General features: G+C 34.0%; 1 protein-coding gene and 1 long non-coding RNA gene across 4 annotated transcripts; one reads left to right on the top strand and one right to left on the bottom strand.

Annotated features, from left to right (window-relative positions):
* Positions 1–62,436: 62,436 nt before the first annotated feature.
* Positions 62,437–136,993, bottom strand: LOC143246790 (uncharacterized). Of its 3 annotated transcripts, XM_076493942.1 has the most exons (4): positions 136,351–136,993; positions 131,108–131,184; positions 66,079–66,841; positions 62,437–63,786 (listed from the first exon to the last, which is right to left on the bottom strand). In XM_076493942.1, exons 2-4 carry the CDS (start codon positions 131,139–131,141, stop codon positions 63,396–63,398), a joined length of 1,188 nt encoding a protein of 395 aa, XP_076350057.1. In that variant the 5' UTR covers positions 131,142–131,184; positions 136,351–136,993; the 3' UTR covers positions 62,437–63,395. The 3 variants fall into 3 exon arrangements, with proteins under 3 accessions (XP_076350057.1, XP_076350058.1, XP_076350059.1); XM_076493943.1 differs by lacking the exon at positions 131,108–131,184 and having other exon boundaries at positions 136,351–136,992; XM_076493944.1 differs by lacking the exons at positions 131,108–131,184; positions 136,351–136,993 and adding an exon at positions 123,009–123,445.
* LOC143246061 (uncharacterized) lies at positions 77,457–116,517 on the top strand. Its single transcript, XR_013025760.1, has 3 exons — positions 77,457–77,624; positions 112,070–112,157; positions 116,389–116,517. It is a non-coding gene; the product is annotated as an uncharacterized LOC143246061 (long non-coding RNA).
* Positions 136,994–144,179: the final 7,186 nt, after the last annotated feature.

Below are 144,179 nucleotides of genomic sequence, written 5' to 3'. Positions count from 1 at the left end.
GAGTGACTATTTATTAAGTAACTTAATTATTATAATTATAATTGAATAATTCAATTTAATTTACAATATTTCATATTTTTGTGCTCGCATCTTATTCATTTTATACGAAGTAACCTGACCTTCAGTCGGCAAGGGATAATTAGGGTTAGGTGGCAATGGTCCACATGGGGCTAAACGTTACCTGTGTGACTAGGGGCAACCATTAGCCTCCACCCCGAGGACTACGGCGCTAAGTCTCATGCTGTGCCAACTGGGGGTTGGGGTTGCTCAACGGCAGGTGGCCCTAGTGTCAAGAGTATTCCGCACCTGGTGAATGTTCATGGAAATAATTCAACTGAAAAGAAAAAAATGGATGTAGAATTTGGCGTCCTATGGAGCAGATGATAAATTTGTTCGTAAGAAGAAAACTTCTCTACTCGAGTAATTCTTTTCAACAACAATGTCGGACAAGAGAGACAGACTTTATGTCTGTCTCCGGAATCTGTATCTGTATTTCACACTGATGACACCGTCTGGCGGCGTTTTATGGAAGCTAATCAATTCTACCGTCTATATACATTTTGAAAACCTGACTATCTACACAGTTTTAAGAAAACCATACATGCGTGACGAGTTTAATTTATAGAAGAAATAAACCCAAAAGTCAGAAAGCCACGTGGTTTCTTTGTGTGAGTGTTCCCTCCACTTCATTTTATCTTCCGCGGTGAGTTGCTTTGGTCTTAACCAGAAGGAAACTGTTCGCTGAATTTGTAAATACGTAGAGATTGTTTATAAGGAGACCTCTATGTACGTATTGACGTACAATCAAGTGTATAATTTCAAATATCCTCTCGAATGCCACAATAACAACATTTAGGCCCATAATATTAATGTCAATGTATACAAATTAATAGCAGAAGAAATGAGCAGAGAATGTGTGAAATAAATTCTCAAAATCAGTGTGTTTGCACGAGACGTCAGCGACTTGTTTCTTACGGTATTTCACGTGGAAGTTTGTATGAGACCAATGTTCAAATCGTATTTCAACAGTCAGTATACGGAGATAATGATAAACGTGACGTAACAACTTCATCTCTGCGTCTGTCAACTTAACATGTAAACCACTTCTTTCTTTACTAAAAACAAGTCGCACACAAGTCTTAAGTTAAACTTAAGTTCAAATTGGATCCACAAACAATTATTAATTTCAACAGATGTTATTTTTACCTATAACAGTTAAACTTTTATGAAGATACACGATAAGAAAATGGACAATTTTATATTAAATGGGCATGATACGTTAGATAGGTATGATTTGAAATGGTGGTAAGGGTTCATAGCTTAATGTAAGACATACGTTTTACACTAGTTCGAGTTTAATATTTACCAACAATATTTCAAATGAAAAAAAAAAAAAGGAAAACAGACACCTTCTTTCTTCAAGCACGTGTTATTAAATCAACGCTCAGTTATCGATGTTTTTTTGTTTACTTACAAATTAGTTGATCTTGTATAAGGATAGCCGTCTGTTTCACTCATCTCTATTTCTCTGATTTTCTTTCGTTAGCCTAATACTTTACCGGAACAGGTTGTCATATATTAGGTTGCAAACACCTGTGAGTTACTGATACAAGAAAAATATCTCCATTCGATGAAACTCAACCATAAATTACTGACATTAATAAACCTTAATGGATATATCTTTATACGATGTAACATCTTCACAAGCACTGACATTCCTATACCTTAACGGATATATCTTTATACGATGTAACAACCTCACAAGCACTGACATTACTATTCCTTAACGGATACATCTTTATACGATGTAACAACCTCACAAGCACTGACGTTACTATACCTTAACGGATATATCTTTATACGATGTAACAACCTCACAAGCACTGACGTTACTATACCTTAACGGATACATCTTTATACGATGTAACAACCTCACAAGCACAGACATTAATATACCTTAACGGATATATCTTTATACGATGTAACAACTTCACAAGCACTGACATTACTATACCTTAACGGACATATACCTTAACGGATATATCTTTATACGATGTAACAACCTCACAAGCACTGACATTACTATTCCTTAACGGATATATCTTTATACGATGTAACAACCTCACAAGCACTGACATTACTATACCTTAACGGATATATCTTTACATTACATATTTTATAAAAATTGGTATAATGACCACAGTGAATAATTGGTCAGAACAAACATTAATAAGTATATCTGGGGTAATATCTATTATAGCAACTAACATTAATAACTCTGGTATAAGTAATAACTTCTTGGGTCCAAACCTAACTGTACATACGAAATGTTTGCAGGTGGATGTTATGTGTAAACATTTCGTATCTGTAGAAGTAAAGTGTTTACAAAGGTAACATCCAAACCTATCTGTACACTTGAGGTACTTATGACGCAAGACATATGGCTTTCTGTACACTGTATTGTTAACGTCAGTTGTAAGATTGATTAGATATAACATAGCTGCACAACGAAGCAGTGATTGTGGTTCTAATGACCTGTGGTAACAAAATCCGTTTACAGCAATTAAATAAGACATGTTACACTTTATCGTTTCAGAATCTAAATACTTATATGTTCCTTAAAAATAAATCATGAACCACCCAATAATTTATATCGATTTTCATTGTTTTTAAAAGTAGTCGAATCATTCGCAATTTGCCAGTTATTATAACTCAAACTTCTACGTTCTTACCCAAATGTAACAGCATTTATTTCCAGAAACTTTTATTTTGACCCGAAAATAACTTCTTCAGAGGAGCTGAATTTCTTACTTGGAAAATTATACGTCCTCTGAGGCAGAGTATGGACGTGAGCCTCGAGTTAACTACAATAATTTGATAGAAAATAGTCCCAGCGTTTTGACGTTCATCCATCATATTGCCTACCACCAACAGTTTGGACTAAGGAACAATTTTGGAATTATTTTAAACTCTGGTTTGATCTAAAGCGAAAGCAATTGTTTCTGTCTTCTAACCAGTTTCATGTGAGGTTGTCTTGAAAGAGAGGTCTTGTGTAATGGGCTCGTTAAGGTTCTACACCGTAGTTTGTTATGATCTTTTAATTCGTCGACTTAAAGAACAAAAATTTTACGTGTTCGGAAATTCCAAGATTAGGTGAAATTTACACTTACTCACGATTAAGGTTAGAGGTCAATCACGCTTTTCATTTTAGTCACTTGGGGGACCTGTGTATATTCTACGTCCTTTGATGTCAAACTATTGACACGATATCACATGTCTTATCTTAAAGACAGGTATTATTCACGTGGTTTTCTGTAAAATATTTCATGTTCAGATGTTCAGTTGTTTCTGATAAGTGTTTGTACATCAAGTAATGAAGACGATGGTGAGAGAATTACATGACGTAGGACGTAAAACCCTTTTTGTAGACGATGATGAGAAAGTCACATGACGTAGGACGTAAAACCTTTTGGTACACGATAATGAGAGAATTACATGACGTAGGACGTAAAACCCTTTTGGTAGGCGATAATGAGAGAGTTATACGACGTAGGACGTAAAACACATTCTGGTATACAATGGCTAGAGATACACGATCCCAGTAAACAGGTATCCTTGAGTGCTATAAACAAAATAGGAAAGTAACCTATTGACAGTAGCATTGACAAATTTAAGTATGAACTCAAAATCTTCGTCATAAGATATGAGTAATAGACGAGAAAATGTTTACTCAATGAATTATGCCTTAACCAAAGTTTATAAAAATTGCTTTGTTTATAAACCCAGTCTCTGACATAATTCTACAATAATTATTTTGTTTATCAATCCAAGATCAGGTTTTATACTTCAATGTCAGTAGCATCTTTCATTTTTTTTCACTTCTTCTCACACGTGTACTATTTGATAAGATTGTCTATTTTCATCAAATCTGCAGCCCATCCATTACCACGTTAACGTCACTACAAAATCTATATTTATGCTCTGAGTTTCTCTACACGTTTGTTTTCCCTTGTACATTACCTTTACCTCAGTAATTTGTTTTCACTGCAAGTTGTTTTGTTAACATGTTTTATATTGCACAGTTACCCAATAAACAGTTAATGTTAAAAAAGTGTGACTTCATTTCACTTGTTCAAGTTGCAAACATAAAATGGAGTGTGAAGTGAATATACTAGCAACCTAGAGAGACAACGAAGACAGTTTAACTTTAAATTTAGATAAAACAACACGACCAAGATGACGTTCAGAAAGTTGGCCCATCTAAAAGAAATACGAAAACAAAAGTATGTCATTCATATGGAAAAGTATGTTCTAGAACATGAAAATGGATTATTTACCTATTATATCAAGCACATTAACAACACGTCCTCAGAATGTACGTGGTAGAATCGTAGACCTGACATTGAAGGGTCGTACTGAGGTATAAATAACACAATAACTTCGATATGAGAAGATGGAATTTTAAATTTATGATGAAAAAATGAGTAAAAGTTAGGAAATGAATATGATATTTCAAATCAATTTGCTATTCGGTAGATAAAAATATAATATCTTATTGTGAATTATTCGGTAGATAAAAACAGAATATCTTATTGCGAATTATTCGGTAAATAAAAATAGAATACCTTATTGTGAATTATTCTGTAGATAAAAATATAATATCTTATTGTGAATTATTTGGTAGATAAAAATATAATATAATATTGTGAATTATTCGGTAAATAAAAATATAATATCTTATTGCAAATTTTTCGGTAGATAAAAATAGAATATCTTATTGTGAATTATTCGGTAGATAAAAATATAATATCTTATTGCGAATTATTCGGTAGATAAAAATAGAATATCTTATTGTGAATTATTCGGTAGATAAAAATATAATATCTTATTGTGAATTATTCGGTAAATAAAAATAGAATATCTTATTGTGAATTATTCGGTAGATAAAAATATAATATCTTATTGTGAATTATTCGGTAGATAAAAATAGAATATCTTATTGTGAATTATTCGGTAGATAAAAATATAATATAATATTGTGAATTATTCGGTAGATAAAAATATAATATCTTATTGCGAATTATTCGGTAAATAAAAATAGAATATCTTATTGTGAATTATTCGGTAGATAAAATTATAATATCTTATTGTGAATTATTCGGTAGATAAAAATATAATATCTTATTGCGAATTATTCGGTAGATAAAAATAGAATATCGTATTGTGAATTATTCGGTAGATAAAAATATAATATCTTATTGCAAATTATTCGGTAGATAAAAATAGAATATCTTATTGTGAATTATTCGGTAGATAAAAATATAATATCTTATTGCGAATTATTCGGTAGATAAAAATAGAATAACTTATTGTGAATTATTCGGTAGATAAAAAATATAATATCTTATTGCGAATTATTCGGTAGATAAAAATAGAATATCTTATTGTGAATTATTCGGTAGATAAAAATATAATATCTTATTGCGAATTATTCGGTAGATAAAAATAGAATATCTTATTGTGAATTATTCGGTAGATAAAAATAGAATATCTTATTGTGAATTATTAACCATATATTATTAAATGTGAACTGTTAACCTAACACTGTTCCTAGATACATATCTTGTTCATAACAGTCACACGTAGTTAGCTTGATAAATACAAAACAGACTGATACGTCACCATAGTTACAGATAACTATAGAGATACATTAAATACCGGTAAAAAAGTTATTACGTTTTTGAAAAAAAATTGACTTAAAAATTGGTTTTATGTTTTTTAATTTCTTTGAATGTGGGGATCATATTGACTGTTTAGTTTTTACTGGGCTTTTTAAGTTCGTCAAGAAACTTTACTAGTCTGAAGGTGTTTCTAACAGCATAAGGTTGTCTGAATGGGGCTTTAATGAAGCAAAATGTTTAATTACTGTCACCTGTCTGCCAGAATTTCTATAGAAACCTACAATTAGGGGATTCATTAACAAGACAACACGAGAGTTGCAGGGGTCTGAACGTCGACCGAAGCCAGGTCGAGAATGGATCATCGGTAATACAACAATCTACAGTACTGCACGCCCATGCAGACATTTTTTTCTTAACTTTTCAAGTAGATCGCTTTATCGTAAATTATGGACGGCCCCGAGGTAAAGAAGACAACGTGAATATAAGCTGTAGGTAGTTATGAGCTTCGTCTGACGAACGAGAATACAAAACAACCAATCAGAAAAACCCGAACACCTGGTGGTCGACTACACTGGTTTTATATATTTCATTCTACTTAATGTTCACTCGGCCGATAATTTATCTTTTCTCAATTTGCATAGTTTTAAAAGTTGTAACATATCTAATGAGCAAGGTTAGAAAGGTAAAGTCGTCATAACTTATAAGGCAGATCTGTTTATTCTTCAGGGTCCATGATGTGTTTGTCATTATCGCATAAACCATTATTCGTATTCATAACGAGCACGTGGATTGAAGCGAGAAGACTCGTGCGGTGAACACTTATAGCTCCATCTATTTATCCACACAAACTTTCTATTTGTTCACTCCTAAACACTTACAATAGATGCTCATGAATCGTTACGATTATTGAGTTACAACAATGATTTGCGGAACAAAGTTCGCGAATTTCTTTCTATCAGGAAACACTTGTGAGCTCTGCAAAGTGAGGGGGTTTCCCCCACTCGTTTCCATCACGGCTTCAGTTTCGCTCGTTATCTTATCTCTCCAAGGTGAAAATGGATCACCGCTGTAGCTCACCCGTTCTGACTTGTATCCCACATTTCACTAACTCCATGCATTTAAATGGAACTTTCACACTAAGAACGTATAAAATACGGTCACGCCTAGAAGCAACAAGGAGCGACCCTTTATTACTCTAGATACAGCTTATACTTGAAGAAAGGATACATTCTAACAGGACCGTGTTACTTGCAATGTTCTATCTTGTCTTTAAATGTGAATGTTTAACCAATAATCAACAACAGTGTAGCTATTTCTGTCTCTCAATCAGAGTTATTCTAGTTGCTTCACTATCTGTATATAAATTTATAAAAAGCTGAAACGTTGGAAGGGGAGAGACAGCAATGTATCAAAATAATTGTCTAAAAACCAATATAAACGCAATAAAATATTATTCAACAATACTTCACACAATAGCAAGTAATTTATTTACATACAGCATCTATGGAACAGAATGTTACACTTGACACTTTATATAACGTTTATGGACAAGAATGGTACACTTGTGCCCTTTGACTCACGGAAACTGAACACAATGGTACACGTGTACACTTTAATTGTACAGTTGAAATGAAAATATGTTTGTTTTACGGAATACTCCCACAGAAACAACTTGTAAGATAGCTACATGAAACAGAATACCCCACACACACACACTAGTTGTAAGATAGCTACATAAAACAGAATACCCCCCCACACACTAGTTGTGAGATAGCTACATGAAACAGAATACCCCACACACAAACAAGTTGTGAGATAGCTACATAAAACAGAATACCCCACACACAAACTATTTGTGAGATAGCTACATGAAACAGAATACCCCCCACACACACTAGTTGTAAGATAGCTACATAAAACAGAATACCCCCACACACACACTAGTTGTGAGATAGCTACATAAAACAGAATACCCCACACAAACAAGTTGTGAGATAGCTACATGAAACAGAATACCCCACACAAACAAGTTGTGAGATAGCTACATGAAACAGAATACCCCACACACAAACAAGTTGTGAGATGGCTACATGAAACAGAATACCCCACACACAAACAAGTTGTGAGATAGCTACATGAAACAGAATACCCCCCACACACACACTAGTTGTGAGATAGCTACATAAAACAGAATACCCCCCCCACACACACACTAGTTGTGAGATAGCTACATAAAACAGAATACCCCCACACACCCTAGTTGTGAGATAGCTACATAAAACAGAATACCCCCCACACACACACTAGTTGTGAAATAGCTACATGAAACAGAATACCCCACACACAAACAAGTTGTGAGATAGCTACATGAAACAGAATACCCCACACACAAACTATTTGTGAGATAGCTACATGAAACAGAATACCCCCCACACACAAACAAGTTGTGAGATAGCTACATGAAACAGAATACCCCACACACAAACAAGTTGTGAGATAGCTACATAAAACAGAATACCCCCCCCACACACACACACTAGTTGTGAGATAGCTACATAAAACAGAATACCCCCACACACCCTAGTTGTGAGATAGCTACATAAAACAGAATACCCCACACACACACACTAGTTGTGAGATAGCTACATGAAACAGAATACCCCACACACAAACAAGTTGTGAGATAGCTACATAAAACAGAATACCCCACACACAAACTATTTGTGAGATAGCTACATGAAACAGAATACCCCACACACAAACTATTTGTGAGATAGCTACATAAAACAGAATACCCCCACACACACACTAGTTGTGAGATAGCTACATAAAACAGAATACCCCACACACAAACAAGTTGTGAGATAGCTACATGAAACAGAATACCCCACACACACACACTAGTTGTGAGATAGCTACATAAAACAGAATACCCCCACACACACACACTAGTTGTGAGATAGCTACATAAAACAGAATACCCCCACACACCCTAGTTGTGAGATAGCTACATAAAACAGAATACCCCCCCACACACACTAGTTGTGAAATAGCTACATGAAACAGAATACCCCACACACAAACAAGTTGTGAGATAGCTACATGAAACAGAATACCCCACACACAAACTATTTGTGAGATAGCTACATGAAACAGAATACCCCACACACAAACTATTTGTGAGATAGCTACATGAAACAGAATACCCCCACACACAAACAAGTTGTGAGATAGCTACATGAAACAGAATACCCCACACACAAACAAGTTGTGAGATAGCTACATAAAACAGAATACCCCCCCCACACACACACACTAGTTGTGAGATAGCTACATAAAACAGAATACCCCCACACACCCTAGTTGTGAGATAGCTACATAAAACAGAATACCCCCCACACACACACTAGTTGTGAGATAGCTACATGAAACAGAATACCCCACACACAAACAAGTTGTGAGATAGCTACATAAAACAGAATACCCCACACACAAACTATTTGTGAGATAGCTACATGAAACAGAATACCCCACACACACACACTAGTTGTAAGATAGCTACATAAAACAGAATACCCCCCACACACACTGGTTGTGAGATAGCTACATAAAACAGAATACCCCACACAAACAAGTTGTGAGATAGCTACATGAAACAGAATACCCCACACACAAACAAGTTGTGAGATAGCTACATGAAACAGAATACCCCACACACACACACTAGTTGTGAGATAGCTACATAAAACAGAATACCCCCACACACACTAGTTGTGAGATAGCTACATAAAACAGAATACCCCCACACATCCTAGTTGTGAGATAGCTACATAAAACAGAATACCCCCCACACACACACTAGTTGTGAAATAGCTACATGAAACAGAATACCCCACACACAAACAAGTTGTGAGATAGCTACATGAAACAGAATACCCCACACACAAACTATTTGTGAGATAGCTACATGAAACAGAATACCCCACACACAAACTATTTGTGAGATAGCTACATGAAACAGAATACCCCACACACAAACTATTTGTGAGATAGCTACATGAAACAGAATACCCCCCACACACAAACAAGTTGTGAGATAGCTACACGAAACAGAATACCCCACACACAAACAAGTTGTGAGATAGCTACATAAAACAGAATACCCCCCACACACACACTAGTTGTGAGATAGCTACATAAAACAGAATACCCCCACACACCCTAGTTGTGAGATAGCTACATAAAACAGAATACCCCACACAAACAAGTTGTGAGATAGCTACATGAAACAGAATACCCCACACAAACAAGTTGTGAGATAGCTACATGAAACAGAATACCCCACACACAAACAAGTTGTGAGATAGCTACATGAAACAGAATACCCCACACACAAACAAGTTGTGAGACAGCTACATGAAACAGAATACCCCCCACACACACACTAGTTGTGAGATAGCTACATAAAACAGAATACCTCCCCCCACACACACAAACTAGTTGTGAGATAGCTACATAAAACAGAATACCCCCACACACCCTAGTTGTGAGATAGCTACATAAAACAGAATACCCCACACACACACACTAGTTGTGAAATAGCTACATAAAACAGAATACCCCACACACACTAGTTGTGAGATAGCTACATAAAACAGAATACCCCCACACACACTAGTTGTGAGATAGCTACATAAAACAGAATACCCCCACACACCCTAGTTGTGAGATAGCTACATAAAACAGAATACCCCACACACACACACTAGTTGTGAAATAGCTACATAAAACAGAATACCCCACACACACTAGTTGTGAGATAGCTACATAAAACAGAATACCCCCACACACACTAGTTGTGAGATAGCTACGTGAAACAGAATACCCCCACACACACTAGTTGTGAGATAGCTACATAAAACAGAATACCCCACACACACTAGTTGTGAGATAGCTACGTGAAACAGAATACCCCCACACACACTAGTTGTGAGATAGCTACATAAAACAAAATACCCCCACACAAACTAGTTGTAAGATAGATACATAAAACAGAATACCCCCACACACCCTAGTTGTGAGATAGCTACATAAAACAGAATACCCCACACACACAAGTTGTGAGCTAGCTACATAAAACAGAATACCCCACACACACACAAGTTGTGAGATAGCTACATAAAAGCTTTCTGTGCACAGTTCTTTTCCTAAAGTGATAATACCGTTTTACACTGGGATAAACTAGTCCCTAGAAACCACTGCAAGATGTAATTCTCTTTATCTCTTTAACTGTTTGTAGAAATTAGTTATATTGCATATAAGAAGTTTCTAACTTGAGGTCACTAAGATCTAAACTAACCTCACTTGGCATCCCAACTACTGATTTGATGGAAATCTTAGACAATAAGTAGAAAGTATAAATAAAGGTCTGTCCAAAATCGCCCCCCGCTAGTACGTCAGTATGTCTCCGGACTTACAACGCTAAAATCAGGGGTTCGATAACCTTCGGTGGGCTCAGTAGATAGCCCAATATGACTTTGCTATAAGAAAACACGTCTGTCTAAAAGTACAGCTCTTTCCGGTAACATGGAATACTTCTAAATGGCTCCAGGCCAACCTAGATCTGTCTTGTCATTCTCAGCTTGGTAAACACTGTCAATCGTACTATAAAGATAATCCATTATGTATGTGTCTAAGTATTGGCATCTATCACCTAGAGTTGGCCTGCTACATTACAGCCATTTTAGTGTCGTGACTGATATCCGTCCCTATGGTGAAGAAGAGCTTTTTATTTTAAATAAAAACACCTTCATATAGCGATACATTTCTACAGTTTTGTAGAATAACAGACTGTTCATTTAGAGACACAAACACTTAAACTGTTCAATTATTATATTTTAAATATACATATGACGTAGTCACTAGAGATTTAATAACAAAAGACAGAAATGATAGAACATTATCAAACAAGACCGTTAAACACGTGTTGCTTCCTCTAAAGGGAAATGGAGCTTGTATTGAACAAGGCAACTTTTGTTTTCTTTAAACACAATATAATTATGTTTAAACACTATACGATTATGTCATGTTTAGACACTATATGATTATGTCATGTTTAAACACTATACGATTATGTCATGTTTAAACACTATATGATTATGTCATGTTTAAACACTATGTGATTATGTCATGTTTAGACACTATGTGATTATGTCATGTTCAGACACTATATGATTATGTCATGTTTAAACAGTATACGATTATGTCATGTTTAAACACTATATGATTATGTCATGTTTAGACACTATACGATCATGTCATGTTTAGACACTATGTGATTATGTCATGTTCAGACACTATATGATTATGTCATGTTTAAACACTATGTGATTATGTCATGTTTAGACACTATACGATCATGTCATGTTTAGACACTATGTGATTATGTCATATTTAAACACTATGTGATTATGTTATGTTTAGACACCATATGATTATGTCATGTTTAGACACTATGTGATTATGTCATGTTTAGACACTATATGATTATGTTATGTTTAGACACTATGTGATTATGTTATGTTTAAACACTATATGATTATGTTATGTTTAAACAGTATGTGATTATGTCATATTTAGACACTATGTGATTATGTCATGTTTAGACACTATGTGATTATGTCATGTTTAGACACTATATGATTATGTCATGTTTAGACACTATGTGATTATGTCATGTTTAGACACTATGTGATTATGTCATGTTTAGACACTATGTGATTATGTCATGTTTAAACACTACACGATTATGTCATGTTTAGACACTATGTGATTATGTCATGTTTAGACACTATACGATTATGTCATGTTTAGACACTATGTGATTATGTCATGTTTAAACACTATACGATTATGTCATGTTTAAACAGTATGTGATTATGTCATGTTTAAACACTATACGATTATGACATGTTTAAACAGTATGTGATTATGTCATGTTTAAACACTAGATAATTATGTCATGTTTAAACACTATGTGATTATGTCATGTTTAAACACTATGTGATTATGTTATGTTTAGACACTATATGATTATGTCATGTTTAGACACTATATGATTATGTCATGTTTAAACAGTATGTGATTATGTCATGTTTAGACACTATGTGATTATGTCATGTTTAGACACTATGTGATTATGTCATGTTTAAACACTATATGATTATGTCATGTTTAAACACTATGTGATTTTGTCATGTTTAAACACTATATGATTATGTTATGTTTAAACACTATGTGATTATGTCATGTTTAAACACTGTGTGATTATGTCATGTTTAGACACTATATGATTATGTCATGTTTAAACAGTATACGATTATGTCATGTTTAAACACTATATGATTATGTCATGTTTAGACACTATACGATCATGTCATGTTTAGACACTATGTGATTATGTCATGTTTAGACACTATGTGATTATGTCATGTTTAGACACTATACGATCATGTCATGTTTAGACACTATGTGATTATGTCATGTTTAGACACTATGTGATTGTGTTATGTTTAAACACTATGTGATTATGTCATGTTTAGACACTATGTGATTATGTCATGTTTAGACACTATGTGATTATGTCATGTTTAAACACTGCACGATTATGTCATGTTTAGACACTATGTGATTATGTCATGTTTAGACACTATACGATTATGTCATGTTTAGACACTATGTGATTATGTCATGTTTAAACACCATACGATTATGTCATGTTTAAACAGTATGTGATTATGTCATGTTTAAACACTATACGATTATGTCATGTTTAAACAGTATGTGATTATGTCATGTTTAAACACTATATAATTATGTCATGTTTAAACACTATGTGATTATGTCATGTTTAAACACTATGTGATTATGTTATGTTTAGACACTATATGATTATGTCATGTTTAGACACTATATGATTATGTCATGTTTAAACAGTATGTGATTATGTCATGTTTAGACACTATGTGATTATGTCATGTTTAGACACTATGTGATTATGTCATGTTTAAACACTATATGATTATGTCATGTTTAAACACTATGTGATTTTGTCATGTTTAAACACTATATGATTAGGTTATGTTTAAACACTATGTGATTATGTCATGTTTAAACACTGTGTGATTATGTCATGTTTAGACACTATATGATTATGTCATGTTTAAACAGTATACGATTATGTGATGTTTAAACACTATATGATTATGTCATGTTTAGACACTATACGATCATGTCATGTTTAGACACTATGTGATTATGTTATGTTTAAACAGTATGTGATTATGTCATGTTTAGACACTATGTGATTATGTCATGTTTAAACACTATGTGATTATGTCATGTTTAAACACTATGTGATTTTGTCATGTTTAGACACTATGTGATTATGTCATGTTTAAACACTATACGATTATGTCATGTTTAAACAGTATGTGATTATGTCATGTTTAAACACTATACGATTATGTCATGTTTAAACAGTAGGTGATTATGTCATGTTTAAACACTATATAATATGTCATGTTTAAACACTATGTGATTATGTTATGTTTAAACACTATGTGATTATGTTATATTTAGACACTATATGATTATGTCATGTTTAGACACTATATGATTATGTCATGTTTAGACACTATGTGATTATGTCATGTTTAAACACTATGTGATTATGTCATGTTTAGACACTATGTGATTATGTCATGTTTAGACACTATATGATTATGTCATGTTTAGACACTATGTGATTATGTCATGTTTAGACACTATGTGATTATGTCATGTTCAGACACTATATGATTATGTCATGTTTAAACACTATGTGATTATGTCATGTTTAGACACTATGTGATTATGTCATATTTAAACACTATGTGATTATGTCATGTTAAGACACTACGTGATTATGTCATGTTTAGACACTATGTGATTATGTCATGTTTAAACACTATACGATTATGTCATGTTTAAACAGTATGTGATTATGTCATGTTTAAACACTATACGATTATGTCATGTTTAAACAGTAGGTGATTATGTCATGTTTAAACACTATATAATTATGTCATGTTTAAACACTATGTGATTATGTTATGTTTAAACACTATGTGATTATGTTATATTTAGACACTATATGATTATGTCATGTTTAGACACTATATGATTATGTCATGTTTAGACACTATGTGATTATGTCATGTTTAAACACTATGTGATTATGTCATGTTTAGACACTATGTGATTATGTCATGTTTAGACACTATATGATTATGTCATGTTTAGACACTATGTGATTATGTCATGTTTAGACACTATGTGATTATGTCATGTTCAGACACTATATGATTATGTCATGTTTAAACACTATGTGATTATGTCATGTTTAGACACTATGTGATTATGTCATATTTAAACACTATGTGATTATGTTATGTTTAGACACTATATGATTATGTCATGTTTAGACACTATGTGATTATGTCATGTTTAGACACTATATGATTATGTCATGTTTAGACACTATGTGATTATGTCATGTTTAGACACTATGTGATTATGTCATGTTTAAACACTATACGATTATGTCATGTTTAGACACTATGTGATTATGTCATGTTTAGACACTATACGATTATGTCATGTTTAAACACTGTGTGATTATGTCATGTTTAGACACTATATGATTATGTAATGTTTAGACACTATATAATTATGTCATGTTTAAACACTATGTGATAATGTTATGTTTAGACACTATATGATTATGTCATGTTTAGACACTATATGATTATGTCATGTTTAAACAGTATGTGATTATGTCATGTTTAGACACTATGTGATTATGTCATGTTTAGACACTATGTGATTATGTCATGTTTAAACACTATGTGATTATGTCATGTTTAAACACTATGTGATTTTGTCATGTTTAAACACTATATGATTATGTCATGTTTAAACACTATATGATTATGTCATGTTTAAACACTGTGTGATTATGTCATGTTTAGACACTATATGATTATGTCATGTTTAGACACTATGTGATTATGTCATGTTTAGACACTATATGATTATGTCATGTTTAGACACTATACGATCATGTCATGTTTAAACACTATGTGATTATGTCATGTTTAGACACTATGTGATTATGTCATGTTTAAACACTACACGATTATGTCATGTTTAGACACTATGTGATTATGTCATGTTTAGACACTATACGATTATGTCATGTTTAGACACTATGTGATTATGTCATGTTTAAACACTATACGATTATGTCATGTTTAAACACTATGTGATTATGTCATGTTTAAACACTATGTGATTATGTCATGTTTAGACACTATGTGATTATGTCATGTTTAAACACTACACGATTATGTCATGTTTAGACACTATGTGATTATGTCATGTTTAGACACTATACGATTATGTCATGTTTAGACACTATGTGATTATGTCATGTTTAAACACTATACGATTATGTCATGTTTAAACAGTATGTGATTATGTCATGTTTAAACACTATACGATTATGACATGTTTAAACAGTATGTGATTATGTCATGTTTAAACACTAGATAATTATGTCATGTTTAAACACTATGTGATTATGTCATGTTTAAACACTATGTGATTATGTTATGTTTAGACACTATATGATTATGTCATGTTTAGACACTATATGATTATGTCATGTTTAAACAGTATGTGATTATGTCATGTTTAGACACTATATGATTATGTCATGTTTGACACTATATGATTATGTCATGTTTAGACACTATATGATTATGTCATGTTTAGACACCATGTTATTATGTCATGTTTAAACACTATACGATTATGTCATGTTTAGACACTTTGTGATTATGTCATGTTTAAACACTATACGATTATGTCATGTTTAAACAGTATGTGATTATGTCATGTTTAAACACTATACGATTATGTCATGTTTAAACAGTATGTGATTATGTCATGTTTAAACACTATATAATTGTGTCATGTTTAAACACTATGTGATTATGTTATGTTTAGACACTATATGATTATGTCATGTTTAGACACTATATGATTATGTCATGTTTAGACACTATGTGATTATGTCATGTTTAAACACTATGTGATTATGTCATGTTTAGACACTATGTGATTATGTCATGTTTAGACACTATATGATTATGTCATGTTTAGACACTATGTGATTATGTCATGTTTAGACACTATGTGATTATGTCATGTTCAGACACTATATGATTATGTCATGTTTAAACACTATGTGATTATGTCATGTTTAGACACTATTTGATTATGTCATATTTAAACACTATGTGATTATGTTATGTTTAGACACTATATGATTATGTCATGTTTAGACACTATGTGATTATGTCATGTTTAGACACTATATGATTATGTCATGTTTAGACACTATGTGATTATGTCATGTTTAGACACTATGTGATTATGTCATGTTTAGACACTATGTGATTATGTCATGTTTAAACACTATACGATTATGTCATGTTTAAACACTATTTGATTTTGTCATGTTTAGACACTATACGATCATGTCATGTTTAGACACTATGTGATTATGTCATGTTTAGACACTATACGATCATGTCATGTTTAAACACTATGTGATTATGTCATGTTTAGACACTATGTGATTATGTCATGTTTAGACACTATGTGATTATGTCATGTTTAAACACTATACGATTATGTCATGTTTAAACAGTATGTGATTATGTCATGTTTAAACACTATACGATTATGTCATGTTTAAACAGTATGTGATTATGTCATGTTTAAACACTATGTGATTATGTGATGTTTAGACACTATATGATTATGTCATGTTTAGACACTACATGACTATGTCATGTTTAGACACTATATGATTATGTCATGTTTAGACACTATGTGATTATGTCATGTTTAAACACTATACGATTATGTCATGTTTAGACACTATGTGATTATGTCATGTTTAAACACTATGTGATTTTGTCATGTTTAAACAGTATGTGATTATGTCATGTTTAGACACTATGTGATTATGTCATGTTTAGACACTATACAATCATGTCATGTTTAAACACTATGTGATTATGTCATGTTTAAACACTATGTGATTTTGTCATGTTTAAACAATATGTGATTATGTCATGTTTAAACACTATATGATTATGTTATGTTTAAACACTATTTGATTTTGTCATGTTTAGACACTATACGATCATGTCATGTTTAGACACTATGTGATTATGTCATGTTTAAACACTATACGATTATGTCATGTTTAAACACTATGTGATTATGTCGTGTTTAGACACTATGTGATTATGTTATGTTTAAACAGTATGTGATTATGTCATGTTTAGACACTATGTGAATATGTCATGTTTAGACACTATGTGATTATGTCATATTTAAACACTATGTGATTATGTCATGTTTAGACACTATATGATTATGTTATGTTTAAACACTATGTGATTATGTCATGTTTAGACACTACGTGATTATGTCATGTTTAAACACTATACGATTATGTCATGTTTAGACACTATGTGATTATGTCATGTTTAAACACTATACGATTATGTCATGTTTAAACAGTATGTGATTATGTCATGTTTAAACACTATACGATTATGTCATGTTTAAACAGTATGTGATTATGTCATGTTTAAACACTATATAATTATGTCATGTTTAAACAGTATGTGATTATGTCATGTTTAAACACTATATAATTATGTCATGTTTAAACACTATGTGATTATGTCATGTTTAAACACTATGTGATTATGTTATGTTTAGACACTATATGATTATGTCATGTTTAGACACTATATGATTATGTCATGTTTAAACAGTATGTGATTATGTCATGTTTAGACACTATGCGATTATGTCATGTTTAGACACTATGTGATTATGTCATGTTTAAACACTATGTGATTATGTTATGTTTAGACACTATATGATTATGTCATGTTTAGACACTATATGATTATGTCATGTTTAAACAGTATGTGATTATGTCATGTTTAAACACTGTGTGATTATGTCATGTTTAGACACTATATGATTATGTCATGTTTAAACACTATACGATTATGTCATGTTTAAACAGTATGTGATTATGTCATGTTTAAACACTATATAATTATGTCATGTTTAAACACTATGTGATTATGTCATGTTTAAACACTATGTGATTATGTTATGTTTAGACACTATATGATTATGTCATGTTTAGACACTATATGATTATGTCATGTTTAAACAGTATGTGATTATGTCATGTTTAGACACTATGTGATTATGTCATGTTTAGACACTATGTGATTATGTCATGTTTAAACACTATGTGATTTTGTCATGTTTAGACACTATACGATCATGTCATGTTTAGACACTATGTGATTATGTCATGTTTAGACACTATACGATCATGTCATGTTTAAACACTATGTGATTATGTCATGTTTAGACACTATGTGATTATGTCATGTTTAGACACTATGTGATTATGTCATGTTTAGACACTATGTGATTATGTCATGTTTAAACACTATACGATTATGTCATGTTTAGACACTATGTGATTATGTCATGTTTAAACACTATACGATTATGTCATGTTTAAACAGTATGTGATTATGTTATGTTTAAACACTATGTGATTATGTTATGTTTAGACACTATATGATTATGTCATGTTTAGACACTATGTGATTATGTCATGTTTAGACACTATGTGATTATGTCATGTTTAAACACTATACGATTATGTCATGTTTAGACACTATGTGATTATGTCATGTTTAGACACTATGTGATTATGTCATGTTTAGACACTATGTGATTATGTCATGTTTAAACACTATACGATTATGTCATGTTTAGACACTATGTGATTATGTCATGTTTAGACACTATACGATTATGTCATGTTTAGACACTATGTGATTATGTCATGTTTAAACAGTATGTGATTATGTCATGTTTAAACACTATATAATTATGTCATGTTTAAACACTATGTGATTATGTTATGTTTAGACACTATACGATCATGTCATGTTTAAACACTATGTGATTATGTTATGTTTAGACACTATATGAATATGTCATGTTTAGACACTATATGATTATGTCATGTTTAGACACTATGTGATTATGTCATGTTTAAACACTATATAATTATGTCATGTTTAAACACTATGTGATTATGTTATGTTTAGACACTATACGATCATGTCATGTTTAAACACTATGTGATTATGTTATGTTTAGACACTATATGATTATGTCATGTTTAGACACTATATGATTATGTCATGTTTAGACACTATGTGATTATGTCATGTTTAAACACTATACGATTATGTCATTATGTATGTGATTATGTTATGTTTAAACAGTATGTGATTATGTCATGTTTAAACACTATGTGATTATGTCATGTTTAAACACTATGTGATTATGTCATGTTTAGACACTATGTGATTATGTCATGTTTAAACACTATACGATTATTTCATGTTTAAACACTATGTGATTATGTCGTGTTTAGACACTATGTGATTATGTTATGTTTAGACACTATGTGATTATGTCATTATGTATGTGATTATGTCATGTTTAAACACTATGTGATTATGTCATGTTTAAACACTATGTGATTATGTCGTGTTTACACACTATGTGATTATGTTATGTTTAAACAGTATGTGATTATGTCATGTTTAAACACTATGTGATTATGTCATGTTTAGACACTATGTGATTATGTCATGTTTAAACACTATACGATTATGTCATGTTTAAACACTATGTGAATATGTCGTGTTTAGACACTATGTGATTATGTTATGTTTAAACAGTATGTGATTATGTCATGTTTAAACACTATGTGATTATGTCATGTTTAAACACTATACGATTATTGAATCATTTTTATTCATTTAATATTAAACACCTGATTTTCACATGGTTCTCTACACAAGTGGTCTTTATCAACTTTAGGGTCTTTACCTAATAACGTACGTGATAGTTTACGTCTTGCGAAGTAGATCTGTCCAAATTGATTTTACCGTTTTAGCGATAGATGGCGACACTCTACGTAGATTTTAAACGTTGTTAAAATTAGAACTTTTTCTGACCACAAAACTCAGAAAAAGAACGAACGTAACACACTTCTAAATATAAGAACACTAAATTAAATAAAATGACCCAGAATGAGGCAAAAGTCAATTTAATCTAATCTCTTTACACAGAAGAAATGTATGTTTGAAAGTAAAATAACAACGAAACCCAATCATGTAGGCCTAACATGGCGTTCAAGAAACAAGTAGACACTTGCAAGCAGGTACTACATAACGTGCAAGGCGCAACGAACCACGTGCAAGTCGAAACTACATAATGTGCTTAAGCGACTGTCTGTGTTTTATTTTTCTAACATAATGCAGCCATCTGTGGCTCTGAGGTAAGATTAAGTACTTAGAGTGCTACATTCACGGTTCAATCCCTTGGATGAGCACTGTGCTGATAGCTAATATGTTGCGCAGCTTACCAACAAAACAAACTAGATTTTATGGCGTGATGCTTGTTGTCAGAAATAATTATGTTTGTTATTTCATCCTAATAAATCTTACAGAATAACCACCACAACAAAATATCACTATTATCTTCCGCGGAAGAAAGTTTATGTTTTCACCCTTTCTTAAAGTTGTGGTTTTAAAGTTTGTCTTCAACCGAAGTTCTTGATATATAAATTCAATACTTTCTCTATCGGTCGGTTTTTGTTCAACTGAAGGGATCTTTCTTTTCACACTTTATTTTCAACATTGAAAAATACACTTTATTTTTAAAAACAGTAGTGGCCAAGATCATATCTGTAGTCTTAGCTTTACGTTCGATATAACCTATTCATCAGAACCACATAATAAATATTGCCAACACTAAAGAAGAAATGACATATCACATGAATAATGTGTCATGACAACACTAAAGAAGAAATGACATATCACATGAAGAGCGTGTCATAACAACACTAAAGAAGGAACGACATATTACATGAAGAGCGTGTCATAACAACACTAAAGAAGAAATGACATATCATATGAAGAGCGTGTCATGTCATAACAACACTAAAGAAGGAATTACATATCACATGAAGAACGTGTCATGACAACACTAACGAAGAAATGACATATCACATGAAGAGTGTGTTATGACAACACTAAAGAAGAAATGACATATCACATGAAGAGTGTGTCATGACAACACTAACGAAGAAATGACATATCACATGAAGAGTGTGTCATGACAACTCTAAAGAAGAAATGACATATCACATTAAGAGTGTGTAATGACAACACTAAAGAAGAAATGACATATCACATGAAGAGTGTGTCATAACAACACTAAAGAAGAAATGACATATCACATGAAGAGCGTGTCATAACAACACTAAAGAAGGAATGACATATCACATGAAGAGCGTGTCATAACAACACTAAAGAAGGAATTACATATCACATGAAGAACGTGTCATGACAACACTAACGCAGAAATGACATATCACATGAAGAACGTGTCATGACAACACTAACGAAGAAATGACATATCACATGAAGAACGTGTCATGACAACACTAACGATGAAATGACATATCACATGAAGAGTGTGTAATGACAACACTAAAGAAGAAATGACATATCACATGAAGAGTGTGTCATAACAACACTAAAGAAGAAATGACATATCACATGAAGAGCGTGTCATAACAACACTAAAGAAGAAATTACATATCACATGAAGAGCGTGTCATAACAACACTAAAGAAGGAATTACATATCACATGAAGAACGTGTCATGACAACACTAACAAAGAAATGACATATCACATGAAGAGTGTGTCATAACAACACTAAAGAAGAAATGACATATCACATGAAGAGTGTGTAATGACAACACTAAAGAAGAAATGACATATCACATGAAGAGTGTGTCATAACAACACTAAAGAAGAAATGACATATCACATGAAGAGCGTGTCATAACAACACTAAAGAAGAAATAACATATCACATGAAGAGCGTGTCATAACAGCACTAAAGAAGAAATGACATATCACATGAAGGCGTGTCATAACAACACTAAAGAAGGAATGACATATCACATGAAGAGCGTGTCATAACAACACTAAAGAAGGAATTACATATCACATGAAGAACGTGTCATGACAACACTAACGCAGAAATGACATATCACATGAAGAGTGTGTCATAACAACACTAAAGAAGAAATGACATATCACATGAAGGTGTGTAATGACAACACTAAAGAAGAAATGACATATCACATGAAGGTGTGTCATAACAACACTAAAGAAGAAATGACATATCACATGAAGAGCGTGTCATAACAACACTAAAGAAGAAATAACATATCACATGAAGAGCGTGTCATAACAGCACTAAAGAAGAAATGACATATCACATGAAGAGCGTGTCATAACAACACTAAAGAAGGAATGACATATCACATGAAGAGCGTGTCATAACAACACTAAAGAAGGAATTACATATCACATGAAGAACGTGTCATGACAACACTAACGCAGAAATGACATATCACATGAAGAACGTGTCATGACAACACTAACGAAGAAATGACATATCACATGAAGAACGTGTCATGACAACACTAACGATGAAATGACATATCACATGAAGAGTGTGTAACGACAACACTAAAGAAGAAATGACATATCACATGAAGAGCGTGTCATAACAACACTAAAGAAGAAATGACATATCACATGAAGAGCGTGTCATAACAACACTAAAGAAGAAATTACATATCACATGAAGAGCGTGTCATAACAACATTAAAGAAGGAATTACATATCACATGAAGAACGTGTCATGACAACACTAACGAAGAAATGACATATCACATGAAGAACGTGTCATGACAACACTAACGATGAAATGACATATCACATGAAGAGTGTGTAATGACAACACTAAAGAAGAAATGACATATCACATGAAGAGTGTGTCATAACAACACTAAAGAAGAAATGACATATCACATGAAGAGCGTGTCATAACAACACTAAAGAAGAAATTACATATCACATGAAGAGCGTGTCATAACAACACTAAAGAAGGAATTACATATCACATGAAGAACGTGTCATGACAACACTAACAAAGAAATGACATATCACATGAAGAACGTGTCATGACAACACTAACGAAGAAATGACATATCACATGAGGAGTGTGTTATGACAACACTAAAGAAGAAATGACATATCACATGAAGAGTGTGTAATGACAACACTAAAGAAGAAATGACATATCACATGAAGAGTGTGTCATAACAACACTAAAGAAGAAATAACATATCACATGAAGAGCGTGTCATAACACCACTAAAGAAGGAATGACATATCACATGAAGAGCGTGTCATAATAGCACTAAAGAAGGAATGACATATCACATGAAGAGCGTGTCATAACAACACTAAAGAAGGAATGACATATCACATGAAGAGCGTGTCATAACAACACTAAAGAAGGAATTACATATCACATGAAGAACGTGTCATGACAACACTAACGCAGAAATGACATATCACATGAAGAACGTGTCATGACAACACTAACGAAGAAATGACATATCACATGAAGAGCGTGTCATGTCATAACAACACTAAAGAAGGAATTACATATCACATGAAGAACGTGTCATGACAACGCTAACGAAGAAATGACATATCACATGAAGAACGTGTCATGACAACACTAACGAAGAAATGACATATCACATGAAGAGTGTGTTATGACAACACTAAAGAAGAAATGACATATCACATGAAAAGTGTGTCATGACAACACTAACGAAGAAATGACATATCACATGAAGAGTGTGTCATGACAACACTAAAGAAGAAATGACATATCACATTAAGAGTGTGTAATGACAACACTAAAGAAGAAATGACATATCACATGAAGAGTGTGTCATAACAACACTAAAGAAGAAATGACATATCACATGAAGAGCGTGTCATAACAACACTAAAGAAGGAATGACATATCACATGAAGAGCGTGTTATAACAACACTAAAGAAGGAATTACATATCACATGAAGAACGTGTCATGACAACACTAACGCAGAAATGACATATCACATGAAGAACGTGTCATGACAACACTAACGAAGAAATGACATATCACATGAAGAGTGTGTAATGACAACACTAAAGAAGAAATGACATATCACATGAAGAGTGTGTCATAACAACACTAAAGAAGAAATGACATATCACATGAAGGCGTGTCATAACAACACTAAAGAAGAAATTACATATCACATGAAGAGCGTGTCATAACAACACTAAAGAAGGAATTACATATCACATGAAGAACGTGTCATGACGACACTAACAAAGAAATGACATATCACATGAAGAACGTGTCATGACAACACTAACGAAGAAATGACATATCACATGAAGAGTGTGTTATGACAACACTAAAGAAGAAATGACATATCACATGAAGAGTGTGTAATGACAACACTAAAGAAGAAATGACATATCACATGAAGAGTGTGTCATAACAACACTAAAGAAGAAATAACATATCACATGAAGAGCGTGTCATAACAACACTAAAGAAGAAATAACATATCACATGAAGAGCGTGTCATAACAACACTAAAGAAGGAATGACATATCACATGAAGAGCGTGTCATAACAACACTAAAGAAGAAATGACATATCACATGAAGAGCGTGTCATAACAACACTAAAGAAGGAATGACATATCACATGAAGAGCGTGTCATAACAACACTAAAGAAGGAATTACATATCACATGAAGAACGTGTCATGACAACACTAACGCAGAAATGACATATCACATGAAGAACGTGTCATGACAACACTAACGATGAAATGACATATCACATGAAGAGTGTGTCATGACAACACTAAAGAAGGAATGACATATCACATGAAGAACGTGTCATGACAACACTAACGCAGAAATGACATATCACATGAAGAGCGTGTCATAACAACACTAAAGAAGGAATTACATATCACATGAAGAACGTGTTATGACAACACTAACGAAGAAATGACATATTACATGAAGAACGTGTCATGACAACACTAACGAAGAAATGACATATCACATGAAGAACGTGTCATGACAACACTAACGATGAAATGACATATTACATGAAGAGTGTGTAATGACAACACTAAAGAAGAAATGACATATCACATGAAGAGTGTGTCATAACAACACTAAAGAAGAAATGACATATCACATGAAGAGCGTGTCATAACAACACTAAAGAAGGAATTACATATTACATGAAGAACGTGTCATGACAACACTAACGCAGAAATGACATATTACATGAAGAACGTGTCATGACAACACTAACGAAGAAATGACATATCACATGAAGAACGTGTCATGACAACACTAACGATGAAATGACATATCACATGAAGAGTGTGTAATGACAGCACTAAAGAAGAAATGACATATCACATGAAGAGTGTGTCATGACAACACTAAAGAAGGAATGACATATCACATGAAGAACGTGTCATGACAACACTAACAAAGAAATGACATATCACATGAAGAGTGTGTCATGACAACACTAAAGAAGGAATGACATATCACATGAAGAGCGTGTCATAACAACACTAAAGAAGAAATTACATATCACATGAAGAGCGTGTCATAACAACACTAAAGAAGGAATGACATATCACATGAAGAGCGTGTCATAACAACACTAAAGAAGAAATTACATATCACATGAAGAGCGTGTCATAACAACACTAAAGAAGGAATTACATATCACATGAAGAACGTGTCATGACAACACTAACGAAGAAATGACATATCACATGAAGAACGTGTCATGACAACACTAACGAAGAAATGACATATCACATGAAGAGTGTGTTATGACAACACTAAAGAAGAAATGACATATCACATAAAGAGTGTGTAATGACAACACTAAAGAAGAAATGACATATCACATGAAGAGTGTGTCATAACAACACTAAAGAAGAAATGACATATCACATGAAGAGTGTGTCATAACAACACTAAAGAAGAAATAACATATCACATGAAGAGCGTGTCATAACAACACTAAAGAAGGAATGACATATCACATGAAGAGCGTGTCATAACAACACTAAAGAAGAAATGACATATCACATGAAGAGCGTGTCATAACAACACTAAAGAAGGAACGAAATATCAGATGAAGAATGTGTCATAACAACACTAAAGAAGGAATGACATATCACATGAAGAGCGTGTCATAACAACACTAAAGAAGAAATGACATATCACATGAAGAGCGTGTCATAACAACACTAAAGAAGGAATTACATATCACATGAAGAACGTGTCATGACAACACTAACGAAGAAATGACATATCACATGAAGAGCGTGTCATAACAACACTAAAGAAGGAATTACATATCACATGAAGAACGTGTCATGACAACACTAACGAAGAAATGACATATCACATGAAGAGTGTGTTATGACAACACTAAAGAAGAAATGACATATCACATGAAGAGAGTGTAATGACAACACTAAAGAAGAAATGACATATCACATGAAGAGTGTGTCATAACAACACTAAAGAAGAAATGACATATCACATGAAGAGTGTGTCATAACAACACTAAAGAAGAAATGACATATCACATGAAGAGCGTGTCATAACAACACTAAAGAAGGAATGACATATCACATGAAGAGCGTGTCATAACAACACTAAAGAAGAAATGACATATCACATGAAGAGCGTGTCATAACAACACTAAAGAAGAAATGGCATATCACATGAAGAGCGTGTCATAACAACACTAAAGAAGGAATGACACGATACATGAAGAATGTGTCATGACAACACTAAAGAAGAAATGGCATATCACATGAAGAGCGTGTCATAACAACACTAAAGAAGAAATGGCATATCACATGAAGAGCGTGTCATAACAACACTAAAGAAGGAATGAGACGATACATGAAGAATGTGTCATGTTATTGGAAAATACAAGTTACAGTTGATTGGTTTATACTGTCAATAAAATATGTAATTCAAGTTAACAACAGTGTTCAGATTTGAAACATCTGGTCAACTGCTATTTCTGTTTAACCAATTTGAAGACAAAGAACATAATATTTCTGTCCACAGAGCTGCCAGGACACTCCTATCTTCGTGTGTCCGTCAAATGGTGCTTGATAATTCATATACTTAGTGCTGAGTGTCACCATGCCCATTGTAATCACACTCCAATATATATATTAATTTCAAGTTCCTTTTGGGACAGATTCCATTGTGAAAAGTTAACATGTCAGATATTTATTTTAATATCTCATATCAACACCAGTAATTTGAGGGGTTCATTCCCTCACGGTGAACATACTGGTAATTACGTTTTGCACTAAAAAAATAACTTATAGATGTGCTCGCTGGTACTTGTGTGAAACTGTAGGATTTATTTATTCATTTTTGTAACATCAAGCAGTGGGACGTTTAAAAACTGAAGATTTTTATAACTTGTTACAGTTTACACGTTGAAAGATCTATAATACGGCATATATACAACTTGTTACAGTTTACACGTTGAAAGATCTATAATACGGCATATGTACAACTTGTTACAGTTTACACGTTGAAAAATCTATAATACGGCATATATACAACTTGTTACAGTTTACACGTTCAAAGATCTATAATACGGCATATGTACAACTTGTTACAGTTTACACGTTGAAAGATCTATAATACGGCATATATACAACTTGTTACAGTTTACACGTTGAAAAATCTATAATACGGCATATATACAACTTGTTACAGTTTACACGTTCAAAGATCTATAATACGGCATATATACAAGTTGTTACAGTTTATACGTTGAAAGATGTATAATACGGCATATATACAACTTGTTACAGTTTACACGTTGAAAGATCTATAATCGGCACATATACAACTTGTTACAGTTTACACGTTGAAAGATGTATAATACGACATATATACAAGTTGTTACAGTTTACACGTTGAAAGATCTATAATACGGCATATATACAACTTGTTACAGCTTACACGTTGAAAGATGTATAATACGGCATATATACAACTTGTTACAGTTTACACGTTGAAAGATCTGTAATACGGCATATATACAAGTTGTTACAGTTTACACGTTGAAAGATCTATAATACGGCATATATACAACTTGTTACAGCTTACACGTTGAAAGATGTATAATACGGCATATATACAACTTGTTACAGTTTACACGTTGAAAGATCTGTAATACGGCATATATACAAGTTGTTACAGTTTATACGTTGAAAGATCTATAATACGGCATATATACAACTTGTTACAGTTTACACGTTGAAAGATCCATAATACGGCATATATACAACTTGTTACAGTTTACACGTTGAAAGATCTATAATACGGCATATATACAAGTTGTTACAGTTTTTACGTTGAAAGATCTATAATATGGCATATATACAACTTGTTACAGTTTACACGTTGAAAGATCTGTAATACGGCATATATACAAGTTGTTACAGTTTATACGTTGAAAGATCTATAATACGGCATATATACAACTTGTTACAGTTTACACGTTGAAAGATCTATAATACGGCATATATACAACTTGTTACAGTTTACACGTTGAAAGATCTATAATACGGCATATATACAACTTGTTACAGTTTACACGTTGAAAGATCTATAATACGGCATAGATACAACTTGTTACAGTTTACACGTTGAAAGATCTATAATCGGCACATATACAACTTGTTACAGTTTACACGTTGAAAGATGTATAATACGGCATATATACAAGTTGTTACAGTTTTTACGTTGAAAGATCTATAATACGGCATATGTACAACTTGTTACAGTTTACACGTTGAAAGATCTATAATACGGCATATGTACAACTTGTTACAGTTTACACGTTGAAAGATCTATAATACGGCATATGTACAACTTGTTACAGTTTACACGTTGAAAGATCTATAATACGGCATATATACAACTTGTTACAGTTTACACGTTGAAAGATCTATAATACGGCATATATACAAGTTGTTACAGTTTATACGTTGAAAGATCTATAATACGGCATATATACAACTTGTTACAGTTTAAACGTTGAAAGATCTATAATACGGCATATATACAACTTGTTACAGTTTACACGTTGAAAGATGTATAATACGGCATATATACAACTTGTTACAGTTTACACGTTGAAAGATCTATAATACGGCATATATACAAGTTGTTACAGTTTATACGTTGAAAGATCTATAATACGGCATATATACAACTTGTTACAGTTTACACGTTGAAAGATCTATAATCGGCACATATACAATTTGTTACAGTTTACACGTTGAAAGATGTATAATACGGCATATATACAAGTTGTTACAGTTTACACGTTGAAAGATCTATAATACGGCATATATACAACTTGTTACAGCTTACACGTTGAAAGATGTATAATACGGCATATATACAACTTGTTACAGTTTACACGTTGAAAGATCTATAATACGGCATATATACAATTTGTTACAGTTTACACGTTGAAAGATCTATAATACGGCATATATACAACTTGTTACAGTTTACACGTTGAAAGATGTATAATACGGCATATATACAACTTGTTACAGTTTACACGTTGAAAGATGTATAATACGGCATATATACAACTTGTTACAGTTTACACGTTGAAAGATCTATAATACGGCATATGTACAACTTGTTACAGTTTACACGTTGAAAGATGTATAATACGGCATATATATAACTTGTTACAGTTTACACGTTGAAAGATGTATAATACGGCATATATACAACTTGTTACAGTTTACACGTTGAAAGATCTATAATACGGCATACATACAACTTGTTACAGTTTACACGTTGAAAGATCTATAATACGGCATATATACAACTTGTTACAGTTTACACGTTGAAAGATCTATAATACGGCATATATACAACTTGTTACAGTTTACACGTTGAAAGATGTATAATACGGCATATATACAACTTGTTACAGTTTACACGTTGAAAGATCTATAATACGGCATATATACAACTTGTTACAGTTTACGTTGAAAGATGTATAATACGGCATATATACAACTTGTTACAGTTTACACGTTGAAAGATCTATAATACGGCATATATACAACTTGTTACAGTTTACACGTTGAAAGATGTATAATACGGCATATATACAACTTGTTACAGTTTACACGTTGAAAGATGTATATATATATAAATAGCGTTTCAGAAAATATTGTCCTTCATTCTGCAGACAAATAAACCAGTTCGAGTATCTTACAAAAGACGTTTTCTATTGAGCAAAATGAGGTAGGCTTCAAACTACATCTTTTAAACGTCTCTCATTTTGAATTCAAACTAACAGGAGTGTACAGAAAAACAAACCCTTGTATTGCACGTGAGTATTACCATAATTTTGAACGCAAATAGTTTAGAACGTTTCAAGTGCGTGGAGACATAATTCAAAGGAAAAATGTTTAAAATAGTTGTTTTCCGGAAACTATAACTTCGTCTCGTAAAGATTTGAGACATAATTCTTTGAGATAAAGACGAACGGAGGAAATCCATCAGTAGGTATCTACCTTCTCCTGGTAATAAACTTAGCCCTAGCGGGTTTATCAGAAGGTGGGTTTTCTTTGCGTATAGAATAATTAATCCTAAAATTTAATCGCAGAACTAGAAAATCGTGTCTGTTTCAGGTTGCAACGTCCTTAGGTGGCTTTAGTGGCTATTCAACGAGGAACAAACCTTCAACGCATACATCAGATAAAAAGGAATATCCACTAAAACTGCAGAATTTGGAGCATAAGAACACTTGAGGGACTTCAAAGATTGTCATTATCCACAGACCCCCATTTCGTGGACCCATCACATAAAATTTATGACGTTACGATAACCGACGGTGCGCGTGCTCACGTGCGGCGGCACAGGTTTCAAGCGCCGAGTTCCTGCACCTTCTATGCGTCGCACGTACTAGACAGTGTGGGTGGGCACGAGGTACACAATTTACTGCTAAGCCTTAGCTCAGAAGAAGCTTAAACCTCAGACTGAATTTCCTGCAGATCGCTAGATAACATCGGCCAAGGTACGTCCGATAAAAGTACCGAGTTTAGAAAATTCGCGTATCGCACCTGTAGCCACTGTTCGCTCACTCGACTTTCAGGGAGTTCTGAAATTAGTCACAAGATAAATTTATTGGCGCATGGAAACGTATCATCCATGCCACTGCACCAAGGGTTTCTTGTAAGATTTATTGTATAGAAACATTTCAGAACAACTGCGCATTGTCACCCTTTCTCTTGTGTTTTAAGGACAACATGTTGAAGGGGTTATAAATACTATTACAAATTGAATCGAAGGGAAAGTTGTGTTACTTTCCCGGACTGCGTTAGGTGTGGTCTGGACATTATGACTGTCGTGATAAAAAAAATAAACCATCGGGTTCTAGATCCTCTGCGAAAAACATAAGTAATTATGTTTATACACCTGCCCTTTATCTGTGCAGTGTATATTGTACCCTAGGGTTGATTCTTCTACGATGTGCACATAATGAAAACCAGCTTTCATTTATCCCACACATGTGCATCGTAAAACGCATTATGACAAGAATCAAAACGTCAATAATTGGAGTTTAGAGAATTTCATAAAGAATTACAAGAAACCAATACAGATCAGCGGTACAAAACAATAGACAGTACCACAAAGAACAACTGAATAGAGATCAGCGGTACAAGACAATAGACAGTACCACAAAAAACAACTGAATACAGATCAGAGGAACAAGACAATAGACAGTGACACAACGAACAACTGAATAGAGATCAGAGGAACAAGACAATAGACAGTACCACAAAGAACAACTGAATAGAGATCAGAGGAACAAGACAATAGACAGTACCACAAAAAACAACTGAATAGATATCAGAGGAACAAGACAATAGACAGTACCACAAAGAACAACTGAATAGAGATCATAGGAACAAGACAATAGACAGTACCACAAAAAACAACTGAATAGAGATCAGAGGAACAAGACAATAGACAGTACCACAAAGAACAACTGAATACAGATCAGCGGTACAAGACAATAGACAGTACCACAAAGAACAACTGAATAGAGATCAGCGGTACAAGACAATAGAAAGTACCACAAAAACAACTGAATACAGATCAGGGGAACAAGACAATAGACAGTACCACAAAGAACAACTGAAAAGAGATCAGAGGAACAAGACAAATAACAGTACCACAAAAAACAACTGAATAGAGATCAGAGGAACAAGACAATAGACAGTACCACAAAAAACAACTGAATAGAGATCAGAGGAACAAGACAATAGAAAGTACCACAAAAAACAACTGAATACAGATCAGAGGAACAAGATAATAGACAGTACCACAAAGAACAACTGAATACAGATCAGCGGTACAAGACAATAGACAGTACCACAAAGAACAACTGAATAGAGATCAGCGGTACAAGACAATAGAAAGTACCACAAAAAACAACTGAATACAGATCAGAGGAACAAGACAATAGACAGTACCACAAAGAAAAACTGAATAGAGATCAGAGGAACAAGACAATAGACATTACCACGAAAAACAACTGAATAGAGATCAGAGGAACAAGACAATAAACAGTATCACAAAGAACAACTGAATACAGATCAGCGATACAAGACAATAGACAGTACCACAAAGAACAACTGAATAAAGATCAGAGGAACAAGACAATAGACAGTACCAAAAAGAACAACTGAATACAGATCAGCGGTGCAAGGCACGAGAAACATCAGTACAGATCAGCGACAGAAGACAAAAGACAAATCAATAGAGAAAAATAACAGAAATCAAAATACCGTTATGTTGCACAACAATACTATATAAAACAAAATAAAAACACAATACGATAGTAAACATGACACTCAATTCATTAGAAATAAGAGTTACAACAAGATAAATTAGAGCTAACTTACGCCACGCAATAAGAACATGTACCAAAAAATATATAAAATAAAACTACCAAAAACAAGGGTCACATAAGAGGTGATAAAACGATTATAATCAACCATAATAATAATACAACATATCTGTTCCTTACCCTCACAGACAAATCTACTAAACTATAATAACAACAACAACGTGTCTGTACCTTTAGTAGACTAGTCTACTAAACTATAATAATAATACAACTTATCAGTACCTTACTATCACAGACTAATCTACCAAAGTATACTAATAATAACAACATATCTGTACCTCACTGTCACAGACTAGTCTACTAAACAATAATAATAATAACAACTTATCTGTACCTTACTGTCACAGACTACCCTAGTAAACAATAATAACAACTTATCTGTACCTTACTGTCACAGACTACCCTAGTAAACAATAATAACAACTTATCTGTACCTTACTGTCACAGACTAGCTTAGCAAACAATAATAACAACATATCTGTACCTTAATGTCACAGGCTTGTTTACTAAACTATAATAATTATAACAATTTATCTGTACATTACTGTCACAGACTAGTCTATTAAACTATAATAACAATAACAAGTTATCTGTACTTTACTGTGAATAACTGATCTTCGAAACTATGATAATAATAACAACATATCTGTACCTTACTGTCACAGACTCTAGTCTACTAAACAATAATAATAATAACAGCTTATCTGTACCTTACTGTCACAGACTCTAGTCTACTAAACAATAATAATAATAACAACATATCTGTACCTTACTGTCACAGACTCTAGTCTACTAAACAATAATAATAATAACAACTTATCTGTACCTCACTGTCACAGACTCTAGTCTACTAAACAATAATAATAATAACAACTTATCTGTACCTTACTGTAACAGACTCTAGTCTACTAAACAATAATAATAATAACAACTTATCTGTACCTTACTGTCACAGACTCTAGTCTACTAAACAATAATAATAATAACAACTTATCTGTACCTTACTGTCACAGACTCTAGTCTACTAAACAATAATAATAATAACAACATATCTGTACCTTACTGTCACAGACTCTAGTCTACTAAACAATAATAATAATAACGACTTATCTGTACCATACTGTCACAGACTACCCTAGTAAACAATAATAACAACTTTTCTGTACCTCGTTGTCACAGACTAGACTATTAAACTATAATAAAAACACAAAATATCTGTTCCTTACTGTCACAGACTAGTCTACTAAACAATAATAATAATAACAACTTATCTGTACCTTACTCACAAACACTAGATTACTAAACTATAATAATTATAACAACTTATCTGTACCTTACTGTCACAGAATAATCTACCAAACTATAATAATGATATCAACTAATCAGTACTTTGCTGTCATAGACAAGCCTACTAAACTATAATAACAAGTTATCTGTACCTTACTGTCACAGAGTAGTCGACTAAACAATAATAATAATAACAACTTATCAGTACCTTACTGTCACAGACTAGTCTACTAAACAATAATAATAATAACAACTTATCAGTACCTTATTGTCACAGAGTAGTCGACTAAACAATTATAATAATAACAACTTATCAGTACCTTACTGTCACAGAGTAGTCGACTAAACAATAATAATAATAACAACTTATCTGTACCTTACTGTCACAGACTAGTCTACTAAACAATAATAATAATAACAACTTATCAGTACCTTACTGTCACAGAGTAGTCGACTAAACAATAATAATGATAACAACTTATCTGTACTTTATTGTCACAGACTAGCCTATCAAACAATAATAACAACATATCTGTACCTTACTGTCACAGACTAGTCTACTAAACAATAATAATAATAACGACTTATTTCTACCTTACTGTCATAGACAAGCCTAGTAAACAATAGTTACAACTTATCTATACCTCACTGTCACAGACTAGATATGAAAATATAATGTAAAGGTGGTGATAAGAAAACAAAATGTTAAGATACTGATAAGAAAACAGAATGTTAAGACGGTGATAAGAAAAGAGAATGTTAAGGTGGTGATACGAAAAGAGAATGTTAAGATGGTGATAAGAAAACAGAATGTTAAGGTGGTTATAAGAAAACTGATTGTTAAGGTAGTGATAAGAAAGAGAATGTTAAGATGGTGATAAGAAGACAGAATGTTAAGATACTGATAAGAAAACAGAATGTTAAGATGGTGATAAGAAAACAGAATGTGAAAATGGTGATAAGAAAAGAGAATGTTAAGGTGGTGATAAGAAAAGAGAATGTTAAGACGGTAATAAGAAAAGAGAATGTTAAGGTGGCGATAAGAAAACAAAATGTTAAGATACTGATAAGAAAACAGAATGTTAAGGTGGTGATAAGAAAACAGAATGTTATGGTGGTGATACGAAAAGAGAATGTTAAGATGGTGATACGAAAAGAGAATGTTAAGTTTGTGATAAGAAAAGAGAATGTTAAGGTGGCGATAAGAAAACAAAATGTTAAGATACTGATAAGAAAACAGAATGTTAAGATGGTGATAAGAAAACAGAATGTTAAGATGGTGATAAGAAAACAGAATGTTAAGATGGTGATTAGAAAAGAGAATGTTAAAATGGTGATAAGAAAACAGAATGTTAAAATGGTGATAAGAAAATAAGAAAATGATAAGAAAGCAGAATGTTAAGATGGTGATAAGACCCTTGAGGGATGATAAAAGAAGTCTTGTGTGTGATAATTATGAAATGACTTGGTTATTAAAGTCTGCTGTTTCTTCCGTTTTTACTGATGAAGACTTCAACAGTTTTGCTTATCTTGAAGATTTGATAGATGAAAAAATGTGAACAAGATAGATGTATGAATTGTGAACTTGTTAAATTTGGGAACTTTAATGTTTGATAAGGCTATTGGGTTAATAATATTTTCCCGAGGGTAGTGAAATAGGCCATGGATTGGGTTTATGAGCCACTAGCTAAAAGTGTCTGCAAGTCCTTGAAAAGTGGAGAAGAACTGATAGATTGTAAATTAGGTATTGCAGTCACATCTTCAAGGGACATAAAATATGTTGTCCCAGTAATTATAGGCCTATTAGCTTTACATTAGTTGTGGGAAAATTTTGGAAAGTTTGATATAAGATGGTTTGAAAAGTTTAATATTTTATCAGATGGGGAACATGGTTTCCCTAATATTTTATCAGATGGGGAACATGGTTTCCCTAAGGGAAAATCTTACCGAAGAAATCTTTTGACATTCTTTGAAAATGTAACTGCATATGTAGACGAGGGTATGAATGTATATTTGGTGTATCTGGATATTGAGACAGTATTTGACAAGAAACCATATAGAAGACTTGTGAAGAAACTTTTCTCTGGGGAACAAATTAGCCAAATGGATGGAAGAATGACTTGAAGGATGATAGTTGAGGGTCATTACAAATGGAGTTCAGACAAAGTGGATTAATGTTGCAAGTGGTGAATCTCAGGAACGAAACCTTTCCTCAGATGAAATAATGGTAAATAAAGTACTTGAATGTACAGATGATATTAAGATCTTAGGTGTTACTGGCTACGAAGATGATGCTACTAGTTTACAAAAGGGTTTAGATCATTTAGTGATTTGGAATAGTAAATGGCTGATGGGTTGTAATCATAATAAATGTAAGACAATGCATGTGGGTTATCAGCATAATTTCGATAGAAATATCCTTAACATTAAAAAAAAAGAGAACTTGAGGTAACGGTTGATCAGCCATCCAAGCAGTTACTTTGTCTGTACTGCAAACAAAAGAGTTGTTCGCGTAATCTCAAAGAATTTATTCATTCTTTGCTTAGGTTTTAAATCCATCAGTGTAAAATAGAGAAGGATATTATGACATTGTTTGTTTGTTTGTTGAATTTTGTTCTCAGCTACTCGAGAGATATCTGTAATAACTAAAACAGATTTCGATTTGTCAACAATAACCACCGCCAACATCTGGGATACTCTTTACCAACAGAAGTGAGATTGACCATAATATTGTAACGTCCTCACTGCTGAAAGAATGAACAAGGTGGATGTTCTGTTTCAAGCTCATTACCCTAATTACGCGTCAAGCACCCTAATCACCAGGTCACATCAGGCCTAACTTGGGATATATATGAAGTCTCCAGGCTATAGCAGACTCAAATTATAATATATGCGAAGTTTCCAAACCACAGCAGGCCTAATTTTAAGATACGTATGAAGTCCGCTTCCTCAAATAAAGTAGTTTCACAGGACAGTCAAAAGAGTCAAAGACAAAAGCTATTCTAGCTCATGCCACTTGTTTAGGTTTTTACCGAGACATGAGTCGATGTGGTTTGTCCTTGGTTAACATACAATTACGTTTAAATTGTTTATTTTTTGAATTTCGCGCACAGCTACACGAGGGCTATCTGCCATAATTTAGTAGATGTAAGACTAGAGGGATGACAGCTAGTCATCACCACCCACCGCCAACTATTGGGCCACTCTTTTACCAACGAATTGTGTGATTGACTGTCGCATTATAACGCTCCAACAGCTGAAATGGCGAACATGTTTGGTGTGACGGGGATTCGAACCCGCGATTCTCAGGTTACGAGTCGAACGCTTTAACCAACCTGGCCATACTGAGCACATTTCATTAACCGAGGATTCACGCCATTAATTATATTATTAATATTCAATCAATATATTTTTACTAATATTTTAGGGTACTTCTGTGTAAATGTACTATAATTGTGAGGTAAAACGTGACTGAACTGTTCTGTCGATCGTAACATGTCCTCTTTACGGCAAGAAATTTTGTATCATCAGCATATTAACTGATGGATTTAGTCCTGCCATCTGACAGCCTTTAGTCATGAGCGTATCTGGCAACCAGTTAGTTTTCTAGGGTTGAAGGCACTTGATATTTCATCAAATACATCTCTCATCGTACCAAAACAACGTATTAGTTTTACGGTTGGAAAAATGAATTTATCTAACCCTCTTTATTAATAAATATGTATTTACGGAACAGTTATTGTATCAACTTGGTGATGTGACTGGTATAGACTCGTGAATTAAACGTTTAAAACTATGTAGTTTTAAACCTCAGTAAATAGGTTTCATGTACGAAGGTTAGGTGTCTTTATTTTTTATTAATTTCTATATTAAAACCAATTCACTTGTGTAATTTAAATGTCTGAGAATATAGTCCACACTTTGCTTTTGTACATGATTAATAAAACCCTAGTATGTTACTGAGTCTGTTATGTTTGAAAGGTTTCTTTGTTATCAAGCGGAAAGCTACACAATGGACTATCTATCATGCCCACACCGGGTATCGAAACTAGGTTTTTAACATTATAAGCCACAAAATTTACCGCTGAGCCACTAGAGGGCTGAATGAATGTGTGGTATAAAGTGCTCTAACTTGTGGTATAAAGTGCTCTAACTTGTGGTATAAAGTGCTCTAACTTGAGGTATAAAGTGCTCTAACTTGTGGTATAAAGTGCTCTAACTTGAGGTATAAAGTGCTCTAACTTGTGGTATAAAGTGCTCTAACTTCAGGTATAAAGTGCTCTAACTTGTGGTATAAAGTGTTCTAACTTGAGGTATAAAGTGCTCTAACTTGTGGTATAAAGTGCTCTAACTTGTGGTATAAAGCGCTCTAACTTGAGGTATAAAGTGCTCTAACTTGTGGTATAAAGTGTTCTAACTTGAGGTATAAAGTGCTCTAACTTGTGGTATAAAGTGCTCTAACTTGTGGTATAAAGCGCTCTAACTTGAGGTATAAAGTGCTCTAACTTGTGGTATAAAGTGTTCTAACTTGTGGTATAAAGTGTTCTAACTTGTGGTATAAAGTGCTCTAACTTGAATTAATATTTCTTTTTCATAAAAGATCAATTTCTTTTCTTTTACTACAGATTCAATAAAAGTCTTACTTTATACAGCTTTATACAGAAACATGGCGTCTGAAATTTCAAAATCATTTTTTTATTTGAAGTTGTTCTATTATTATTTTTGGTGTGTTAAAAGATAATCGAATCTTTATAAATGGTTTGAAAAACGAAATTAGAATAATATAATCTAGACATTCACAACTGTTTAAGTAATAACCTCATTAACAAAATGTGTTTTAATAAACTTTTCACCCTGTATTTCCTGAAGAATAAAGATGACTTATTCTAGGGTTAATTTAGTTTTGATAATTATATTGTCAAATATATCATCCAAATTTCTCTCAGACACATCTTATTGTACAATAATCATACAAGTAGAATTTATTTGACTTAGTCTTGGAATGACACTTTCTCTCTTAGAATTTCTCTCAGTTACAACTGATTGAATGATAACTTATTTCAGTCACAGCTTTTTAAACAATAACCATATTCGTTAGTTTCTCAATAAACAGCATTTTAACTACAACAGTCTTCGAGAAGATTAGTCCTAGAATTATTTAAAAACATAACATTGATTAAAATCGAACATATGGTAATACCGCTTTCAGAATACGAAAGACAACAGTCCTTTAGATGAATATCACACTTCACTGTCTAGCATATGGATATGCACTATATCTCTCAGACTAGCATATGGATATGCACTATATCTCTCAGACTAGTATATGGATATGCACTATATCTCTCAGACTAGTATATGGATATGCACTATATCTCTCAGACTAGTATATGGATATGCACTATATCTCTCAGACTAGAATTATGCACTATATCTCTCAGACTAGTATATCTTTCAGAATCGCATGTAGTTATTTACTTAAGGACAGATCGCTGTTTTTATATTTTTTCATATGATGACATGTATGTTTTCTTACAGCAGAGCCTTATTGGGTTATCTGCTGAGTCCGCCGAGAGGAATCAAACCCTTGATTCTAGCATTGTAAATCCGTAGACTTACTAGACGGGGGCACAGGATGATAATAGTATTAAAGAAAACGATCACTATTTTTAAACTTTCATAGGGTGATAACAGTTAAACAGCTGGCCCGGGCATGGCCAGGTGGTTAGGTCGCTCGACGCATAATCCGAGGGTGACGGGTTCGAATCCCGTCACACCAAACATGCTCGCTCTTTCATCTGTATGAGTGTTATAATTTGACGTCGATCCCACTATTCGTTGGTAAAAGAGTAGCCCAAGAGTTGGCGGTGGGTGGTGATGACAAGCTGCCTTCCCTCTAGTCTTACACTGATAAATTAGGGACGGCTAGCGCAGATAGCTCTCGAGTAGCTTTGTGCGGAATTCAAAAACAAGTTAATATGTAAACAGCTAAATAAGTAAGTGAAACAAAAATAACACGAAACTTTTGAAAGAGAAATTAAAATTTGTTTAAAGACATTTAAAGAACAAAACACCAATATTATTCATAAATCCTTACCTAGCTCATATTTCTCCATCAAAATACGTTACGTTTTATCTTAATAGTATTTTCAATCAACAGAGGGCGATACCAACTCTTGTTTTCAGAACATATGGCTTGCTAATCTAACAATATTGTTCTGCAAGATGACAATGGTACCGAAGCGCCCCCAACCGGATGCACGAAAGTGAATGACTTTCCAACAACACGCACCTAGTGAATAGGTTAAGCACGTTTGACCGGTGTGGTTTCTTTCATCTCCAAAGGGGTCTGACACCCCATTTCCTCCCCTTCTCTTATTATATTCAATGAATAACCGTGCCTGGTGTATAATAACACTGAACAGTGTACTTCTAATATTAAACCTAATTTGGATAGCAAAATGTATATATTCAAAGTAATGAAATATGCTATTATTAATCATAACACGACTAGTGTCAATGTCTCATTTTGCTTGTGAACGATATGTTCTATCTAATAATGTATACAAAGTTTTTCTTGTAATAATTTTCTTCTAATGGAACTCAGAAATACTAGTTATATAATTTTAAAGTCACTACAAGTGGAACCCCGCTAGTACAGCGGTAGGTCTACGGATCTACAACGCTAAAATCAGGGGTTCGATTTCCCTCGGTGAGCTCAGCAAATAGCCCGATGTGGCTTTGTTGTAAGAAAACACACACACTACAAGTAAGTGATTTCTCGTTTGTGTGTGTGATGTATTGAGATTTGTTTCATTTGTAAAATATACAAAAGTAATGTTATCAAGCTGGTGAATTATGTAGTATCCAAGCTGTTTAAAGTAATACAATTCATTATCGTTCAACAACTGTTCACTTGTTTTAAATTGAAAGACAAGATATAGTGCATTACAAGCACCTGTGAACTGTTTCTCGAGCTGTCTGACGGGAAGTAGAAAACACACAGAACACTTTCTAACAAGCACCTTGAACTGTTTCTCGAGCTGTCTGACGGGAAGTAGAAAACACACAGAACACTTTCTAACAAGCACCCGTGAACTGTTTCTCGAGCTGTCTGACGGGAAGTAGAAAACACACAGAACACTTTCTAACAAGCACCTGCGAACTGTTTCTCGAGCTGTCTGACGGGAAGTAGAAAACACACAGAACACTTTCTAACAAGCACCTGTGAACTGTTTCTCGAGCTGTCTGACGGGAAGTAGAAAACACACAGAACACTTTCTAACAAGCACCTTGAACTGTTTCTCGAGCTGTCTGACGGGAAGTAGAAAACACACAGAACACTTTCTAACAAGCACCTTGAACTGTTTCTCGAGCTGTCTGACGGGAGAAAACACACAGTAGAAAACACACAGAACACTTTCTAACAAGCACCCGTGAACTGTTTCTCGAGCTGTCTGACGGGAAGTAGAAAACACACAGAACACTTTCTAACAAGCACCTGCGAACTGTTTCTCGAGCTGTCTGACGGGAAGTAGAAAACACACAGAACACTTTCTAACAAGCACCTGTGAACTGTTTCTCGAGCTGTCTGACGGGAAGTAGAAAACACACAGAACACTTTCTAACAAGCACCTTGAACTGTTTCTCGAGCTGTCTGACGGGAAGTAGAAAACACACAGAACACTTTCTAACAAGCACCTGTGAACTGTTTCTCGAGCTGTCTGACGGGAAGTAGAAAACACACAGAACACTTTCTAACAAGCACCTTGAACTGTTTCTCGAGCTGTCTGACGGGAAGTAGAAAACACACAGAACACTTTCTAACAAGCACCTGTGAACTGTTTCTCGAGCTGTCTGACGGAAGTAGAAAACACACAGAACACTTTCTAACAAGCACCTGTGAACTGTTTCTCGAGCTGTCTGACGGGAAGTAGAAAACACACAGAACACTTTCTAACAAGCACCTGTGAACTGTTTCTCGAGCTGTCTGACGGGAAGTAGAAAACACACAGAACACTTTCTAACAAGCACCTGTGAACTGTTTCTCGAGCTGTCTGACGGGAAGTAGAAAACACACAGAACACTTTCTAACAAGCACCTGTGAACTGTTTCTCGAGCTGTCTGACGGGAAGTAGAAAACACACAGAACACTTTCTAACAAGCACCTGTGAACTGTTTCTCGAGCTGTCTGACGGGAAGTAGAAAACACACAGAACACTTTCTAACAAGCACCTGTGAACTGTTTCTCGAGCTGTCTGACGGGAAGTAGAAAACACACAGAACACTTTCTAACAAGCACCTGTGAACTGTTTCTCGAGCTGTCTGACGGGAAGTAGAAAACACACAGAACACTTTCTAACAAGCACCTGTGAACTGTTTCTCGAGCTGTCTGACGGGAAGTAGAAAACACACAGAACACTTTCTAACAAGCACCTGTGAACTGTTTCTCGAGCTGTCTGACGGGAAGTAGAAAACACACAGAACACTTTCTAACAAGCACCTGTGAACTGTTTCTCGAGCTGTCTGACGGGAAGTAGAAAACACACAGAACACTTTCTAACAAGCACCTGTGAACTGTTTCTCGAGCTGTCTGACGGGAAGTAGAAAACACACAGAACACTTTCTAACAAGCACCTGTGAACTGTTTCTCGAGCTGTCTGACGGAAGTAGAAAACACACAGAACACTTTCTAACAAGCACCTGTGAACTGTTTCTCGAGCTGTCTGACGGGAAGTAGAAAACACACAGAACACTTTCTAACAAGCACCTGTGAACTGTTTCTCGAGCTGTCTGACGGGAAGTAGAAAACACACAGAACACTTTCTAACAAGCACCTGTGAACTGTTTCTCGAGCTGTCTGACGGGAAGTAGAAAACACACAGAACACTTTCTAACAAGCACCTGTGAACTGTTTCTCGAGCTGTCTGACGGGAAGTAGAAAACACACAGAACACTTTCTAACAAGCACCTGTGAACTGTTTCTCGAGCTGTCTGACGGGAAGTAGAAAACACACAGAACACTTTCTAACAAGCACCTGTGAACTGTTTCTCGAGCTGTCTGACGGGAAGTAGAAAACACACAGAACACTTTCTAACAAGCACCTTGAACTGTTTCTCGAGCTGTCTGACGGGAAGTAGAAAACACACAGAACACTTTCTAACAAGCACCTGTGAACTGTTTCTCGAGCTGTCTGACGGGAAGTAGAAAACACACAGAACACTTTCTAACAAGCACCTGTGAACTGTTTCTCGAGCTGTCTGACGGAAGTAGAAAACACACAGAACACTTTCTAACAAGCACCTGTGAACTGTTTCTCGAGCTGTCTGACGGAAGTAGAAAACACACAGAACACTTTCTAACAAGCACCTGTGAACTGTTTCTCGAGCTGTCTGACGGGAAGTAGAAAACACACAGAACACTTTCTAACAAGCACCTGTGAACTGTTTCTCGAGCTGTCTGACGGGAAGTAGAAAACACACAGAACACTTTCTAACAAGCACCTGTGAACTGTTTCTCGAGCTGTCTGACGGGAAGTAGAAAACACACAGAACACTTTCTAACAAGCACCTGTGAACTGTTTCTCGAGCTGTCTGACGGGAAGTAGAAAACACACAGAACACTTTCTAACAAGCACCTGTGAACTGTTTCTCGAGCTGTCTGACGGGAAGTAGAAAACACACAGAACACTTTCTAACAAGCACCTGTGAACTGTTTCTCGAGCTGTCTGACGGGAAGTAGAAAACACACAGAACACTTTCTAACAAGCACCTGTGAACTGTTTCTCGAGCTGTCTGACGGGAAGTAGAAAACACACAGAACACTTTCTAACAAGCACCTGTGAACTGTTTCTCGAGCTGTCTGACGGGAAGTAGAAAACACACAGAACACTTTCTAACAAGCACCTGTGAACTGTTTCTCGAGCTGTCTGACGGGAAGTAGAAAACACACAGAACACTTTCTAACAAGCACCTGCGAACTGTTTCTCGAGCTGTCTGACGGAAGTAGAAAACACACAGAACACTTTCTAACAAGCACCTGTGAACTGTTTCTCGAGCTGTCTGACGGGAAGTAGAAAACACACAGAACACTTTCTAACAAGCACCTGTGAACTGTTTCTCGAGCTGTCTGACGGGAAGTAGAAAACACACAGAACACTTTCTAACAAGCACCTGTGAACTGTTTCTCGAGCTGTCTGACGGGAAGTAGAAAACACACAGAACACTTTCTAACAAGCACCTGTGAACTGTTTCTCGAGCTGTCTGACGGGAAGTAGAAAACACACAGAACACTTTCTAACAAGCACCTGTGAACTGTTTCTCGAGCTGTCTGACGGGAAGTAGAAAACACACAGAACACTTTCTAACAAGCACCTGTGAACTGTTTCTCGAGCTGTCTGACGGGAAGTAGAAAACACACAGAACACTTTCTAACAAGCACCTGCGAACTGTTTCTCGAGCTGTCTGACGGGAAGTAGAAAACACACAGAACACTTTCTAACAAGCACCTGTGAACTGTTTCTCGAGCTGTCTGACGGGAAGTAGAAAACACACAGAACACTTTCTAACAAGCACCTGTGAACTGTTTCTCGAGCTGTCTGACGGGAAGTAGAAAACACACAGAACACTTTCTAACAAGCACCTGTGAACTGTTTCTCGAGCTGTCTGACGGGAAGTAGAAAACACACAGAACACTTTCTAACAAGCACCTGTGAACTGTTTCTCGAGCTGTCTGACGGGAAGTAGAAAACACACAGAACACTTTCTAACAAGCACCTGTGAACTGTTTCTCGAGCTGTCTGACGGGAAGTAGAAAACACACAGAACACTTTCTAACAAGCACCTTGAACTGTTTCTCGAGCTGTCTGACGGGAAGTAGAAAACACACAGAACACTTTCTAACAAGCACCTGCGAACTGTTTCTCGAGCTGTCTGACGGAAGTAGAAAACACACAGAACACTTTCTAACAAGCACCTGTGAACTGTTTCTCGAGCTGTCTGACGGAAGTAGAAAACACACAGAACACTTTCTAACAAGCACCTGTGAACTGTTTCTCGAGCTGTCTGACGGGAAGTAGAAAACACACAGAACACTTTCTAACAAGCACCTGTGAACTGTTTCTCGAGCTGTCTGACGGGAAGTAGAAAACACACAGAACACTTTCTAACAAGCACCTGTGAACTGTTTCTCGAGCTGTCTGACGGGAAGTAGAAAACACACAGAACACTTTCTAACAAGCACCTGTGAACTGTTTCTCGAGCTGTCTGACGGGAAGTAGAAAACACACAGAACACTTTCTAACAAGCACCTGTGAACTGTTTCTCGAGCTGTCTGACGGGAAGTAGAAAACACACAGAACACTTTCTAACAAGCACCTGCGAACTGTTTCTCGAGCTGTCTGACGGGAAGTAGAAAACACACAGAACACTTTCTAACAAGCACCTTGAACTGTTTCTCGAGCTGTCTGACGGGAAGTAGAAAACACACAGAACACTTTCTAAATAGTAAAGGCGTGGAACCAGCTAAAAGAAACATGTTAATAAAGCTTCACCCGACACCATAAGTACAAAGAAAGTCCACGAGGAAACTTATATCTGTTGGTTTTTCACTCCGCTTGAATGATAACGTCTGTCTATCTGTTGGGAATGGAAACCATAAAGATTGTACTTACGTAAAGAAGCAAACACAACGAGTTGAAAATAAATATTAATTACGAACGTTATTTTGGGTGTTCAACAAAACGCAGACGTTAAATGTCTGCTTGAATTATTAACACGGTTTTTCGAACTTGTAAGTGCAACAGAGGACGTGTCAACCGCACAGCCGACGACGCCTTTCGTAGATACCAGAGCTCATCAGACCGTCTGGTAAATAATGAATATATAAGTAGTCAAGGCGCTACTTGTATTCTCGGTTTCCACAAATAACGGGTGTACATTAATTAAGTGAATCCTAACTGTCCTCAACTGTACTGAATTCATTTACAAGTCAGATACTTATGTTAATGATTAATAACACATTATTATTTATTTTAATAACACAAAATCACATATCTATTTTAATAACATAAAATTACATACCTATTTTAATAACGCAAAATTACATATCTATTTTAATAACATAAAATTACATACCTATTTTAATAACGCACATTTATGTAATTTTAATAACGCACATTTATATGTCTATTTTATTAATGCAAAATTACATATCTATTTTAACAACGCAAAACTGTATATCTATTTTAATAACACATAATTATTTTTCTGTCTTATTTTCAGCCTGTAAATATCTAAGCATATGTTATCGTGCCTAAAAGATTGAAGTGTGTCATAATGATATTGATTTTTCACACCACTAGCAGTTGATTTGTAGAACTATTAAGACTATATTCAATGAGTAATTAATCTGCACCACACAACTTTCTAAGAAGTTTACGTGAAGTGATTACCAGACCAATGAGTACCACGAGATGGCGCTATGCTCATAAGTAATAAGTAATTTTTAATATTGGTGGTGACGTAAGTTTGGTTGCTTGTTTTTTTAATTTCGCGAAAGCTACACGAGGGCTATCTGCGTTAGTCGTCTCTAATTCAGAAGTGTAAGGCTAGAGGAAAGGAAGCTAGTCATCACCACCAACCCGGGAATATTCTTTAACCAACGAATAGTGGAACTGATCGTTACATTATAGCGTCCCCACGGGTGAAAGGGCAAATATGTTTGGTGTGACAGGGATTAGAAAAGACGACGCACGGATTACGAGTCGAACGCCCTAACCACCTGGCTAGCTGGGCTTTGGGAACGTAAGCAGCTTTTCTAATAAAGAAAGCGATAGAAATATTTATATATAAATATATATATATATTTATATTCATATATAACTTGACATTATTCTTGGATTTCGTGAACAATTTAATATTGTGTTTCCATAAAACAGAATAATATAATCGTAGTATAATAACTGTTCAAAACTCGACTGAAAACTGTTGACAGTCAGTTTTTATCTTTACTAAAAAGCAGCCGAACTGTATCACGCACATTTTCTGTTCTCAGATTAATTATTATTCACAATATTCAGACAGGTGTTAATAACACCAACGTAGGACTAATGTAAAAAGTAAAAACTTTCTTATGTACGAGTAAAATAATTACATTCACATGATCAAAACAAAAAATTGTTTTGTTGTTAAGTACAAAATATATAAGGTATTGTCCGCGTTCCGTCCACACGCATTCTAAGCACGTGTACTTGCTTGTGAGCCAGGAAGGGTAGCTCGTGAAACATAGTATATATATAAGGTATTGTCCGCGTTCCGTCTACACGCATTCTAAGCACGTGTACTTGCTTGTGAGCCAGGAAGGGTAGCTCGTGAAACATAGTATATATATATATACTGTTCGACTGTGAAAAATAAGTGTTCTACATTTTCTTTTTGCATGGTCTATTAGGTTTTAGTTGTACATTATCCTGAAAAGTGTGATATTCCTAGAACTAGGGTTATACACGTTACACATCGTCCCGAAAAGTGTGACAAACTTATAGTCAGAGTTCAAGACACTTCTGTTTACTTCATCTTTATGAGGATTCTCCATATGAAACAAAACATAACCTCAAAAGAAATGTATAAGTGTATGTATGATCCATTTCGTTTCGAAGGTACCTTGGGTTCTGTAGGTTTACTTTACGTAGGAGAAAAAACAAATTACCCGGATGTCCATAGAGATACACGAGAGAAACGTTTCTCTCTTTCAGTCGACATATAATTAAGATGTATGTCTGGTGACATTGTTCATATGTCAATACTTTCTTAGTCAAAAACTGTGATTCACAGAAAGGGAAAGAAACGATAAATGATGAAGGTACAACACAGCATTCTGAACCAGAATATTATATGATGAAGATAGAACACAGCATCCTGAACCGGAATATTATATAATGAAGGTACAACACGGCATCCTGAACCGGAATATTATATGATGAAGATAGAACACGGCATCCTGAACCAGAATATTATATGATGAAGGTACAACACGGCATCCTGAACCGGAATATTATATGATGAAGGTACAACACGGCATCCTGAACCAGAATATTATATGATGAAGATACAAAACGGCATCCTGAACCAGAATATTATATGATGAAGATACAACACGGCATCCTGAACCAGAATATTATATGATGAAGGTACAACACGGCATCCTGAACCAGAATATTATATGATGAAGATAGAACACGGCATCCTGAACCGGAATATTATATAATGAAGGTACAACACGGCATCCTGAACCGGAATATTATATGATGAAGGTACAACACGGCATCCTGAACCGGAATGTTCTTCACATACTGTGTTTGGTAAAACTGGTTAATAAAGCGTGCCCAATCTTGTTCTTGGGCGGTTGATTCTCATCCAGCAAGAGAACCATGGTGACATATTTTATTACCACTTGCGCTACGTTTCAATCTTCACCCAACCCACCGCCTCTTATCAGTTTAGCAATGTGGTCGTTATTGTTACAATGTCTCTTTCTACGCCGACGTAACTACGAATGATGGATTCCAACTAGATAAAAAAAAAGTAAAATGCTGCCGCAAGAGAGCGTTATCAGCACGTGTACGCAACCCAAAGGACAGTACTTGACCATTATAGGCCACCCAGCAGGCACGCGCCGTGACTCAAGCACGCATTTAAAAACCCTGTATTTCTGCACTTGTACTTTTTGTTTAGTTTCTTAGAAGATTAAATGTGTGCATGTTGAGGAGTGGGGAGATATAAAGCAGGGCTGTAGGATTTTTAAAAATCCACCTTGCTCATGTTTATAAAAAGATATGATATACGCATGTGTGTAGTTTTATCAATGTCGGACACATTTTGGGTTAATGTTTTTCTTAATTTTATCTTATCTTCAAAACAACAATCAATATCAGACCATATTTCCAACATAACAGTCCATATTTCACACACACCATGTCACCAAAATAGCCATCTACATTTCACTTCCATCATGTCTCCAAAATAACAGTCCATATTTCACTTTCACCATGTGTCCAAAACAACTGTCCATATTTCACTTCCACCATGTTTAAAAAATAACAGTCCATATTTCACACACACCATGTCTCCAAAATCACAGTCAATATATTACCTACATCATGTTTCCAAAATAACAGTCCATATTTTTCCCACACCATATCTCCAAAATAACTGTCCATATTTCACTTCCACCATGTTTCAAAAATAACAGTCCATATTTCACACACACCATGTCTCCAAAATCACAGTCAATATATTACCTACATCATGTTTCCAAAATAACAGTCCATATTTTACCCACACCATATCTCCAAAATAACTGTCCACATTTCACTTCCACCATGTTTCAAAAATAACTGTCCATATTTCATCTACACCATGTCTCCAATATAACAGACAATATTTTACCCACACCATGTCTCCAAAATAATTGTCCATATTTCATTTCCATCATGTTTCCCAAATAGCCTTCCATATTTCACTTCCACTATGTCTCCAAAATTGCTGCCAATATTTCACCTCCACCATGTCTCCACAATTACTGTCCATATTTCACTTCCATCATGTCTACAAAATACCAGTCCATATTTCAAACACACCATATCTCCAAAATAATAGTCCATATTTCACTTCCACCATGTCTAAAAAAAACTGTCCATATTTCATTTCCACCATGTTTCCCAAATAGCCGACGATATTTCACTTCCATCATGTCTCCAAAATAACTGTCCATTATTTCATTTCCATTGTGTCTCCAAAACAACTGTCCATATTTCACTTCTACCATATTTACAAAATAACAGTAAATATCTCATCTACACCATATCTCTAGAATTACTGTCCACATTTCACTTACATCATGTCTCCAAAATAACTGTCCATATTGTACCCACACCATGTCGTTGTTGTTTGTTGTTGTTGTTGTTTTTGGAATTTCGCACAAAGCTACTCGAGGGCTATCTGTGCTAGCCGTCCCTAATTTAGCAGTGTAAGACTAGAGGGAAGGCAACTAGTCATCACCACCCACCGCCAACTCTTGGGCTACTCTTTACCAACGAAAAGTGGGATTGACTGTCACATTATACGCCCCCACGGCTGGGAGGGCGAGCATGTTTAGCGCGACACGGGCGCGAACCCGCGACCCTCGGATTACGAGTCGCACGCCTTACGCGCTTGGCCATGCCGGGCCCCCACACCATGTCACCAAAATAGCATTCCATATTTCACTTCCACCATGTCTCCAAAATAACAGTCCATATTTCACTTCCACTATGTGTCCAAAACAACTGTCCACATTTCACTTGCATCATGTCTCCAAAATAACAGTCCATATTTCACTTCCACCATGTCTCCACAATAACAATCCCTATTTTTCTTCTACCATGTCTCCCAAATAACAGTTCCTATTTCACTTCCACCATGTCTCCAAAAAACTGGCCATATATCACTTCCAACATGTCTTCACAATAACTGTCCATATTTCACTTCCACTATGTCTCCAAAATAACTATCCATATTTCACCAACACCATGCCTCCAAAGTAGCCGTCCATATTTCACTTCCACCATGTATCCAAAATAACTGTCCATATTTCATCTACACCATGTCTTCAAAATAACAGTCAATATATTACCTACATCATGTCCCCAAAATAACAGTCCATATGTTACCCACACCACGACTCCAAAATAACCGTCCACATTTCATTAAAACCATGTTTCCAAAATAACAATCTATATATAATCTACACCATGTCTCCAAAATAACCATCCATATTTCACTTCCACCATGTGTCCAAAATTACTGTCCACATTTCACTTCCATCATGTCTACAAAATAACTACATATTTCACTTCCACCATGTCTCCACAATAACTGTCCATATTTCACTTCCATCATGTCTCCAAAATAACTGTCCATATTTCACTTCCATCATGTCTCCAAAATAACTGTCCATATTTCACTTCCATGATGTCTCCAAAGTAACTGTACATATTTCACTTCCATCATGTCTCCAAAGTAACTGTACATATGTCACTTCCATCGTGTCTCCAAAATAAATAACCCAATTCCATCACATCTTCTGTCATATCTCATACAATACTCGTCAATATTCTAAACCATCAGACACACTTTCATAAATAATCATCTTTATATCTCTACCTTATATTCATGTAATGTCCATCTCTACTTTTATATCCATGCACTGTCCATCTCTATTTTTATATCCATGTACTGTCCTTCTCTACCTTTATATCTATGTACTGTCCTTCTCTACCTTTATATCTATGTACTGTCCTTCTCTAGCTTTATATCCATGTACTGTCCATCTCTACCTTTATATCCATGTGCTCTCCATCTCGACCTTTATATGTATCTGTGTTCCATCAATATCTCTATCATGTCTCCGCTTCTGTTTGAAGCTTTACAGTTTTGTTTGTAAAGCAGAATAGATTAGCAATTATTCCGAGGGCTTATAACGCTAAAAATTGAGTTTCGATACTCGCGATAAGTAAAGAACATGTAGCATACGCTTTACGTATATCATATAGCTTTTAAAGCTTTACCACGTATATATTGGATACGTATAGTTTGTGAAGCCTTACCAAGTAATACCAGACATTAATAACTTTTAAAGCTTTACCACGTACATACTGGATAGTGACATTTTTAAAAGTTTTACCACGTACTAATGGACACTAATAGTTTTTACAGCTTTAACATATATAATCTGAATAACATTTTGAACAGTTAATGCCATATCATACCTTGGATGACCAGATAACTTTGTCCACACACAATTCTAATTTTAATATTCTTATTTTAGTGACATTCTGTTCTCTGGTTCTCATTCTGCTTTGTCGATAAGAGGTTAAGACATTCTAATTTGTTTTGTTCTTTCGTTATATTGTGTGGTTACAATATTGTATTGTGTTCAGAGACGATTTTTTACTGTGTGTGTGTTTTGCTTATAGCAAAGTCATATCGGGCTATTTACTGTGTCCATCCAGGTGGAATCGAAACCCGTGATTTTAGCATTGTAAATGTGTAGACTTACCGCTGTCCCAGCGGGGGACAACATTTTAGTGTTGGTGTGTCTTTGTTGCTACAAACTATTAAAAGTTACCCTTTAGAGCAGTCTTCAGTTTTAAATGAGGCCTAAAGCTATCTAAGCTTAATTAATCTCTTTGGCTTTCGAACAAAAAATTCTTTGAAAAATTAAATAACTGTGGAAAGAGAATCTTCACATTAATTCCACTTTTATGATTGGTTACGTTACATATTGTCAACAGTTAGGGGTCGTTGACCCAGCTGTTTTGCTTATACATCCAATAAAGTGTTGTTCAGGTTGAAAATACTAGACATTTAAAAACTTATGTGTACCTCTTTTGTTTAATCTTATATTTCTCCCTGAAGCAAAATGTCGGATCCGAATTTTAAGCGTAAGTAGACCGTACACGAGGGAGATTTAGCCACAGAAGATAAAAAAAAACAAACAAACATTAATGAATAACACAGGAAATGTTGAACAATTATTTCTCTTTGTATTTATATATAAATTGTTTACTCCTAACTCCACGGATAAATATTGGTAAAGTGACTCTGTTTTTCAACTTACTGAAAAGGAAAATACAAAATACATCACTTGCACTGTTTTAATTTGTAACAAAAACTATCAGCTTTTGAGCTGTTAATAATTTTTTGACAGTTATTATCTCATCACTGGATTTTCCTCACTTTGTGAAATATACCTTCATATCTTTTATTCCTCACGAAGACAGTTGTATTATCATTCTATGTTTGTATTACGTATTTCTCTTCGTTTTACCAAAAGTAAACTGAAAATATATAATGTCAAAAAACCATAAATATTATTTATGCTTAACTATAATGTCCAGGTGCTCTCATGTGACGAATCGTGATTTTACGTCTGCTGCCCTTTAGGCTTCTTTATCGGAGGTTATTGTATTCGTACCGAAGGCTTTATCGAGTTTCTTTTCTTAAGAAAAAGGTAAGTTAGAGATGAATTATATATTCTTAACCATAATACCCTAATTAACGGTAACATTATTTTTTACTGCAAAGCTGTAATTCAGGTTTACATAATTCTCGGATGTATGGTCTAATACTATTAAGACTAATAGTGAGAAAGAACATTAAGTTAATACTTACCTTAACATGAACATTAGGCCTAAGGCAGTTCTGTCTTCCATATTTAAACTAATGCGTAAAGCATATATGAATGTGAAGGAAATAGGCCTGAACTAATAAAACAACATATAGTATAAATGAAGGGTGGAAACTACTATAAACTTTCTATTTTAAGCAATGTAACAAGAGATATTCATGACAGAATGTCATAAGCTGAGAAATTTAAAGTATGTGGGAAAATACATGCTACACCAAAATCTGAACTTTTCTATTCTGAAAGACTGTTTACAACAGTGAAACATAGGTTACTTGTTACTAGCATTAAGGTATTTTTAAGTATGGTGCAGCGAATTATCCGCGTAGTTAAAAAAAAAAGAAAGAAAGAAAAATAAATATGATATTTACTTTAGAGCTGAAATAGTCCAAATTGTTCCACACGCTATTAGTATTATTAGACATTACAAATGTACATGCCTTTTCTTCAAATACCCTAAGTTTAGCATCATCGAATTCAAAGTTATTGAACTTTTATACGAATATACATTTAATTATTTTAGAAATAAGCGTAATGTGTAACTGATATAGCGACAGGCTACATTATTTACTAGGGATAGTACGAAGCACAAAATAGTCCATATATACATAATACAGGAAATTATTTGTTTTCTACTCAATAGACTCTCTGTGATATACCCACCACAGATATTGAAAGGTGATTTTTAGTACACGAGCCTCCAGACTTACCACTAAGGCACTGGGGAATATAGTAAATCATGAATCAACTTTCTATCGTGAATGACATTTTTATCAAATTAATTAGTGCATTTTAATAAAAACAAAGTAGTAGTTTGTTGAAAATTTAGAGCACATAACATGTTATATATTTCTTCCCCACCAATAGCGTTGAACATCATCAACATAAATACGCTAAACAAAAAGATGGATAACAGACAATAAAATCAAAATGGCGTGAAATGACTTCCAGGTGTTTTTTGTTAAAATAATAGGCCAAGTAAAAAAAATATTAAAAATCATGGATTAGAAAAAAGTAACATCTCTGTTATACAAATTATTTCTGAATGAAATTCTCAAGCCATACATTTCATTATAATTTTAGCTGTATGAAAGCCAGAAGAGAAAAAATGGGAATTTATGAAATTGGTGGAAAGAATAATTATGCGATCCTTGTCCTTCAAGAATCATTTTGTTAAGCCTATTATTTCCCTTCTTAGATATATCAAGCATCACTTTGTTAAGCCTAATATTTCTCTTAAAAATTTTCAAGCATCTTTTTGTTAGGCCTAATCTTTCCCTTCTCATAGATTTAAAAGCATCATTTTCTTAAGCCTAATATTTACCTTCTCATAGATTTTAAACATCACTTCATTGGGCCTAATATTTCCATTTCCAAAATTTAACATTATTAATGCTTAAAGCTCGTTTTTTGGGGTGGTCAAGACGATGAATTTTTGTTTCCCCTAAAACACTAATAAAATAAGGGTCAAGGGAAAATGTTACTCAACAAACGTCCAAATACAGAATTTTTGAAGCTCAGTAAATTGTATACTGTTATTAACTATGTTTCACTCTTAATTAATGTGTCAATATGAAGTTTGGTGTTACTTTGTCAACATATTGCTCCTTTTAATTGTATTTGTGTACTCTTTGAGTAAATTGGGTCACCATTTCACTCTTAATTAATGTGTCAATGTGAAGTTTGGGGTTACTTTATTTAATTATTTTTGTGTACTCTTGAGTAAGTTGGGTCATCATTTCACTCTTAATTCATGTGTCAATGTGAAGTTTGGGGTTACTTTGTCAACATATTGCTCCTTTTAATTGTATTTGTGTACTCTTGAGTAAATTGGGTCATCATTTCACTCTTAATTAATGTGTCAATGTGAAGTTTGGGGGTACTTTGTCAACATATTGCTCCTTTTAATTGTATTTGTGTACTCTTGAGTAAATTGGGTCATCATTTCACTCTTAATTAATGTGTCAATGTGCCGTTTGGGGTAACTTTGTCAACATATTGCTATTTTTAATTGCTTTTGTGTACTCTTGAGTAAATTGGGTCATCATTTCACTCTTAATTAATGTGTCAATATGAAGTTTGGGGTTACTTTGTCAACATATTGCTCCTTTTAATTGTTTTTGTGTACTCTTGAGTAAATTGGGTCATCATTTCACTCTTAATTAATGTGTCAATGTGAAGTTTGGGGTTACTTTGTCAACATATTGCTCTTTTTTAATTGTATTTGTGTACTCTTGAGTAAGTTGGGTCATCATTTCACTCTTAATTAATGTGTCAATGTGACGTTTGGGGTAACTTTGTCAGCATATTGCTCTTTTTAATTGTATTTGTGTACTCTTGAGTAAGTTGGGTCATCATTTCACTCTTAATTAATGTGTCAATGTGAAGTTTGGGGTTACTTTGTCAACATATTGCTCTTTTTTAATTGTATTTGTGTACTCTTGAGTAAGTTGGGTCATCATTTTACTCTTAATTAATGTGTCAATGTGAAGTTTGGGGTTGCTTTGTCAACATATTGCTCCTTTTAATTGTTTTTGTGTACTCTTGAGTAAGTTGGGTCATCATTTCACTCTTAATTCATGTGTCAATGTGAAGTTTGGGGTTACTTTGTCAACATATTGCTCCTTTTAATTGTATTTGTGTACTCTTGAGTAAATTGGGTCATCATTTCACTCTTAATTAATGTGTCAATGTGAAGTTTGGGGTTACTTTGTCAGCATATTGCTCTTTTTAATTGTTTTTGTGTACTCTTTGAGTAAATTGGGTCACCATTTCACTCTTAATTAATGTGTCAATGTGAAGTTTGGGGTTACTTTATTTAATTATTTTTGTGTACTCTTGAGTAAATTGGGTCATCATTTCACTCTTAATTAATGTGTCAATGTGAAGTTTGGGGTTACTTTGTCAACATATTGCTCTTTTTTAATTGTATTTGTGTACTCTTGAGTAAGTTGGGTCATCATTTCACTCTTAATTAATGTGTCAATGTGACGTTTGGGGTAACTTTGTCAGCATATTGCTCTTTTTAATTGTATTTGTGTACTCTTGAGTAAGTTGGGTCATCATTTCACTCTTAATTAATGTGTCAATGTGAAGTTTGGGGTTACTTTGTCAGCATATTGCTCTTTTTAATTGTTTTTGTGTACTCTTGAGTAAATTGGGTCATCATTTCACTCTTAATTCATGGGTCAATGTGCCGTTTGGGGTAACTTTGTCAACATATTGCTCCTTTTAATTTTTTTTGTGTACTCTTGAGTAAATTGGGTCATCATTTCACTCTTAATTAATGTGTCAATGTGAAGTTTGAGTTACTTTGTCAACATATTGCTTCTTTTAATTGTATTTGTGTACTTTTGAGTAAGTTGGGTCGTCATTTCACTCTTAATTAATGTGTCAATGTGCAGTTTTAATAAATTAGGTTGTCATTTTACTCACAATTGCCGTAATAATGTAAAGTTTGCTATTATTAATTTGTAATCTGTGTAAATTGGGTCATCACTCTTAATTACTGTTTATTGTTGAATTTGAGGTGCTAAGTAATCCATTCACATACTTTACGGAACGAACTCTGGTTTGGGCCTGCTCACGAGACACTTAGTGCAATAGACTATGAGAACTTTGACAGAAAGTTTATTTTGATCATGTTTGGAGTGCCAGACGTAAAGCAGCGTGAAAACCACGTGTTGATGGACTGTAGGATCAACTGCCTAACGCGAGTTTGCCTTTTGACCCTCCGCCAGACTGTGTTGTGCGTTATCCTTGGGACCTTAATGCTATCAGTTGATAAAAACAAGCACATTTCTAGAACAAGTGGGTCCAGAACGTTCCACATGGGCTTAGTAATATGAAGGGTTCCAGCTGGGCATAGCTATGATATTTCACTCTTGTGTGCCGAGAAACATTTTCGTGCCAGTCTGTACAGCCGTGCACCACCTACGTAACTTGAGCCGTACCAGACTCTATGAGAAGTCTCGTGTCATGCACGTGGAAATTCTATCACATCTTGGGCTAATTTTTTTTTTTTTTACTTTTCTTTCAAGTATAAAATGACATAATCTTAATGTTATTACACACCAGTATCTTTAGCAGCCGTGAAGAATTTATCTACATTTATCCCAATCTTGAAGACCAATAGTCATAGATCTTGGTAATAATTTCCTTATCCTCGTTGAGTCCTATCGGGAAAAAAAAAAAAGGCTGAAAATGCACGTGTTAGGAAGTGAAAAATAAATAAATAAAATAATCGGTGTACGTGTACAATGAATAAATACAGTGTAAGTTCCGAAAACTGTTAAAGGTTATTTTCTCCTTCGTTCGCAGCGGTTTTACCTCACTTTACAAACGTTTCCACTTGTTTCCGGTAATAATTAAGATTTAGTTTATAAATAATATTTCTATGGTTCCTTTTCACATTTCGCTGCAACAACAGACTTGTTATAAACTTACCTCATTCAAAATTCTACTGACGTTTTTGTAAACACGTACACTGTAGTACTATATCAATTAAAACACAGGGAACTGAACCCAAACAGAAGACATCTTGTACTCGTAGTGCATGTCTTTGTTTATAATTAAACGCAGGTTATGATATACCGTATTTATAGTGTTATAAAGGTTATAAAAATGCTATTTAAACTCAGAGTATGATATATCGTATTCACAGTATCATAATAGTTACAACAAATGGTATTTAAATTCAGGTTATAATATGTTATATTTATAGTTCTATATCAATGAAAGTAAATGGTATATTACCTCAGAGTATGATATAACGTTATATAGTATCGTATCGGTTACAGTAAATTCTGTATAAACCCAGAGTGTGATATATCGTTTTTTATAGTATTCTCGGTTGCAACAAATGCTATTTAAACAGTAGTATGAAATCAATGTATTTGTAGCATCATAACTGTTACGACAAATGAAATTTAAACTAAGAGTATAATATGTATTATCCCTAGTATCGTATCGGTTATGCGAATTGTATTTAAACCCACAGTATGATGTAGTGCTTGTAATAAAATGTATTTAAACCTAGTGTATAGTAAATCGTATTTACAGTATTATATCAGTGAAAATGAAGGGTATAATATCTCACTTTATGATGTATCGTATTAATAATGTCATAACGGTTACAGCAAATAATATTTACATCCAGAGTATAATATATCGTTTTTATGCTATCGTATGGGTTACAACAAATGGTATTTCAAGTCAGAATACGATATAAGGTACTAATAATGTTATGACGGTAACAAAAAGTGGTATTTAAACCCAAAGTATTGTACATCATGCTTATAGTGGCATAACGGTTGAAACAAATCGTATTTAAACACGGAATATAACATGTGATATCAATTAATACACACGGATAAATAACCCTGAATATATCATGTGATATCAGTTAAACACAGGGACATATAACCCAGAATATATCATGTGATATCAGTTAATACACAGGGACATATAACCCAGAATATATCATGTGATATCAGGTAATACACAGGAACATATAATCCAGAATATATCATGTGATATCAGTTAATACACAGGGACATATAACCCAGAATATATCATGTGATATCAGGTAATACACAGGAACATATAATCCAGAATATATCATGTGATATCAGTTAATACACAGGGACATATAACCCAGAATATATCATGTGATATCGGTTAATACACAGGGACATATAATTCAGAATATATCATGTGATATCACAGGGACATATAACCCAGAATATAACATGTGATATCACTTAGTACACACGGACAAATAACCCAGAATATATCATGTGATATCACAGGGACATATAACCCAGAATATATCATGTGATATTGGTTAATACACAGGGACATATAATTCAGAATATATCATGTGATATCACAGGGACATATAACCCAGAATATAACATGTGATATCACTTAGTACACACGGACAAATAACCCAGAATATATCATGTGATATCACAGGGACATATAACCCAGAATATATCATGTGATATCACAGGGACAAATAACCCAGAATATATCATGTGATATCAGAGGGACATATAATCCCAAATCGGCATTTTGTGTTTTTCTTATGACACTTTATTTAGATGACATCGTCACGAGACACCCAGATTTATTTTTGTTGGTTACATACTGTTTCGTTTAGAACACACTGTACACTGTTTCTTCATCACTAACTTAAGCAACCAACCATCACTATTACTGGAAGGTGACACAAATGACTCACATCCCCTCCGTGAAACCGGAAACTCCATGTTTTCTTTTTGTACTGTGAAGACAATTAATGGGACAGAAATAAGGATAATGTTAATAATAAAGTTTTAAAGACTGCTGATAATCGTTGTTTAATGACTAAATAAATATGGGTGTAAATAGATTTTATAATGGAAGAAACCAAGTTGTCTGTGTAAAGTAGGTAAAGAAATACAAACACATACGGATATGTAAATCGCTTGGGCGATTTTATAAATACATATATTTCAAATGTTTTGATGGATTTATAGATAGTGTTAAAAACGTATACGCAATGTTTCGATTACATGTATGTTTATATGTATGTAATTGTTTTAATTATTAAAAATACAGATATATAGATCGAAAATGTTCTAAATGAATGACAAAAGTATACTGTTTGACAATTAAAAAATAGACTTACTATTTTATAAATGAGATTAATGGTTTAAGATACACATATATATTGACGTGTAAATAGTTTGACAGTTAAATAGATAGCTATGTAAGTATATATAAGTAGTAGCGAAAGTACTCGTGCTATTAGGTTGATTTACTGTAAATGACTGTGTCAGTGTTTGTATCCTGAACTCATTTTAGCATAAAATTTTGACCCATATACTTATGCTTGTCCTTCCCTTTAACTTGTCCTTTGATTTTAAAAATTAAATAATAAAAACAAATGATAAATAAAAAATGTTTAATTAACAGAGTCTCTAAACTTTAAATCAGCTGTTTTTGTTTTCTACTTTATACATCTGTTGTTATACTTTCAGCACATAGCCCCTTAGTTATACTTTTATCGCTAAGCAAAATGATATAAAAACCATTGTTGGAACGTATTGTTACCAAAACGCACTGACTTTTCTATATATTAAGTTGTTATATAAGGGACCACTTTTTTATATATGATTTTTTACCAGACTGTCTCGTTAGAAATTTACGCGCCCTCACGTACATAAGATAAGTAATTATACCCAGGGTTCACTTAACATGATTACAAAATTTCAGGTTTCTAGGTTCTTTCCTGATGAAGCTATCGTAGTCATTTCGTTTATATGTGGTTATTCGCATAAAACATGCACACAATAATACCCAAGTGCATGCCCTCAGGGTCCACTTTGTGTGAGTGCAAAATTTCAGGTTTTTAGGTTCTTTCCTCTTGGAGCTATGGCGGTCACACACAGACCCACAGTTAACGGTTGAAGATGGAGATATGTTCATGAATATGTAGTGTTAAATATACAGATGTATACGTGTAATTATATTCGTTCTCCAAGAGATGGTTTTTAACGGTTATAGTACCAGATGTGAATATTATATATCACTTTAAATAGATACGTCTATGTATATGTATATGTCTGGCAGTTTCTACTGTTATTGTTATTTATTATTTTTACTGAATATTTAGCAATCTAGTCTACTACACATCAATGTAAGAGAGCACAAAAATAAAGTAAAAATACTTTTCTGATGAAAAATAACACGTGTACGACCTCTGTAACAATAGTAAAAAAAAACTACACATTGTACTATTATGCATAGTGTACGACCTCTGTAACAACAGTAAAAAAACAAAACACATTATATTATTATGTATAGTGTACGACCAATGTAACAACAGTAAACAAACAAAACACTACACATTATATTATTATGTATAGTGTACGACCTCTATAACAACAGTAAAAGAACAAAACACCACACATTATATTATTATGTATACTGCTTCACATTCAATAAAAGCAGACCGTTTATTTTGCCAAAATATGAGAATATATGGTACACGTCATTGCACACATTTGAGACTTTTCCCAAAGTACAACAAAGATGTATGCAAGGCATTTGTTGAGGTATGATTGTAAGAAAGCATAACTTTACTTCTTTGAAGAGAAACGTATCTTTATATTGACGGAAATATTTTTCTACTTTGTAGCTTTACGTTTGGTTTGTTTTGAATTTCGCGCAAAGCTACTCGAGGGCTATCTGCGCTGCTTTAGATAATTTAATAATTCTAGTATGTCCTTTACCAGTTTTAGTCGTGCACCACGAAATTACTTTTTCTTAGAAAAATGTGATTCCCAGTCAGGTTTTGCCACCATTTTACTGACTACAATGATCAAGTATTACCTAACGAAAGTGTGAACGGTGTTCTTCTCTAATGAAACATAAAATTAACACACTTGTTACGCAGCGCAGGTAGAGTGAAGAAAACTACTGCCTAACCGGTTAAATATGACAGTAAGATGTTTTCTTTGGCACAACACTAACAGCGCTTAGCCTTACAGTAAGAAACGGTTCCATACACGTAATTACAGAGGTGTCCTTTATAAATAGGCTTACATACATTATCATCAACGTTCTGTTGAAGTTATGGAAAGCAAAACAAATGTACAATAGATCAGTATGGAAGATATCAATTATACACAGAAAACCGTGTTCTCGCTGAAGGACAATCCGCAAGTTTCAATCACAGAATCTCCTGCTTTCAGTCAATATCCGTTAAGTTTAATCAGTTCCGGATTTTATTTTTCTTTGATGTAACATATTTTATTTCTTCTATTTTACCACATATGATATACGAAAACTTTCCATTAATGAAAGTAATGTTGTTTCTTTCACGAAAATCTAATCTATACACAGCCCAGCACTGTAAAAATTAACAATGGATCTCAGTTCTCTACGTCTAATATATCTTGCACGTGAGATTCTACGTCACCCGGTAAACTTTCTCCTTGTTCTGTGTCTGGTATGCTTGAGGGAGATGACAGGTCCTCCCCTTGATCTGGGATACCAAGAGTGTGGGTTAGGATGTGTCGCCTGAGATCACAGTTCCGACGAAAGACTTTAGTACAAGATCCACAGTTATAGGGCTTGATGTCCGTGTGGGTGAGTAGGTGTGTCTTCAGGTTGCTCCTCTGGTTAAAGCTTCTTCCACAGGTGGGACACTTGTGGGGGGAATCCTCCATGTGGAGGATCCTATGAACGGCTAAGGTTCGAGACTGACAGAATCCTTTACCGCATTCTGTGCACTTAAACGGCTTTTCCTTTGAATGGATGTACCTGGTGTTTATACAGAAAAATTAGCATAATTGTATTACAAGTTATGTGTTTTTTTAACTGAAAGTGACATATTTGCATATAGTGATAATCCAACCAAACCAAGCACATCCAAACGTTACACAAGAATGTATTGACAAAGGTATGGCGTCTTTTAAACGAACTAAGAAACTATTAGACCAAGATAGCAAAAACTCCATCACAATTAATTATAGTTTCAGATTGGTGAAGTACAAAGTGACATTTAGACGCTTAAACTGATGGAAGTACAATGTGACATTTAGATGTTTAAACTGATGGAAGTACAAAGTAACATTTAGACGTTTAAACTGATGGAAGTCCAAACTGACATTTAGACGTTTAAACTGATGGAAGTACAAACTTTTAGACGTTTAAACTGATGGAAGTACAAACTGACATTTAGACGTTTAAACTGATGGAAGCACAAACTGAGAAGTACAAACTAACATTTAGACATTTAAACTGATGGAAGCACAAACTGACATTTAGACATTTAAACTGATGGAAGTACAAACTAACATTTAGACGTTTAAACTGATGGAAGCTCAAACTGACATTTAGACATTTAAACTGATGGAAGTACAAAGTGACATATAGACATTTAAACTGATGGAAGTACAAACTGACATTTAGACGTTTAAACTGATGAAACTACAAACTGACATTTAGACGTTTAAACCGATGGCAGTAAAAACAGACATTTAGACGTTTAAACCGATGGAAGTACAAACTGACAGATGTTTAAACTGATGAAGTACAAACTGACATTTAGACGTTTAAACTGATGGAAGTACAATGTGACATTTAGACGTTTAAACTGATTGAAGTACAAACTGACATTTAGACATTTAAACTGATGGAAGTACAAAGTGACATTTAGACGTTTAAACTGATGGAAGTACAAAGTGACATTTAGACATTTAAACCGATGGAAGTACAAACTGACATTTAGACATTTAAACCGATGAAAGTACAAACTGACATTTAGACATTTAAACTGATGGAAGTACAAAGTGACATTTAGACATTTAAACTGATGGAAACACAAACTGACATTTAGACATTTAAACTGATGGAAGTACAAAGTGACATTTAGACGTTTAAACTGATGGAAGTACAAAGTGACGTTTAGACGTTTAAACCGATGGAAGTAAAAACAGACATTTAGACGTTTAAACCGATGGAAGTACAAACTGACAGATGTTTAAACTGATGAAGTACAAACTGACATTTAGACAATTAAACTGATGGAAGTACAAACTGACATTTAGACGTTTAAACTGATGGAAGTACAAACTGACATTTAGACGTTTAAACTGATTGAAGTACAAATTGACATTTAGACATTTAAACTGATGGAAGCACAAACTGACATATAGAAATTTAAACTTATGGAAGTACAAAGTGACATTTAGACATTTAAACTGATGGAACTACAAACTGACATTTAGACGTTTAAACTGATGGAAGTACAAACTGACATTTAGACGTTTAAACTGATGGAAGTACAAACTGACATCTAGACATTTGAACTGATGGAAGTACAAACTGACATTTAGACATTTAAACTGATGAAAGTACAAACTGACATTTAGACGTTTAAACCGATGGAAGTACAAACAGACAGACGTTTAAACCGATGGAAGTACAAACTGACAGATGTTTAAACTGATGGAAGTACAAACTGACATTTAGACATTTAAACTGATGGAAGTACAAACTGACATTTAGACGTTTAAACTGATTGAAGTACAAACTGACATTTAGACGTCTAAACTGATGGAAGTACAAACTAACATTTAGACATTTAAACTGATGGAAGCACAAACTGACATTTAGATATTTAAGCTGATGGAAGTACAAAGTGACATATAGACATTTAAACCGATGGAAGTATAAAGTGACATTTAGACATTTAAACTGATGGAAGTACAAACTGACATTTAGACATTTAAACTGATGGAAGTACAAAGTGACATGTAAACTTTACTCCTGTAGAAAGTTACTTCATGCTCGTTACAATTGGCCAAATGATCAGCAAATAATATTTAAAACCTGGATGGTTTACGTTGTTCTGTAACAAGGAGCAGTTGGAAAACATCTGGATACTTATCTGCGGTCTTCGATATGATCTTTTATTCCGAAGACTTCGTGAAATAAAATAAACACAATATGAAATGAAAGGATTTTACTTGTGGTCTAGCGGATGATAACGTCTCCAGAACGTTTTTAACAAAAACTAAGCACAACACGAAAAAAAAAAAAACATCTCACCTGTGGTCTCGCAGATGATCTTGTCTCCGGAACGCTTTGTGACAAATGTCACACGTGTACGGTCGTTCGTCTGTGTGTGTCCTTTCGTGGATTAACAGGTTATAGGATTTGGTGAAGCGACGCTGGCAATACTTGCAGATGAATTCTTTCTTCGGTCTTGATGACCCTCGACCTCGTGAACCCTTTCGTTCATAAAACCCTGGACCATACCCAATAGGACCGATGCTATAGTAAGGAGTAATAAATGGAAAGGAATGACCAGTTATCACTGGAAGAGAACCCACTGGCTTCTCTATTCCTGTGGATAAAGTTTCGTCGTCTTTGGATGTAGCCGATTCTGCTAGTCGAGAAAAGTCAAACTTTGAAGTTTTGTGCTTAACAACGTTTGAAATACTGGAGGTCGTGGGTTGGATGTTTAGTTGAGATGTAAGTCCTGGAACTTCGACGTCTTTCGTGGATTCTTGTTTGATTTGTCCAATAGTATACAGAAAAGGATAAGTACCAAACTGGTGGCCACAACCTGCCATTGCGTAAGCTGGAAGAAGTGGTAAAGGGGTCAGAGGCAACTGAGGGCGAGGGTAGATGGGCTGTGGCATGGCTGAGGGATGCATGATAGGAATCTCCTGTTTAGAGTTTTGAAAGATGAGGGGCTTGCACTGCCAAGATGAGTTCAATGTAAGATCAACAGAAGAACAGACCTTGTTCCTGTCTGCTGATGGAAATTTTATACTTGCCGCTAGTGGCGTCTTCTGTCGGGCGACATCTGGTGACAAAAAATAAAAAATGGAAAATAAATTAAGAACTATATGAAGAAGCGGGGCATCGTCTTTCCTTCCACGTATCGACCCACCCACACCTGCACAATAGACTTCTACACACACAATGCTTTCTTTTATACGTTAATCAACATCAAGGGTCATGTAATGTCGCCACCTGACGTTATAAATCACAGTCCTGAAACACCCAATCATCGCACAGAGGCCTATAAGATCAGAAGCGAACTTGTGGGTTTTAAGAAATGCAACAAAAGCTTATGACTTATTCTGGGGCGCCCACGTGCAATGCCCAGTACATATGTATGTAAGTAACGTGTACATGAAATCAACCCATTTCAGCTGGTAAATAAAAACTTTCAGGTGCAACTAATATAATTACTTACTGTAAAACTAGTCTAGATAGTTTCTAAGGCAAAACTGCAGATGTATATGATTTCATTCCTTTCTATGAGATAGGTGAATTTCAAAGTTTATTAGGCATTGTCAGTGTTAAACTCTACGGTTATTTAACTTAAACATTGTGATGCTAAATATCCCGAGAAAGTTTTTCTTAATGATAAAACGAATAATCGGCAATAGCAGATTCTGATAAACAAAAGTATTCGAATAAAACTGAAATATTTTGAAATTATTCTTTTCACATGTATGTGTTTCTATGAAAGCATGGTGAAAACGTTTTGTAAATAATATAAAAACAAGCGATAAATCCCCTCACTGACGACAGGTGGCCTCATCTTCCTGTCGCTACCTGATTATTACTCGTTAAGCTGGTGGAAAATGTAAGCGGAAAAGACTTGTAAATGGCGGTTCCAATCATATGTGAAATTTGTCTATTGAGACTTCACGTCAAAATGTACCAGGTTACGCAGTTTGTTATTTATTATGTACGCTCTCAAAATTTGAAAACGCTTTGTATGGGTTCCACTATTCGATTAAAGTAGCCAAGAGTTGGCGGACAGTACTATTGCTGTCTTCCCTTAAGCCCAGAGTGAATAGAAATCAGTGAACAGCGTGGCGGACTGTGTAGCTGAGGTTTGTGGATCCCGTCCCATTATTAAGAAAGAAATTTATCTCCGAATTTTTGGGCTGAGACTGAGTTGTAGGAGTGAGAACCAGATATCATATTTTAGTTATTCACAATTCTATTAAAGGATGATAGAAGTATTGTACCAATGTTACTAAAAATTATCAAAATCAAATTATTAAGTTTATGAAGGTACAGTTAGGGGGCGATAGAAGTCAAGTCATCCCTGAGGTACTACAATGTAAACCTTAATGGTTTCATCTAATGTTGCTGAAAAAAAATTCTTGTATATTTTCGTTATCCAACTTCAACAATACTTGTACGTTAAGTACTTTCCCTTATTCACCACCAGGAGAAGTAGGTGAAAGCCTGGTGTAGCATTGTTATGGTGAATAAATAAACAGTATTGAAGTAAAATATACACGTGAGGAAATAAACAGTCTTGAAGTAAAATATACACGTGAGGAAATAAACAGTATTGAAGTAAAATATACACGTGAGCAAATAAACAGTCTTGAAGTAAAATATACACGTGAGCAAATAAACAGTCTTGAAGTAAAATATAGACGTGAGGAAATAAACAGTATTGAATTAAAATGTACACGTGAGCAAATAAACAGTCTTGAAGTAAAATATACACGTGAGGAAATAAACAGTCTTGAAGTAAAATATACACGTGAGGAAATGAACAGTCTTGAAGTAAAATATACACGTGAGCAAATAAACAGTATTGAAGTAAAATATACACGTGAGGAAATAAACAGTCTTGAAGTAAAATATACACGTGAATAAATAAACAGTATTGAATTAAAATATACACGTGAGGAAATAAAGTCTTGAAGTAAAATATACACGTGAGGAAATGAACAGTCTTGAAGTAAAATATACACGTGAATAAATAAACAGTATTGAATTAAAATATACACGTGAGGAAATAAACAGTATTGAAGTAAAATATACACGTGAATAAATAAACAGTATTGAATTAAAATATACACGTGAGGAAATAAAGTCTTGAAGTAAAATATACACGTGAGGAAATAAACAGTCTTGAAGTAAAATGTACACGTGAGGAAATAAACAGTCTTGAAGTAAAATATACAGGTGAGCAAATAAACAGTCTTGAAGTAAAATGTACACATGAGCAAATAAACAGTCTTGAAGTCATCTGTACACGTGAAGAAATAAAAGGTCTTGAAGTTATCTGTACACGTGAATAAATAAAGTCTTGAAGACATCTGCACACGTAGACAAATAAAAGGTCTTGAAGTTATCTGTACACGTGAATAAATAAAGTCTTGAAGACATCTGCACACGTAGACAAATAAACAGAAGCTTGAAGTCATCTCTACACTGCTCTAACGGTGCCTTATTTAGTCAGCTCCACCCACCACCTATTTTTTGGTCACATTACTCGAATATTAGGATTGCCTAGTTAGCGTTTTAACCTCCCCCCTCCTTGGAATGGAGAGCGTGTTCAGGGGTGAGTTTCAAAACCGCAACACGCAGCTTGCGAGTAGAGCTTTCTACTAACTACCAGGCCGTGCCAGAGCTGCTAAAACGGTGTTAACATATAGGTTAATTACCAGGTCATGGAAGACCTATTAATATGGTGTTAACATATGGGTTGACAACCAGACCTGTTAAAATGGTGCTAACATATGGGTTAACTACAATGTCATGTCATACCTGTTAAAATGGTTTTATGTAGTTATCAGATGTCAGTGGTTTTATTTGTGGCTGGATGAATCTTGTAGTTATCAGATGTCTGGTTTTATTTGTGGCTGGATGAATCTTGTAGTTATCAGATGTCAGTGGTTTTATTTGTGGCTGGATGAATCTTGTAGTTATCAGATGTCAGTGGCTTTATTTGTGGCTGGATGAATCTTGTAGTTATCAGATGTCAGTGGTTTTATTTGTGGCTGGATGAATCTTGTAGTTATCAGATGTCAGTGGTTTTATTTGTGGCTGGATGAATTTTGTAGTTATCAGATATCAGTGGTTTTATTTGTGGCTGGATGAATTTTGTAGTTATCAGATGTCAGTGGCTTTATTTGTGGCTTGATGAATCTTGTAGTTATCAGATGTCAGTGGTTTTATTTGTGGCTGGATGAATCTTGTAGTTATCAGGTCTTAATTTTGGACCCGACATTAAGTTTGTAAAACCTACTTGTTAGAAGTGTAACGTTCGATATAGAGTAGAGGACAGACTTAAAATGAAATGGCTCGAACCTCATTAAACGTCTGATATTATTAATACGAGAAGATTTCCCTATCGAACTGTCTTTACACCTCAGCCTAACAGCTAACATGCTCGAACGATTAATCCAATGGTTCATAGCTCACGTCCCGCTGCACTTCTTTTTGGGATCATGTGATTGGAATATAATAGAGAAGGACGAGTCTCTTTCAGTGGTCAGGGAAAGGTTAGCGTCCAAAAGTTAGCGGTGTTAACTAACCTACTTGTTACAACTTATCAAAAGGTAATTGACATAGTATCTGTGGAAACAAAGAAAGATTAAGGTCTGGTTTGGTCTCAGTTAATTTGTTTTTCTCATAACTCTGGAAGACCGATTTCTGTAAAGAACATAGTAGTAGCTATCGTATTCAATATATTAAATAATGGACAGTGACAATAATAGGTAATTGAAGCGTGTACATTCAAGTAGACACGAGCCTGGTTACAAAATAAGGAGTGACTATTGAGAACGATTTACAAATATTTGTACACTTAATATACATTTCTCAAAGTGTTCCGTCCTTTAGGGTAATCTCGATACTGCTGAATATTCACTTTTCTCTCTGTAATTAAACCTCTACAGAAAATATTTTTTAAATAAAGAGGGTTAACGCAAGGCAGTCTTCACATCCGGTTCATGTAGAACACTCTTAAGAGCCACACTCAATACATAGTCAAGCGATGGAATTTGTATGCCAGAAAAAAGAAATGAATAAAAACTGGCCGTCGCCAAGTGGCAAGTGGGCGACACTAGAACATACCCTTCAGAGATAAGTTACCAACTGTCCTTACATCCATGTATTACGTTACATAAACACTCGCATACGGAGTTAAATAACCGTGCACATGCATTCACATGTTAATTAATTAAGATCATAGCAGTTAAGATGTGTTTCCTTAGTTTCTGAGGAATAATAAATGTAATTAGTACCTAATTGTCAGAGGACAACATAATATGATAAATTCTTAGTTAACAATACACGTATACAATATCACTTACATAGGAACATAACACCTTAGAAGAAATATTAGTTTCTATCTTTCATTTAAACTACGAAAAATAATAATGAACTTGTGGTAGTCTTCAACACAAAATGTCATCTTACTGTACCATAGTAATCACTGATCAAATTATGTCCTTATATTGTGGTAATTAATGGTAATCTCATATTTTTATGCTCTAGTAATTATTGATAATATCGTGTTCTTATACTATAGTCATAAGCAATATCGTGTTCTTACACTGTGGTAATTAGTAATAATATTGTGTTCTTACACTGTAGTAATTAGTAATAATATCGTGTTCTTACACTGTAGTAATTAGTGATAATATCGTGTTCTTACACTGTAGTAATTAGTAATAATATCGTGTTCTTACACTGTAGTAATTAGTAATAATATCGTGTTCTTACACTGTAGTAATAAGTAATAATATCGTGTTCTTACACTGTAGTAATTAGTGATAATATCGTGTTCTTACACTGTAGTAATTAGTGATAATATCGTGTTCTTACACTGTAGTAATTAGTAATAATATCGTGTTCTTACACTGTAGTAATTAGTGATAATATCGTGTTCTTACACTGTAGTAATTAGTGATAATATCGTGTTCTTACACTGTAGTAATTAGTAATAATATCGTGTTCTTACACTGTAGTAATTAGTAATAATATCGTGTTCTTACACTGTAGTAATTAGTGATAATATCGTGTTCTTACACTGTAGTAATTAGTGATAATATCGTGTTCTTACACTGTAGTAATTAGTGATAATATCGTGTTCTTACACTGTAGTAATTAGTAATAATATCGTGTTCTTACACTGTAGTAATTAGTAATAATATCGTGTTCTTACACTGTAGTAATTAGTAATAATATCGTGTTCTTACACTGTAGTAATTAGTAATAATATCGTGTTCTTACACTGTAGTAATTAGTAATAATATCGTGTTCTTACACTGTAGTAATTAGTAATAATATCGTGTTCTTACACTGTAGTAATTAGTAATAATATCGTGTTCTTACACTGTAGTAATTAGTAATAATATCGTGTTCTTACACTGTAGTAATTAGTAATAATATCGTGTTCTTACACTGTAGTAATTAGTAATAATATCGTGTTCTTACATAATAGTAATAATATCGTGTTCTTACACTGTAGTAATTAGTAATAATATCGTGTTCTTACACTGTAGTAATAAGTAATAATATCGTGTTCTTACACTGTAGTAATTAGTGATAATGTCGTGTTCTTACACTGTAGTAATTAGTGATAATATCGTGTTCTTACACTGTAGTAATTAGTGATAATATCGTGTTCTTACACTGTAGTAATTAGTAATAATATCGTGTTCTTACACTGTAGTAATTAGTGATAATATCGTGTTCTTACACTGTAGTAATTGGTGATAATATCGTGTTCTTACACTGTAGTAATTGGCGATAAACTCTCGTTCTCTCTTCAGGCGTGAAGTATTAAGTCCTGTAAGTGGATCAACTTTCAACTTGCTACAAATTGTAGTTACAGCTATGACATATATTGTTCCACGTGCACTAATATGTGTAAGTTTGGATAGCAACTAGTGATGTTGGTGAGATATTGATTATTAATCTGAGTACCAAATACTTCTATTACAAAACACAATCTGAGTGTCAAACATCTGTAATACAAAACACAATCTGAGTGTCAAACATCTGTAATACAAAACACAATCTGAGTACCAAACATCTGTAATACAAAACACAATCTGAGTACCAAACATCTGTAATACAAAACACAATCTGAGTACCAAACATCTGTAATACAAAACACAATCTGAGTACCAAACATCTGTAATAGATAACGTTTCGTACCTAATATTTCCGTGGATTTAACAAGATGTCCTCAGTAGACAGGTGTCCTATTTTGTATGGTAATTAAACTAGAAATGAAAGCGACATAATAATTGTGATGAGCACGTGAACTGATAAGACACGAAGGCTTATGTTTTAGTGCATTAAGAAAGAACGTGTTTGACTACACTTGAGACATGAGCTCTAAATTCTAGGAGAATGTAACTATTATAGTGTATTCAGATAATGTAGGAAGTTTTATTTGTATGTGTGTTTCAAAGTGTTCTCGCTAAAGTACCCAAAGAACTATGTGTGTGTACAGAGAGGTCTCTAATTTTGAACTGAGAGAATAGAGGGAAGTCAACTCAGAACCTCCGGGCTGCAGTAGTGGGATTTGACTTTCACATTTATTGTGCACTCCAAAGTGACACGTGAGTTTAAATGCAACAGAACGTAAACCATGAACCTTTATTTTCAGACTATTTGTCTTTTAGCTTTTGTAACAACACGACTATAAAGCGTGATCATAACACAGTTGACAATGACAAACTGATATTTACAACTGGACTCGTAATGCATACGAAACGCAAACTGTGAGTCTCGGGTTCGAATCCCATCGCTAAACTTCTTCATTCTCTAAGCCATGGGGCGTTATAACATGATCCTTACTCTTTCATAAAGACTATACAAAGAGTTGCTGTTTGCTTTCCCTGTAGTTTATCAATTTAAAATCAGTAACAGCTAGCGCAGTTATCACTGGAGTAGCTTTGCGTACATTTCAACAAACAAACCTCTGCCATTCTTTTGACATTTCAGAAAAAAGAAACTTCCTACTAGAAACGGTGTTACCCAAAGTCGATATGTTATATCAATTTCACCTAAATATCTCATGAGCTTTATAAATAGCTAACAGACTTCCCAGTCCTGTTATCTAGGTATCTCTTTAAGTTTTTACTGATATATTAGAAAATCCTTTGTTTCTATCCAATTTCGGTCAGTTTTACTTCTCGTTATAATTCATATTTATTCTTATGTTCGTCTTCAGATAAGTACAGACTAAACAAAATATTCGCATAACAAATTTTCTATTACATTGATTTTATTAAAGTGCCTAATATTCCTCATAAATACATTATTTTAAGTTTCGTCCCACAGTAACTCAATGGTAAGTCTTGGATCCATGACGCTGAAACTTGGGTTTCGATATCTGTTGCGTGCACAGCATAGATAACCCATAGTTTATTTTTGTGCTGAGAATAAACAAACAGATAAAAGGTTTGTATGTATACTTTCAACTCACCAGCGTACGACGTAAGTGTATTTTCTCAGAAAAGGGTCTTCACAAACACCAAAATTACAGTGTCAGAATGCAGCCCGAAATGTTGTCGTTAGGAAACAGGAGGTATCCATATAAAAATACAAGACTGTACTGAAGACTCAAGACTAACATATAACGGATCCGTTAGCAGTGACAAAAAAAAACACACAACGCCCCCTGCCGGTGTTTTCCATTTGGAACATTCGTATAATTAAAACACGAAGTGGGAGTTTTCAGCTGAGAAATATGACTACTCGGTTTGTTATCGTCTGCTCAAATTATCATAATTCAGGCAACGATGACCGAGAACGTTTAAGTCCGAATCTGTCTAGTTACACCGCCAGGAGGCGTTCGGGACTGATGCTTCGTAATTACAGCTTAGGGCGTAGATTTAGAAAACCATCGTTTTGAAAGACGCTGCCGTTAGCCAAGGATGAGATGATTGTACTTTGTTATTGCCACTAGGCTCAGCCGGAACTACAACCACAAAACTGTATGAAGACTGTGACAAGGCGTATGTTAATTTTTCGTTATTATTATGCATTTAAAAGGTAGGTATTTGTTGTTGAGGAACATGTTAAAAGGCCCGCATTTAGCATAGCGTAGTTGCTACTGTGACACAACAACGTATAAGCCTGTTCTGGTAAATAGTCTGGCAGCCACACTAAAATATGCGTCAATCAAAACCTCCAAAGAATAAATAGAGAGATCCTAAAATGTTTCACTGTTTAAAACAAACAAACATCTCCGTATAACCCACTCTGGTCTAATAGTTGGACAGTCGTAAGTTCACGTACTTAAAACGTTAACATCCAAGGTTCTATACCCTGCGTTAGATACTTCAAATAGCCTCGTAAAGGAACAGAAATATGCTTGTGGACTTACAACAATATAAACCAGGTTTCGATACCTGTGGTAGACACACCACAGACAACCCATTGAAGTGTTAGTGGTCAAGAATAGCTAACACTAGGATACTGAAGTGTCAGTGGTCGAGAATAGATAACACTAGGATACTAAAGTGTTAGAGGTAAGGAAAAGATAACACGAGGATACTGAAGTGCCAGTGGTCAAGAATGCCTAGCATCAGGATACTAAAGTGTTAGTGGTCAAGAATAGTTAACATTAGGATACTGAAGTGTTAGTGGTCAACAATAGCGAACACTAGGATACTGAAGTGTAAGTGGTCAAGAATACCTAATACTATAATACTAAAGTGCTAGTGGTCAAGAATAACTAATTGTGATACTGATGGTTCTAGTGGTCAAGAATACGTAATACTAACAATTCAGACGTCAAGACGTTGCGTAGGCTTAACATGGAATTTTAGAAATATTCGGACAGCCATATCGTTCACTAAAAAAACTAATTTTTAACTGTTCTTAGAATAGAATAATCATTTTTCGCCTAATCTATGTTCCACCATAAACGAAACGTTTCGTTTACCAAGTTTTATCACATAAACAAATGTACACTGCAGTTTTCACTTCGTGTACATCTGTTTTGGTATTGTACGACACCTGCTATACACCTGTGTCTTGCGTTTCATGTCGCTAACTTCTCTGTCTCTATACTTGAATGTAATATTTCGTATCACTTGCTATTGCTTTTGGAAAATGGAAACACTGAAAGGGTATATTATATCGTCTTATACTCCGTCTGTTTCGCTTCAGTAAAGGCAGTTCTTTCATTTCACCTGAAACCACATAATTTTACTTCGAAGCATACATTCTGACAAAATTCGACAAACTCTAGATGTATAGTTTTACGCTGACTGCGTCACTTTCTGTTTTAAAGTCTAGTTATATAAACGAATCTCAAAACTATTTGTCAAAAAACAATAAAATAAGTCATAATTTGTACAATAATCAAACAGTTATCTACTGTATAATAAATTAGGTTACCATATGGTAAGGTAAAACAAACATTAAACACCATAGATAAGTGGGAATAATACTATATGGTAAGGTAAAACAAACTATAAACACCATAGATAAGTGGGAATAATACTATATGGTAAGGTAAAACAAACTTAAAACACCATAGATAAGTGTGAATATTACTATATGGTGAGGTAAAACAAACTAGAAACACCATAGATAAGTGTGAATATCACTATATGGTAAGGTAAAACAAACTGTAAACACCATAGATAAGTGTGAATATCACTATATGGTGAGGTAAAACAAACTATAAACACCATAGATAAGTGTGAATATTACTATATGGTGAGGTGAAACAAACTAGAAACACCATAGATAAGTGTGAATATCACTATATGGTGAGGTAAAACAAACTAGAAACACCATAGATAAGTGTGAATATCACTATATGGTGAGGTAAAACAAACTAGAAACACCATAGATAAGTGTGAATATCACTATATGGTAAGGTAAAACAAACTGTAAACATCATAGATAAGTGTGAATATTACAATATGGTAAGGTAAAACAAACTAGAAGCACCATAGATAAGTGGGAATATCACTATATGGTGAGGTAAAACAAACTAGAAACACCATAGATAAGTGTGAATATCACTATATGGTAAGGTAAAACAAACTATAAACACCATAGATAAGTGTGTACGTTACAATATGGTGAGGTAAAACAAACTTAAAACACCATAGATAAATGTGAATATTACTATATGGTGAGGTAAAACAAACTATAAACACCATAGATAAGTGTGAATATTACTATATGGTAAGGTAAAACAAACTCTTAAACACCATAGATAAGTGTGTACATTACTATATGGTGAGGTAAAACAAACTATAAACACCAAAGATAAGTGTGTATGTTGCTTTATGGTAAAGGAAAACAAAGTAAAACATTGTGGATTTGTGTATATATTACACATTTCTGTTTGCGCCGCTTAACGCTGCCTGATTAACGTAAGAAACTTCCGTGTTTGTTTAGTTATCGTAACACTTTATTTGTGGCGTGACAAGATACACGAAAGTTAGTAACATGTCGTCAAACAGAGAAATGAGTGTTATTTTGCCACCAACTTAGTAGACCTTGATGTTCTCACCTCTTGAGTTAGTTGGAAACCTCTGGGCAGTATTGGAATATAGGCTTTGGATTAACCTGTGATTCGGTGGCTGGCACTTCAAACAAAGGCGCCACAAAGTTCAAATTCCAGTTTTCGATAAGGTCACGATCACCAGAGGGTAAACATCATCTACGTTACTCATAGAGAATTAGTATGTAATTGTGGGTTTGTTTGAACGTGGAAAGGATACATACAATAATACTCCAAGTCAGATATATCTCCTCAAACTGAAGATTAGCAAGAGAAAAGGAAACACAGATGATGACAACCGTTTTGTTTCTCCAGAACTATACTGTTCTAGGTATGTTTTGTGCGCTTATGTAAGATTTAACCTCTTTCTTTAATATATGTTACGTACTTAGAAGTCTATCAGTCTAATATTTGTTGCTGAGAAATCCACGTTGCTGGAGGTATGTCTTGTACGGTTGTACACGATTAATCTGTTAAAAAACTGCACTGTTCGTTGTCTGTCCAGTAATGTGCTATACACTAAAATTATTTATCAGAAGTCTATATCGTTGAAGGTTTATCTAGTACGGTTCTGTACGATTCTAACTCTTTATGTAAAAGTTACACAGCTGAAAGTCTTCCCAAATACAGGTTTACATATTGGCCATACAACATTTTTAATACAATATTTATATGTCTTGGCGACAGATGGTTATATTTGTATTGTCGCTATTGGATGAAAAATAAATACGTGTGTCAAGCTGACATAGTATTAGTAATAGTATGTAGTGATAGTATTAGTAATAGTATGTAGTGATAGTATCAGTAATAGTATTACTAATAGTATGTAGTAATAGTATTAGTAATAGTATGTAGTGATAGTATTAGTAATAGTGTTAGTAATAGTATGTAGTAATAGTATTAGTAATAGTATGTAGTGATAGTATTAGTAATAGTATTAGTAACAGTATGTAGTGATAGTATTAGTAATAGTATTATTAATAGTATGTAGTAATAGTATTAGTAATAGTATGTAGTGATAGTATTAGTAATAGTATGTAGTGATAGTATTAGTAATAGTATTAGTAATAGTATGTAGTGATAGTATTAGTAATAGTATTATTAATAGTATGTAGTAATAGTATGTAGTGATAGTATTAGTAATAGTATGTAGTGATAGTATTAGTAATAGTATGTAGTGATAGTATTAGTAATAGTATATAGTGATAGTATGTAAAAACCCATCCAAATTATACACACGTACTCACTACATACAGTTATAACAGTATGTAAAAACCCCACCCACACTATACACATACACTGACTACATACTGTTATAACAGTATGTAGACACCCACCACACACTGTTGTAACAGTTATAACAGAATGTCGAAACCCACACACATACACACACAATATACACACACTATTATAACAGTATGTAGAAACCCACCAACACAATACACACCCACTCACTACATACTGTTATAACAGTATGTAAAAACCACCAACACTATACACACACACCCACTACATACTGTTATAACAGTATGTAAAAACCCACCAACACAATACACACCCACTCACTACATACTGTTATAACAGTATGTCGAAACCACCACACACACACAATACTACAGTTATAACAGTATGTAGAAACCACACACACATAATATACTACATTATAACGGTATGTGTAGAAACCACACACACCACATACTGTTGTAACAGTTATAACAGAATGTCGAAACCACACACACACACACACAATATACAGTTATAACAGTATGTAGAAACCACACACACACACACACAATATACAGTTATAACAGTATGTAGAAACCACACACACACAATATACAGTTATAACAGTATGTAGAAACCACACACACACACACACAATATACAGTTATAACAGTATGTAGAAACCACACACACACAATATACAGTTATAACAGTATGTCGAAACCACACACACACACACAATATACAGTTATAACAGTATATAGAAACCACACACACACACACTATACAGTTATAACAGTATATAGAAACCACACACACACACACAATATACAGTTATAACAGTAAGTAGAAACCACACACACACACAATATACAGTTATAACAGTAAGTAGAAACCACACACACACACAAATATACAGTTATAACAGTAAGTAGAAACCACACACACACACACAATATACAGTTATAACAGTATATAGAAACCACACACACAATAACCAGTTATAACAGTATATAGAAACCACACACACACACACAATATACAGTTATAACAGTATATAGAAACCACGCACACACAATATACAGTTATAACGGTATATAGAAACCACACACACAATATACAGTTATAACGGTATATAGAAACCACACACAAACACAATATACAGTTATAACGGTATATAGAAACCACACACACACACACAATATAAAGTTATAACAGTCAGTAGAGACCCCACACACACACACACACAATATAAAGTTATAACAGTCAGTAGAGACCACACACACACACACACAATATAAAGTTATAACAGTCAGTAGAGACCACACACACACACAATATACAGTTATAACAGTATATAGAAACCACACACACACACAATATACAGTTATAACAGTATATAGAAACCACACACCCACAAACAATATACAGTTATAACAGTATATAGAAACCACACACACACAATATATATACAGTTATAAAAGTATATAGAAACCCCCACACACACATTATACAGTTATAACAGTATATAGAAACCACACACACACAATATACAGTTATAAGAGTATATAGAAACCCCACACACACAATATACAGTTATAACAGTATATAGAAACCACACACACACACACAATATACAGTTATAACAGTATAAAAATCCACACACACACACAATATACAGTTATAACAGTATATAGAAACCCCCCACACACACAATATACAGTTATAACAGTATATAGAAACCACACACACACTCACTACATACAGTTATAATAGTTTTTTACATACAATACATACACTACATACAGTTATAATAGTTTCTTACCTACAATACCCACACTACATACAGTTATAATAGTTTCTTACATAGAATACACACACTACATACAGTTATAATAGTTTCTTACATACAATACCCACACTACATACAGTTATAATAGTTTCTTACATACAATACACACACTACATACAGTTATAATAGTTTCTTACATACAATACACACACTACATACAGTTATAATAGTTTCTTACATACAATACACACACTACATACAGTTATAATAGTTTCTTACATACAATACCCACACTACATACAGTTATAATAGTTTCTTACATACAATACACACACTACATACAGTTATAATAGTTTCTTACATACAATACACTTACACTACACATACAATACACACACTACATACAGTTATAATGGTTTCTTACATACAATACAGACACTACATACAGTTATTTCTTACATACAATGGTTATAATGGTTTCTTACATACAATACACACACTACATACAGTTATAATGGTTTCTTACATACAATACACACTACATACAGTTATAATAGTTTCTTTACATACAATACACACACTACATACAGTTATAATAGTTTCTTACCTACAATACCCACACTACATACAGTTATAATAGTTTCTTACATACAATACACACACTACATACAGTTATAATAGTTTCTTACATACAATACACACACTATACATTATAATCTTACATACAATACCCACACTACATACAGTTATAATAGTTTCTTACATACAATACAGACACTACATACAGTTATAATAGTTTCTTACATACAATACACACACTACATACAGTTATAATAGTTTCTTACATACAATACACACACTACATACAGTTATAATAGTTTCTTACATACAATACACACACTACATACAGTTATAATAGTTTCTTACATACAATTCACACACTATATAAAGTCATGTGAAAAAGTTAGGACACCCTATGAAAACCTGTGTATTTTTGTAACATTTTTGGATATATAGATATTTAATCTAAATTTCAACAATACTGAGAGATTATAGGAATGTAACTAAACAATTAAAACTGAAGAAAAGACTTTTCAAGATCTTCTGTAAATGTTATTCTACAAAAATGCATATTCTATCTGAGGAAAAAGTTAGGACATTCTACACCCTAATAGCTAGCGTTACCCCCTTTGGCTGAAATAACTGCAGTGAGACGCTTCTTGCAGCCATCTACCAGTCTTTGATATCCGTCTGAAGAAAATTTGCTTCATTCCTCAATGCAGAATTCTGTCGGCTGTGAGATGTTTGAGAGGTTTCTTACATATACAGCCCGTTTCAAGTCACTCACAGCATCTCAATGGGATTAAGATCTGGGCTTTGACTCGGCCATTCCAGGACTCTCCTTTTCTTAGTTTTCAGCCAGTCCTTAGTGGATTTACTGGTATGTTGTGGGGCATTGTCGTGTTGCAGGGTCCAGTTCTGCTTCAGCTTTAATTTTCGTACAGATGATCTCACATGATTCTCAAGCACCCTCTGATACACAGTAGAATTCATGGTGGATTCTATGATTGTGGGCTGTCTAGGTCCTGCTACAGCAAAGCAGACTTAAACCATGACACTTCCACCTCCTTGCTTCACAGTTGGTATGAGGTTCTTTTCCTGGAATGCTGTATTTGGATTACGCCAAACACGTCCTCTGTTCTGGTGTCCAAATAATTCAAATTCCAGAAGTCCTGGTCTTTCTCTACATTCTCTCTGGCAAACTTCAGTCTGGCCTTGATGTTTCACTTAGAGACCAAAGGTTTCCTCCCTGCACACCTCCCATGCAAATTACACTTGTGCAGTCTCTTTCTGATTGTAGAGGCATTCACTTTCACATCAGCTGTAGCCAGAGCCTGCTGAAGCTCCCGTGATGACATGTTAGGGTATTTGGAGACCTCTGTTTGCATCTTGCGGTCTGCTCTCGGGGTGAACTTGCTTGGACAACCAGACCTGGGCATGTTGGCAGTTGTTTTGAAAGCCCTGCACTTGTTGACTATTTTCCGGACAGTGGAATGGCTGATTTCAAAATCTTTTGGGATATTTTTAAATCCCTTACCAGACTCATAAGCTGCTACAATTTTCTTTCTGAAGGCCTCAGACAGCTCTTTTGCTCTCACCCTAGTGCTCACTCTCACTTCAACAGTGAGTAGCACACCAAACTAAATGTCTGAGGTTTAAATAGGGCAAGCCTCATTCAAAATGCTGAGTAACGATCTTCTAATCATGTGCACCTGGTGTGATACACCTGTGTGTGAGTTGAGCCATTTTAAGTGGGAATAAATGTGGGGGTGTCCTAACTTTTTCCTCAGTTAGAATATGCATTTTTGTAGAATAACATTTACAGAAGATCTTGAAAAGTCTTTTCTTTAGCTTTAATTGTTTAGTTATGTTCCTATAATCTCTCAGTATTGTTAAAATTGAGATTAAATATCTATATATCCAAAAATGTTACAAAAATACACAGGCTTTCATAGGGTGTCCTAACTTTTTCACATGACTGTATAGTTATAATAGTTTCTTACATACAATACTATTGATGCTTCAATACACGTATTTCAATGGCAGCTATCAAGCCAGAATTAGTGTTGTTATTTAACAGGTGTTAATAATACCTATTGAACCGGAATTACTGTTGTTATTTAACAGGTGTTAATAATACCTATTGAACCAGAATTACTGTTGTTATTTAATAGGTGTTAATAATACCTATTGAACCGGAATTACTGTTGTTATTTAACAGGTGTTAATAATACCTATTGAACCAGAATTACTGTTGTTATTTAATAGGTGTTAATAATACCTATTGAACTGGAATTACTGTTGTTATTTAACAGGTATGAATGACAGCTACTGATCTGGAAAAATTGTTGTTCTACATGTACGTGATTTAAATAACTAAAATTTAGCACCCAATTCGAGTTTATTTGAGCCAAGGTGTTGCTGCGGTGTATGTCAACCTTCAAAGACCAAAATTCAATTTATAGAAATGTCTCTTAACACACACAGTTATATACTTGGAGAAATCTTTAATATGTAGAGGTTTAATAAAGAAACGTGGTTCCGATATATATAAATTATCTTTCATGCCATATGTCTTCTTTATAAAAAACAATCTATCTTTTCGCCGTCACAACACCATTATCTAAGTGTAAGCTTGTGGAACATCACATTGTAATGATGTAATGACAACAGAAGTGTAGTTTTGTTCCTATAGTTAACAAGATGTGTAATTTGTCAGATAAACCGATAGTTATATATTGTATCCATTATATAGACAAACAAGACAATTAGCTTGGTTCGTTTTTTGAAAGTATGGTTTTTTGTCTTCTTACTGGTGAATAATAATTTCTTGGGTAAAGAAATATATTAATTATCTGCTTAAAATTTAATTTCTTTCTTGGTCATGTAAGCTACTACGTTTTCTCCTACTATTAGGTATTAAAAAGGCAGTTTGCTTAGTTTTTACTTAAATAACACGTATCCTCGTTGTTATTATGACCAGTAATTTATTGGATAAAGAACTAGTTTTCATAGGGTTCATTGTTTAACTACGTAGTGTCTTTATTATTGGTTATCCAGATGGTTTGGATACATAATAGATATTTTACTTCAATTTCTGTTACAGCTATCCTTTAGTATTAACTTCAAGACTCTTTGTTCCACAACCCAAGGTGAGGCTGTGTCTCTATAGATGCGTGACGACGGTTGTGTGTTGCCTTGTTGTTTCGGTTTGGTTCTTTGATATCACTAAATACACGGTTGAAATCAAAACCGCTGCGTTACCTAGCGTTTTACCATCATAATTTAGTTTTAACGTTTTGGGTCCTGACAGTTGGAGCAGACACTAGTAAACTTGGACCAATTCTACCCAAGTCAATGATAAGTTTCTTTCAAGGCTTAAGATGTGATTTTGATCGTAAAGTCTGTCCTGTGAAGTCATTTCTATTTTCCTGACCCAACCTCAATAGCCGGTTAGAGTTTAAAGATTCGCCATTTAATTTAGATTTTAAAAGACTAGTAATTTTCCCTCATGGTTCCTTCTGTCTATGTGTTTTAACCTTATCTAAACATAACTAATCATCATGGTTTCAAACATCCCGAACATCATAAAGTACAGTACACTCATATCTCGCTAGAAAGTTTTGTAACGGGAAGCGATGCGAAGAGCATATCACACTAAAGTAACTAACGTTACAGTGGACATGACCACACAGTGTTAGAAACAACATAATAACACCTATAAACATTTGCTACAGAAAAGGACCTCAGATACCCGGCGATGTTCGTACTTTATAACAAGACTTGATCAACTAGCATTAAGTTAATAAAAAGGAACGTGCAGACAATCAACGCATTCTGACTTGAATATACAGATATGTGAAACTAATTTCGAATTACATTGTGTACGTGTGTTTCTGATTTGAGCTTAAAAACACATGCAAGCAACATTGATGAAAACTTATAAGTGTGGAGGGGGCTGGTTATTAGCAGGACATGTTGAAAAATCACTGCTCTTCTGTACCCTTACTATTCATTACATAAATCTTAGTGGCCACACCCAGTATTAGATAATCAACTAGTGGAGAAAACCTGGTATATTGGTACACTACCAACTGCCTGTAGGAAAGTCGTTTTTAGTTTGTCTATTTCAAAGTATTTCCATATAACGTTATCTAATTGAGATTCTATTTACGGTAAGGAAGACAAATAAACAGGTCAGTCCTAATCTCTGGCCAATTGAGAAAGGAAAACGCATACAAAATAACTACAATTCATATAAATACCAGCACTCGCCCATGGGGAGGAACTTACGACCCACTGAAACTAAAACTGACCACATAAAAGCCGCGAGATGGCGTGTCGCAAATCACCATAATGCTAGTTCTTATATTCTTAATGGCTGATAATGAGACATGGGAGGAAAATTACCATGCACTGGATGCAAAAGTACACGTTACGAATAGTCTCGCCTTAGAGAAATTTCTCTAAGTCGATTTTCCACTGGAACTCCACTTTCAGTTCTAATTCCCAAATCAAACCTGGGTTATGAAGCTTCGAGCTACAAAGAGGGCTACACAGAACGCAAAGTGAGGACTAATTGGAGAATCAAGGTAGTGATTTGTGCATGCCTAAACAACACAAAAGGATTGTTCATTGATTGATTACCGTCACCAATGCTTACATTCAAACCCCTGAATGACCTTAATAGTTGTTATTGTTTCTCAAGAACTTCCAGGTTTTGAAGACTTTCAACACAACAGTTTCTGCGCAACCGCGAGAAAAAGCTTTGTGTCTCAGTTCTACAGAATAAACACGGAAAGACTCAAACGCGTGAAGAAAAATTACACTAAATGATATATCTTACAAAGATAACTGAGACTATTCGTCATACAAATGGCTCTAATTTAGATAATAAGAAATATGTCATAAACTAATGCAATAAAACTAAAACAACACAGAGTTGTCTAACAATAAATGCCATACCAACTGCCTGTAGGAAAGGAAGTGTTGAGTAGTTGTCTAACAATAAATACTATACCAAAAATATAGTTTTGTGTAGTTCTCTAACAATAAAGACTATATAAGGAAAGCAATGTTCTATAGTTATCTAACAATAAACACTATATCTAGAATGTAGTGGTGTGTAGTTGTCTAACAATAAATACTACACGAAAATGTGGTGTTCAGTAGCCATCTAACAATAAATACTATACCAAAAATATAGTGCTGTGTAGTTCTCAAACAATAAATACCATATTAAAAATGCAGTGTTGTGTAGAGGTATAACAATAAATACTATACCAAGAATGTGGTTGTGTAGTTATCTAAGAATAAATACATTACCAATGATGTGATGTTATGCAGTTCTCTAACAATAAACACAGTACCACGTATGTAGTGTTGTCTAGTTGTGTAACAATAAATAATAAACCAAGAATGTGTTGTTGTGTAGTCGTCCAACAATAAACACTACACCAGAATTTGGTGTTGTACAGTTTTTTAAAACAATAAATACTATACCACAAATACAGTGGTTTGTAGTTGTCTAATAATATATACTATACCAAAAATGTAATGTTGTGTACTTGTCTAAAAATAAATACTATACAAAAAATATAGAGTTCTATAGTTGTTTAACAATAAATACCATACCAAGAATGTAGTGCTTTCTAGTTGTCTAACAATAAATAGTATACGAAGACTGTATTGTTGTGTTGTTAACTAATAAATACAATACAGAGAACGATGTATTCTGTAGCTGTCTAACAATAAATACTATATTAAGAATTTCGTACTGAGTAATTATCTAACAATAAATACTATACTGAGTCTAGTGCTGTGCAGTTGTCTAACAATAAATACCATATCAAGGATGTAGTGCTGTCTGTTTGTCTAACAATAAATACTATACTAATGTGATGTTGTGTAGTTGTCTAACAATAAATACTATTGTGATGTGTAGTTGTCTAACAATAAATACTATACTAATAGTATGATGTTGTGTAGTTGTCTAACAATAAATACTATACTAATAATGTGATGTTGTGTAGTTGTCTAACAATAACTACTGTACTAATAATGTGATGTGTAGTTGTCTAACAATAAATACTATACTAATAATGTGATGTTGTGTAGTTGTCTGACAATAAATACTATACTAATAATGTGATGTTGTGTAGTTGTCTAACAATAACTACTGTACTAATAATGTGATGTGTAGTTGTCTAACAATAAATACTATACTAATAATGTGATGTTGTGTAGTTGTCTAACAATAACTACTGTACTAATAATGTGATGTGTAGTTGTCTAACAATAAATACTATACTAATAGTGTGATGTTGTGTAGTTGTCTAACAATAAATACTATACTAATAATGTGATGTTGTGTAGTTGTCTAACAATAACTACTGTACTAATAATGTGATGTGTAGTTGTCTAACAATAAATACTATACTAATAGTGTGATGTTGTGTAGTTGTCTGACAATAAATACTATACTAATAATGTGATGTTGTGTAGTTGTCTGACAATAAATACTATACTAATAATGTGATGTTGTGTAGTTGTCTGACAATAAATACTATACTAATAATGTGATGTTGTGTAGTTGTCTAACAATAACTACTGTACTAATAATGTGATGTGTAGTTGTCTAACAATAAATACTATACTAATAGTGTGATGTTGTGTAGTTGTCTAACAATAAATACTATACTAATAATGTGATGTTGTGTAGTTGTCTAACAATAAATACTATACTGAGTCTAGTGCTGGGTAGTTGTCTAACAATAAATACCATATCAAGGATGTAGTGCTGTCTGTTTGTCTAACAATAAATACTATACTAATAATGTGATGTTGTGTAGTTGTCTAACAATAAATACTATACTAATAGTGTGATGTTGTGTAGTTGTCAAACAATAAATACTATACTAATAATGTGATGTTCTGTAGTTGTGTAACAATAAATACTACACTATAATGTGATGTGTAGTTGTCTAACAATAAATACTATACTAATAATGTGATGTTGTGTAGTTGTCTAACAATAAATACTATACTAATAATGTGATGTTGTGTAGTTGTCTAACAATAAATACTATACTAATAGTGTGATGTTGTGTAGTTGTCTAACAATAAATACTATACTAATAGTGTGATGTTGTGTAGTTGTCTAACAATAAATACTACACTATAATGTGATGTTGTGTAGTTGTCTAACAATAAATACTATACTAATAATGTGATGTTGTGTAGTTGTCTAACAATAAATACTATACTAATAATGTGATGTTGTGTAGTTGTCTAACAATAAATACTATACTAATAATGTGATGTTGTGTAGTTGTCTAACAATAAATACTATACTAATAATGTGATGTTGTGTAGTTGTCAAACAATAAATACTATATTGAGAAAGTATTGTTTTCTAGCTATCTAACAGTAAATACTATACCAAGAATGTATTGTTTTGTAGGTGTGTAACAATAACTTGTATATGAAAAATGTAGTGTTTTGTAGTTGTTTAACAGTAAATACTATACCAAGAATGTATTGTTTTGTAGTTGTTTAACAATAGATACTATATTTAGAATGTAGTGTGTAGTAGTTGTCTGACAATAGATACTATACAAACAATGTCTGTAAGTGGACTATATTTGATACTATAGCACTTGTTTTGAGAACATTTTACTTTGGTTTTTTCATGCGTAATTAAATTTCTCGTACGTTTTTCTCTATCATCTGTTACCCGTGTACTTCATTGAGTAAGCTTTATATTATTACGTGTTTATCTATATTAATCTCTTCTTACATTGTTCCAATTATTTGTTCGATTATCTTTGATTTTGTTCATTTTTCTCTGTTATTAATTTCCATGACAACGTTTCTCATATCAGACTTTCTTTATTGCATGGATATTTCGTTTTATAGTTTCGTTCTGCAGGTTTCTTGTTGAACGGATTATTGGTTATTTTTAAATTTATTTTAACTTCTCTCCCTCACATACATATCGTCAAACTGTTCACTCCGGGTATTACATTATATTACCCTTATGTTCCTATCAGGATAGTTTCTTTGTGTGTATCACCACTGTGTAGAAACTTGATTCCACATCTCTGGTGTAAAAACACTTGCACTTCATAAAGCGTAGTTTGTGGTCGCCTCGATGTCCCGGAACCCCGCTGGTTCCTGCCTGTAACCCTTGGCGCAGGTTTTTATTCTCGCCTGGCGACAGACTAAGTAAAGAGTCGACCGACAGACAGTAATGATGCAAGTCAACTAGACTGGATTTCTTGTTGTTGTTTTTGTTTGCGTCTCAAACTAAGACGAAACGAAATTTGCTCTTGTGTCCACTATTAAAAATTGTAAGTAACCACACAAGAAACACCGGAAACACGGAAGAAAAAGAAATCCAGCTCTCATTACGTAGACACATTGAATCTAAACTCATCAATAGCTTACTTTAATTACCTTACACGGTGGATGACATTGTCAGAGCAGGATTTTTCCTTAAGTTATCCACGCGTGTCACCATACATTGACACGTGTTGCACGTGTGGTGGGAACACTTTTAAACGCTCTACTTAGATATTGTGAAAGTATAGTTGTAATCACCTTATTATCATAAATACACATTGAGTGACATGTAACTCCTTCAGCAAGACAAACTATCGTTTCAAAGAACATTATTCATCCAATTAAAGATAACTCATTGAGGTACAACTAAACTTTCGAGACTGCAACTGGTACTAATACATAACTATTAAACACTGTTACCACTACTGATACGTTACTATTCAACACTTATTCGTACTGATACATAACTATTAAACACTGTAAGTCGTAGTGATACATAACTGTTAAACACTGTTACTGGGACTGATACATAACTATTAAACACTGTTACTCGTACTGATACATAACTATTAAACACTGTTACTCGTACTGATACTTAACTATTAAACACTGTTACTGGGACTGATACATAACTATTAAACACTGTTACTCGTAGTGATACTTAACTATTAAACACTGTTACTCGTACTGATACATAACTATTAAACACTTTTACTCGTACTGATACATAACTATTAAACACTGTTACTGGGACTGATACATAACTATTAAACACTGTTACTCGTAGTGATACTTAACTATTAAACACTGTTACTCGTATTGATACATAACTATTAAACACTGTTACTCGTAGTGATACATAACTATTAAACACTGTTACTCGTAGTGATACTTAACTATTAAACACTGTTACTCGTAGTGATACTTAACTATTAAACACTGTTACTCGTAGTGATACCTAACTATTAAACACTGTTACTCGTAGTGATACTTAACTATTAAACACTGTTACTCGTAGTGATACTTAACTATTAAACACTGTTACTGGGACTGATACTTAACTAGTATATACTGTTACTCGTACTGATACATAACTATTAAACACTATTACTCGTAGTGATACTTAACTATTAAACACTGTTACTCGCAGTGATATTTAACTATTAAACACTGTTACTGGGACTGATACATAACTATTAAACACTGTAAGTCGTACTGATACTTAACTATTAAACACTGTTACTGGGATTGATACATAACTATTAAACACTGTTACTCGTAGTGATACTTAACTATCAAACACTGTTACTCGTACTGATACATAACTATTAAAAACTGTTACTCGAAGTGATACTTAACTAGTATATACTGTTACTCGTACTGATGCTTAACTAGTATATACTGTTACTCGTACTGATACTTAACTAGTATATACTGTTACTCGTACTGATACTTAACTAGTATATACTGTTACTCGTACTGATACTTAACTAGTATATACTGTTACTCGTACTGATACACAACTATTAAACACTGTTACTCGTACTGATACATAACTATTAAACACTGTTACTCGTACTGATACATAACTATTAAACACTGTTACTGGGACTGATACATAACTAGTATATACTGTTACTCGTACTGATACTTAACTAGTATATACTGTTACTCGTACTGATACACAACTATTAAACACTGTTACTCGTGCTGATACATAACTATTAAACACTGTTACTCGTTGCTGATGCATAACTATTAAACACTGTTACTGGGACTGATACATAACTGGTATATACTATTACTCGTGCTGATGCATAACTATTAAACACTCTTACTGGGACTGATGCATAACTATTAAACACTGTTACTGGGACTGATACATAACTAGTATATACTGTTACTCGTACTGATACATAACTATTAAACACTGTTACTCGTACTGATACATAACTAGGTATATACTGTTACTCGTACTGATACATAACTATTAAACACTGTTACTCGTACTGATACATAACTATTAAACACTGTTACTCGTACTGATACATAACTATTAAACACTGTTACTCGTGCTGATACATAACTATTAAACACTGTTACTCGTGCTGATATATAACTATTAAACACTGTTACTCGTGCTGATGCAAACTATTAAACACTGTTAGTCGTACTGATGCTTAACTATTAAACACTGTTACTCGTGCTGATTACATAACTATTAAACACTGTTACTCGTGCTGATACATAACTATTAAACACTGTTACTGGGACTGATGCATAACTGGTATATACTGTTACTCGTACTGATACATAACTAGTGTATACTGTTACTCGTACTGATACATAACTAGTATATACTGTTACTCGTACTGATACATAACTATTAAACTGTTACTGGGACTGATACATAACTGGTATATACTGTTACTCGTGCTGATACATAACTAGTATATACTGTTACTCGTACTAATACTTAACTGGTATATACTGTTACTCGTTGCTGATAATTAACTATTAAACACTGTTACTCGTGCTGATGCTTAACTATTAAACACTGTTACTCGTGCTGATACATAACTATTAAACACTGTTTCTGGGACTGATGCATAACTAGGTATATACTGTTACTCGTGCTGATGCTTAACTAGGTATATACTGTTACTCGTACTGATGCTTAACTGGTATATACTGTTACTCGTGCTGATGCTTAACTGGTATATACTGTTACTCGTACTGATGCTTAACTGGTATGTACTGTTACTCGTGCTGATACACAACAATTAAACACTGTTACTCGTGCTGATACATAACTATTAAACACTGTTACTCGTGCTGATTACATAACTATTAAACACTGTTACTCGTGCTGATGCATAACTATTAAACACTGTTACTGGGACTGATACATAACTGGTATATACTATTACTCGTGCTGATGCATAACTAGTATATACTATTACTCGTACTGATGCTTAACTGGTATACTGTTACTCGTGCTGATGCACAACTATTAAACACTGTTACTCGTGCTGATGCATAACTATTAAACACTGTTACTCGTGCTGATACATAACTATTAAACACTGTTACTCGTGCTGATACATAACTATTAAACACTGTTACTCGTGCTGATACATAACTATTAAACACTGTTACTCATTGCTGATTACATAACTATTAAACACTGTTGCTGGGACTGATGCATAACTGGTATATACTATTACTCGTACTGATGCATAACTATTAAACACTGTTACTGGGACTGATACATAACTATTAAACACTGTTACTCGTGCTGATGCATAACTATTAAACACTGTTACTGGGACTGATACATAACTATTAAACACTGTTACTGGGACTGATACATAACTAGTATATACTGTTACTCGTACTGATACATAACTAGTATATACTGTTACTCGTACTGATACATAACTATTAAACACTGTTACTCGTACTGATACATAACTATTAAACACTGTTACTCGTACTAATGCATAACTATTAAACACTGTTACTCGTGCTGATGCATAACTATTAAACACTGTTACTCGTACTGATATATAACTATTAAACACTGTTACTCGTACTGATGCATAACTATTAAACACTGTTGGTCGTGCTGATACATAACTATTAAACACTGTTGAATCGTACTGATACATAACTATTAAACACTGTTACTCGTACTGATACATAACTATTAAACACTGTTACTGGGACTGATACATAACTATTAAACACTGTTACTCGTACTGATACATAACTATTAAACACTGTTACTGGGACTGATGGATAACTATTAAACACTGTTACTCATTGCTGATACATAACTATTAAACACTGTTACTCGTACTGATACATAACTATTAAACACTGTTACTCGTACTGATACATAACTATTAAACACTGTTACTGGGACTGATGCATAACTATTAAACACTGTTACTGGGACTGATACATAACTATTAAACACTGTTACTGGGACTGATACATAACTAGTATATACTGTTACTCGTACTGATACATAACTATTAAACACTGTTACTCGTACTGATACTTAACTAGTATATACTGTTACTCGTGCTGATACATAACTAATATATACTGTTACTCGTGCTGATACATAACTATTAAAGCTGTTACTCGTGCTGATACATAACTGGTATATGCTGTTACTCGTACTGATACATAACTGGTATATACTGTTACTCGTGCTGATGCATAACTAAGGTATATACTGTTACTCGTACTGATGCATAACTAGTATATACTGTTACTCGTACTAATACTTAACTGGTATATACTGTTACTCGTTACTGATAATTAACTATTAAACACTGTTACTCGTGCTGATGCATAACTATTAAACACTGTTACTGGGACTGATTACATAACTGGTATATACTGTTACTGGTGCTGATGCTTAACTAGTATATGCTGTTACTGGTTACTGATGTAACTAATATATGCTGTTACTCGTGCTGATACATAACTATTAAACACTGTTACTCGTGCTGATGCATAACTAGGTATATACTGTTACTCGTGCTGATACATAACTAGTATATACTGTTACTCGTACTGATACATAACTATTAAACACTGTTACTCGTACTGATACATAACTATTAAACACTGTTACTGGGACTGATACATAGCTAGTATATACTATTACTCGTACTGATACATAACTATTAAACACTGTTACTGGGACTGATACATAACTAGTATATACTGTTACTCGTACTGATACATAACTATTAAACACTGTTACTGGGACTGATACATAACTATTAAACACTGTTACTGGGACTGATACATAACTATTAAACACTGTTACTGGGACTGATACATAACTATTAAACACTGTTACTCGTACTGATACATAACTATTAAACACTGTTACTCGTACCGATACATAACTATCAAACACTGTTACTGGGACTGATACATAACTATTAAACACTGTTACTGGGACTGATACATAACTATTAAACACTGTTACTGGGACTGATACATAACTAGTATATACTGTTACTCGTACTGATACATAACTATTAAACACTGTTACTCGTACTGATACTTAACTAGTATATACTGTTACTCGTACTGATACATAACTAGTATATACTGTTACTCGTACTGATACATAACTATTAAACTGTTACTCGTGCTGATACATAACTGGTATATACTGTTACTCGTACTGATACATAACTAGGTATATACTGTTACTCGTTACTGATACATAACTGGTATATACTGTTACTCGTGCTGATACATAACTGGTATATACTGTTACTCGTGCTAATGCTTAACTGGTATATACTGTTACTCGTGCTGATAATTAACTATTAAACACTGTTACTCGTGCTGATTACATAACTATTAAACACTGTTACTGGGACTGATACATAACTAGTATATACTGTTACTGGTACTGATACTTAACTAGTATATACTGTTACTGGTACTGATACTTAACTAATATATACTGTTACTCGTACTGATACATAACTATTAAACACTGTTACTCGTACTGATACATAACTGGTATATGCTGTTACTCGTACTGATACATAACTAGGTATATGCTGTTACTCGTGCTGATACATAACTATTAAACACTGTTACTCGTTGCTGATGCATAACTATTAAACACTGTTACTGGGACTGATACATAGCTAGTATATACTATTACTCGTACTGATACATAACTATTAAACACTGTTACTGGGACTGATACATAACTAGTATATACTGTTACTCGTACTGATACATAACTATTAAACACTGTTACTGGGACTGATACATAACTATTAAACACTGTTACTGGGACTGATACATAACTATTAAACACTGTTACTCGTACTGATACATAACTATTAAACACTGTTACTCGTACCGATACATAACTATCAAACACTGTTACTGGGACTGATACATAACTAGTATATACTGTGACTCGTACTGATACTTAACTAGTATATACTGTTACTCGTACTGATACATAACTATTAAACACTGTTACTGGGACTGATACATAACTAGTATATACTGTTACTCGTACTGATACATAACTATTAAACACTGTTACTCGTACTGATACATAACTATTAAACACTGTTACTGGGACTGATACATAACTATTAAACACTGTTACTGGGACTGATACATAACTAGTATATACTGTTACTCGTACTAATACTTAACTGGTATATACTGTTACTCGTGCTGATACTTAATATGTAATGTTACTCGTACTGATACTAAACTAGTATATACTGTTACTCGTACTGATACTTAATATGTAATGTTACTCGTACTGATACTAAACTAGTATATACTGTTACTCGTACTGATACTAAACTAGTATATACTGTTACTCGTACTGATACTTAATATGTAATGTTACTCGTACTGATACTAAACTAGTATATACTGTTACTCGTACTGATACTTAACTAGCATATACTGTTACTCGTACTGATACTTAACTAGTATATACTGTTACTCGTGCTGATGCTTAATATGTAATGTTACTCGTGCTGATGCTAAACTGGTATATAATGTTACTCGTGCTGATGCTTCACTGGTATATACTGTTACTCGTGCTGATGCTTAAATGGTATACACTGTTACTCGTTACTGATGCTTAAGTGGTGGTATATACTGTTATTCGTGCTGATGCTTAACTGGTATATACTGTTGCTTTTACTGATGCATAACTTGTAGAAAACTGTTACTCGTGCTGATGCTTCACTGGTATATGCTGTTCCTCGTGCTGATGCTTAACTGGTATGCACTGTTACTCGTGCTGATGTTTAAGTGGTATATGCTGTTACTCGTGCTGATGCTTAACTGGTATATACTGTTGCTGTGACTGATGCTTAACTGGTATATACTGTTACTCGTGCTGATGCTAAACTGGTATACACTGTTACTCGTACTGATGCTGAACTGGTATGCACTGTTACTCGTGCTGATGCTGAACTAGTGTATGCTGTTACTCGTGCTGATGCTTAACTGGTATATGCTGTTGCTCGTGCTGATGCTTAACTGGTATATGCTGTTACTCGTGCTGATGCACAACTATTAAACACTGTTACTCGTTGCTGATGCATAACTATTAAACGCTGTTACTCGTGCTGATACATAACTATTAAACACTGTTACTCGTGATGATACATAACTATTAAACACTGTTACTCGTGCTGATGCATAACTATTAAACACTGTTACTGGGACTGATGCACATAACTGGTATATACTATTACTCGTACTGATGCATAACTGGTATATACTGTTACTCGTACTGATGCTTAACTGGTATATACTGTTACTCGTGCTGATGCTTAACTGGTATATACTGTTACTCGTACTGATACATAACTAGTATATACTGTTACTCGTACTGATACTTAACTAGTATATACTGTTACTCGTACTGATACACAACTATTAAACACTGTTACTCGTACTGATACATAACTATTAAACACTGTTACTCGTACTGATACATAACTATTAAACACTGTTACTGGGACTGATACATAACTAGTATATACTATTACTCGTACTGATACATAACTATTAAACACTGTTACTGGGACTGATACATAACTATTAAACACTGTTACTCGTACTGATACATAACTATTAAACACTGTTACTGGGACTGATACATAACTATTAAACACTGTTACTGGGACTGATACATAACTAGTATATACTGTTACTCGTACTGATACATAACTAGTATATACTGTTACTCGTACTGATACATAACTATTAAACACTGTTACTCGTACTGATACATAACTATTAAACACTGTTACTCGTACTAATACATAACTATTAAACACTGTTACTCGTACTGATACATAACTATTAAACACTGTTACTCGTACTGATATATAACTATTAAACACTGTTACTCGTACTGATACATAACTATTAAACACTGTTAGTCGTACTGATACATAACTATTAAACACTGTTACTCGTACTGATACATAACTATTAAACACTGTTACTGGGACTGATACATAACTATTAAACACTGTTACTCGTACTGATACATAACTATTAAACACTGTTACTGGGACTGATAGATAACTATTAAACACTGTTACTCGTACTGATACATAACTATTAAACACTGTTACTCGTACTGATACATAACTATTAAACACTGTTACTCGTACTGATACATAACTATTAAACACTGTTACTGGGACTGATACATAACTATTAAACACTGTTACTGGGACTGATACATAACTAGTATATACTGTTACTCGTACCGATACATAACTATTAAACACTGTTACTCGTAGTGATACTTAACTAGTATATACTGTTACTCGTACTGATACATAACTAGTATATACTGTTACTCGTACTGATACATAACTATTAAACTGTTACTCGTACTGATACATAACTAGTATATACTGTTACTCGTACTGATACATAACTAGTATATACTGTTACTCGTACTGATACATAACTAGTATATACTGTTACTCGTACTGATACATAACTAGTATATACTGTTACTCGTACTAATACTTAACTAGTATATACTGTTACTCGTACTGATAATTAGCTATTAAACACTGTTACTCGTACTGATACATAACTATTAAACACTGTTACTGGGACTGATACATAACTAGTATATACTGTTACTGGTACTGATACTTAACTTGTATATACTGTTACTGGTACTGATACTTAACTAATATATACTGTTACTCGTACTGATACATAACTATTAAACACTGTTACTCGTACTGATACATAACTAGTATATACTGTTACTCGTACTGATACATAACTAGTATATACTGTTACTCGTACTGATACATAACTATTAAACACTGTTACTCGTACTGATACATAACTATTAAACACTGTTACTGGGACTGATACATAGCTAGTATATACTATTACTCGTACTGATACATAACTATTAAACACTGTTACTGGGACTGATACATAACTAGTATATACTGTTACTCGTACTGATACATAACTATTAAACACTGTTACTGGGACTGATACATAACTATTAAACACTGTTACTGGGACTGATACATAACTATTAAACACTGTTACTGGGACTGATACATAACTATTAAACACTGTTACTCGTACTGATACATAACTATTAAACACTGTTACTCGTACCGATACATAACTATCAAACACTGTTACTGGGACTGATACATAACTAGTATATACTGTGACTCGTACTGATACTTAACTAGTATATACTGTTACTCGTACTGATACATAACTATTAAACACTGTTACTGGGACTGATACATAACTAGTATATACTGTTACTCGTACTGATACTTAACTATTAAACACTGTTACTCGTACTGATACATAACTATTAAACACTGTTACTGGGACTGATACTTAACTATTAAACACTGTTACTCGTATTGATACATAACTATTAAACACTGTTACTCGTACTGATACATAACTATTAAACACTGTTACTGGGACTGATACATAACTAGTATATACTATTACTCGTACTGATACATAACTAGTATATACTGTTACTCGTACTGATACTTAACTAGTATATACTGTTACTCGTACTGATACATAACTATTAAACACTGTTACTGGGACTGATACATAACTAGTATATACTATTACTCGTACTGATACATAACTAGTATATACTATTACTCGTACTGATACTTAACTAGTATATACTGTTACTCGTACTGATACATAACTAGTATATACTGTTACTCGTACTGATACACAACTATTAAACACTGTTACTCGTACTGATACATAACTATTAAACACTGTTACTCGTACTGATACATAACTATTAAACACTGTTACTGGGACTGATACATAACTAGTATATACTATTACTCGTACTGATACATAACTATTAAACACTGTTACTGGGACTGATACATAACTAGTATATACTATTACTCGTACTGATACATAACTATTAAACACTGTTACTGGGACTGATACATAACTATTAAACACTGTTACTCGTACTGATACATAACTATTAAACACTGTTACTGGGACTGATACATAACTATTAAACACTGTTACTGGGACTGATACATAACTAGTATATACTGTTACTCGTACTGATACATAACTAGTATATACTGTTACTCGTACTGATACATAACTATTAAACACTGTTACTCGTACTGATACATAACTATTAAACACTGTTACTCGTACTGATACATAACTATTAAACACTGTTACTCGTACTGATACATAACTATTAAACACTGTTACTCGTACTGATATATAACTATTAAACACTGTTACTCGTACTGATACATAACTATTAAACACTGTTAGTCGTACTGATACATAACTATTAAACACTGTTAGTCGTACTGATACATAACTATTAAACACTGTTACTCGTACTGATACATCACTATTAAACACTGTTACTGGGACTGATACATAACTATTAAACACTGTTACTCGTACTGATACATAACTATTAAACACTGTTACTGGGACTGATACATAACTGTTAAACACTGTTACTCGTACTGATACATAACTATTAAACACTGTTACTCGTACTGATACATAACTATTAAACACTGTTACTCGTACTGATACATAACTATTAAACACTGTTACTGGGACTGATACATAACTATTAAACACTGTTACTCGTACTGATACATAACTATTAAACACTGTTACTGGAACTGATACATAACTATTAAACACTGTTACTGGGACTGATACATAACTATTAAACACTGTTACTGGGACTGATACATAACTAGAATATACTGTTACTCGTACTGATACATAACTATTAAACACTGTTACTCGTACTGATACCTAACTAGTATATACTGTTACTCGTACTGATACATAACTAGGTATATACTGTTACTCGTACTGATACATAACTATTAAACTGTTACTCGTACTGATACATAACTAGTATATACTGTTACTCGTACTGATACATAACTAGTATATACTGTTACTCGTACTGATACATAACTAGTATATACTGTTACTCGTACTGATACATAACTAGTATATACTGTTACTCGTACTAATACTTAACTAGTATATACTGTTACTCGTACTGATAATTAACTATTAAACACTGTTACTCGTACTGATACATAACTATTAAACACTGTTACTGGGACTGATACATAACTAGTATATACTGTTACTGGTACTGATACTTAACTAGTATATACTGTTACTGGTACTGATACTTAACTAATATATACTGTTACTCGTACTGATACATAACTATTAAACACTGTTACTCGTACTGATACATAACTAGTATATACTGTTACTCGTACTGATACATAACTATTAAACACTGTTACTCGTACTGATACATAACTATTAAACACTGTTACTGGGACTGATACATAACTAGTATATACTATTACTCGTACTGATACATAACTATTAAACACTGTTACTGGGACTGATACATAACTATTAAACACTGTTACTGGGACTGATACATAACTATTAAACACTGTTACTGGGACTGATACATAACTATTAAACACTGTTACTCGTACTGATACATAACTATTAAACACTGTTACTCGTACCGATACATAACTATCAAACACTGTTACTGGGACTGATACATAACTAGTATATACTGTGACTCGTGCTGATGCTTAACTGGTATATACTGTTACTCGTACTGATACATAACTATTAAACACTGTTACTGGGACTGATGCATAACTAGTATATACTGTTACTCGTACTGATGCTTAACTATTAAACACTGTTACTGGTACTGATACATAACTATTAAACACTGTTACTCGTACTGATACATAACTATTAAACACTGTTACTCGTACTGATACATAACTATTAAACACTGTTACTCGTACTGATACATAACTATTAAACACTGTTACTGGGACTGATACATAACTATTAAACACTGTTACTGGGACTGATACATAACTAGTATATACTGTTACTCGTACTGATACATAACTAGTATATACTGTTACTCGTACTAATACTTAACTAGTATATACTGTTACTCGTACTGATACTTAATATGTAATGTTACTCGTACTGATACTAAACTAGTATATACTGTTACTCGTACTGATACTTAATATGTAATGTTACTCGTACTGATACTAAACTAGTATATACTGTTACTCGTACTGATACTAAACTAGTATATACTGTTACTCGTACTGATACTTAATATGTAATGTTACTCGTACTGATACTAAACTAGTATATACTGTTACTCGTACTGATACTTAACTAGTATATACTGTTACTCGTACTGATACTTAATATGTAATGTTACTCGTACTGATACTAAACTAGTATATAATGTTACTCGTACTGATACTTCACTAGTATATACTGTTACTCGTACTGATACTTAACTAGTATACACTGTTACTCGTACTGATACTTAAGTAGTATATACTGTTATTCGTACTGATACTTAACTAGTATATACTGTTACTTTTACTGATACATAACTTGTAGAGACTGTTACTCGTACTGATACTTCACTAGTATATACTGTTCCTCGTACTGATACTTAACTAGTATACACTGTTACTCGTACTGATATTTAAGTAGTATATACTGTTACTCGTACTGATACTTAACTAGTATATACTGTTACTGTGACTGATACTTAACTAGTATATACTGTTACTCGTACTGATACTAAACTAGTATATACTGTTACTCGTACTGATACTGAACTAGTATACACTGTTACTCGTACTGATACTGAACTAGTATACACTGTTACTCGTACTGATACTGAACTAGTATATACTGTTACTCGTACTGATACTTAACTAGTATATACTGTTACTCGTACTGATACTTAACTAGTATATACTGTTACTCGTACTGATACACAACTATTAAACACTGTTACTCGTACTGATACATAACTATTAAACACTGTTACTCGTACTGATACATAACTATTAAACACTGTTACTCGTACTGATACATAACTATTAAACACTGTTACTCGTACTGATACATAACTATTAAACACTGTTACTGGGACTGATACATAACTAGTATATACTGTTACTCGTACTGATACATAACTAGTATATACTGTTACTCGTACTGATACTTAACTAGTATATACTGTTACTCGTACTGATACTTAACTAGTATATACTGTTACTCGTACTGATACATAACTATTAAACACTGTTACTGGGACTGATACATAACTAGTATATACTATTACTCGTACTGATACATAACTAGTATATACTATTACTCGTACTGATACTTAACTAGGTATATACTGTTACTCGTACTGATGCTTAACTAATATACTGTTACTCGTACTGATAAACTACTGTTACTCGTACTGATACATAACTATTAAACACTGTTACTCGTACTGATACATAACTATTAAACACTGTTACTCGTACTGATACATAACTATTAAACACTGTTACTGGGACTGATACATAACTAGTATATACTATTACTCGTACTGATACATAACTATTAAACACTGTTACTGGGACTGATACATAACTATTAAACACTGTTACTCGTACTGATACATAACTATTAAACACTGTTACTGGGACTGATACATAACTATTAAACACTGTTACTGGGACTGATACATAACTATTAAACACTGTTACTCGTATGATAACTGTTATACTGTTACTCGTACTGATACTTAACTAGTATATACTGTTACTCGTACTGATACACAACTATTAAACACTGTTACTCGTACTGATACATAACTATTAAACACTGTTACTCGTACTGATACATAACTATTAAACACTGTTACTCGTATTGATACATAACTATTAAACACTGTTACTCGTACTGATACATAACTATTAAACACTGTTACTGGGACTGATACATAACTAGTATATACTGTTACTCGTACTGATACATAACTAGTATATACTGTTACTCGTACTGATACTTAACTAGTATATACTGTTACTCGTACTGATACTTAACTAATATATACTGTTACTCGTACTGATACTTAACTATTAAACACTGTTACTCGTACTGATACATAACTATTAAACACTGTTACTGGGACTGATACATAACTAGTATATACTGTTACTCGTACTGATACATAACTAGTATATACTGTTACTCGTGCTGATGCTTAACTGGTATATACTGTTACTCGTACTGATACTTAACTAACTATATACTGTTACTCGTACTGATACTTAACTAATATATACTGTTACTCGTACTGATACATAACTATTAAACACTGTTACTCGTACTGATACATAACTATTAAACACTGTTACTCGTACTGATACATAACTATTAAACACTGTTACTCGTACTGATACATAACTATTAAACACTGTTACTGGGACTGATACATAACTAGTATGTACTATTACTCGTACTGATACATAACTATTAAACACTGTTACTGGGACTGATGCTTAACTATTAAACACTGTTACTCGTGCTGATACTGAACTATTAAACACTGTTACTGGGACTGATACTGAACTAATAAACACTGTTACTGTGACTGATACTAACTAGTATATACTGTTACTCGTACTGATACTTAACTAGTATACACTGTTACTCGTACTGATACTTAACTAGTATATACTGTTACTCGTACTGATACTTAACTAGTATATACTGTTACTCGTACTGATACTTAACTAGTATATACTGTTACTCGTACTGATACTTAACTAGTATATACTGTTACTCGTACTGATACTTAACTAGTATATACTGTTACTCGTACTGATACTTAACTAAATTTCTGTGTATAAACTTGTTATTATATATGTTACTCATTACTCACTATAGATTCACCAATATACATGTTTTTATATGGAAGCAGGTATCTCAACAGAAGACTCACTATAGTTCTGTCAATAAACACGTTATTACATGAGAACTTAACCCAATACTCACTATAGATCCACCAGTAAACACGTTGTTACATGAGAACTTGACACAATACTCACTATATATCCACCTGTAAACACGTTATTACATGAGAACTTAACCCAATACTCACTATATATCCACCAGTAAACACGTTATTACATCTGAACTTAACCCAATACTCACTATAGATCCACCAGTAAACACGTTATTACATGAGAACTTAACACAATTCTCACTATAGATCCACCAGTAAACACGTTATTACATGAGAACTTAACCTAATACTCACTATAGATCCACCAGTAAACACGTTATTACATGAGAACTTAACACAATTCTCACTATAGATCCATCAGTAAACACGTTATTACATTAGAACTTAACACAATACTCACTATAGATCCACCAGTAAACACGTTATTACATGAGGACTTTACCCAATACTCACTATAGATCCATCAGTAAACACGTTATTACATGAGAACTTAACACAGTACTCACTATAGATCCACCATTAAACTCGTTATTACATGAGAACTTAACACAATTCTCACTATAGATCCACCAGTAAACACGTTATTACATGAGGACTTAACCCAATACTCACTATTGATCTACCAGTAAACACGTTATTATGGAAGAGATATTAACACAATTCTCACTATAGATCTGTCAGTAAACAAGTTATTACATGAGAACTTAACCTAATACTCACTATAGATCCACCAGTAAACACGTTATTACATTAGAACTTAACACAATACTCACTATAGATCCACCAGTTAACACGTTACTACATGAGAACTTAACACAATACTCACTATAGATCCACCAGTAAACACGTTATTACATTAGAACTTAACCCAATACTCACTATTGATCCACCAGTAAACACGTTATTACATGAGAACTTAACACAGTACTTTTTACTTATAAGTATTGTGAAGTTTAAGTTTTTTTACAGAAAATCATGGTAGAATAAGCAGACAGAAGCCATTAGACATTGTTATACCGTAACGATAGGTAATTCTTGAAACGTTTTTTATTGTCCTCACTGTGTAGCCGAATAAATCACAATTAGAGTATCTGATGCTAATTCTCTAAAAACAGTTGATTACATTTCGTATAATAAGAACAACGTGTGGTATCCCTCAGTTATTAACATAAAACTTTGAGGAATATGTTTTTAACGGAAGACTACATATCTAGCAGCTCGTTCGCAAGATCTAAACATCTAAGGGCAAGTTCATGAGTGTCTTGTATTACATAAGGCAACGAAAGCTTCATTTAAGAAACGGGCGTGTTCATATTTCAGTAAAAAGCGTTTCTTTTGATTTAAAAAAAAAAACAGACGCCATATTTTTCTTGTGACAGCCTTGGGTAGTATATCACATAAAATCTGTCAGAACTCGTTGCAATATGGCATATGGAAGGTTTTTACAACTTCGTAGTAACACCGGCACATGGACAGTAGAATGTAGTCCTGTAACATCTTCGATATGCTTGTTCAACGAGAATTATACACTGCTCAGCGAAGTCCAGCTAGTTTTTGACACGTTAAGTTGGTAATGACCTTCTGTTTAGATCTCACCGAAGTTATTTCATATTCATGTTTGAAAACGGACTGCAACAAAACTGTCGAAACATATTTTTACTCTATCAGTAAACGCTCATCAGTTGTACTAGAAATTTGTATAAGTTATGGGCTCTAGATGCATATAGTACGATTAGCAATAATCAAATAGATTATTTGTATCGCTTACGTGGGGCTGGGGAAAGCTGCTAAAGTTATACATGAAAATAATATACGGTTTTATTTTATCAGTTCTCCCATTTTTGGAATGAATATTTACAAGTAAATAACTTTTCGTTATTTAAATGACTATTGGTTATTTTAGTAAGAAAAGCGAAAATCCTGTCGAATACCTATAATTAAATTTCAATAGTCAACATTTCTTTCAGTTTGAAAACTGCGAGCAATAATCACGAGATGTCGCTACTTTCACATAGTCGCGAAATTAAGGACTTTGTATTATTTTTAAGAAATATTTTGAGAGCGAATTTAACAAGGAAATAATGTAAGAAAGTGGAATGTTTCCAGAAAAACAAGAGAACGGTAATTCTTAAAATATTAGGGAAACTCTTCATATCAAAACTTCAAACAGCAACTTACCATTTTACTCTGTAGAGTGAGTTACACTCGAAATCTGTCAAAGTTTGTTGATGATTGATTGCTAGGCCTACATGAAGAAAAACCCAAGTTTCCGGGCTAAAAATGTCAAATAGTCTATACACTGAGGGGGTGCTTTACCTTACTTAAGGAATCACCAACTAGTACTAACAACTTTTGAATAGAAGGGTAGAAAGAAAGCGATTAAAAAGAAATGTTTCATTTTGTGATGGTTTCAAAGCGACTTTCAATTCATTTTTTTCGGCGTTGCTTTGCAAGAAAACCAAACTACCATGTCTATAAAAATACCGACTTTTATGTTTTCGAAAAACTTGAGTAGGAAGAGAAGAGAAAGGGTGACTTCCGAGGGTAGGAACCAACGGGCACTTAGCCAGGGACAGAGACGGCATTGTGAGGAAAGTCGTAAGGGCTCTTAAACTGGGTTTTTGTGATGGCGTCGAATTTACCGAACGCCACAACACTGAATTATCAGATTATGTTTTGAAAAACGGATTTAGGGATAAATCAACCCTCAAATGCGTATGAAAAAAAACAAAAAAACCCTGATGATTCAGCCGACACTACAGACACTCCATTTATGGAACATAATAAAGCACAAAGTTTCTCCTCATGATAAAACTATATTTGGTAAACTTCCACACAAGATAGTTATAAAACTAGACATGCTCAGCTGCCATTAACCACGAACATTGTGGTTTGTCACGGACGTTTGGTTATTTTTAATATACTTTTTACCTATTCTTATTTTTAACATACGTTCTTAAATGTTACTATGAACTGCAGTTGTTAATGTATCCTGATGTTGAAATACGTTACTAGCTGTTGGTATCTCTTGTAGTTGTTTATGTATCCTGATTAGATTTGTTTGTTTTGAATTTCGCGCAAAGCTACACGAAGGCTATCTGCGCTAGCCGTCCCTAATTTAGCAGTGTAAGACTAGATGGAAGGCAGCTAGTCATTATCACCTACCGCCAACTCTTGGGCTACTCTTTTATCAACGAATAGTGTGATTGACCTCACGTTATAACGCCCCTACGGCTGAGAGGGCGACCATGTTTGGTGCGACCGGGATTCGAGCCCGCGACCCTCGAATCACGAGCCGGGCCCACTGATTTGAACAGACGTTACTAGCTATTGCTATCTATTGTAGTTGTTAATGATTCCTGATTTCAACATACTTTAACTGCTGGTGTCTATTGTAGTTGAAATGTAACCCGATTTTAACGAATGTTACTAACTGTTTGTATTTATTGTCTTTGTAGATCCTGTAGTAATAAAATGTTATGAATGAAACAGATAAAACGTGTTAATATAACCAGAATATCTGATAGGACCACCTGTCTATCTGGAGGTAAAACGAACCTGTTATATATTTACTTAACTGACATTTTTCCAGTTTCAAACATAAGTAAAACAAACATTTATGTCAAATGTGTATTTAGTAGACAGTTGACATCAGTTCGCCACCTGCCACGCTTGGCAGTGGTCCTGTTTCCTTTGAGGTTTAAATTATAGTTGTTGAAATACCTTGAGAATAATTACTCTCACATTCTTCCAGTAATTACCAAAATAGGGCAGCAGCTTCGGTGCCTTGTAAAGAAATAACTTTGCCCAGGCAAGGCATCCTATACACTCAAACCCGTGTGGGCTCGGGCGAAAAAAAACACACTGAACAAAAACACTCGAACATCTTGATCACGGCGCGTTTCTCTTGCAGCACGTGCCGTTATGGGCAGGGTTTCTTAGCGATGTTGACTGTTTGAACACGATCAACGAACCATGAAATATCATAAAATGTCCATTGTTAAAAGCAAATTTAAAACAATTTTTAGCAAAAAATCTTATTAAACTAAGTGTATTTCATTAATGAGTTTATTAGTTTAATGTCACTGACGTATAACATATTGGTTTGAGCATCGTTACTGACGTAGTACTGACCACACCATAGTCGCAAACCACACATTCTACTGACGCTAGAGAGAAGTATACAGTAATCACAAACTGCACATTCTACTAACGCTAGAGACAAGTATACAGTAATCACAAACTGCACATTCTACTAACGCTAGAGACAAGTATACAGTGATCACAAACTGCACATTCTACTGACACTAGAGACAAGTATACAGTGATAAAAAACCACACATTCTACTGACACTAGAGACCAGTATACAGTGATCACAAACCGCACATTCTACTAACGCTAGAGACAAGTATACAGTGATCACAAACCGTACATTCTACTAACGCCAGAGACAAGTATACAGTGATCACAAACCACACATTCTACTAACCCTAGAGACAAGTATACAGTGATCACAAACCGCACATTCTACTGACACTAGAGACAAGTATACAGTGATCACAAACCGCAGATTCTACTAACGCTAGAGACAACTATACAGTGATCACAAACTGCACATTCTACTGACACTAGAGACCAGTATACAGTGATCACAAACTGCACATTCTACTGACACTAGAGACCAGTATACAGTGATCACAAACTGCACATTCTACTGACACTAGAGACCAGTATACAGTGATCACAAACTGCACATTCTACTGACACTAGAGACCAGTATACAGTGATTACAAACCACACATTCTACTGACACTAGAGACCAGTATACAGTGATTACAAACCACACATTCTACTGACACTAGAGACCAGTATACAGTGATTACAAACCACACATTCTACTGACACTAGAGACCAGTATACAATGATTACAAACCACACATTCTACTGACACTAGAGACAAGTATACAATGATTACAAACCACACATGTACTGACACTACAGACAAGTATACAGTGATCACAAACCGCACATTCTACTGACACTAGAGACAAGTATACAGTGATAAAAAAACACACATTCTACTAACACTAGAGACCAGTATACAGTGATAAAAAAACACACATTCTACTAACACTAGAGACCAGTATACAGTGATCACAAACCGCACATTCTACTGACACTAGAGACAAGTATAGAGTGATCACAAACCACACATTCTACTGACACTAGAGACAAGTATACAGTGATCACAAACCACACATTCTACTGACACTAGAGACAAGTATACAGTGATTACAAACCGCAGATTCTACTAACGCTAAAGACAAGTATACAGTGATAAAAAAACACACATTCTACCAACACTAGAGACCAGTATACAGTGATTACAAACCACACATTCTACTGACACTAGAGACAAGTATACAGTGATAAAAAACACACATTCTACTAACACTAGAGACAAGTATACAGTGATCACAAACCACACATTCTACTGACACTAGAGACAAGTATACAGTGATTACAAACCACACATTCTACTGACACTAGAGACAGGTATACAGTGATCACAAACTACTCATTCTACTGATATACAAACCAGTATACAGTCATCACAATCAACACATTCTACTGATATACAAACCAGTATACAGTCATCACAAACTACACATTCTACAGACATACAAACCAGTATACAGTCATCACAAACTACACATTCTACTGACATACAAACCAGTATACAGTCATCACAAACTACACATTCTACTGACATATAAACCAGTATACAGTCATCACAAACTACACATTCTACTGACATACAGACCAGTATACAGTCATCACAATCTACTGATATACAAACCAGTATACAGTCATCACAAACTACACATTCTACTGACATACAAACCAGTATACAGTCATCACAAACTACACATTCTACTGACATACAAACCAGTATACAGTCATCACAAACTACACATTCTACTGACATACAAACCAGTATACAGTCATGACAAACTACACATTCTACTGATATACAAACCAGTATACAGTCATCACAAACTACACATTCTACTGACATACAAACCAGTATACAGTCATCACAAACTACACATTCTACTGACATACAAACCAGTATGCAGTCATCACAAACTACTCATTCTACTGATATACAAACCAGTATACAGTCATCACAAACTACACATTCGACTGACATACAAACCAGTATACAGTCATCACAAACTACACATTCTACTGACATACAAACCAGTATACAGTCATCACAAACTACACATTCTACTGACATACAAACCAGTATAGTCATCACAAACTACACATTCTACTGATATACAAACCAGTATACAGTCATCACAAACTACACATTCTACTGACATACAAACCAGTATACAGTCATCACAAACTATTCATTCTACTGATATACGAACCAGCATACAGTCATCACAAACTACACATTCTACTGATATACAAACTAGTATACAGTCATCACAAAGTACACATTCTACTGATATACAAACCAGTATAGAGTTATCACAAACTGCACATTCTATTCTCACTGCACACTAGTGATGTGGTGTACACATTATTATATTACATTCTGTGTAATGTGGTGTACACATTATTATATTACATTCTGTGTAATGTGGTGTACACATTATTATATTACATTCTGTGTAATGTGGTGTACACATTATTATATTACATTCTGTGTGAAGTGATGTACACGTTATTATATTACATTCTGTGTGAAGTGGTGTACACATTATTATATTACATTCTGTGTGATGTGGTGTACACATTATTATATTACTTTCTGTGTGAAGTGGTGTACACATTATTATATTACATTGTGTGTGAAGTGGTGTACACGTTATTATATTACATTCTGTGTGATGTGATGTACACATTATTATATTACATTCTGTGTGATGTGGTGTACACATTATTATATTACATTCTGTGTGATGTGGTGTACACATTATTATATTACTTTCTGTGTGAAGTGGTGTACAGATTATTATATTACATTCTGTGTGATGTGGTGTACACATTATTATATTACTTTCTGTGTGAAGTGGTGTACACATTATTATATTACATTTTGTGTGAAGTGGTGTACACATTATTATATTACATTCTGTGTGATGTGGTGTACACATTATTATATTACATTCTGTGTGAAGTGGTGTACACATTATTATATTACATTCTGTGTGATGTGGTGTACACATTATTATATTACATTCTGTGTGATGTGGCGTATATACATTATTATATTACATTCTGTGTGATGTGGTTTACTCTTATGTCCTGGACTCTCTCGATCCAAGCAAACCTTTAATAAGTTGTTTGAACAAAAGTATATGATAATTAATTTACTGTACGCATCATTGGCTAATTTTATCAATTAGCTGTCGTCTTCAACCAATTTCTGTTCCTCTTACATTTAAGTGAAGAAGAGAATTGAAGCTTATTATGTTAAATAAAGGTTTATTTGTTATATGTGTTACTGCTGGCCCATTTATATACTTACATGTATGAGGTGCGACCTCCATATCTGTTGGGCCAAAACAGTGGCTCTGAATGAGCGGGTTAGTAAAATGTCTTGTGACAGCTGTAGTAACATATGGGACAATATTTCGTTAACCAATAAAATCAAAGCTAAGTTATTTCAATTTGTAACACTACTTCACCATGAATTTGTGGCTCACAAAACGCGTCTTCATGGAAACAAACAAAATCTTTCAGCCTCCGTGAGAAATGTATTTTATAGCTCGCCAGAGAAACGCGTGTGTGACATCACAACACGCCTATTTAAACGTTTTTTTTTTTTTTTTTTTTTAATTCTAGTCACACTGAATGAAACCCAACAAACCACTGCTGCATGCTGTTCAACTTAGACCGTCCACTTATATGAAAATGGCAAATGTATACTAAGGTAAGACATGATATAAATAAATTAAATAATAAATTATTTTTCTTATCTATCGTCCGGCTGTAGCTGTCTAGTTATCTGTTTATTTACATATCTCTCCGTTTGTTTATCTACTTGTCTCTGTTTCTCCTTACCTCTTCCTGAACATGTTATTTATAGATTGTCATATATCATTCTATCCGTTATTTTAGAAGATAGACAGTTATCACTTTCATCAATACGCGGAAAAAATATATCTATAAAACAGTGTTTAACAGCTGACTACTTCCTCACTAGTCGTGTCAACCTTGGTTCTAGGAGATTTTTCAACACAGTAACTTTGAAATGGGAGAGTAATACATACCACCTCTCCAAACATACTATTTAAACACAGTTTATGCTTCCGAGATAAAGACTTATCACTGGTGCCCGTGAGGATTTAACCATTTTATAATGAAGGTATTATTGAATGATTAGTTTGGCTTTTAGGTGCAGATAAAATACGTTTACAGAATGAAACATGTAACATCCAGTCACATCTATTGCTCCTCACACACAAACACAATGTTAAATAACTCATTTATCATGATAATTTACAACATGTATCATCCAGTCACAGTTGTTGCTACTCACACACAAACACAATGTTAAACAACATATCATGACAACTTACAACTTGTAACATCCAGTCACTGTTGTTGTTACTCACACACAAACACAATGTTAAACAACATATCATGACAACTTACAATTTGTAACATCCAGTCACTGTTGTTGTTACTCACATACAAACACAATGCTAAACAACATATCATGACAACTTACAACTTGTAACATCCAGTCACTGTTGTTGTTACTCACACACAAACACAATGTTAAACAACATATCATAACAACTTACAACTTGTAACATCCAGTCACTGTTGTTGTTACTCACACACAAACACAATGTTAAACAACATATCATGACAACTTACAACTTGTAACATCCAGTCACTGTTGTTGTTACTCACACACAAACACAATGTTAAACAACATATCATGACAACTTACAACTTGTAACATCCAGTCACTGTTGTTGTTACTCACACACAAACACAATGTTAAACAACATATCATGACAACTTACAACTTGTAACATCCAGTCACTGTTGTTGTTATTCGCACACAAACACAATGTTAAACAACATATCATGACAACTTACAACTTGTAACATCCAGTCACTGTTGTTGTTACTCACACACAAACACAATGTTAAACAACTTATTATGACAACTATCAAGAACTAAGACGTAATATTCGCCAGATTTTTATTTGTTACCTAAAGTAATTCATATTATTGTCAAATATAATTTACCATTGCATGTTTTTTTACGTAATAAACATATTTTATATGAGTATGTATCTCACACCCGGATGGAACACGAAATTACATCGTTTCAGCGAAACGACCTTCATCAGAATGAAGGGTTCAAATTAGTAGTATAGAAAAAAAGACAGCGAAAACTTCGTATTGGTGACGCAGCGAAAAGTGAACGGGTTTACTCTTGTGTTGTGGGATATCTATGAACTATATGACTAAACATCCAACTATTCTGAGGTCGTTCACTATGTACACAACATGTTTAGCGATGATACGACTGGAATCGAATTTCTGGTCATCAGTTAAAGTTTCAAGTGTACTGACGCCACTTTTATGTTGTTCGTTTTCTTCTAATCTTTCAAGGACTTTCATCACAATAATGTTCTGTACAGAAACACAGATTTATACTAGACACATACTTAAGAGACATAACTCATTTAAACTTAAACCATCGTACACATAAAGTACATGTCAATAACAGAACAAACTAGGTAAACATAGGCTAATAACTGTTTTAACATGACTCCATCATAAATATATATAACAACAAAATTAACTATGTAAAAAGAGGCTAATCACTGTGTTTACTTGACTCCGTAATAGATACATATAACAATACAACAATCGAAGTAAAAACAGACTAAAATACTGGGTATTTTTTAATGTACGATTTTTGTTTCGTTTTGTGTCATCAACGCATGGTTCGAGCCCCGTATTTTAGCATTATAAAATCTTAATATTATTGCTTCGGAAACGAGATAGAATGGTCTTAATAATAGAGTAATAGGGATTAATAAATATAATAACACAAAATTAAAAGTTGATCAATTTAATAAAATGTTTATATTAATTTATGATATATAACGAGTGTTTAACTTACGTAATCAACAAATTACGAGTTGGTCTAAAATTAAATTTTCAATAATGGTGGCAGAGACATCAAATTACAGTTATGTACACACTTTTACCTCATAGTTTATTGAAGCAACAGACTAGGTACGACATACTTTAAGATACTAAAATTAAGAAATACAAGCTACTTACGACATATTTAAATATACTAAATAGAAGAATTACAGGCCACATAAGACATGTTAAAACAGTAGAGGTAAGAACTACAGGCCACATAAAACATGTTAAAACAATAGAGGTAAGACCTACTTACGACATATTTAAAGATACTAAATGTAAGAACTACAGGCCACATAAGACATGTTAAATCAATTGAGATAAGACCTAATTACGACATATTTAAAGATACTAAAAGTAAGAACTACAGGCCACATAAGACATGTTAAAACAATAGAGGTAAGACCTACTTACGACATATTTAAAGATACTAAATGTAAGAACTACAGGCCACATAAGACATGTTAAAACAATAGAGGTAAGACCTACTTACGACATATTTAAAGATACTAAATGTAAGAACTACAGGCCACATAAGATATCTTAAAACAATAGAGGTAAGACCTACTTACGACATATTTAAAGAAACTAAATGTAAGAACTACAGGCCACATAAAACATGTTAAAACAATAGAGGTAAGACCTACTTACGACATATTTAAAGATACTAAATGTAAGAACTACAGGCCACATAAGACATCATAAAACAGTAGAGGTAAGACCTAATTACGACATATTTAAAGATACTAAATGTAAGAACTACAGGCCACATAAGACATCTTAAAACAGTAGAGGTAAGACCTACTTACGACATATTTTAAGATACTAAGTGTAGGAATTACAGGCCATATAAGACATTTTAAAGCAATAGAGGTAAGACCTAATTACGATATATTTAAAGATACTAAAGGTAAGAACTACAGGCCACATAAGACATGTTAAATCAATTGAGATAAGACCTAATTACGACATATTTAAAGATACTAAAGGTAAGAACTACAGGCCACATAAGACATGTTAAATCAATTGAGATAAGACCTAATTACGACATATTTAAAGATACTAAAAGTAAGAACTACAGGCCACATAAGACATGTTAAAACAATAGAGGTAAGACCTACTTACGACATATTTAAAGATACTAAATGTAAGAACTACAGGCCACATAAGACATGTTAAAACAATAGAGGTAAGACCTACTTACGACATATTTAAAGATACTAAATGTAAGAACTACAGGCCACATAAGATATCTTAAAACAATAGAGGTAAGACCTACTTACGACATATTTAAAGAAACTAAATGTAAGAACTACAGGCAACATAATACATGTTAAAACAATAGAGGTAAGACCTAATTACGACATATTTAAAGATACTAAATGTAAGAACTACAGGATACATAAGACGTATTTCAAGACAATAAAGGTAAGAACTACGGACTACATTACACATATTTTAAAACAGTAAAGGTAAGGACAATATACAAATCCCTTATTTTATTAATTAGAATAGTTCATGAAATGAAATTATATATAATAATTTTCTGGACTAACTAACTAACTTAACCATGGCTCACATTACACTTCCACGACTGAACGGGTCCATCTAAACGTTAACAAACGTAGGCACTCAATAGCTCATTTTAATTCTAAATGAGACTTGTTTGTCAGAATTCAAAATGCTTCTTCTATCTTTATAAATACATTCCTCCGTTCGGCTTGATTTACTTAAGTAATTTCTGATTCTTACAAAGGACAAGAATGTTACTAGACTATAGATACTATTTAAATCTCAAGGCGTGGAGCTCTCTTACTTCATATGATAATACATTACATCTTCCAACCTCTGTATCTCGTAATATCTAGAATACCGATCTCTCGAACTAAGACTTTACACTTATAACATGCTTTCTATAGCAATGTCTGTGTATCCGTAAAGATAAGATCGCTACCCCGCTATTCCCTTTTTTGTGTGTACAGATTATGGGAATTAGGCCTATCCACGAGACGTGGAGAGCCATATTTCACGTATATCCTGTTGGAGAAATTTCAAACCAGGCGTGATTGCCCGTGTCTGCGCTTAACATCACTTCAAGGAAGTAATCCAGGTAAGTTGCACATCGTACAAATAACAAGAATGTTTTATTTGTAGCTCGTGGTACAAACCTTACTACAGTTTACCGATATTAAACAAACCACGCTGTTCCCATCAGTAACATTCCATCAGCATCTTATTAAAATAATGATACAGTGTAATTACAATATTATTTATAGAACAAACGGTTTAATGTTTACAACACATACTTTGCAGAATTTCTCTGAGTCTGTCTTACTCTTAAAGTGTCTTACACTGACACATACCACTTACAATCCTAACTGGAAACGCAAACAAACTTGGGAAGGTTTTGGTTTATTTAGAGAGAAGATTCAAGAATTGAATCCCAACTTGGATGATCAGTGGTTCCTATTCGTCCTCTCACGTGAGTGATTATTTAACTGTACTTAAAACCTTGCTTGAATTTAAGTTTTAATATTTAAGGTGATGAAGTGTGATGGGACATTACAAACTTAACGGGTGAGAAAGAGCGAAACAAAGGCGGCACCGAGAAAGTGAGCCACATGTCAACGTAAATATTAACGTAAAACGACCCGATTCAGGGCTGGAAATAGTTACCAACTTTATTATAATGTTCAAACTATTTAAATTACACAAGCCTGTTCTGAAATAGACGTTTATCAAACATTCATAATACATGTTTATATCAATCGAAACACTACAATGTGAGAGTTTGTGCAAATGAAATTATTATTAAATTAATAATGTATGTTAGAACATAGCACAGCATCGTAACTAGACTGCAGGACCGTGTTGTTAGAACACAGTACAGTACACTAAGTAGACTACAAGATCCTGTTGTTAGAACACAGCACAGTACACTAACTACAAAATCCTGTTGTGAGAACACACTACAGTACACTAAGTAGACTACAAGGTCCTGTTGTTAGAACACAGTACAGTATACTAAGTAGACTGCAAGGTCCTGTTGTTAGAACACAGTACAGTACACTAAGTAGACTACAAGATCCTGTTGTTAGAACACAGTACAGTACACTAACTACAAAATCCTGTTGTTAGAACACAGTACAGTACACTAAGTAGACTACAAGGTCCTGTTGTTAGAACACAGTACAGTATACTAAGTAGGCTGCAAGGTCCTGTTGTTAAAACACAGTACAGTACACTAACTACAAAATCCTGTTGTTAGAACACAGTACAGTATACTAAGTAGACTGCAAGGTCCTGTTGTTAAAACACAGTACAGTGCACTAACTACAAAATCCTGTTGTTAGAACACAGTACAGTACACTAACTACAAAATCCTGTTGTTAGAACACAGTACAGTACACTAAGTAGACTACAAGGTCCTGTTGTTAGAACACAGTACAGTACACTAAGTAGACTACAAGATCCTGTTGTTAGAACACAGTACAGTACACTAAGTAGACTACAAGGTCCTGTTGTTAGAACACAGTACAGTACACTAAGTAGACCACAAGATCCTGTTGTTAGAACACAGTACAGTACACTAAGTAGACTACAAGATCCTGTTGTTAGAACACAGTACAGTACACTAAGTAGACTACAAGGTCCTGTTGTTAGAACACAGTACAGTACACTAAGTAGACTACAAGACCCTGTTGTTAGAACACAGTACAGTACACTAACTACAAGATCCTGTTGTTAGAACACAGTACAGTACACTAAGTAGACTACAAGATCCTGTTGTTAGAACACAGTACACTAAGTAGACTACAAGATCCTGTTGTTAGAACACAGTACAGTACAGTAACTACAAGATCCTGTTGTTAGCACATAGTACAATACACTAAGTAGACTACAAGACCCTGTTGTTAGAACACAGTACACTAAGTAGACTACAAGATCCTGTTGTTAGAACACAGTACAGTACACTAACTACAAGATCCTGTTGTTAGCACATAGTACAGTACACTAAGTAGACTACAAGACCCTGTTGTTGGAACACAGTACAGTACACTAAGTAGACTACAAGACCCTGTTGTTAGAACACAGTACAGTACACTAACTACAAGATCCTGTTGTAAGAACACAGTACAGTAGACTAACTACAAGATCCTGTTGTTAGAACACAGTACAGTAGACTAAGTAGACTACAAGATCCTGTTGTTAGAACACAGTACAGTACACTAAGTAGACAACAAGACCCTGTTGTTAGAACACAGTACAGTACACTAAGTACACTACAAGATCCTGTTGTTAGAACACAATACAGTACACTATGTCGACTACAAGACCCTGTTGTTAGAACACAGTACAGTACACTAAGTAGACTACAAGATCCTGTTGTTAGAACACAGTACACCAAGTAGACTACAAGATCCTGTTGTTAGAACACAGTACAGTACACTAAGTAGACTACTAGGTCCTGTTGTTAGAACACAGTACAGTACACTAAGTAGACTACAAGATCCTGTTGTTAGAAAACAGTACAGTACACTAAGTAGACTACAAGACCCTGTTGTTAGAACACAGTACAGTACACTAACTACAAGATCCTGTTGTTAGAAAACAGTACAGTACACTAAGTAGACTACAAGATCCTGTTGTTAGAACACAGTACAGTACACTAAGTAGACTACAAGATCCTGTTGTTAGAACACAGTACAGTACACTAAGTATACTACAAGACCCTGTTGTTAGAACACAGTACAGTACACTAACTACAAGATCCTGTTGTTAGAAAACAGTACAGTACACTAAGTAGACTACAATATCCTGTTGTTAGAACACAGTACAGTACACTAAGTAGACTACAAGACCCTGTTGTAAGAACACAGTACAGTACACTAACTACAAGATCCTGTTGTTAGAAAACAGTACAGTACACTAAGTAGACTACAAGACCGTGTTGTCAGAACACAGTAGAGTACACTAAGTAGACTACAAGATCCTGTTGTTAGAAAACAGTACAGTACACTAAGTGGACTACAAGATCCTGTTGTCAGAACACAGTAGAGTACACTAAGTGGACTACAAGACCGTGTTGTCAGAACACGGTACAGTACACTAAGTGGACTACAAGACCGTGTTGTCAGAACACGGTACAGTACACTAAGTGGACTACAAGACCGTGTTGTCAGAACACGGTACAGTGCCCTAAATAGATTTAAAGTCCATGTGGTTGGCTTCTAAAGAACGTCCGAGCAGAGTTTAATATAAATGTATCATACGTCAGCCAGTGTATCTCTTGCACAGCCTATTATACTTTGTTTTTCTACAATCTCAGACTCAACAACAACAAAAAGTAATTTCCATCAATCGGGTCTCTAAGAACAGGATCCGCCCGGCTCTTTATGTGACTAACCAAGATGGGCGGGAGTTCCCTTTTTGATACCATGAAAACACAGACTTCAATTTGAGACCCACGACTAGCCCGCCACCTGGTATCCTACACATTTGACCTTCACTCAATTTAGACTTTCTTGTTCCACTCCCATATATATGTTTGTTTGTATCACATTATAAGGATGTGTTTCACACTAAACCTTGACAAGTCTCATTTCGGGGTGCGTCGTATATAAATACAACTAAGTTACATTATAGATACTATAATAATTATGTAATAACCCGAATTGCACATGTATTATAATGAAGAACTAAAGTAATTTTAAATTACTGTGTAAGTTGTTGCTAAAGCTATCACTTATTATGACCACTAAGTTATGAGTTATACAGGCTGTTATAGAAATACTAGCTACTTCTAGGTCACACGTTAAACACTAGCTATTTGAAAGTCACAGGTTAAACACTAGCTATTTGAAGATCACAGGTTAAACACTAGCTATCTGAAGGTCACAGATTAAACACTAGCTATCTGCAGGTCACAGATTAAACACTAGCTATTTGAAGGTCACAGGTTGAACACTAGCTATTTGAAGGTCACAGATTAAACACTAGCTATCTGCAGGTCACAGATTAAACACTAGCTATCTGCAGGTCACAGATTAAACACTAGCTATCTGCAGGTCACAGATTAAACACTAGCTATCTGCAGGTCACAGATTAAACACTAGCTATCTGCAGGTCACAGGTTAAACACCAGCTATCTGCAGGTCACAGACTAAACACTAGCTGTCTGCAGTTCACAGATTAAACACTAGATTCAGGTCACACGATAAACACTAGCTCCTTACAGGTCGCAGGTTAAATACTAGATAGTTACACGTCACTGGTCAAACACTTGCTACTTACAGGTCTTAGCGTTTATTCGTTGACAGAGAAGGCAACACGTGAAAAATAACTACTGCGTGTTACTGGGCAACACGAAAAAGTAACCCTCTAATTACTGGGCAACACGTGAAAAATAACCATCGCGAGTTACTGGGCGACTATAAACAAATGTGATAGGGTCAGAGAGTCAAGTATATAAATATAGATCCACCCTAATTGATAATTCAATATAAATATAGATCCACCCTTATTGATAATTGTATATAAATATAGATCCACCCTTATTGATAATTGTACATAAATATAGATCCACCCTTATTGATAATTGTACATAAATATAGATCCACCCTTATTTATAGTTGTAGATAAATATAGATCCACCCTTATTGATAATTGTATATAAATATGGATCCATGGTTATTGATAATTGTATATAAATATAGATCCACCCTTATTTATAATTGTATATAAATATGGATCCATGCTTATTGATAATTGTATATAAATATAGATCCACCCTTATTGATAATTGTATATAAATATAGATCCACCCTTATTGATAATTGTACATAAATATAGATCCACCCTTATTGATAATTGTATATAAATATAGACCCACCCTTATTGATAATTGTACATAAATATAGATCCACCCTTATTGATAATTGTATATAAATATAGACCCACCCTTATTGATAATTGTACATAAATATAGATCCACCCTTATTTATAATTGTACATAAATATAGATCCACCCTTATTGCTAATTGCATATAAATATGGATCCATGCTTATTGATAATTGTATACAAATATAGATCCATTCTTATTGATAATTGTATATAAATATAGATCCATTCTTATTTATAATTGTATATAAATATGGATCCATTCTTATTTATAATTGTATATAAATATAGATACATTCTTATTGATAATTGTATATAAATATAGATTCTTCCTTATTGATAATTGTATATAAATATAGATCCACCCTTATTGATAATTGTATACAAATATAGATCCACCCTTATTGATAATTATAATGCTTCGTGGGAGGTTAGTTTCACATAATGTTATTTTCGGTTTAAGATATTTTTTATCCTAAATTATATCAAGTCATATTTTTACGTCTAGATATGACTTTCCTGATAATGAGAAGATGTGCATAGCATTTCAAACTGTGCATTGCAAATCTTTACATTACAAACTGTAAAGGCTCGGCATGGCCAGGTGGGTTAAGGCGTTCGACTTGTAATCTGAGGGTCGCGGGTTCGAATACCCGTTGTACCCAACATACTCGTCCTTTCATCCGTGGGAGCGTTATAATGTAACGGTCAATCTCACTGTTCGTTAGTAAAAGAGTAGTCCAAGAATTGGCGGTGGGTGGTGATGACTAGCTGCCTTCCCTTTCGTCTTACAGTGCTAAATTAGATACGGCTGGCGGAGATAGCCCTTGTGTAGCTTTGCGCAAATTTCAGAAACAAACAAACTAACTGTAAATTACAAATATTTACATTACGAACTGTGTATTACAAATCTTTACATTCCAGACTGTGTATTACAAATCTTTACATTCCAGACTGTGTATTACAAATCTTTACATTACGAACTGTGTATTACAAATCTTTACATTCCAGACTGTGTATTACAAACCTTTACATTCCAGACTGTGTATTACAAATCTTTACATTCCAGACTGTGTATTACAAATATTTACATTCCAGACTGTGTATTACAAATCTTTACATTCCAGACTGTGTATTACAAATCTTCACAGTACAAACTCTACGTGACAAAACTTTAGGCCTAATGGTTTATAAATTGTTTTACTTTCGAACCGTACAAACTCTACGTGACAAAACTTTAGGCCTAATGGTTTATAAATTGTTTTACTTCCGAACCGTACAAACTCTACGTGACAAAACTTTAGGCCTAATGGTTTATAAATTGTTTTACTTCCGAACCGTACAACGGGCTATGAGTTCTGTCCAACGCTGAGTATTGAATTTCTGATTTTATCGTTGTAATTATGTAAACTTACCACCGACCCACTGGAGTAAATTGGTGAAAAATTCTTGGTTTGATTTCTTTTGGCTGTATTTACTGTCTGTTTTCTGTGAATAAGGCCAAGACGAAATCAATCACAGTATATATTATATATCATTATGTAAGAAATTGAAGGTATTTGTGACTCTAATATTATATTAACATTTTAACCAAGCAATTAACATAACTATCAGTTCATCGTAATTTATTAGCATCTTACGCAAACTACAGGTTTGCCAACACCAACTGACTACGTAACGAAAAAACTCATCTCAACACACCGTATCTCTGGCAAGAATGTTGTCCTCTTGAGTCTGATGTTAGAAACGGTTTACGGTTCTTCGTATTATATTCAGCATCCGAGGTAAAAATAATTATTGACGTCGTCCTCACTTTGAAACATCCATCATAACTTCTAGTTAGCTATGTTAATATGACTCCCGGTTTGCGTCAGCGCTCTACGATTTCCCCACATAGCCGTGTCAGATAAATGGTCATTTGGAAACGGTGGTAGTGAGGCCTAACCCAAGTCTCGTGCTGTTACTGAAATGAGAATCTCGGGAGATCCGGTTGACGATTTGACGAGGTCAGACAAAAGGGGGATGCATGTCAAAAAACACAAATGTCAATCGACCTTGACGCCCCTAGGGGGCAGTAGTAATAACGAAGCCTCCGGTAGCCAATGACTTGTAACGTTGGGGAAGGTTCTGACGGCGTGAACCTTCTTCATTTATCACCAGTTCCACTTCGACCAGTCTTCACTGAATTTCTGCGGAACGTTTCCAGTTTTTCGGGGCAGCGGGCGGCCGCCAGTGGCCAGCGCGGACAACTGGAAGCCAGTTCGCGGCAGGAACCTGGGAATTGGTGGTTAAAGGGCGGAGGTGTTCGGGCACAGCCTTTAATGGTCTCCCGGGGAGCTGTCTGTTTACCCTCCTCGAGACAACGCGCTCCCCTGGAATCCAGCACGAACTTTGAAGTGGTTTCTGGAATAAGCTACAAACTAGTTGCAGGAAACACGAAATAATAAACTCCAAACGTAGTGGGGTCAAGACCGGTCAACGAAGGTAGGTCACAGGTTAATTCAAGTCTGTTGTGAAGAAAAAAGCTTCAAACTTTTATGTCGTTTCCTAAACCATACAAGTTGCATACAGTGTTACCATGGTAACATGTTCACCGATTTCCAGATCATAAGGTTGTCATAATGTTACCATGGTTACGTTTTATACATTATTACACTAAAGAATTTAGTAAATTACCAAAAATCAGAAGATTCACATGGTTAACCTGAACCAGGACCTGGTGGTCATGACAAATATGAACAGTTGTATGTAGCTTGTAAAGTCCAGCCGACTCGCTGAATTCCTGTAATCGGGCGATAAAACGGTGGGTGTGAGAGTGTAACTCTTTCCAAAATGGCCATGGTATGTGGGCATAGCGGAACTAAATATCAGGTTTTACAAGTATACGAACCTAACATCTTACATGGACCAGTATACTCATGTTTATTATATAAACTGTCTTATATTAAATATCAAGTTTTATTACATTTCACATTTTAGCTGGCATTTGTTATTTTATTGTTATAGAGTGTTATCTGTAAAATATGATAACACGTTTTTGTGTTTCATGGAGTTGAAAATAATAGTCCGAAGTGCCCCCTACAGTCATGACGTTTGACAGTAAAAAATATAACAAATTTCAGCTGAAGTGTTACAGTCTGCAAAAACTATGAAACTGAAACTCATGCCTGGTGTCCCTGAATCCCTCAAATAAAAACTCTGAAATCCAATAAAAACCTTTTTATGTGGGGTATAATTTCTTGAAAATCTCAAACTAAATATATCACAAAAATACACTCCCTTTTGAAGTAACTTTTGTTCACTTCAAACTGGTTTTGAAATAGTTCACGAAACAAGCGACACACGAAGGCTTGGAAGGAGGAGATACGTCCCCGTAGGTGTCCTTATCAGAAAGAAATGTACCCTCGCCTGACACCCACACCCATTACCTATAGGTGACTTCCCACAATGTCTCTGCTTGAAATATACAACAGATAAAAATTGTGGAGAATACTCTAACCCCAGGAACATTGATATTGTGGTTGTTTCTTTAATTGTTATACTCTGTTCCTAAGTGACGTTACTGCGCTTAATATGTTATATAAAACATATTCCTATTTATAGAAATAACAGTATTTTACTGCCATACTTGTGGCCATTTCATATAATAGAATATGATATATCTGTTTATAGGAAGTGAAATTACAGGAAGGGATATATCCGTCTTTCTGTTCGCGTTTTTGTTTTGTTATTTAGCACAAAGCTACACAAAGGGTTATCTCTGCTGTGCCCACCACGGGTATTGAAACTGGGATTTTAGCAGTATAAATCCGCACGCAATCCGCTGTGCCACTGGGGGAGGGATCTGCTCACGTTTAGTTGAACGTTATTTCTGATGAATTTTAATATTAACCTAGTGAGAAAATATAGAACTGTTTGTTAACTCACACCGATCTCGTCTGTTCTAGTTCACTAACACTAACATGGTTATTTCATTAATCCTGGTTTTACTAATATATTTCACTTCATACATCACCAAGTATTATTAGACCTAGTTTACTAACCTTAACACATAGATCACATTAGTCCTAATTTACTAACACTGACGGTTATTTCATCTTAGTTTTACTAAGATATTTATTTCACTAGTTACATTACCAAGTATTATATAATTAGTCCTAGTTTACTAACACTAACACACTGATCTCATCGGCCTTAGTTTTTACTAATATATTTCACTAGTTACGTCACCAAGTATTATATCATGACGAAACTTAATTTGATGTTTTTAATTTTTTAATGTAAATTAACTGCAAATAATAAGTTGTTCTGCCATAAGCTGAGATTTCTATTGGTTGAAAGTCAGTCAAGGAACCAAGTTGTGTTACGTTTAGGAACTGAAAGAAGATACAGACGACGTCCTTAGCCTAAATATAGAAATAAAGAAATTTAAGAAGGTGTAAACCAGAACCTTTCGTTGACTATTTCTTGGAAATTTCTTATAGATATATTTTCAAAAGCTTGCGCATGAACGACGTTACCCGTTAAACATCACTTCTTTCGGCTTAGTTGGGTCATCATACTTTATATGCCTTTCATTTAATATAATTCTGGCCTACATTTCTTGGAACCGCTCAGCGTCTGTGTACAGTACGCTACGAAGAATCAGCTAACGACTGCAAGCCCAATTAGCTGATATAAAGTTTAACGAAACGGAGAAATTTCAGGAGGTCATATGCCTTAACCTATAAAGTATTCCGTAACGAGAATATATAGGCCTATAATGACAAGGATATGACTGCGTGGAGCGCTGGGCATTAAGCCTAATTACAGTTTATAGCATGAACGGTTGTACAATAATAACTATTGATTTCTTAAAGTTAAATGGTATTAAATCAATTAATTATAGTATCTAAAATGAGTTATTAGAAACTATAAAGTAAGGTCAGTACTCCTTTATGTATATTTAACTTTCATATACTATATATTTGATTAACTTAACACTTAAACATTTAGCATACAAAGGACGCTAATAAACGCTTCCCGCATCACTTCAAACTTCAGTAGAAAAACTTAACGAGCATCACTGACCATTATAACACTTTAGCATAACGTGTTTCACTTCAAAACTTTAATAGCATAACATAACGTGTATCACTCAAACTAACAGTATAGCATAACGTATGTCACTGTAGTACAGTATAGCATTACGTGTGTCACTGTAGTATAGTATAGCATTACGTGTGTCACTGTAGTATAGTATAGCATTACGTATGTCACTGTAGTATAGTATAGCATTACGTGTGTCACTGCCAATTTCACATTAACTACATGTTCAGTACAAAATTCATGTGTCACTGTAGACTTCTTCATAAATACAAAACATAACATTCCCGGGACAATATTCATCAATTTCATTCTTCGACCTTGAATGAAAGACTTCAAATTCATCTTTGTTTCTATCGAACCCTCAAAATGGTGAAATGTTCATCTTACTGTTATATATACGTATTGTAATTATTTTTGTTATACTTGGAACGAAGATTAATTTCTATAACTAACTTGATATGTGTTGTTTATAAATGTTTGTCCTGACGTCAAATTCTTTGAAAACAGTATTGTATCAGCAAGTAGGATATAAATCATTTTGTTATGGTTCAGGTTTTCTTGCTTCCTTTCCTTTATATTTTTAAGTTTATTAAGTAAGACAGACACTTTTTTTGTTGTTGTTGTTTTTTTTTTTTTTACGTTTACTGCGAGAAATAAAACCGTAAAAAGTAAAAGACAAAATTCGACAAATACATAAAGGTCACAAACAACTTGTTTTGTTTGTGGACAGAACGTACAGTTTAAACGTTTGTTCGAAAGTTTTCATGCCAATACTTTTGTGTCACTTTTTAAATTCTGGAATAAATTAAAACTTGAATTCAACTATTTAATATCTTCTCCAACACAAATGTACTTTCATGAAATATATTTCAATAAATTTTATTAAATCTCCAAGAGATGGCGCTTTCGTAGCAAGAATTTATTCTGATTAGGAAGCTGATTTTTGAAGTCACTTAACATTTTCAAAATGTCTGTTATTGTTCTTTGTACATCCATACACACATATATATAAATATTTATATATACGTACAGAGAAAGAACAATTGTTTATATCAGTATAATATAGTTACTATATCTGTAGTTATCAAATCTATAATTACCATATCTCTGATAGGTTAATATTGGTCACGACATCATGATAAGGGTTAGTCACCATGTTTCTGATAGTTCATGATTAGGGTTAGTCACCATGTTTTTGATAGTTAATGATTAGGGTTAGTCACCATGTTTTTGATAGTTAATGATTAGGATAAGTCACTGTGTTTCTGATAGATTACAAAGTATTCTTCATGTTGTACATGGAGTTAGAATATTTTATATTGACATGACCTTTGGTCAAGTGTTCGAATGTTCTTGGCTGGTTAGAAAGGTTTTGTGTTTAGGCTGTGGGAAATCAGCATGACTTAAAAATATTGGTGAATCGTAACGAAGTTCGAGTAGTTTAACAGGATAGATATTATTGTCGTTATAATTAATACATATAGGTTATATGTGTCCTTATAATTAATAATTATAGGTCTTATGTGTCATTATAAATAATGCTTATAGGTTTAATGTGTCGTTATAATCAGTTCTTTTCGGTTTTATGTGTCGATGTAATCAGTTTTTATAGGTTTTATGTGTCATTAAAATCAATTATTCTCTGATTTTTTTGTTCGTGGTACTTCATAATAGTAGACAGTCGAGAAAGCTGATGTACTTCAATAAACAAACTATGGCAGATATTTAGTTTTGAGGAAAGGTATTCCACTTACCCAACTGGGATGTTCAGGGAAATAGATTACTTTAATAAAACTTAACTAAAACCAGTTTTAACAAAATGCACCGGACCACATTAAGTACGTGAACATGAGCTGTTTGTTTACATGTTGAATTAATAGCTCACTGGAGTCCACAAGGGTATACAGTTACATAAATGTATCACTTGCAGTTATGGCCTGGTACGGCATTCTCATATACCGCGTACGCTGAACATATCTTGACTAAACATATTTTATCCGAAACTATTTGTTTTCAAGCGCCAAGAGCTATCTGCGTTATGCCCATACGGGGCATCGGCACCCCCTTAAACTTATTGCTGGACTTTTTTAAGCGGGTAAGTAATTAGATCATAGGTAGCGCAAGCAAAGTCGTTAAACACCGGATTATCCAAAGTTAGTAAATACTATCAAATTAAGAATTATTAATTGTACTACACATAATTATACAAATCTAAATTCATTAGACGCGTTTGTTCCAGCTTGAGCCTTGTTAACTGTCAAACTATTTAACGGAGTTAGTCCTGATATATAAAACATGTGTGCCTTACTAGACAACAAAATATGAAAGTTAATTCACGTACGGTTCCACTTTAATTTATATGATATAACATATACATATTAAATTGACATACCGTACTGAACATATTACAACATTCCTTCTTATAATGTTTCAATACGACATCATTCCGTGTCATATCCAGATACGATACTTCGGCATGACTTACCATAATGTGTCAACATGATATTATATGGCAGCGTGACTGGCAATGATGTTTCAAAATGATATGCTAAAGTGTGTCAACATGACATGTGTCAGTGTGACTAATGTTTCATCATGACTTGTTATGACGGTACGATAACATCTGTACATGCTGCTCAACTGTTTAAGTTAATGTTAATAATATTAATATTTGATAACTAGCTGTCCACTAAACTAAAATTATGTAAAGTCATGATTTGCTTCACCTATTTGATTATTGTATAAAAACGCCGAAAAAGCTACAAGAAACAAAATGCGAAACCGCAAATGTGTGTACATTTCTGTATATCGATACAACATTTTATCATGGTCAGAATCCATTAGCAAGGAACGACACGAAAACTTAAAGACGACCATAAAACTGCAAAACAAAATTTGTAAGTACCGCCGCGTAGACCTGATGAACCTCCATACCGATATGGTGAAGATCACAGTATTTGTAAGATAGTTATAACGTTACAACATAGACCTGATGAACCTCCATACCGATATGGTGAAGATCAAAGTATTTGTAAGATAGTTATAACGTTACAACATAGACCTGATGAACCTCCATACCGATATGGTGAAGATCAAAGTATTTGTAAGATAGTTATAACGTTACAACATAGACCTGATGAACCTCCATACCGATATGGTGAAGATCACAGTATTTGTAAGATAGTTATAACGTTACAACATAGATGTAAAGTATTTGTAAGATAGTTATAACATTACAACATAGACCTGATGAACCTCCATACCGATATGGTGAAGATCACAGTATTTGTAAGATAGTTATAACGTTACAACATAGACCTGATGAACCTCCATACCGATATGGTGAAGATCACAGTATTTGTAAGATAGTTATAACGTTACAACATAGACCTGATGAACCTCCATACCGATATGGTGAATATCAAAGTATTTGTAAGATAGTTATAACGTTACAACATAGACCTGATGAACCTCCATACCGATATGGTGAAGATCAAAGTATTTGTAAGATAGTTATAACGTTACAACATAGACCTGATGAACCTCCATACCGATATGGTGAAGATCACAGTATTTGTAAGATAGTTATAACGTTACAACATAGATGTAAAGTATTTGTAAGATAGTTATAACATTACAACATAGACCTGATGAACCTCCATACCGATATGGTGAAGATCACAGTATTTGTAAGATAGTTATAACGTTACAACATAGACCTAATGAACCTCCATACAGATATGGTGAAGATCACAGCATTTGTAAGATAGTTATAACGTTACAACATAGACCTAATGAACCTCCATACCGATATGGTGAAGATCAAATTATTTGTAAGATAGTTATAACGTTACAACATAGACCTGATGAACCTCCATATCGATATGGTTAAAATCAAAGTATTTGTAACATAGTTATAACGTTACAACATAGACCTGATGAACCTCCATACCGATATGGTGAAGATCAAAGTATTTGTAAGATAGTTATAACGTTACAACATAGACCTGATGAACCTCCATACCGATATGGTGAAGTTCACAGTATTTGTAAGATAGTTATAACGTTACAACATAGACCTGATGAACCTCCATACCGATATGGTGAAGATCAAAGTATTTGTAAGATAGTTATAACGTTACAACATAGACCTGATGAACCTCCATACCGATATGGTGAAGATCACAGTATTTGTAAGATAGTTATAACGTTACAACATAGATGTAAAGTATTGTAAGATAGTTATAACGTCACAACATAGATGTAAAGTATTTGTAAGATAGTTATAACGTTACAACATAGATGTAAAGTATTGTAAGATAGTTACAACGTTACAACATAGATGTAAGTATTTGTAAGATATATTTATGTTATCCAGTTAGATACAATAATACAGTTTGTCAGTGAGTTTGATTTAGTGACATTTATATCTAACAAAACCATATGAATATAAATATATATAAATCAGTAAAATTGAAACATATTTCTCAGTTCAGGAATTCGAATCCAAACATGTAGACGTGTTTTAAGCTTTGTAACAATCATATTAGAGTTCTAAAAATAATTTCAAAACAAGGATTTAAAATGTAATCCAGTATCTTTTTGATACGTCTTTCTACAGTGCTTAAGTTATTTGTCTAACATTAAGCTATAGTCACCGACAGAACATATAAACTCCACAGGTTTTTAAAAACGTTTCCTCAACTATTTACGTTCCAACTTGTTTGTGGGATCCCTGCTGGTCATAGAGCCTCCAGTAAGAAATGATTCATCCAAAGGAAAAAAACAGCTAAGGAAAGCAGTTGCACTAATTACTGATGTAGTCTGTTAAGTGTTTTATATTTAACATAACAAAGTTTCTATGTGTTTTGTATGTAACATATGAAGTTTGTGTTTTATATTTAACATAACAGTGTTTCTATGTGTTTTGTATGTAACATATGGAGTTTGTGTTTTATATTTAACATAACAGTGTTTCTATGTGTTTTGTATGTAACATATGGAGTTTGTGTTTTATATTTAACATAACAGTGTTTCTATGTGTTTTGTATGTAACATATGGAGTTTGTGTTTTATATTTGATATATCGAGTTTGTTATGTGTTTTATATTTGACATATCGAGTTTGTTATGTGTTTTATATTTGACATATCGAGTTTGTTATGTGTTTTATATTTGATATGTTGATTTTCCTATGTGTTTTATATTTGATATGTTGATTTTCCTTTGTGTTTTATATCTATTATGTGGAATGAATGATTTCTTTTAACTGTTTTATCCTTTACAACATATAAAAACAAGTCACTAATATGAAAGGTGAAAAAAACGATTTTCTAAACAATAACTTATCAGAATATTTCTAAGCAACACCAGTAATACATAAGTACAGTTTCCAATACAACTCTTCTATCGTAACAGGAAGTCTCTGTTCATTTGTCACTTTAGTCTCGAGAAGAGAGTTTAATATAAAAATGTCTTTCAACATTTAAACTTTCTACACCATAATTTTCAAAATTTGTTCAGTATAAGGAACACGAATATATGTGGTTAAAAGCGATGTTCGTGGTTGCACTGTTATTAAACATTATTAATTACGTGTACTGTAACCAATTCCTGTACCGACAGAAGAGAAAAGCATGGCTGAAAGTGTTTAGATAGTTCATGAGGTCCTGATTAGTGGTCAAGTTTTGTTGTTATTACAAGATTAGTGGTCAAGTTTTGTTGTTATTACAAGATTAGTGGTCAAGTTTTGTTGTTATTACAAGATTAGTGGTCAAGTTTTGTTGTTATTACAAGATTAGTGGTCAAGTTTTGTTGTTATTACTTGATTAGTGGTCAAGTTTTGTTGTTATTACAAGATTAGTGGTCAAGTTTTGTTGTTATTACTTGATTAGTGGTCAAGTTTTGTTGTTATTACTTGATTAGTGGTCAAGTTTTGTTGTTATTACAAGATTAGTGGTCAAGTTTTGTTGTTATTACTTGATTAGTGGTCAAGTTTTGTTGTTATTACAAGATTAGTGGTCAAGTTTTGTTGTTATTACAAGATTAGTGGTCAAGTTTTGTTGTTATTACAAGATTAGTGGTCAAGTTTTGTTGTTGTTACAAGATTAGTGGCCAAGTTTTGTTGTTATTACAAGATTAGTGGTCAAGTTTCGTTGTTTGCATCTTAACACTAGTAAATATTCAAGTACACACCCAGAACCTACTGTCTGTACCATTACTATACATTAATAGTTTCCAGTACACACCCAGAGCCTACTGTCTGTACCATTACTATACATTAATAGTTTCCAGTACACAACCAGTGTCTACTGTCTGTACCATTACTATACATTAATAGTTTCCAGTACACAACCAGTGTCTACTGTCTGTACCATTACTATACATTAATAGTTTCCAGTACACAACCAGTGTCTACTGTCTGTACCATTACTATACATTAATAGCTTCCAGTACACAACCAGTGTCTACTGTCTGTACCATTACTATACATTAATAGTTTCCAGTACACAACCAGAGCCTACTGTCTGTACCATTACTATACATTAATAGTTTCCAGTACACAACCAGTGTCTACTGTCTGTACCATTACTATACATTAATAGTTTCCAGTACACAACCAGTGTCTACTGTCTGTACCATTACTATACATTAATAGTTTCCAGTACACAACCAGAGCCTACTGTCTGTACCATTACTATACATTAATAGTTTCCAGTACACACCCAGAGCCTACTGTCTGTACCATTACTATACATTAATAGTTTCCAGTACACAACCAGTGTCTACTGTCTGTACCATTACTATACATTAATAGTTTCCAGTACACAACCAGAGCCTACTGTCTGTACCATTACTATACATTAATAGTTTCCAGTACACACCCAGAGCCTACTGTCTGTACCATTACTATACATTAATAGTTTCCAGTACACAACCAGTGTCTACTGTCTGTACCATTACTATACATTAATAGCTTCCAGTACACAACCAGTGCCTACTGTCTGTACCATTACTATACATTAATAGCTTCCAGTACACACCCAGAGCCTACTGTCTGTACCATTACTATACATTAATAGTTTCCAGTACACAACCAGTGTCTACTGTCTGTACCATTACTATACATTAATAGCTTCCAGTACACAACCAGTGCCTACTGTCTGTACCATTACTATACATTAATAGTTTCCAGTACACAACCAGAGCCTACTGTCTGTACCATTACTATACATTAATAGTTTCCAGTACACAACCAGAGCCTACTGTCTGTACCATTACTATACATTAATAGTTTCCAGTACACAACCAGAGCCTACTGTCTGTACCATTACTATACATTAATAGTTTCCAGTACACAACCAGTGTCTACTGTCTGTACCATTACTATACATTAATGGTTTCCAGTACACAACCAGTGTCTACTGTCTGTACCATTACTATACATTAATAGTTTCCAGTACACAACCAGTGTCTACTGTCTGTACCATTACTATACATTAATAGTTTCCAGTACACAACCAGTGTCTACTGTCTGTACCATTACTATACATTAATTGCTTCCAGTACACAACCAGTGCCTACTGTCTGTACCATTACTATACATTAATAGTTTCCAGTACACAACCAGTGTCTACTGTCTGTACCATTACTATACATTAATAGTTTCCAGTACACAACCAGTGTCTACTGTCTGTACCATTACTATACATTAATAGTTTTCAGTACACAACCAGTGTCTACTGTCTGTACCATTACTATACATTAATAGTTTCCAGTACACAACCAGTGTCTACTGTCTGTACCATTACTATACATTAATGGTTTCCAGTACACAACCAGTGTCTACTGTCTGTACCATTACTATACATTAATAGTTTCCAGTACACAACCAGTGTCTACTGTCTGTACCATTACTATACATTAATAGTTTCCAGTACACAACCAGTGTCTACTGTCTGTACCATTACTATACATTAATAGTTTCCAGTACACAACCAGTGTCTACTGTCTGTACCATTACTATACATTAATAGTTTCCAGTACACAACCAGTGTCTACTGTTTGTACCATTACTATACATTAATAGTTTCCAGTACACAACCAGAGCCTACTGTCTGTACCATTACTATACATTAATAGTTTCCAGTACACAACCAGAGCCTACTGTCTGTACCATTACTATACATTAATAGTTTCCAGTACACAACCAGAGCCTACTGTCTGTACCATTACTATACATTAATAGTTTCCAGTACACAACCAGTGTCTACTGTCTGTACCATTACTATACATTAATGGTTTCCAGTACACAACCAGTGTCTACTGTCTGTACCATTACTATACATTAATGGTTTCCAGTACACAACCAGTGTCTACTGTCTGTACCATTACTATACATTAATAGTTTCCAGTACACAACCAGTGTCTACTGTCTGTACCATTACTATACATTAATTGCTTCCAGTACACAACCAGTGCCTACTGTCTGTACCATTACTATACATTAATAGTTTCCAGTACACAACCAGTGCCTACTGTCTGTACCATTACTATACATTAATAGTTTCCAGTACACAACCAGTGTCTACTGTCTGTACCATTACTATACATTAATGGTTTCCAGTACACAACCAGTGTCTACTATCTGTACCATTACTATACATTAATGGTTTCCAGTACACAACCAGTGTCTACTGTCTGTACCATTACTATACATTAATGGTTTCCAGTACACAACCAGTGTCTACTGTCTGTACCATTACTATACATTAATGGTTTCCAGTACACAACCAGTGTCTACTGTCTGTACCATTACTATACATTAATGGTTTCCAGTACACAACCAGTGTCTACTGTCTGTACCATTACTATACATTAATGGTTTCCAGTACACAACCAGTGTCTACTGTCTGTACCATTACTATACATTAATGGTTTCCAGTACACAACCAGTGTCTACTGTCTGTACCATTACTATACATTAATAGTTTCCAGTACACAACCAGTGTCTACTGTCTGTACCATTACTATACATTAATAGTTTCCAGTACACAACCAGTGTCTACTGTCTGTACCATTACTATACATTAATAGCTTCCAGTACACAACCAGTGCCTACTGTCTGTACCATTACTATACATTAATAGTTTCCAGTACACAACCAGAGCCTACTGTCTGTACCATTACTATACATTAATAGTTTCCAGTACACAACCAGTGTCTACTGTCTGTACCATTACTATACATTAATAGTTTCCAGTACACAACCAGTGTCTACTGTTTGTACCATTACTATACATTAATAGTTTCCAGTACACACCCAGAGCCTACTGTCTGTACCATTACTATACATTAATAGTTTCCAGTACACAACCAGTGTCTACTGTTTGTACCATTACTATACATTAATAGTTTCCAGTACACACCCAGAGCCTACTGTCTGTACCATTACTATACATTAATAGTTTCCAGTACACAACCAGAGCCTACTGTCTGTACCATTACTATACATTAATAGTTTCCAGTACACAACCAGTGTCTACTGTTTGTACCACTAGTATACATGATTGTTTTGTTTGATACATTTCGAGTGTAGTTTTAACCTCTGTGTTTAGATATTTTTCTAGTATATTGAATATCAAAGCGTGTATTATCTATGTTTGTGTGTTATCCTAGTGAATAAAGTAGCCTAAAGTGTATTCTTTGTATCCATACATTTCTCAAATAAAATGTATATTTTAACAATTATTCTATATTCATGATTTCCCTAGTAAACTGAATATTTTAAGAGTTGTTCTGTGTTTATGTATTTCCTTATTATATTGAATATTATAACGTGCATTCTCCGAACTTATGTGTCACCACATTTCACATAATATTTTAGTGAGTTTTCTCTATATTCATGTATTTTTCTAGTACATATTTAAATAACGGAACAAAGGTACATTTCTTACCTGTCTTATCAGTGGAGAAAAGGATGCTTCAGAGAGTTCATATTTATATCAGAATATGTTTATGGATAGTAGAATGTGTGAAAATAAGCAGTATATTATAAGAATACATTCAGTTATATCAGCTATGGCAACCTCTGTCGGCCGTTCGTTTATTTTGCCCCGTCTGTCTTTTAACAATCTGTAGCTCTTCAGAACCACAACAGGTACTATACCAAACCTTATTGGCCAACGCTAAGGGCTTCGCGTGCCCGCTGCGCGTGTCGCCTGTCCCTCACTGGTCGATAAAGTTTTCAAGGTTTGTGACAGTATAAAGTCTGAGGTTTGACCGGTCCTAATCACTCGATTTTAGAAGTCACTGCTCGGTTCTCCACACAAAGTTGATATGTCTTTGGTCGTCTCCGAGAGATGAGTGGTTTTTGAATAATTGTTTGAAAAGAGACACCTGGACGTAAGTCACGCAGCTGGCGCAGTCCTCGAACCTCGTGAGATGCGTGACGTTGTCTTTTACACCGTACAACGCGTGCCTTGTAAGCGCGTGAAGTGCCACTCTGCGATGTTCTTTACGTGCGTGATGAACTGGTCTGAGCGATGGTCTCCCGCATGGGGATAGGGGCACGTGATGTCTTGTCTGCAACGGGGCAGTTTGTGGCACCAGGTGCCGCTGCCGAGCTTTTTTCAGATATACTAAACACCGCCCTAACAACTCGACTCCAATCAAGAAGACTGCGCGTGGGCGTTCTAGTTAATAACTGATGAAGTTCGATACATTTTATGAGAGAATATTTTCAGGACTGTGATAGCTAACTAACCGTGTTTTAGTTCGAAGGAACTATTTAAGGATACACACGTAGCTGAGTAGTTCGTTGTGAATAAATAAATACGGCTAATCTCTCTCGTTTTTCTTGCACTATCGGAACAAACTCGCCCTCTATAGGTGAAATGACGTACTGTATTTTGCGTAAATATCACAACTGGACCATTAAAAATACAAACAGAATAATTAGGTGTTCTGTTTATTTGACCTAGCTTATGTCTAGCTTTGAAAACAGTTATTTTACTAAGTATAATGTAGGTCTGAGAGCTTTCTGTACTCTCATGTTGACCAGTAATAAAAACGTCTGAGAGCTTTTTGTACTCCCATGTTGTTTAGTAACAAAAACGTCTGAGAGCTTTCTGTACTCCCATGTTGACTAGTAATAAAAACGTCTGAGAGCTTTCTGTACTACCATATTGACTAGTAATAAAAACGTCTGAGAGCTTTTTGTACTCCCATGTTGACTAGTAATAAAAACGTCTGAGAGCTTTCTGTACTCCCATGTTGACTAGTAATAAAAACGTCTGAGAGCTTTCTGTACTCCCATGTTGACCAGTAACAGCTGAAGAAGGTGTTGGTAATGTAATACTCTAAGCGCGGTCTGAACCTGCAGTGATTAACTACAGTATGTAAAGGGTGTAATACAATGAGTAACTGTAAAAATGCTAATTAAAATCCGCTAAGTCTGAATGAATGTAATCAACCCTCATTACAGGTTAGTAAAGTAAACAAAATGTAATTGTTAACCTAGGCTAGATCGCCATCTTGTAAACAGACATTAGTAGTCCAGGCTACCGAAACGACGTCACTTGGTTATTACTGAACTTAGATAATACTAATCTACACCACCGAAACGGTCTCCCTTCGTTATTACTAAAGTTACAAAATTACTTATTTAGATGTCCAAACCAATCTGATTCACTTGTTTCTCAAATTAGATATTACTTATTCAGATGACCAAAATTACATCAGTTAGTGAACTCACAGATACGATATTACTTAACTAGAACACCGAAACGTTATGATGAACACCTGCAGTAATCAGATATGAACTCCAAGGCCGAACATGGTTAACGTCCCTCTACAGGTCTATAGTTCGTGTCCAGTTACCTCTGTTACGGTGATGTTATTGGTGCATTCTAGGGGTGACAGTTAAACCGCACTATTCAGTCAGACAAAAGTAATCAAAAATCGTTTCTAATCTAGTTGTTTTACTTCTAATCTATCAGTTGAAAACAAAGGATAGTCAGCGTAGATAGCCCTAGAGTAGCATTCGTAAACATAAGAAAATAAGCAGACATAAAGTACCGTGACCTTACGATCAAGGCTTACAGTTACCAGGACATAAGTAGAGTCCATTGTTGAACTTGTCCTTTAACGAACAAACAATATTATCACACAATACAGAATATCCTAGTACATACAGTCTATTCTGTCATTGCATTTAACGGGTAAAGTCAGAGACGGATGTTCTTATATTTATGAGTTAGACATAACACAAGTAAGAAGTTCTTAATTTACTTTTAAACGATGAAGTGATATCAAGGAACATGATCGAATTATTTATTCATTAAATATTCTTCTTATATATATATATATAAACTGTACATATGTATTAACTATATATATAAATTAACTATACATATGTATTAACTGTATATATAAATTAACTATACATATATATTAACTATATATATAAATTAACTATACATATATATTAACTGTATATATAAATTAATTATACATATATATTAACTATATATATAAATTAACTATACATATATATTAACTGTATACATGAATTAACTATACATATATATTAACTATATACATGAATTAACTATACATATATATTAACTATATATATAAATTAACTATACATATGTATTAACTATATATATATATAAATTAACTATACATATATATTAACTGTATACATAAATTAACTATACATATGTATTAACTATATATATATATATATATATTAACTATACATATATATTAACTGTATATATAAAGTAACTATACATATATATTAACTGTATATATAAAGTAACTATACATATGTATTAACTATATATATATAAATTAACTGTATCAGCAGGTTGTCTTTATCGTGCTTGAAACAGTTTGTGTTAGATTTGTGTTTTTTTTTCACTGACGGTGCAACATAAAAAGATAAACGTTACACAAAGGATTAGAAACATTTCTCCACGTTACCACCAATTTATAAAGCACAAAGACTCGCTCATCTCACTTTACGCTGGCTGGTTCGAACAAGACTTGGCAGTAAACAAATGGTTGTCACGTATTACTGACTAGCGTGTAAAAAAGAACAATTTTTTACTTCGATGATTTCGTGATAAATAAAAGGTTTGATATATTTGTCGAAATTTAATTGGCACTTGTATAATTATATATCAAAAACCACAAATAGTTCAATACTTCTCAAAGTATTTCTAGGATATATTGTAGTGACAAGGACATTATAACTTCAAAGTTAAGTGGCAAAAAAAGTCTTCAGTTTTGTTTCTTACATCAGAATGTAAGATAGAATATACTGACATTCTATCTCATAGTCTAACGTAAAACAACTTTTCATTCACTTCTTACTAAGTAAAAGCTGTGTTCTACCTTACATTCTGACGTCTATATATGCAAATAAAATAAACTATGTGTATAGCACTGAAACAGTGAGTGTACATAGAACTGAAAATATAGTGTGTGCATGTAACAGAAACCACAGTATATATATCTAGACCAGAGAACAGGGAGTGTACATAGAACTGAAAATATAGTGTGTGCATGTAACAGAAACCACAGTATATATATCTAGACCTGAAAACAGGGAGTGTACATAGAACTGAAAATATAGTGTGTGCATGTAACAGAAACCACAGTATATATATCTAGACCTGAGAACAAGGAGTGTACATAAAACTGAAAATATAGTGTGTGCATGTAACAGAAACCACGGTATACATATCTAGACCTGAGAACAGGGAGTGTACATAGAACTGAAAATATAGTGTGTGCATGTAACAGAAACCACCGTATATATATCTAGACCTGAGAACAGGGAGTGTACATAGAACTGAAAATATAGTGTGTGCATGTAACAGAAACCACGTATACATATCTAGACCTGAGAACAGGGAGTGTACGTAGAACTGAAAATATAGTGTGTGCATGTAACAGAAACCACGGTATATATATCTGGACCTGAGAACAGGGAGTGTACGTAGAACTGAAAATATAGTGTGTGCATGTAACAGAAACCACGGTATATATATCTAGACCTGAGAACAGGGAGTGTACATAGAACTGAAAATATAGTGTGTGCATGTAACAGAAACCACGGTATATATATCTAGACCTGAAAACAGCGAGTGTACACAGAACTGAAAATATAGTGTGTGCATGTAACAGAAACCACGGTATATATATCTAGACCTGAGAACAGGGAGTGTACATAGAACTGAAAATATAGTGTGTGCATGTAACAGAAACCACGTATATATATCTAGACCTGAGAACAGGGAGTGTACATAGAACTGAAAATATAGTGTGTGCATGTAACAGAAACCACGTATATATATCTAGACCTGAGAACAGGGAGTGTACATAGAACTGAAAATATAGTGTGTGCATGTAACAGAAACCACGGTATATATATCTAGACCTGAAAACAGGGAGTGTACACAGAACTGAAAATATAGTGTGTGCATGTAACAGAAACCATATTATATATATCTAGACCTGAAAACAGCGAGTGTACACAGAACTGAAAATATAGTGTGTGCATGTAACAGAAACCACAGTATATATATCTAGACCTGAGAACAGGGAGTGTACGTAGAACTGAAAATATAGTGTGTGCATGTACCAGAAACCACGGAATATATATCTAGACCTGAGAACAGGGAGTGTACGTAGAACTGAAAATATAGTGTGTGCATGTACCAGAAACCACGGTATATATATCTAGACCTGAGAACAGGGAGTGTACATAGAACTGAAAATATAGTGTGTGCATGTAACAGAAACCACGGTATATATATCTCGACCTGCGAACAGGGAGTGTACACAGAACTGAAACAGGGTGTGTACATAGAACAGAAAAAAGCTGTGTACATAGAACTGGAACCAAGGTGTGTACATAGAATTGGAAACAAGGTATATAAATATCTGGACTTGAGAATAGGGAGTGTACATAGAAGTGAAAACAAGATATGTACATGAAACTGGAAACAAGGTACATATATATCTAGACTTGAGAACAGGGAGTGTACATAGAACTTGAAACAAGGTATATATATCTAAACCTGAAACAGGTAGTGTACATAAAACTGAAAATAGGGAGTGTACATAGAACTGAAAACAGGGAGTTTATATAGAACCGAAAATAGGGTGTGTACATAGAACTGGAAACAGGGAGTTTACATAGAATTGGAGACAAGGTACATATATCTAGATCTGAGAACAGGGAGTGTACATAGAACTGGAGACAAGGTACATATATCTAGACGTGAGAACAGGGAGTGTGCATAGAACTATAAACAAGGTATATATATCTAGACATGAAAACAGGGTGTGTACATAGAACTGGAAACAGAGTATATATATCTAGACCTAAAAACAGGGTATGTACATAGAACTGGAAACAAGGTACATATATCTATACCTGAAACAGGTAGTTTACATAGAACTGAAAATAGAGAGTGTACATAGAACTGAAAACAGGGAGTTTATATAGAACCGAAAACAGGGTGTGTACATAGAACTGGAAAAAAAGGTATATATATCTAGACATGAGAAGACGGACTGTACATAGAACTGCAAACAAGGCATATATATCTACATCCGAGAACAGAGATGTACGTAGAACTAGAAACAATATATATATATATATATGTACATCTGAGAATAGAGATGTACATAGAACTGGAAACAAGGCATATATATCTACATCTGAGAACAGAGATGTACATAGAACTGGAAACAAGGCATATATATCTACATCTGAGAACAGAGATGTACCTAGAACTGGAAACAAGGCATATATATCTAGACCTGAGAACAGGGAGTGTACATAGAACTGAAAGCAGGGTGTTTAGAACGAACTGAAAATAGGGTGTGTACATAGAACTGGGAATAAGGTATATATATCTAGGCCTGGGAGCAGGGAATGTACATAGAACTGGGAATAAGGTATGTATATCTAGGCCTGGGAGCAGGGAATGTACATAGAACTGAAAACAGTGTGTACCTAGAAGTGTGAACATGGTTTGTACAATGAACTCGAAACAGGTATTGTATATACAACTGAAAACGGGGTGTGCGCATAAAACTAGAGAAACTATTTGCATATATATCTGAAAATAGGTTTTGTGTTCAATAATCTCTGTATAGAATTGAAATAGGGTGTGTACATGGAAATGTGTTTAGCTTAGCCTTAGTACGTAAAATGTGGTACTAGTTGTTTTATAGTTATACGTATAATGGAAACTGTACAAATAGAAACTCATAAGCTTCGAGTGTATAGAATAAAACGAAATTTTAATATATTCTTTTAAACAAAGTTTATTTTGTATTCCTTTCGAGTAAGTTTGAATAGAAGGAAATATTTTCGTGAGGTTATAGTATAGGAATTAGAAATGGTTTTGGTTTCAGTTTTTTATTGTTTACAAAAACGATTATTTGATTCAAGGTTGGAACTCTCGTGGGATGAGTGTGCTTATTTTCATCACATTCAGAGCTAATTATCTACACGACAAAACTCACTTAAATAATAAATCTATCAATCTAGTTGTTTGTATTGTCCTTTCTTATAAACGTTTCAGCTCCCTGATAGAAAATGGACAAAGTTCAGGACAAATTCGTGTTGGTTGAGACATGCAAAAAATACGGTACGTTATATAACAAGTCTCACGAGAGGAACCCGTGCGAGAAAGTTTCCACAACAACTGTAAGATATGATAGTAAGTATTCACTTCTTACTTGATTTAGCCGCTGACGTCCACGTGATAACGCGCTGTTGACAACACTCGTATTATACAAGCACGAGGCGGTGACACTTCGTTCGGACTGCCATTTGATAATCACGTTGGAAACGCATTACACTGGATAATTCATGCAACTTGAACACAGAACGGCATGAGTCGAGGTTGTTAGGTGTGTTTAATTGATGTGCACTCAGATTAGCTCCTTACATTTAATACTTCAAGATCAATCATGAATTAGTAACTACGTCTTTAACATGAGATACAAAACTGACAAAATAAAAACTTGCAGGTAATGGAAGTGAAAGTAGATCTGAACAGAACTCACTGGAGAACTCTATTTGCCTCCCGCTAGTACAGCGGCATGTCTATGGATTTACAACACTAAAATCAGGGGATCGATTCCCCTCGGTAGTCTGAGCAGATAGCCTGATGTGGCTTTGATATAAGAAAACACATACAGCGAACTGCATTTTACTAAATCAGTCAGAAGTCCTGAACCAATGCACAAAATATTCAAATTAAAATATAAGGAAAAATAATGTCCCTAAATAAAAACAACAGACTAAACACTACGTGGTGTAATTAATATAAAAAACTGAAAACATTGTAAATAAATAAGTAAGAACCTAAACACTACGTGGAATAATTAATATAACAAACTGAAAATGTTTCACGTAGATAAGTAACAGGCTAAACACTACGTGGTATAATTAATATAACAAACTGAAAATGTTTCACGTAGATAAGTAACAGGTTAAACAACACGTGATATAATTAATATAACAAAGTGAAAATGTTTCACGTAGATAAGTAACAGGCTAAACACCACGTGATATAATTAATATAACAAAGTGAAAATGTTTCACGTAGATAAGTAACAGGCTAAACACCACGTGATATAATTAATATAACAAAGTGAAAATGTTTCACGTAGATAAGTAACAGGCTAAACAACACGTGATATAATTAATATAACAAAGTGAAAATGTTTCACGTAGATAAGTAACAGG

The sequence above is a fragment of the Tachypleus tridentatus genome, chromosome 3 (assembly GCF_004210375.1).
Source record: "Tachypleus tridentatus isolate NWPU-2018 chromosome 3, ASM421037v1, whole genome shotgun sequence".
NCBI lineage: Eukaryota > Metazoa > Arthropoda > Merostomata > Xiphosura > Limulidae > Tachypleus > Tachypleus tridentatus.
Note: the sequence above shows the minus strand (reverse complement) of the source record. Positions and strands in the feature narration are given on the sequence as shown.

Coding starts and splice junctions, on each gene's coding strand:
- LOC143246790 (XM_076493942.1), bottom strand. CDS start 131,141: ATGACCAGCAGGGATCCCACAAACAAGTTGGAAC. Junction 66,842..131,107: donor TCCCACAAACAAGTTGGAAC/GTAAATAGTTGA, acceptor TTTTGTCACCAG/ATGTCGCCCGACAGAAGACG. Junction 63,787..66,078: donor GATCATCTGCGAGACCACAG/GTGAGATGTTTT, acceptor TATAAACACCAG/GTACATCCATTCAAAGGAAA.